The sequence below is a fragment of the Equus asinus genome, chromosome 30, assembly GCF_041296235.1.
Source record: "Equus asinus isolate D_3611 breed Donkey chromosome 30, EquAss-T2T_v2, whole genome shotgun sequence".
NCBI classification, from domain to species: Eukaryota; Metazoa; Chordata; class Mammalia; order Perissodactyla; family Equidae; genus Equus; species Equus asinus.
This window is the reverse complement of record NC_091819.1, coordinates 16,315,901-16,460,079: the sequence shown is the minus strand read 5'-3', so window position 1 is coordinate 16,460,079 and position 144,179 is coordinate 16,315,901. Positions and strand designations below refer to the sequence as shown.

At 38.7% G+C, this 144,179-nt stretch overlaps 2 long non-coding RNA genes across 2 annotated transcripts; one reads left to right on the top strand and one right to left on the bottom strand.

Annotated features, from left to right (window-relative positions):
- Window positions 1–42,174: 42,174 nt before the first annotated feature.
- LOC123282307 (uncharacterized) lies at window positions 42,175–95,487 on the bottom strand. The gene is made up of 5 exons (XR_006522373.2): window positions 95,309–95,487; window positions 92,311–92,387; window positions 75,381–75,575; window positions 45,304–45,416; window positions 42,175–45,130 (listed from the first exon to the last, which is right to left on the bottom strand). It is a non-coding gene; the product is annotated as an uncharacterized lncRNA (long non-coding RNA).
- Window positions 95,488–100,542: 5,055 nt separating this feature from the next.
- Window positions 100,543–117,594, top strand: LOC139042580 (uncharacterized). Its single transcript, XR_011499480.1, has 5 exons — window positions 100,543–100,737; window positions 103,028–103,096; window positions 103,719–103,818; window positions 104,253–110,553; window positions 116,043–117,594. It is a non-coding gene; the product is annotated as an uncharacterized lncRNA (long non-coding RNA).
- Window positions 117,595–144,179: the final 26,585 nt, after the last annotated feature.

The following is a 144,179-nucleotide window of genomic DNA, read 5'->3' as shown; positions in this document are numbered from 1 at the left end:
AAAGAAATGAGATATTGTCAGCTCCCCAGCCAGAAGCAACTCAGCCCCACTCCTTACTCTCCTCTCCTTTCTCTCATCACAAGTCATCTAGAAAGGACCATACCTCAGTTTCTTTAGTAATCACTTCCTGCTTGTCTTTATAGTATTACTGCCTATGTATTTATCCATAAATAACAGAGTTTAACTTTGTCTTTATATAAATGGATTCATATGCTGCATATACCAGATAATCTGACTTCTTTTCTAAATAAAAATTATGTTTAAAGATTTATCTTTTTTGGGCGAAGGACTCATGCATTCTTTTTTTTTGCTGTATGGTATTCTGTACCTATAAGCACACATTTCTAAAGGGTATAAATCTAGGAGTTAAACTGCCAAGGCATGAGATAGGTAAATCTTCAGCTTCGCTAGAAGATGACAAACTATTTCCCACTGGACTTGATCAATTTATGTTGCCTCCAGCAGTGAAGAGTTTTCTTGTTGCTCCACATTCTTACCATTTGATGTTCTCAGATTTTCTTTTGTTATTGTTTGGTCAATCTAATTTGGATTCACTTTTTTATGAAGACTCTGTTCAAGCTCTTTCCCTATGTTTCATAGGTTTATTTTTTTTCTTTCATCTTTTGCTTCTCGGTGTGTTGTACTTCTTTATGTATTCCAGATACTATCACTCCTTCAGTTATATGTATGACATATATTATTTTCTGTGGCTTGCCATTTCATTTTCTTTAGGATATCCTTTGATAAACAAATTTTTTTCTTTTTTTTTTTTTTGAAGATTAGCCATGAGCTAGCATCCACCACCAATCTCCCTCTCTGTTTGCTGAGGAAGATTGGCCCTGAACTAACATCTGTGCCCATCTTCCTCTACTTTATATGTGGGACGCCTGCCACAGCATGGCTTGATAAGCGGTGCATGGGTTCGCACCCAGGATTTGAACCAGCGAACCCTGGGCCGCCAAAGCGGAGCCCACAAAGTTAACCGCTACACCACCAGGCAGGCCCCCAAATTTTTCATATTTTTAATATCATAAATGTATTAGTTCTTTTCTTTTTGTGTCTTGTTTGGGGTATCATTGCCCACCCCTAGATCATGAAGATATCCTCCTGCATTATCTTCTAAAAGAATTCTTGTTAGTTTTTTATATTTAGATCTATAATCTCCCTATAAATCACTATTGTGTCTGTAGGAAACAGATTTCAACTTCTGCCATCCATACAATACACGATTTTATTAATATCACTTCTTTAAAAGACTGTCACCTCCCTGACCGCTTGGTAGTGCCACTTTGTCATGTTTAAGGGTCTATATATGCGTGGGTCAGCTTCCTAGTTTTCCATTCTGTGCCATTCGACTCTCTATATATTCCTGTACCAATACGACACTATCTCAGTCATCAGAGCTTTATAAATCTCAATACCTATAAATTAAGACCTCCTCTCACACACACTTTCTTCTTCAAATATGCCATTTTTATCCTTGGCTTTTTGCAGGAATCTGTTAGAATTTTCCTAGCTAGCTACGTTTTCTTTTTAAGTTTAACTTCTCTAATGAATTTTTTTGCTGGCTATAGAAAACAATTGCTTTTTGTGTATCGTTGGTATATCTAGAAAGCTTAATAAAATTTCTTATTAATTATATAGGATCTTTTGGAGTTTCTTTGTACACAATCATACCATCTGTGAGTAACGATGGCTTTGTATCTTCCTTTCCAATTGATACACCTTTTATTTCCCTTCCTTGCCTTTCTAAACTATTTAAGATCTCTAGTTCAAGATGAGAGTCCCGACATGGGGCATTATTGTTGCTAAAAACCCTTTAATTTGGAGGTGGTTTGTTACACAGTAACAGATAACAAGAACAGTTTTCCTATTCTTGCAGTGGTTAGTTTGGAAATTCTAACATGCATCTTTAAATTATCAAAGCCTCATGTTAATCAATAACTTTAACTTCCAACCAGAAGAAAACCAAATCCAGAGAGCACTTTAAGTCCATTTACCCCCTTTCCAAGATATGCTATTTTAATTATGTATTTTAAAATTCAAACAGAACAGTATTATTATTGATTTTATATAGTCAATATTAATTTAAAGTTTCCCACATATTTATGTCTCTTTTCTCTTATTTCCTTGTTGCCATTTAGACATCCCTTCAAGAGAATTTTCTTCTACTAAAAGCACACACATTCGAATTTTCCTTTGTATAGGTTTGCTTGTGACAAATTCACTCAGTTTTTGTCTGTCCAAATATGTTTATTTTACTTTTAATTTTGAAGAATATTTTCTGTTGGTCACAGAATTCTAAATTGGTAGCTCTTTTCTTCCAGAACATATATGGTTCCAATAATCTCTGGCTTTCATTTTTGCTAATAAGAAGTCAGTAGTCAACCTAGTTGTTGCTATTTTGGAGGTAAAGTCTTTTTTTTTTTTTCTTTTATTCGTTTATAGATTTTTTTTCTTCTTCTTGTCTTTAATATGCTGGAGTTTCAGTAAAATGGGATTAGCTAGAGACTTCTTTTTATTCATTGTGCTTAGGATTTCTTTATCTGTAGAGCTGCATCCTTCAGTTATGAAAAATTGTCAGCCATCATCATAACAAATATTGTCTCTGCTCATTTGTTCTCTCCTCTCTTTTTGGACTTCTGATTAAACTTGTGTCAGATCTTCTCACTCTATTTTAGTTTCTTGCTCTGTCTTCTATATTTCCACCTTTTACCTTTTGTAACCTCTGTGCTTCATTCTGAAAAATGTTGCCTGACCTACCTTTCAGTTCTCCAATTCTCTCTTGCTATGTCTCTTCTCCTGTTAAACTTGTCCATTCGGTTTTAAGTTTTAGTTGTATGTTTATTTTAATTTCTAGGATTCCTATTTGTTTCTTCAAATCTGTTATGTCATTTTATAGTTTCAGTTTCCTGCAGATATATTCAATCTCTAAAAATATATGTCTGTATCTGGTAATTGCAATATCTGAATATTTGCAAGTGTGTTCTGTTTTTTTCCCTTATGTTGGCCCCTACTCATCAAGTCTAATTTCTTTGTATGCCCAGTTTTCTTTACTGTGTGCTAAATTTTTTATGTGAAATAATAATTTATAGAAATAGTTATTGAGGGCTACAACAAGTGAACATTTATCCAGATATGATTTGTTATTGTTCTGCCTGGCTGCTGGGTCTCTAACAGTGTGGGATCACCTTAGAGCAAGGTCAAAAGGATTTTAATGGTCTAATATTTCTCTGAAGAATATCTAGTTAACCCTTATCTTACTGTAAGATGATAGACTTTTGGTTCTTTTGTATGTGTGGGAGCGGGAAGTGTGTCTTCCACTTTTATTTCTGTCCTTCTCACCTGGTATGGCTATTTAAATCAAAATTCAAATTATCAGGATCTGCAAAATGCTCTCTAAATAAAGATTTTTGAAAAATTATTTTATTGAGGTCACATTGGTTTATAACGTTGCATGCATTTTTAAAAAAATTATTTTATTGAGGTCACATTGGTTTATAACATTGTGTAAATTTCAGGTGTACATTATTATATTTCAGCTTCTCTATAGACTGCATCATGTTCACCACCAAAAGTTAAGTACTCACTTATTTGTCTATTTTTCCCTTCACTTTTAAACTAATATTTCCTTATTTGGCCTCTTGGATTCTTTTAAGGAGATGTTTGCTAAACTGCATTTGCTGTTGCTCTCAGTGGAAGCAATGACCCAAATGACTATGTACTCTTTAAGTAAGTAAATGTACTTTCCAAGATTTTAAAATTTGATTGTTTTTGAATAGGTGATATCCTCATTTCTAAATTCTAAATTTGGTAGATATTGACAAATTGCCCCGCACAGAGCTTGTACAAATTTTCAGTCCCACCAATAATGTCTGAGAGTGCCTCTTCGCCCCATCCTCATCTGCATGGTATGCTCTCAAATTTTTTTTTCTTTTGGTAAGCAAGATTGGCCCTGAGCTAACCAATCTTCTTTTTGCATGAGGCAGATTGTTGCTGAGCTAACCTCTGTGCCAATCTTCCTCTATTTTATCTGGGACGCCACCACAGCATGGCTTGAGGAGCAGTGCTAGGTCTGCGCCTGGGATCCGAACCCATGAACCCTGGATGCCGAAGCAAAGCATGTGAACTTAGCCACTACGCCACCGGGCTGGCCCCTCAAACACTTGAATCTTTCATTATCTAATAATTTAATGTAGTTTTAATCCGTATTTCTGTATTATGAATAGGAGCAAACATTTAAAATTTGTTTAAAGGTAATTTATATTTCTTTTTTTGTGTTCTTTCAGTTTGTATCATTTGTTCATCCTTCTTTTGGGTTGATGGTCATTTTAATTTGTGAGAGTTAGTTTCAATAAAAGGAAGTTGCACGTTTTTTATGCTGTTATATTTTCCCATTTTATCCTTTATATTCTGCTTTTCCCTGTGGTAGTTTAGTTGGGATTAAATATTTTAATGTTATATAGTTGAATTTATCAATAACTGAAAACATTATTTTATGGAGGTTGTGTTGGCTTATAACATTGTGTAAATTTCAACTGCACATTATTATATATCAGTTTCTCTGTAGACTACATCATGTTCGTCACCAATAGTCTAGTTTTTATCTGTCATACATATGTGCCCCTTTACCCCTGTCACCCTCCCCCCACCCTCTTCTTCTCTGATAACCACTAATCTGTTCTCCTTATCTATGTGTTTGTTTGTTTATCTTCCACATATGAGTGAAATTATATAGTCTGTCTTTCTCTGTCTGACTTATTTCACTTAGCATAATGTCCTGAAGTTCCATCCATGTTCTCGCAAATGGCATGATTTTGTCTCTTTTTTATGGCTGAGTAGTATTCCTTTATGTATACATACCACATCTTCTTTATCCATTCATCCATTAATGGGCATTTGGGTTGCTTTCATGTCTTGGCTATTGTTAATAATGCTGCAATGAACATAGGAATGGATATATCTTTTTGAATTATTGATTTCATGTTCCTTGGATAAGTGCCCAGTAGTGGGATAGCTGGGTCGAATGGCATTTCTATTTTTAATTTTTTGAGAAATCTCCCTACTGTTTTCCATAGTGGCTCCACCAGTTTGCATTCCCACCAGCAGTGTATGAGGGGTCCCTTTTCTCCACATCCTCTCCAACATTTGTTATTTTTTGTCTTTTAAATTATAACCATTCGATGAGATGGTATCTCACTTTAGTTGTGATTTGAATTTGCCTAACAGTTAATGATGTTGAATGTCTTTGCATGTGCCTGTTGGCGACCTGTATATCTTCTTTGGAAAAATTTCTGTTCATATCCTCTGCCCATTTTTTGATTGGGTTGTTCATTTTTTTGTTGTTGTTGAGTTGTGTGAGCTCTGTATATATTCCGGAAATTAACTCCTTGTCAAATACAAGGTTTGCAAATGTTTTCTCCCAGTTGCTGGGTTGTCTTTTCATTTTGTTGATGGTTTCCCTTGCCATACAGAAACTTTTTAGTCTGATGTAGTCCCATTTGTTTATTTTTTCTTTTTTCCCTCTTGCCTGAGTAGACATGGTATTTGAAAGTATGCTGCTGAGACCAACGTGAAAGAGCATACTACTTATATTTTCTTCTAGGGATTTTATGATTTCAGGTCTTACATTCAAGTCTTCAATCCATTTTTAATTAAAATTTGTGTATGATGTAAGATAATGGTCCACTTTCATTCTTTTGCATCTGGCTGTCCAGTTTTCCCAACACCATTTATTGAAGAGACTTCCTTCTCCATTGTGTGTTCTTGGCTCCTTTGTTGAAGATTAGCTATCCATAGACGTGTGGTTTTATTTCTAGGCTCTCAGTTCTGTTTCATTGATATATGTAGCTGTTTTTCTCCCAGTACCTGATTTTTTATGGCCTTTGTATTTGTGTCACACATATAATTGTCTTTCATACACTGAGATTATAAAATAATTTCTTTCTCCATTACTTATATGCTTTGATATTTTTTACATTAAAATGGACTCTAAATTTCTCAAATTTATTTTAAGTGATGAGATACAAATACATTTTTGTCCAGATGGCTTCCCCATTGTCCTAGTACTGTTTATTGAATCATCCATCTTTTCCCCCACAGATGTATATGATATAATGCCACCTTTATTATACATTAAATATCTATGTATTTGTATATATTTCTAGACTTCCTATTTTGTTCTATTTATCTGTCTGTCTGCTCATGTGCCAGCACTGCCTTGTTTTAATTGTTGAAAATTGTAACAGTTTTAAAATATCTGATGGGCTATCCTCTCAACAGTACTCTTCTTTTCTGAATTTTCCTTTTTAAATTTTCCATATGAACTTTAAAACTAGTTTCACAGAGAAAATTCTTTTGTTATTTTTATTGCAATCGAGTTATATTTATAGATTAATTTAGGAAGAATTTATATTTTTATGTTAAGTTTTCCTATCCAAGAACATGATATGCTTTTCTATTTGTCCAAGACTTCCTTTCTCTATTGGTAGCATTTTAACATTTTCTTCATGTAGATTTTGGGTGTTTCTTGTTAAGTATATTCCTGAGTATTACCTTACGACTTTTTTTCTTAAAGAGACTAAGTACATCATATAGCAGTTAAGACCACAGCCTAAGGATTAAAACTCCCTAAATTTAAAATATAGGTCTCCCATTTATTACCTGTACAAACACAATCAAGTTACTTGAACTCTCTTTGCCTCCATTTCCTCATCTGTAAAATGCTGTTGTTATGAGGATTAAATGAATTAGGGCTATGGAAGCATTTACAAGAGTGTGTAGCACCTATAACATGCAATATTCATTCAATAATAGCATTCAACATTAACTCTTATTGTTATTACAGAAGTTTGCTTTTTTCCATTACATCTTTCAACTTTTTATTGTTTATATATACATGAACTATTGGTTTCTGTATCTATTTTGTATCTAGCCAGCTTATTAAATTCTCTTACTGTTGCAATCATATTTTCAACTGATTTTCTAAGTATATAATCTTTATAAGCTCTAAACAATAACAGCTCATTTCCTTCTTTCTAATTCTTATATTCTAATTTCTTTCCCTCTTCTGTTTACATTGGTTAGTACTTCCAGAAAAATACTTAAAACTTTGACAGACATAAATAATAATCACAATCTTGCCTGTTTGGGATTTTGAGAATACAAATTATCTTGGCAAACTGATTACAGCTCTGAGCAGACTTTTTTCATATCATATTCAGGATCTTCTTCCTATGGATGTCCTTGAATATAGAAACTTTCAGAATACTCTCCTGGACCACTACTTCTCAGTGGATGCATCATCCCTAAATATCTTATCCAAATTCTTCAATTAATATCCACAATATAATGGCTCACAAAATTACATATCTAATCCTAGATGTATTTCCTACAACTCTAAATTTATGTATCCACCTTCCCATTGGACATTTCCATCAATCTCATAAATACTCAATATCAACATGTTCAAAATGCAGCTCATACTCACACACACACACACACTTTATGATAATCACATAAATACAGTAACTAGAGCTATAAACATAAGTTTTATCCTCAATTCATCTTTTTCCACCACACCTTAAACCATTTAGCCACTCAGTCCTATGAATTATACCTCTCAAGGTCATTCCTTCTCCTCTGGCTGAAGTTCCTTATTTCCTTTCACAGGAACTATTGCCACAGTCATCTGACTTCCCAGTAGGGTCACCAACTGTTCCACTCTACCTGGAATTGAGAATTTTCCCAGGATGCAATATTCTCAGTACTAAAACCAGGAAAACCCCAGGCAAATTAGGACTAGTTGGCCATTCTACTTCCCAGCTTTCAGTATCATTTCTTTTAGTGATTGAAAATCAAATGTATGTTATGGACCTTTTCCCGAAAAAGAGGATATAAGAACAGAAATTTTGCCTTTAGTTGCAAGTGTCTAACAGATGCTGTGAATCTATAGGGCAATTGATCATAGATTTGGAAGATTCAAATTTGAGTTTTTAACCAATCCTCTGTATGGCTGCCAAAATGATCTGTCTAAAACAACAAATCTGACAACGTTATTCTCCTTCTAAATGTTCTCCAATGGCTCCCCATTGACTACAGAGTAAACACCAAATTCTATATCATTCATAGAAGATACTTTCTGATCTAGTTCTTGTCTTCATTTTTCAAGTATCTCCTAGGACTTTATTTCTCATACCCCCTCCTCTTGCCATATCAAATGACTGACAGTTTCCTGAAGGTGCCAAACTGCTTCATACCTATCTGTTTTACCACGTGCTCATCCTGTGTTGTTCAGTGATTCCTTCATCATCATCATATTTGCCTTAGATTGCCTACTCTATCTTAGAAGACTCATTCAAGCATCTTCTCCTTTCTGAAACATTTCCTCTCCAATTGTCCCAATCAGTTAGTTCCATCATTGGAGTTGGTGCATGCTTGTTATAACACACATCTACTGAAATTATCTTTTATGAGCCTTTCTCTGCAAATACACAAAAATTGTGGAACAGGGGCAGTATTATATCTTACCCTACTTTATATCTCTTGCACCTAACACAATGTCTGACACTTCTAGGTGATCACTAAATGATTGTTGAATGCATTAATGAATGAAAGTGGCAGGAATACAAGGATCATCTTATTCATGGAAAGGCAATTAACAGTAATAATCTGCAACTCGTTACTTAAAATTGTGTGTGCTTTTAACAAATATTGTATGAATTAACTAAATGTCACCAGTAGCAATTTTCTCATTAACACAATGGCACATGACACCCTCTGCCTCTATTATTAGCAGTCTACATATTAGGAAGGGAAAATGCAATAATGAACCCAAACTGCTGCTTTATATATTGCAACTGAGCCGTCCCTAGAGGTCTCATACCAGACTGGCTCAGAAAGCCAATCCAAAGTAGTTTGCAAGAGAGACTGGAAAAGATCATAGCAAGTAAAAAGAAAGTAATTTCCAGTACTAAAGAACTACATTATGCAGGCATATAAAATTCATCTTTACAATAATTTACCGAGTTTCTTACATTGTCAAATTCAAACTCTTAACAAGAAATTGATCAGAGTGTTTTTATCATTTTGAAACCTGCTTCTTATACCATTTGAAAAGTAAAGTAAACATGTATAAGTGAAGGTGCCCAATTTTTTTTTCTCCCCAAAGCCCCAGTATATAGCTGTATATCCTAGTTGTAAGTCATTCTAGTTCTTCTTTATGGGATGCCACCACAGCCTGGCTTGATGAGCGGTACATAGGTCCATGCCCAGGAGCCCAACCCTGAGCCCCAGGCTACCTAAACAAAACATGAAAACTTAACCTCTTGGCCATGGGCATGGCCCCTTGAAGGTGCCCAATTTTGTGTGACTTTAAGAAATATTACACCACCCTTATTGGATTGTATGATTTCCAGTACATTTATAACACACAATTCGTCAAATGCAAATAAAACTAAGTTTGCAACTCCATAATTTGGATGAGCTCACAGTCTGTTCTAGTTCCAAACCAGTGGGTACTTTTATGCTCTACTAATGAGCTCTATATACTGCGTTGTTCTTTGCTGTTTCCCTGCATCTCCAAAATGCTAACAAAACAAGCTGGAAAGTAAAATAACTAATTAACTGTTCTGTTTTATTCCTTGATGAGACATGCCTCACTGTGGGTGAGGGTTGGCAGTGCAGAGGGTGAGGACTTGGATATGCACAGGAGTCAGTGGGAAAGGTTACCACTCACCAGCATGAAAAGCAAGTGAGAAATCCGTGTTCTCAAGAAAGAGTTGAGAAAAAATTAGGTACTGGAAGTCAAAGGCAAGTAGGCAAGATACAAATGAAGAAACCAGTCGGGAAGCCACAGATTGAGAAGCAAGAAGACATTTGGGATCAAGGGCACAAAAGATCTGGTGGGTAAAAGGTTGAGTACGTCATATCAAGACTAAAATTATTAATTAGAATGTCAGCTGGCTAGAACTCAGTCTTCACTTTATGTTGTATGCTACAAGTTCAGAAATCATAGGGAAAGTGTGCTAATCAAACTCCAATGTCCACTTAACATTATACTCTTCTCCTGCAGCTTGGCCAGGCTTTAAGATGGCAGCCTGCAGTGGGAAAGGGGACACAAATGGCTTTACCTCCTCCTCTTCCTGCTCACTTGCCTCTCTATTTGCTAGTTCTTCTACTCTCTTCAGTACAGCTCTAGCAGGAGTGGAATGAAGAAAAAGAATAAGCTGGTTTTTACTTGAGCTGGATAAATTTATACTTTCCATCTGACAGCTCATTAAAACATAGACCTGGAAGATGATTTTGACTGGCTTTTTATCTTGTTGGTGGCTTTTCTGGGCTCTTTGAGGGTCTGGTCTTCTGATGACCAGGGAAGATATGTCTCCATTCTAGGTAATTGCCTACGACCTCCACTTTCTATACAAGGATATCCCTCCAAACACTTTCTGCTGAGTTTGGCTCATCTCTCCTATCAACCACTTTGGTCAGGAACTCCCCAGGTCATTGCCATTCTCTACAGGAAAACACAGCTTTGCCCTGACAAACTCTGAGAGGCAGGCTGATTCCCACACTACAGCACTGTTGATTCCCCCAACACAGCAGTGAGCTTCAGTCTATGCTTGATAAAGTCTCCAATCTATGCCTCATAAAGGTTTCTTGTGCGTGGATCAGACAGTAGTCTAGTGTCTTGTGTCTCCCAATGGCAGGAAACATATTTCAAGGTCTTTTGAGTGTCCCCACTGAAGTGCCCCTCTCTATGTCTGAGGGAAAAAGCAGCACCTACCACACCTCCTTCGCAGAGGGCAAGTGAAAACTCTAGCACAGCATAGACTATTTCTAAAGAGGTCTCCAGTAACGTTCTCTTTAAATCTTCACTCTGGCCCATTTTTCCGTCCTTGAATCTGTTGGAGGTTCTAAAAAAATGGAACAGGCTCTTGAGGTCATTTCCTTTGTAAATCTGCATGCAGTGAGAGCGGTGATCTGTCGCATACTTACTTTGTTGTCCTGATACTTATCAGGAAGAGTCCCATTCCACATTCCTGCTCCTTATCTTTTTGTAACCAGACGTTTTAAACCCTGACTGTACATCAGAATCATCAGCAAAGCTTTAAAAAATGTGGATGCCTGCCACTCCCCTCCCTCAGCCTGAGATTCTGATTTAATTGGTCTGGTTGAACACTTGTAGTTTTTAAAAAGCTCCTGATAACTTTAATATGCAACCAGGGCTGAGAATAACTGATATAAACAAATGACAACTTATCTCTTCAACCAACAGCTTTGGATGGAACACTTCTGTATTGATTTCTTTTCTCTATGTTTATAGACACAACTCTAGGATAATCTATCTAAAAATTATTCTTAATAATAAATTAGTTTAAAAATATCTCTCAAGTGAATTCTACCAAGAATTCACTGAATTTATAGAAGGATTAGTTTCTGTACCAATTTTAACTCAAGTTGTTGACATATTTGAAATGATTTCCAGTCAATCAAAGGGGAAATCATACTATTAGTTGTTGAGCAGCTGTATTTATCTATACATATTCATGTTCCCATGTCTGAATATTTCTTTTCTGTTGAATACGTAAATGCATTTAAATTTCTTCATTATTCCTATCATCTTAAAGCAATACAAAAGTACCGCAGGGAGAGAGGGAAAGCTGAAGAAAATTAATAATGAATTTTTTTTAAAAAAAAAAGAAAGAAGAAAGACAATCCAAAGGAAAATGCGCATGAAATGAGTCTGAAAGAAGCACATTTCTATCAGTTCTATCATGTTTGAGATGAATTTTCCAGAGAAAGTCAGATAGTCTCCTGACATTTTTATTCCAAGAAGTCTTTCAGATTTTCCATAAAGTCTTTCCTACACTGAAGATCAGAAGGTTCCCAAGTGCATGGCTGAGCTGGTTGTAGAGTATTGTTCCACCTTAGGGGTCAAATGTCTTTAAAGCTCAGTTTTAACTTTAAGGGAAAAAGAAATCCATTGATTATTTCACTGGGCAGGGCTGATATTCTCAAACATCATTGAAACTGAGAAATAAATTCAGTAAGCCAGTTTCTCTGCCACCTGGTGTTAAATCCTTTTAACCTATACATTTTATTTCATTCGACGGACTCAATCAGGCATATAAACAAGTGTGTGTGTGTATAAAAATGAATTTACTGCAACACTATTCAGAATAACAAAGAACATAAAACAAACTAAATATCTGTCACTGGGAAAATGGTTAAGTGAATGATAGTAAAGATATTAAACAAGACCATGTAGATCTATATGCTGATAAAGAATAATTTCTAAAATGCACTAAGTTTGAAAAGAAAGAACTGTGTTCAGTATGCTTATGTCTCAAGCTTTTGGTCAAAAAATACATACAGAATGTATTAATATTTTACTATGGCACATATAAAATTCCTGGAAGGGTGTGCCCAAAAAACCATAAAACAGTGAATAAAGGGTCTTCTAAGGAATGACAATGAGCTGTGGTCTGGGGAGGATACTTACTTTCATTATATGTTCTTTTGAACTGCTTGAATTTTTTATCATGTGCATGATACAAATCTCAATCTTAAAAAAGAAGGTGTTCAATTACAACCAGTAGCAAGTGGTTTTAAGCCACCCTTAGTAGCTTTAAGACAGGTTTATCTCTGAAAGATCTGCACACTGAAAACTACAAGACTCTGATGAAACAATATTGCACAGACAAACAAACAGAAGGAAATCCCATGTTCATGGATAAAAGGAATGAATATTGCTAAAATGTCCATACTATCCAGAGCCATCTATGGATTTAATGCAATCCTTATCAAAATTACAATGGCAGTTTTCACAGAAATAGAACAAACAATCCTAAAATTTGTATGGAATCACAAAACACCCTGAATAGCCAAAGCAATGATGAGAGAGAAGAACAAAGGTGAAGTCATCACACTTTCTGATTTCAAACTATACGATAAAGCAATAGTAATTAAAACAGTATGGCAATATGGTAGTGGTGTAAAAATAGACACATAGAGCAATGGAACAGAGTCAAGAGCCCAGAAATAAATTCCCACAGTATTCAATTAACTAATATTTGACTAGGGAGCCAAGAATCCTCCATGGGAAAAGAATAGTCTCTTCAATAAATGGTGTTGGGAACTAGATAACCACATGCAGAAAAATAAAATTGGACCTCTATATTACATCACTCACAAAAATTAACTCAAAATGCCTTAAAGACCTAAATGTAAGACTTGAAACCATAGAACTTCTGGATGTAAACATAGGGGACCCCTTGATATCAGTCTTGGCAGTGATGTTTTGGCTATGACACCAAAAGCACAAGCTACAAAGGCAAAAATAAATGGGAGTACATCAAGCTAAACAACTTCTGCACAGCAAAAGAAACAGTTAACAAAATGAAAAAGCAATCCACAGAATGAGAGAAATATTTGCAAATCATATACCTGATAAGGTCTTAGTATTCAAAACATATAAAGCACTCATGTAACTCAATAACAAAGAAAACAATCTGATTAAAAAATGGGCAGAGCGGGGCTGGCCCAGTAGCATAGTGGTTAAATTCGTGTGTTCCTCTCTGACAGCCCAGGGTTTGCGGGTTTGGATCCTGGGTGTGGACCTACACACTCCTCATCAAGCCATGCTGTGGCGGTGTCCCACACACAAAATAGAGGAAGACTGGCATGGATGTTAGGTCAGGGACAATCTTCCTCATGCAAGAAGAGGAAGATTGGCAACAGATGTTTGCTCAGGGCCAATCTTCCTCACTAAAAAAAAGAAGGAGGCAGAGGAATTAAATAGACATTTTTCTAAAAAACATGACCAACAGGTATAGGAAATGTTGCTCAACGCCACTAATTATCAGGGAAATGTAAATAAAAACCACAATGAGATATTGCCTGGCACCTGTTAGAATGGCTGTCATCAAAAAAGACAAGAGATAGCAAGTGTTGATAAGAATGTGGAGAAAAGGGATCCCTTGTACACTATTGGTGGGAATGTAAATTGGTGCAGCCACTATGGAAAACAGTATGGAGGTTCCACAAAAGATTGAAAATAGAACTACTATATGATCTAGCAACCCCACTTCTGAGTATGTATCCAAAGGAAAGGAAAACACAATATTGAAGTCATATCGGCACTACCATATTTATTGCAGCATTGTAGCATTCTTCACAATAACCAAATACGGAAAAAGCCTAAGTGCCTATCAACAGATGAACAGATAAAGAAAATGTGAGAGAGATCTTTTAATACTTATATGAATATTGTTCAACCATGAGGAAGAAGGAAATCTTGCCATTTATGACAGCATGGATGGAACTTGAGGACATTTTGCTAAGTGAAATAAGTTAGACAAAGACAGATACTGTATGATATCACTTATATGTGGAATCTACAAAAGCCAAACTCACAGAAACAGAGAACAGAATGGGGGTTATCAGGTACTGGGGGGTGGTGGAAATGGAGAGATGTTGGTCAAAGATTACAAATTTGTAGTTAGAAGTTGAATAAGTTCTGGAGATCTAATGCACAGCATTGCGATTATAGTTAAAAATACTGTATTATATACCTGAAAGTTTCTAAGAGAGTAGATCTTAAACGTTCTCACCACAAAAATGAAATGGTAATTATATGACATGGAGGAGTTGGCTAATGCTATGGGTGATAATCATATTGCAATATTTAAATGTATCAAGTGTATATAGGTGTACACATATGTATATAAGCATATCAAATCAACATGTTGTTCACCTTAAATTTACACAACGTTATATGTCAATTATATCTCAATAAAGCTGAAAATAAGATACAGGTTTATCTTCATCTTCATACATTGCATTTACACGTTAATTTACTTATTCATTCAACAAGCATTTACTGAATGCCTCCTATGTTAACTGAACAACCACCAACTCCTTTGCTTTGACAGTGAGTTGTGAAAAAAAGAGTTACAAAAAAGAATCTGAACATTTTCATTCCTTCACTCATTCATCATTGACTAACACAAAAATATTGTTTAATAAATATCTGTCATATACCATATAAACTTATACAAGAGGGCTGGTACATACCTTCTCTATAGACATTGCCAGAAATGGTCAAAATGAGGACAATTTCTAAGGTGTCCATCAAGCCAACGTGATCCCATGTCACGAAAGCTAGGCCAGGAGGCAGTGTTTCCATAGGCAGCACATCACTGGGGCAGAACAGGTCCACTCATCCATTAACTTGTTCATTGAGGACGTACTGTTTTAACTCTCTGCAAGCACCATTCTAGGTGTTTTTTCAGAATACAAAGTTATAGAAGACATGGCCGCTACCATTGGGAGTTGAAAGCTCAGGACATCTATTTGCCTTACATTTTTTTTTAGCATTTAGAAATTTACAAAATATTTTCATTTATTACTTCATCTAATTCTCAAAGAATCCCTGGAAAGTCAGCCTGATAGGTATTGTTTTTCTTATTTCACAAACAAGAAATCAAAATTTTGAGAGAAGGAGCGTCTTGCTCAAAGCAGCTGGGGTGAGAGTAGAAACCAGCGTGCCTTTTGCTGCATGGACCATAGACTTCCTCCCATCATTCCCACATTTGACTGTGAAAGTAATTAGACCTGTGGTTGGCTGGTTAATTGAAAGAGCTTTATAAAGAGAGAATCACAAAGTGATGCGCACATAACTAGAACTGTTCATTTCAATTTAATAAATGTACACTTATTCTCCCATCATTTTCTTGTAGACCCATGCCTTTTCCTTGTGCACATGGGCCGCCTGATTGAAATTCCATGTAGTCTTCTCATACACTCACACCCATAATGTATCATCTATGATTTCTCAATTTGGCTTCCTTTAATGTGATGCCAAAATTACAGAGACATGCAAAGTATTCTGAATCCGGAATCCTTCTAGATGTTTACAATTTCTACCAATCTCTTACAATCATCTTGCCCACACCTAATTTACCAGAAATATTTGTAGTAACCCTCCTTTTCAAGGCTTTCCAAAGTATTCAGGGCAGTTTTCAGAGAAACTAATTCTCGTTTACGGCTCATATTTTATTGCTTTACACACTACTTAGTTACAGGAACAAGTACAGTTGGCACGAACATAATTGAGAGCAAGCATAGCTGACTTCGGGTTGCACTGCAATGGCATAAACAGAAATAGTGGGGGGAGCCTAAAGCTATGAACTGTAGTATCAGTTCATATGATTTACAAAGTAAGTGAAGAGAAATCACTCATCTGATGAGTTTGTTAAATAGAGTTCCAGTTAAGAGAACTTGTGTAACAGTAGGTAAAGAACAAGTTGCCCTCAAAGCGTGATGGAGTGTGACTGGAAGCATCCTGCACCTGTGGCAGCAGCCCTGCAGCATCCTTAAATGGTTATCAAGTTGCATCCACAACACTTGCCAACACTAAAGTAGAGAAGTCCATTTCAACTGGGTAATTGTGTGTTGGACTTAGAAAAATTTTTCTCTTTAGCATTTTCTAAGCAGCATTCAAGAGTATTTGCCCAATCTTAAATGTAAAATTGATCTTGATTACAAACACTTCAGATTCTTAAAATATACATTCTCAATTGATATAAAAGTAATAATAACATTATTTGACTTTATTCTAATTTTTTCAAAGAGGGCTGTCTTCCTAATTCCCAGCAGAGGGCTCATGACATGGTTTGTGCTTAATACATATTTGCTGAAACTGTGACTAAAAAACCATCTTTGGAATATAAAAAATCTAATTTGCTGGAGCTTTCTTTTCCTTTTGATTTTTTTGAGGGAGATTAGCCCTGAGCTAACATCCACTGCCAATCCTCCTCTTTTTGTTGAGGAAGATTGGCCTTGAGCTTACATCTGTGCCCATCTTACTCTACTTTATATGTAGGATGCCTGTCACAGCATGGCCTGATAAGCGATGTATAGGTCCATGCCCGGGATCTGAACCTGCAAACCCTGGCTGCTGAAGCAGAGCACGTGAACTTAACCACTGCGCAACTGGGCCAGTCCCAAGGAGCTTTTAAATTTAGATTATTCACCTTATAAGTAGAAACTCTTGTTCAGTCAGTTTTGTGTTAAATGTAGAGGAGAATAACTTTAAGTGGGAGATGTATTGAGGAAGGTAAATGTTTATCTAGACTATTAGAAAAATTTCTTTTGACTTCCACTGAAAAATTTTAGCAGAAAATAAGAACTTTACTCATCATGTGATTATTTAAATACTCTGACATAACATCTTTGAAATCTTTTTTTTTTTTTTTTTTTTTGTCTATAAGAAACACCAGCGTGATTGGCAGTTCTAGCCTGTTCTTATTTGTTGAGCTTTTGGGTCATCACCTTCCACGGAAAGTTGTGCGGCCTGTCTTATCATGTTTTCTGTGTCCCTTCCGTTCAGAGGCATTAGTAGGGTGTGGTTTTTCCAGTAAGTCCTTCTCTGGACTAAACTCACCTTGTCAGTTTCACAGGCAAGAGCTTTGTAATAATAATTCGTGATGGAACAATTTTAGTCAAGTTCACTTGAGTTACAATTTTGTGACCTCTCTAAGGAGTGTAAAATCAAAGTCATTCTTTTTTTGGGGGGGGGGGGGAGGAAGAGTAGCCCTGAGCTAACATCTGCTGCCAATCCTCCTCTTTTTGCTGAGGAAGACTGGCCCTGAGCTAACATCTGTGCCCATCTTCCTCTATTTTGTATGTGGGACGCCTGACACAGCATGGCTTGCCACGTCTGCACCCAGATCCAAACCGGCAAACCCCGGGCCGCTGAAGCAGAACGTGTGCACTTAACCACTGAGCCACCAGGCCAGCCCCCAAAGTCATTCTTATGGGACATTTAAGGAATGGTATTTCTGCTTTTATGCTAAATGAGATTTAAGTGAATAATCCAAATAGAAATAAAGGAATATGCAATATTATAATTCACAATCAAAGAAGAATGCAAAACTCACTCTATGAAATGTTTAATTTTCCTCTCCCTCTTCCTGGCGTTTTTCTTCTCTCCTTGTTTTCTTTTTTCTTCTCCCCTTCTTTCTCACTTTTTGCTTTCTCATTCCTTCTTCCTTTAGGCCCCCCGCCTTTCTTTTATTTAATCTACTTCTCTTCCCTCTCCCTCACTCCCTCCTTTCCAAGCCACTCTTTTGGAGTTTCTGGCAAAGGCCTGCCCAGAGCGATGGTCAAGCTGCCTCAGCTGGTATGGTTCTTGAAGATGGAGCTTTATTAGGCAAGATTTGGAATTGGGACAACAACAAGAAGGAAAGAGGAAGAGAGCAAGAGCTGGATAGAAGGAGAGATCAGATAGAACAAGAGATGAGGAGCACAGCATGAAGGCAGAAAGATCGGCACACTTACTGTGAGCGGAAGTGCGATGCCTGCACCCCCCTCCTTCTGGGTGCAGGCCTGGTGGTTCACAGGCGGATGAAGGCTGGGATAGGCCCGCCAGCTCAGGGTGAGTGCTCCCCCTCCCTCACGCCTCTTCCTTATTCCATTTCCATACATGTTCCTTTCTTTCTTTTTCCTTTATTCTATCTTCTTTTCTTTTTTCTTCTTTTTTTTTCTAGGGAAAGAGTCACCCTGGGCTAACTTCTGTTGCCAATCCTCCTCTTTTTTCCTTTCTGTCTCCCCAAAGCCCTGGTGCATGGTTGTATATCCACTTTGTAAGTTCTTCTAGTCCTTCTGTGTGAGCCACCACCACAGCATGGCGACTGATGGACAGGTGGTATGGTTCTGCAACCGAGAAGTGAACCCGGGGGGCTGAAGTGGAAAGCATGGAATTTTAACCACTAGACAATCAGGGCTGGTTCTATTCTATTTCCTTCATGAAACTATCCATAAACATGGAAAAAATTAAAAATATTTAGGGGCTGGCCTGGTGGCACAGTAGTTAAGTGTGCGTGTTCTGCTTCACTGGCCCAGGGTTTGCCGGTTTGGATCCCGGGTGCAGACATGGCACCACTTGGCATGCCATGCTGTGGTAGGCGTCCCACATATAAAGTGGAGGAAGATGGGCACGGATATTAGCTCAGGGCCAGTCTTCCTCAGAAAAAAGAGGAGGATTGGCAGTAGTTAGCTTAGGGATAATCTTCCTCAAAATAAAAAAAAAAAATTAGGCACAGAAATACCTCTCACTTCCTTACTTTCTGAGTTTTTTATCTCCAGTGGTTATTGCGTCATTACTGAATGCGCTAGAGAAATAAGGGTGATGAAAACACCGTGGAGAAGCTCTGAGGGAGGAGGGAGGTTGACAGGTAAACAAATCATTAGAGCTTGATGTGAAATATGGTATAAAGGTACTGTCGAAATGCTACGGTAAGACAGGAAGGCAGTTTTCTGCTCGTGGAAAGTTTCCAGTAACAAGGAGAGGAAGGAAATTCCAAGAGGCAACAAGGAGAACTCCAGAGACTTCCAAGGAGCTGGAGAGCAGGCACAGCCCAGATGGAGGGCTGTTAGTCACTATTGTTGAAGGTCCTAAAAAGGAGCTTGGACTTGATTCTCTAGAACAGCGCTGGTGTAGCCTGATCGAATATTAGGATGAAGAAAAACAGGAGAGAACGTCAAAGAACAATCAAGCCAATGTAACCTATGGAACAGCCTATGATAGCGTTAGTTATTGCTGGGACTTTGTCACACATGCGAACTTTATCCTCAACTTTTGTCCCAAAAAATTTCCGATGAACTACTATACAGTCATGTGTCACTTAACAAGAGGGTACATTCTGAGAAATGCATCGTTAGGTGGTTTTGTCATTGTGTGAACATCACAGAGTGTACTTACACAAACATACATGATATAGCCTACTACACACCTAGGCTATATGGTACTGAATCTTATGGGACCACCATCATATATGCAGTCCATTGTTGACCAAAATGTTATTATGTGGTGTGTGACTATATACAACAGAAACAATCGATAGATTATAAATAAGTTAGAGATATAGCCTCATTTGCAGTTTTACAGATTAGCTTGGCAATAGTAATCATGGATTTGACAGGGAAGGACTAGAGGTAGGAAAAACAATGAGAAATTTATTGCAATAGTCCGGGCCCCATACCCCAGCCACCAAAAAATTGCTGGGGACTTGAACTATGATGAGGCCAATGAAGATGGAGAGGAAAGAATACATTGTCAGGATATTTAGCAAGTAGATGCTGCTGGATCTAGTGATTTTTTTGATGTGGAAGTTGAGGGTAAAGAAGAAATCAAGTAATCAGTAAATATCATTATATAGGAATAGATAGGATACGTTTTCTTCTTGGTATGCAGTAACTTTAAGTATGTGAATTCTAAATAAATCACAAGTCTTTATAGATCCAACTTAAATATGTTCGTTTGGGCAACTCATCTGAGAAACACAGATTTTGTGTGTGTGATAAAGATTGGCTGTAAGCTAATATCTGTTGCTAATCTTCCTCTTTTTGCCTAAGGAAGATTGTTGCTGAGCTAACACTTATGCCAATCTTGTATTTTATGTGGGATGCTGCCACAGTATGGCGTGATGAGCGATGCTAGGTCTGCAGCAGGGATCCAAGCCTGAGAACCCCAGGCTGTCAAAGCAAGGCGTGCAAACTTAACCACTACACCACCGTGCTGGCCCTGAGAAACACAGATTTTTAAAAAATTATATACCTTAAATGTCAATATATCAAATAATCCTGATGTTATTATTATTATTATTATTTTTAAATCTAGGTTTAAAGGTGAAAAGCAAAGATTTCTATGGATATCCTTAAGCTAGAACAATGAGCTCTGTTTTGGGTATGTCAGGCCTGGTCTTTACCTCACAGTCAACACCTGCAATTCTTCAGATTTAACTGCATCCAAAATTTATTCCAAGTAGAGAGCCAAGACACAGAATAGCTAAGTAATTTGCCTGAAGGTACATGTAATGAGCTGAAATGTGACCCCTCCAAATTCATATGTTGAAATTGTAACCCCCAGTACCTCAGAATGTGACTGTGTTTGGAAACAAGACCTTTAAAGAGGTAATTAAGTTAAAACCAGGTCATGAAGATGGACCCTAATTCAATACGACCAGCGTCCTTATAAGAAGAAATCTGGGCCCAGATTGTTAGAGAGGGAAGATCATGTGAAGACACAGGGAGGTGACCATCTATAAGCTAAGGAGAGAGGGCTCAGAAGAAACCAACCCTGACAGCACCTCGGTCTTGGACTTCTAGGCTCCAGGACTGTGAGAAAATAAGTTTCTATTGCTTCAGCCACTCAGGCTATAGTGTTTTGTTATGGCAGCGCCAGCATACTAACATCATACACTACTCAATAGGTAGTCTAGACTGACTGGGACTCTGGCTAGTCTGACTCCAAAACCTGAGCTTTTCCTGAGCCCCTCTCCACCACCTACCCCAAGAGGACAGTGACTATTGGCTGAATCATCAATGTTCTCACTCTCTAATTAAGGTGTGTGTAATGCCAAGAACTTTTCCTCCAGTAGATCAGCTGCTCTTCTGACTGATTATGATCTCTTAATTTTTGATGATGAATTAGAGCAGAGAGAAAGATCTAAAATTGCTATACTATATTAGGGGAAGAAAAACAGAATTTCATGACAATGTACTACCAAAGCTTTTGAACTCTGGCTTCCATAAATGACTGAGAACTTACTCAAAGGCTAAGAATGGTATTCTAGGATTGCTCAACTGATAAAGAGAGAGAGAGAAAAAAGAGCACTATTTGATACAGACAAAGCTTTGCAATAAACCAAAGGAAGAAATGAACTAGCTAAATTAGACGTTAACTTAAACCACATCAATTTGGTTAAGCCCGAGTTTCTTCTACAGAATGAATGTCAAATTTCTTATATAGACTCAGGATTTTTGCATTCTTTCATAATGATATAATAGTTTTGCAACTATGGCAGTTGTTAATCCAACACCAATGACAATAACATCAAAAATCAATTTAGTTGCTCTTTTCAGAGTTTCTAAGTCTTTCCTTTGCAATATGCGAACTTCCTATAACCTAGAATTTATGAAATGCAACCACATGTGACCTCCATACTTTCCCCATTTTCAGAACCGTATCTTATTAAAATAATCCTTTATAATAGCTGGCTAAAAATTTACAGGTAAATCATGTTACGTGGATGTGTATGAAAATTTTGTCTTGGTCTGAGTAAACATCTATTTCCTGACTTATTAAGAATGCAGAGCGTTAAGGAAAATTGTAATTTCATCACATCTCATCAATTTCTTAATATGTTTGATTTCTGACGATGTTCTTGCCCTGTGAAGAATTCACAGATTTCATCATGATTTCCCGATAATAAATTTAACATTTTAATTCTCTGTTTAAATAAAAGATATTTGAGGTCTTTGCTAAAATTCTTTCTGTCTCTTCCTCTTCATCTTCACTGCCTGGTCCAGACTCTTCCCACCCATCCCTAGATTATCGCAAGAATCTCTCAAGCTACTCTGCTGCCTTGGATTTCTTTCCAGTATCAATTCATCCTACACATTGCTACCAGATTAATAATCCTAACCCAGGGCTTTGATGATGTTAACTCCTCTGTGCTGAAAGCATCCAAGCTTTCCCATTAACCAGCTACAGGATAAAGTTCAAATTCCTGAGTTATGCTAATCTGGCCCCACCCAATCTTCTAGCCTTATCTTCTAACACTCCCCCATTGTGAGCTAACCAAACTAGTTTCCTGAACTCCTACAGAACTCACAGTCTATAATATTTCTTCTTATCATTAATCAGATGTAGTTTTCAGCCATCAATTGTCATCCAAGTTCTTTAGCTAGATGCCCGAACACCCAAATTGTCTACATTAAATTTTATTATTCATAAATAATCAATGTCAATGTTGTTTGTTTCTTTATATCCCTCATAAAAGGGTAAAGGAAATGATTATTTCTGGTACTTTCAAGAGACATCACAGTTCACTGCAGAGGCCAAAAAGGTAAATAAGACATGATTCCTGCCCTCAAGCAGTTTACTTCTAGGAGGGAGATGAAAAGTACAAAAGTAAAAATAATGCATAATGAAAATTCTAATCTAGATGGATGAATTAAGGAGTGTGGAAGCAAGAGCCTGTGCAGGTAAGCAATGTTGGGAGTGGAGAGGAGGTTTTAATATGACAGAAAGTCACAGAATGACATCAGAATTGGACCTTGAAGGATAAATATAATTTTTCCTACTCCGAGAAGAGGGTTTGCAATTGAAATTCCAGTGTTTTCACTTTTATACATCTATCCTTCTGAGATAATCACTGAAAACAGTCTCTGAGAAGTTTCTTATTTGCTCCTCCCAGGAACCTATAGACTCCTTTGTTACAAAAGAGCGTTTATGTGCATGTCTCACATCAGGCTATTTCCACTCCCACTTGGTTAGTGGAATTTAAGACATGCGCACAGCTTAAGGTTAAAATTCTGACTTTCTTTGGATAATTCTTTTTCAACCCATGACAAATGCAGGTGGCCACTTCTCAAATACCTTCCAGAGTCTTTCTGTAGAGGTTTTCTAGAGTCTTCCAACTCTCAGCCTGATGGAGGGAGCTCAATGCCAGTTCTGCAAAGAACATACAAGTTCCACGGACTCAACTCTGTACCCTCCTGCAAGTGAACATTAAAACCAAGCCCAGGTTTTGAGATCCCTGAGGGTCATTCAGCTTCAATTCCCATTCAACACTCTGATTTTGAAGTTTTTGTTTCTACATCTAGGGGATTTTTCTTTCTGGATTTAAACTTGGAGCTATATATATAATTTTTGCTACATTTTATCCAACATTTTTGTGTGAATGTACTAAAAAGAGAGGATTTCTATATCAGCTCAGCCTGCCAGATTGATTGGAAATATTAAGATTCCTATTAGGCTTATTGCCTTAGGATTATTTTCTAGAAGTAAAACATAGGATCAAATGGCAATTACATTTTTAGTAGTGTAGGATATTGCTGTAGGTTCCAGAGAGAGATATATGACAAGAAAAATAATAGGGTCATCCATTCAACAGAATATTTTGTTTAGTTGCCTTTTCCACAATCAGGTAAACAGCTTGACCAGTATTGAGAATAAATAATCTATTTCTTTCTTTTTCTCTTCAGAAACAGGAACCCTACCTTTCTTAGTTGTGCTAGCAGTGTTTTACCATCACCAGAGGGTACACAGTTTTCCTCACAAAAAGATGACAAGCCCCCTGACGTCATGCAATTTTTACTGAAATTAAATTTTACAGAATTTCTGCTTGCAGTAATTTGAGTGTCAGTAAACTTTTTCCGTAAAGGTCTAGATAGTAAATATTTTAGACTTTGTGGGCCATTATGATCTGTTGCAACTACTCAATTCTGCTACTCACTTACAGCATGAAAGCAGCCACAGACGATACATAAATGAAGGGGTGTGGCCGTGTTCCAATAAAACCTTAGTTACAAATATAGGTGGCAAGGCAGATTCAGCAGATGGGCCGTAGTTTACAGCCAGCCCTGCTGTAACTGAAGAAACAAGGAAACAGTGCACATGGGTATGTGGACAAAGTTCTTCAGAGAAATAGAACCAATAGGAGATAAGTAGGTAGATAGAGAGGTTTTAAGGACTTGGCTCACATGGCTGTGGCGTCTGATACATATGGGCTGGCTGGCAGGCTGGAAATCCAGGTCACAGTTGATGTCTCAACCTTGAATCCAAAATCCATACAGCAGGCCAGGAGGCTGAGACTTATGAGGTAGATGATGCTAGTCTTGAGGCAGAATTCCTTCTTTCCTGGAAAACTTGCTTTTGCTCTTAAGGCCTTCAATGGATTAGATGAGGCCTTTCCCCATTGTGGAGAGTAATCTGATTTATTTAAAGTCAACTGATTGCAAATGTTCATCACATTTAAAAAGTACCTTCACAGCAACATCTAGACTAGTGTTTGGCTAAACAATTGGGTACCATACCCTAGCCAAGTTGACACATAAAATTAACTGTCATGGTATATATGATAAACAAGTGTAGACAAAGAAATCATGTAATTATGTATCACAAGCTGTATCTCATAAGTGCTAAAATACTTATGTGATGTGATGGAACAAGGTGATGAAATAAATTCTTTTAATTTTTAATAATATTATAGTTTAATCATAAAAATAACAATAATAGCACTTATGAGAACATTTAATGTGTCAAGAAGTGTTTTAAGCACAAATTGACAGGCATTGTTATGCATCAATGTTACTGACTAAGTGACTGTAGTTTAAAGACACTTTGTGCCATGTGATTCTCTGGTTTATTGAAAGGGTTCATTGAAAAGATGATGCTGAGCAAATATATAAAACTACTTTTTCAATCATGGGAGTTTCTAAGCTATTCCTGCTTCTAAGAATAAAAAGTGTGGGGAGGAAACTACAGTTAATGAGAGTCAACGAATTGCTGAGCAACTTAGTCATCTCATTCAGTCCCCAGATAACCTTGGAGGGGTCCAAGCTCAAAGAAGCCATATTGCTTGATGGAAGAAGATTGGATGGCGAAGCTAACATGTGAAAGAGTAATACGAAACGCAGTTCTGTGAAACCCACGATCAGTCCACTCTGTCCCACTGCCTGGTGTTAAAGTGCAACTAAATCCTCAGGAATTTCAGGTTATCTTGCCAAAAGGCACTAACTAGCATGTGAATTCAGCACCGTGGTCCAATCACAGCTCACATCTAATGGACCCTTTCTATGTGCTGGGTATGGTGCTAAGCGTTCTATATCCTCGATCTCACTAAATCTTCTCAACAAACGCTGAAACAAGAGGTGTTATTATGCCCACTTTACACATGAGGACTCTATGACTCAGAACAGTTAAGTAACTTTCTCAAGGACACATTTGAATAAGTGATTGAGTTCAGCCTCAAAAGCACTGAAGCCTAGGCTTCTGCGCCCTCTGTTATTATAGGAGAACTGCCACCCTCGGGTCACAGTCCTATTCTTAAATATTGCTCCCAGTGTTGTCTGAAAAAATACACCTTCCTCATTCCAAGAGCATATTTCCATTCTGACGACTCTCTGCTGTACCGTGAGGAACACACTTTCCACCAATGAGAGAGAAGTTGAGGGGCCCAGATGCCCCCACAACATAGAAGGCTGAGGAGAACCTGTCTGAGAACACTGAAAGCATTCTTCTTTTGGCTTTGTCTTATGTTTTCTTTTTGTTTTTTGCAAGTTGATACCTCAGATTCAGTAAAACGGGAGGTGAGAAATGAAGGGTAGATCATAAAAAAAGTTACAGATCATAAAAATAGTTAGAGATGGGATAGTAACAATGACCCCATTCCACGTGAAAAATTAAGGGATGAAGACTTAAAGTGGTGCTTTGAAGATAAAAAGAGTGTACTTAATGTGTGTTACTTCACGATGAAGCCAAAAGCATGGTCTCCACCCCATGACGGGAGAGCCCAACCATGGAGCTGCCGCCATCTTCCATGGGGGCTCCTCCACCCAATGAAAGGAACCAAACAAAAGAGGGTATTAGTCCGCAGGGAAAGCAGTCCTCAAGATCACAGCTTCCACGGATAAAGTTAATTTATTTGCTTATTTATTTGTGCCACAGATGCTCTTGGTAGTCATACAAGGAGAAATTTCCCAATAAGACAAAAAAAAAATTTGACAGTCAGGAACAAATTGGAACAGACACTGATTTCAATAGCAGGCACTGGCAGGGGGTGAAATTATTTTTCAAACACTTTTGCTTCTCCTGGTAAAGCAGTTAGTGTTGTATTTTCATGCTAGAAGGAAAAAGTGATGAAAAGTTTTTAAACCCAAAGAAACAAAACCCTTGATTTGTGTCCAAATTTTCTGCAAAACGGGATCCCATATGGCCAGGGCTGGTCTTAGTAGGTCTGAAATGAATCAGATGGTGCACCTTTAGGTTTGATTTTTCTGTTTTACCTCATTTCTGTAAGGATTTTGCTGTTCAGTTTGCATATCAGCATTGCTCTGGGCATTTAGTGGGGAAAAAAGTGCATTTCATAACACTTTTTGTATCTGTGGTTCCTGACTAACAGATGGCTAGCCTGGCCATCACCGCAGGTTACCATGTAGGGGTGTGTGTGAGGGGTCATGAGAGATGATGTTCCTGGGACAAGGGGCGGGGTAGATGAGGGGGTGGGCTCAGAACACACTCACAGTCAATACTGTGCACACTGTGCTAAGCTTTAAGCAATTTCCCTCTGCTCAAAGCAGTAGTATTCTGTTCCAGCTTTGTGTTGCTCAGGCCTTAAAAGGCCAGCAATTCCAATTCCAAGCTTAGCTACAGTCTGTCTTAAAGGAGAGAATTCTGGAGAAGGATACCAGGAGAATTTTCTCAGCAAGCTTGTTGCTTGCGCCCTTCCAAGTTCAAAGGGAAAACTCTATGTCACTATAACCACTTGTGGCTTTGCCGGTGGTGGGGGGAAGGGGGGTGGATTTCAGGCTTCAACAGTTAACTTTTCTGGATTTATAACGTTCGTGCATTTCTTTTTTTTATTGGGTAGATATTATGATTGGGTTTACAAGCAAAATAAACAGCCTAGGAACAAATGAAAGGCTTTTTTATTCCTCTCTTAACTGTAAGTTCAAGAGCTTGAAATGAATTTGGCAAATACGTTATATTGCTGAGGAGTGCTGTGGCCGAAAGGCAAGATTTCCAAAAATTCTTGAAAATCCAAGTAATACCGGGAATAAATCCCAAATTCAACTTGTTGAGCCTTGTGTCTCTCTTAGAACACTTTTTTTCCTCCTTAAAAAGAAATACACATACATACACACACACACAAAGGAGAAAGCAATCAGAAAACTCTTGTAGCTCCTGTCTTGCTGTCTCTTTGCCACGGAGTACAGAGCTGTGCTCCGACCAGGAGCCAACTGTTCTCAACACAGCCAGAGAAGCTGGGCAAATCTGTGGTTCCCAGTGAGTTGAGGAAGTAACTCCCCCGTGTATGAGCTAAGGCCTCCTGAATTGCACTTCAGGGTTACCAGTATCCAAATTGACTCTTTATACATCTCCTGTTTATGTGATTCTTTCTTTTTTTTCTCTAAAAGTCCACCTTGAATTTTTGACCTGAACTTTTCAAATTTTGATGAAATTATTTTTAATCTTTTTTTGTTTGAGGAAGATTAGCCCTGAGCTAACATCTTTGCCCATCTTCCTCTGCTTTATATGTGGGATGCCTGCCACAGCATGGCTTGATGAGTGGTGGGTAAGTCCGTGCCCAGGATCCAAACCAGTGAACCCTGGGCTGCCAAAGCAGAGCGCGTGAACTTAACCACTGCGCCACCGGGCCTGCCCCTGACCTTTTAAATAATCTTGACAGGTAAAATCAGTCACTGAAATTAAAAAAAAAATAAACAAAATATTAATATGTACCAGGCAGATGATGCTAGAATGGTCTTTCACTGAAGGCCTGAATCATCTTCTGCATAAAAATCCTTCCTTAATCTGTTCCCATCAATATTACCTACTTCATCCTTTAGGTAATTGTTAACTTACTATGTGAATGACACTATGTGTCAGGAGTTGCAAAAGTGCCTACCATTTCTGTACTTTACCTTTAAATCTCCAAAGGTAGGTTCATGTTACCTGAAAGTTAAAGAAACTGAGGCCTAGACATTAACAAGCTTCCTCAGGGTCAATGATGGGGTAGATTTTGAACCCAAAGTTGTCAACTTCTATAATCCATGCTTTCTACCATGTTCACTTCTGTGACTATACAGCACTAATTTCTACATAGTAATTTCCACTCATTACTCAGCTCCTTCAGAATAGGAAACAGGTTGTATTATTCTCTAGGAAGCATTTAGCAAAAATGCCTTGCACCTTATAGATATTAGATGAATTTGTTGAAATGAGCTTATGCCCTTGGTGTTACAAGCTATAACTAATTGCCAAACAATTCTGCTTTAGCTAAACATGATGAAGTAGAATTAGGCCTGATAGAGGGCACAGGATTTGACAACTGGCATGTCAACAACATGTAATAATCAGCAGTTCTTTTCGTAGTAGTAGTAATCACTATCATCACCTTTTATTGAGTAAGTTGTAGTTATGAATGTTTTTCACTAAGCACTTTATATTCATTTTCACAAATTAATTTCAGGATAATTATGAGGGATTACAAGGAATTATTATTCCCCATATTGCAGTTGAGGAAAGCAAGGCTTAGAGATATAAAATAGCTTGCCTAAAAATCACTCAATCTAAATACACCTAGGCGTGCTCTCCTGCCAGCCCCGTATAGGGCATAAATGAGTTCTCCTCTATCCAGTGCATCTGCTCTCCACTAAAATATGGTGGCAGCATGATTAGAGCATGCAATAGCAGCAAGACTGAGAGTCAGGGAAGAGGCCTTCAGTGCAATGGACACTCAGGAAATGCTCAGTAGATGGTGGAGCACAGTGTGGAGTTTCTTCACTGGTGGTGCAAGTCGAACGAAGTCCCCTCCCCATGTTGGACACTGACCTCTCCATTCTCCTGAAAGCCCAAGGAATCAACATAGGGAGTACACAAGATTTTTGTTAACAGCACTCTAGGAGTACTCTTAAAAATCTAACCCTTTGGGGCAAAACCATATCAATACTATTGTTTGAAAAATATGTATATATTCTGTCAAATCACAGGACTTACTAATTATTCTTCCAATGCACTGCCTTTTTATATTTTTGGTGGCCACACAGACATACTACCAGACATTTGATTTAAAAAAAAAAAGACAATACATATCATTCACTTATGAAGGCAATAAAATCTGACCTAGGACAATAAATGTTTCTGATACATAAATTAGTGATGGACTATTGGGAAGTAAGGTAATGATATCAGGACACTGAGCAAGGCTTGCTGTCCACATACAATTTTTGCCCCAGTATGTTAATATTTTATTCCGTACAGTCACAGCAACAGAATGCAAGCACACCAAACCAGCTACAAGCAGCAAAGCGTGAAGGAGTATAGCATGATCCCCAATGCTGAGTCACTCCATATGTTTCTCTGGTTCAGTGTAGCCGTGTTCTGTCCTACCGGGTACTGGTCGTTGTCCTTGCTTCTTGTGCCTTTTACCCTTGTCTCTATAAGTCAGCACCCTTCTTCCTTGCAATCTTTTCCTCAGTATTCCCTCCATTATGCTCCCTTTTACCTCATTTCTAAAGCCCAATATTTCCCATGGTGTTTATTTAATATAAATTGAAGATATTTTTAAAACTGTGCTTATAGTTTATTAGTATCCTTATTGTTTTTGTTAGCAATCTGTTACAAAGGTGCATAGGTTTTCGCTGCCCACTCCTATTTTCTCGAACATGGATTAATTTTGTAAAACAACAGGTCATTTTCTGGATGTATGTACTGCTTTATAGAAATATTTGCACATCCAACAACATCAACAATTGAGATCGTAGTGGGAGAAGCAGGAAGAATGCGAAATAAAGGTGTTGAGCAAATTAGTAGTATGCATGTACTTTACACAGAGAAATGCGAACACCATTCTAATGCATCATAAATGAGCAAATGCAGATTACTTAGCCACTTGAGCCTCTGTTTGTTCATTTGAATATTAGTGCTAACAATCCCTACTTCACAGATGAGTCATTAGGACTATATGGAATAAAACGTGTTATGCATCTTGCACGGTATCTAGCACACTAGAGGTACTTACTAAGGATTAATTCCTTTCTTTTCTAATAATCTTTGGATGCACAAGTAGGTAAAATAGCCAATAGAGCTTTTAGAAGGGGTGTGGGACTGTTCATCTCTTTAGTGGGTACTCAATGACAGCAAAGCAGAATGTTTACAGTGTATCGCAACAGAGAAACATGGTGAAAGGGAAACACTACAATTTAAAAAGTATAAAAATCTAGGACTATCACAGCATTAGAAATGGTCCTACTTCTGATGACATCATGCTGTTATAACATGTTATTGCAACCGCTCCCAATCAAAAAAGCATTCAATTATGTTTAAAATATTTTCTTTCTGAAGGTGGGGAAATGTGTAATCCACCTAAAAAAGATTTCAACAAAATCGTTATTGCTGTTAAGTTTCGATGTTTGAAATAGATGGCTAACCAGCTGAAACACCTCATTGTCAAGTTGTGTCTTGAAAAGCTATACAATCTTTATATCTTGTGATCTCCTCTTTTCAGAAGTGATGATATAACTCAGAATTTCACAACCAATATTAAAGAATGAGTCCAGAGTTCAAATGAAGTCATATAGAACAGAAAGCAGATAGCAGTTATTACTGATTTCCTTCCCAAAAAGATGCAAGGGAAAGGAAATTGATTTAAATGACAGCAAGAGTGATTTTGATTTGCTACACAAAAATAGACAACTGTTGGATCGGCAATTTCTAGAATGAGCTGTGAAGATAGCAGTGCTGTCTCTTTCTTTAAGGAAATAATTGAGTAGAAAATTACTTTATTTGTAGGCTGTTAACTAGAAGTTTTCTCAATTTCTTACTGCATTAGTTTCTACTGTTGATAACTCACTGAGTGATTGCCCATCTTTATTTTAGAATGAAAAATCAATCAAGACTACTATGTGTGTCAACTAAGGATTAAACGTCCATTCCCTCAATGGCAGTGAGGCAATACCTAGTGGTGAGTAAGAGTTTGGGCCTAGGTAAGCTTTAACAGATGTGCTCAGATGCAAGCTTTGTTGCTTTGAACTTCAACTGATTATGTAAAACTTTCTCTGGCTCGTTTCCTCTTCTCTTCTGTAAAATAGAATTAATGCTGATTATCTCCTGGAGTTGTTTTAAGTTTCATATTGAATGTATGGATGTGTGCAATTGACAAAGTGCCTGGCTCAAAGTAGTAACCTCAGTAAATGATTATTATGTAAATTGTAAGTTATTGCATACACACACATAAAATGCTACACATTTTATGAAGGTCTAACAATGAACAAAGCTACATTTATTATGTTTCCTGCTTCTTTTTTTTGGTTATGTAATTATATAAAATCTCTAAGGGAAAATGAACACAGGGATATCTAAAATGCAGTCCCAGAGTAGAGTATAACTTGCATATGAACACTAATAATGATGAATTACATGGTGTACATTATAATATTTTCAAATAGGCAATTATGTATCATGAAAATACTTTTGAGATTCATATTATCAACTTGATGTAAAAATAAATTTAATATCAAATCTTACATAAGATTGTGAATGAGAACGCTTTAAAATTTATATTTAAAAATCTGTATTCTACTTTATATTTCTAATTTTCTGTGATATTTTAATTATCGTCATATTTGGCTAGATATACTTTATAATAAGAATTTTGATTCATGATATATACATGAGGCTTCATTTAGTGTAGTTTGGTCCATTTTTGACCTTTCAGGTGACCTATCCATTGTAAAAGTCTAGGAAATGCTTTGAGTAGTCAGCTTTCCATTTGGATTTTTTATTTCAATACAGATTACTAGATTACTCCTGGGACACTGTTAATTACACCCTTGAATTGTAACTATAGCTTTTAATTTAATTCTTAAGGGTAACTTGACCTTCATTTTTTGATATCTCACAAAGCATAATACCTACTTAATGGTTAATATAATAGTTATGAATGAAGAAAAAATTCATTTGCTCTTTAAAGTTTCTAGACTCCTGGTAGAATCTCATGAACTAAACTCTTGCTATCTCTTGAAGCACAATTTTAAAGTTTTCCTAAATAAGAAATCTAGTGAATATTATCTGGGACTACAATTATGTAATTTCCACTGCCATCAATGCAATGGAATATCTTTTATAATTAAAAGGCATGTAGTCATGCTTGGACAAAATGGAATAAGAAATTAAATTGTCCCCTAGTGGAGGTATAATAGAGTTTGCTTGGTCACTCTGGGGGAGGGAAAAATGTTTTGACTGTGTGCATGAGGAAAGAGGAAAGACTCAATAAATAATTTGTTTTTCATCACTCATCTTAATGCCAGCTCTGAATCTCTAATAATAAGTCAACTGAAATTTCATGAAGGTACATCAAATGACATTTTATCCTTTTTTAGATCTCAAGAAATGGATTTAAGGATGAGGAATGGCTGACTTTAGCAAACAGATTAAAAATAGCACATTACCTAAACGTTGAGTAACTCAAATTTAAAAAGCACACAGGCCTTCACATGTAATACCAAAGTGTTTTTGGCTATTGAGAAGAAAGGTTGTGACCTGGCTTCTAGCCTGTCTCCATTCTTGACCTCCTTTCTTTTAGTTCAAAGAGATTAAATCCATTTTCCTGGGCCAGCCATGGATGAGAACACCATGGACATTTTGGCTTTGAGATAGAGAAGGAAGAGATGGAGAAAAGGAACTATGAGCTCATAGGCCTTTTCCATGCTTGTAGTCTGGGCTTCTGCCATTCCATCCCACACAACCCGAACTCCAGCCACCCCGGCTCTCCTGCTGTTCCCCAAACACACCAAACATTTAACTAAATGCGCATTTGCACATACTGTCCTCTCTACCTCTAATACCACCACCCCCACCTCTGTTTTGCAGACTCCTACTCATCTGTCAGGAAGTTTCACCCACTCTGTGAAACTTTCCCCAATTCATAAGCCGAGCTAATCAGTCTTTCCTATCAGTTCTCATAACTTTGTTTATTCCCACTCTTACTCCATTCAATTGAAATGTCTTTTTTTTTTTTTTTTAGCATCTCTGCCTCTTATTCTCAACTTTTTCTGAGGGAAATGGGCTGAGCCCTGCTTATCTTTTTTGCCCAGTCCCTTACAGACAGCTAGTAAACCATAAAGACTTGTACGTCCATACTGCAGGTAGATAGATAGATGGTGACATGGACATAGACACAGATGGAGATAGTGAAAGAGATAAGAGACAAAGATGCAGATAGAGATAAAGAGATAGAGATGGTGCTTCAAGTACCCAAGGAAAAAGGCTCAGAAATAGGATGGCACTGGATCTTTTATTTATTCTGAGATCTGAAATTGGAATAAGTGGGAAAAAAGAGTGGTAACTAAATTTGCAATTAGACTGCAGGAACACTGGGTACATTGGTTAGGGTTGGGGTGGGAAGCAGCAATGTTCCCATGGACTCATGGCTAATTTATTTGAATTAAATTTGGTTGTCTTTAAAACTGAGAGCTGAGTCCTGAGTAGGAAGTATAGAGTGTATTTGAATAAAGTGTAAACAAAAGTGAATTATCTTAAACAGAGGAAAAGCTGTTTGTCTTTAAGTGAAGTGGCAGAGGGCTTTGCTACATTAGACTGGGTGGAAATAGAACCTTCATTACAATATTGTCAAATATACATTCCAGGAAGAGGATGGGCTTCAGAAACCATTGAGAAATAAAGGAAAGTAATCTAAAACCCCTACTCCCTTTCCACAGAAAACCGCCTGCTATAGATGCCAACAAATGAATAAATGAAAATCTATGAGTTCCTTTCGTATGAAGGTCAAACACGTGATGGGAAACAAGATCAAACTCATTAAATACCTGTTACGGTTGGGAATGCCTTCAAGAATGAAAAATTAAGATGTATTTAACACTCAACACCAACACACCTAAGGACATACCCCAGAGGAGCTAATCTGCAAAACTGGAGTAAAAATGAGCTAATGCGGTTGGTAGATTGTATGCAAACTATGGCAAGAGATCAATAACAATTGAAAGGAGGAAGAAGAAAAAAGCTGCTCAACTGCTAACAATAAAGAAGCAGCAAATTTGCAAAATGCATTAACTGTTTCAACAATGAGTGAGATAGTGCGGGAATACTGGCTAGATTGACCATATATCTATTTACTGGAGTTTGTCTTGCTTCCTTTCTTCCTTTCTTTCTTTCTTTGGGTGTTGGTGGGTGGAGAAAGGGGAGTAAGGGATGAAGGATTTGCTTGACTTTTTCTCATTCTCTCCGCAGTTGACTTACAAATGCTATCTCCATCATGATAAAGAGGCATGTGTAATGTTATTCAGGCTGGCAGTTGAACTGACAACACGTTTTATATGCTACCCAAAATGTTGAAAAAGAAAATTTTCAATAACCTAATATTCATTTGTAAAAGCACGAAGTTGGCCTCATCTGCTAAGAAATTGAATTTGCGAGCTGTTAAATGTCAGAGCTGACCCCTGGGAGTTTTTGAGGTGGGATGATGTGGGGAAGGGCAGGCTTCAGGTCATGTTTTATACAAGAAGTTTAATTGTTCTGGCTAGGAAGTAGAAGTGACTCATTGTGTTGAAGTGGTCTCTATCTCCCAACACAGATTTCAAATAGGGGAGGATAGTGTAGCAATAATATCTTTAAAAGAATTGGACTAGTTCACTTCAGTCTTTTAACTACTTCCATCCAGATTCATTTGTTTTGGACACAAAAGTTGATAGCAGGCCAATGATAGCAAAAAACAGTGTCTTTGTCACCCCTTTTGAACCCATACAAACCTTTTCACTGTGTTTAAACCAGCGTTTTTTTGCCAAAGAAAATTGCATGCTATTTGGCCTTTTCTGAGCTTTTATTGAAGAACGTTAAATGGTTTATAGCTATAAAGAATTGTAAAGTCATCATGACACCAAGTTCATGGTAAGGTATTTTCCAGTCATATTTTGATTATTCTTTCCGAAACTTTCATCCCAATCAGATATAAGTATTTTCAACTTGATATCAGAAGATCATTCATGGTAGTTTCTTAGCCATAAGATTTAGATACTGTGTTCTTACAGCATTTTAAAGGGCTAAGACCCACTGGGGATTCCTAATTGAAGCATTTGCTAGTCACCTGCTGTTCTCTTTTACCACTCTTCTTTGGTCACTGATGCTACCGCACAAAATGGGGGTTTTCCTCTCTGATGTGCATAGAAAAAGCCAATTATTATGACATCTGTTTTGGGGAAAAGAAATCAGCTTTATTGCTAGATTGATCTGCAAGGAGACAGGGGCATACGCTCTCAAATCTGTCTCTCTGATCCAAGGCTGGGGGATGAAGGACAGGGTGATCAGAAGTATGGAGATAGATGATTAGAAGTAAGGAGAAGTGAGGTAATTTGATGATCTCTGCAAGCATAGTCAAGCTTCATGCCTCTTCATAGGGTACATGTTCACAAAATGGTGGCATTACCATGATCTGAAGGTGAAGTTTTTAATACCTTGACATCAAAAACAACACTTATCAGGCATTTACACAGGCCCAGTTGATGGGTTGGTGGTCTCAAATGGCCTGAACTGGACAAGGGGTCTCAGTTCCTGAAAAATCACTCTTAGTGACTCTGTTGATAAGATAGGGTCAGTTGAACTGATCCTAGAGGGCCTGTGGTTACACTGATGCTGCTAAAGCTGAAGCTTAAATTTTGGGTATCTCCTTATTGATCCATAAACCTTGGTCCTCTGAAGAAAAATTTGTTGCTAGAAGGTTAGCTTACAGTAGCCACTGTTTCTTCAATCCTCACCACCAACAGAGTAATTAAAGTATTTAAAAGCAAACTGAAACAAATCTTCTTAAGGTAGGGAAACAACCATTTCTAGGAGATCCTGTATTCAAAAAAAAAGAAAAAAAAAAAAAAACTCTGACCTTAATAAGTGATGCACTTTCTGAAGGAAAAACAGAGTCAACCAGGGAGACAGGGAGTGAATGTTGCACCCAGAACAGTGGGTACAGAGTTTCTGTGGTGGGAGATAGCTTGTGGGTCAATTAAGAGAGGTATCATAAAATATAAAATAGAGAAAATTGTACTTGGGTGAAATCATAAAGAATCTCAAATTGCCAGGCTGAGAAGTTTGGATTTGGTTCTACCCACAATGGTAAAATTAAAATCATCAAAACACAGCAGATGTTTCAGAATAATCTGGAAGTTTTGAAGGGCATTTTGATTGCCCAGATCTAAGGCAGAACAATAGGAGTAGAAAGAAAGAAGTCAAATTTGTCAGAAGACAGAATTAATAGGATTTGGTAAGGAATTAAAACGGGCAGTAACAAGGGAGTGAAAGTCAAATATCTGTTAATCTTTTTCAGTGAGGGAGCAAAATAACAGGTTTTATTTTGGTCAAGAAGAACTTAAGGAACCCATGGGCCACTCATGTGGAACCTTGCCAAAGGAAGCTGAAGCATCAAATTAAAAATTCTGGAAAGATCAAGATTAGAAGACTAGAATTAGGAGTCAATATTGCGGATGTAATTATGGAATTCTGGAAAAAGCGTGAATGCAAAACCCATGCACATAGAATGAGATAAAAGAGAATTGACACTTCTGGTCAAGAAGAGCACATTGAAAAGATACAGTGTTACTTCTGATTTCTCCTTAGGCACCACCAAAATGACAGTAAAGGGATACAATAGAAACACCAAAACCCAAAAGGACAAAGAGTAACAGTTAAGGAGAGAAGCACAAATGAGATCTATCAACAACATTTTGAAAGTTGGAAAGCAGAGGAACAAGTTATGCCTGACTTAACGTTGTGAAAAAACCTAGGTACGTGCTTGACAATGCCAAAACATAGAGCCAAATTTCACACCACCACCTAGCAAAGGCTCAAGAATTGGCCTTTGAAGGTAAAGGTGCAAGCGGGTCTGAAAACAGGAGGATTGGTTCTAATTCAGAAAAAAAAAAAAAAGAAAAAAGGTGTTAACCTTATCCCTTGTTCAATTCCATGCAGCCAAGAGGTCTACTCCCTTCCCAGTGGGGTGGGAGATTGAGTGGTTAACTCTCTAGAGTGGTTGAACTTGAGAAATTCTGAACTCAGAGTATCCAGAAAGTGCTGACCCCAGAGAGCCACTCCAAAAACAAGTGGTTGTACAAAAATCTACTAATAAGTGATGAGAAGTCCAGCTCCTCTCCTCACTCAGCTTCCAGAACACTGCTGGAAATTGCTAGGTTAGATACCCAGGTAGAAAATTAGACAATTTCTCTGGAGTAAGGTATTGCCCAAGAGATTAGACCAAAGCTTGGTGACATTTGGTATTCCCTTAAATAAAAACAACACGACCTCTCAGAGGTGCCACCATCCTCACCACAGGTTCATTTACCATAGGTTCCAACCATCTTTTCAGTGCCTTACTTTTAATATAAATGGTTGTCCAAAGATCATTAGATATTTGAGGAAAACATTTATCCTGAAAAACTATATGTGTGTATGCGTTTATATACATTATTTGATATATACATATAGACCAACACTCGGTTTTTATGCAATCATGAAACAAGAACAGGATGCAATGAAAAGGCACATTTGTGGCCAGCCCAGTGGTGTGGTGGTTAAGCTCACACTCTACTTCAACTCAGGGTTTGCAGGTTCAGATCCTGGGTGTGGACCTACACACTGCTCATCAAGCCATGATATGGAGACATCCCACAAACAAAATAGAGGGAGATTGGCACAGATGTCAGCTCTGTGACAATCTTCCTCAAGCAAAAAGAGGAAGATTGGCAACAGATGTTAGCTCAGGGCCAGTCTTTCTTAACAACAACAAAAAAAGGAACATTCAGAGAATTAAAAAGGAGGTCTGGGAAATTAAAAATGTATTAGGAGAAATGAAAATTGTAAAAAAGAGCTAGAAATTAAAGTAGAAGAATTCTCTAAGAAAGGAAAACAAAGAACAGATGAAAAATACAAAATATAAGAAATGAGAAGATCAATCTAGGAAGCCAATACATGATAATTAAAATTTAAGAAATAAAGATACAAAAAGAAAGGAGGAATAATTCAAGAAAATTCCCTATAATTGAAGAACATGAAGTTCTATATTTAGAAAGCTGACCAAATGCTCGAAAGATGAAAAGAGAAAGATTCGTAGTAGGGCATAGCATTGCAAAAGTGACAAATGCTCTGCACGAAGAGACTTTCTTAAAGCATTCAGAGAAAGATAAAAGAAAGAGTTCTCATAAAGGATTTTAGGATCAGAACGGGATCAGTCCTCTTAAAAGCAACAAAAGAATTTAGAAATAATGGAGAAACACCTTTTGAAACCTGAGGGAAAATGTTTTCCAGCTTGCAATTCTCTATTCCACTAAACCATCACGTCAAGTAGGACGTGAGAATGAATTTTTCAGTATAATGGTTTAAAAAATGTACTTTCCATATACTCCATACCGGAGGGTATGCTTCATTAATAGGAATAATAGCCACTGCTTATACAGGTCTATTTTCTCCATGCACTCTTCTAAACGCTTTACATATTTCCTTTATTCATCACAATCTGCCTATTATCCAAGAAAGTATTACTATCCCCATTTTACAGATGAGCGAATTTGAGACTCTAGAAATTAAGAAATAAGCCCAAAGTCAAACACTAGTTAGTGATAATAGCAGGACTCAAGTTGGGGAAATCAATCTCCAGAATGAGGGATTAACCAGTAAGAGAAAGACACAAGAATCAGGAATCTGGAATTCCGCATCCCAGGGATATGGGGAGAATTCCCATTGACAGAATGAACAGGATAATGGGTGTGTAACAGTGTGTGATCAAAAAGACCCAGATCGCTAATCAAACTCCTCGGAAACACGTGTTTCAAGTGCTTCAACAAGCATTACTAATGGTTGACAAAAAACACAAGAGAGTCGCAGTGTTTATCATACCGATACCTGGGAGTCCCAAATCTATGAGACACAGCTTCCTGTACTCCTTTTCCATTTTGGTTTTGTAGTGACAAGGACTTAGCTAGCACAAGTGAGCTGCTAAATTTTAAGGTCTCTCAGTTTATAAACCTTGTTTATCACATAGGCATATTTTGACTATATGACAAATTTCCATTCCTCAATGCAGCTGTAGCCCATTAGTCTATAAATTGCAAGTTTATTCACAGTAAAACGTCTAGGTACATTTTGTTGAAAGCATTCCTAGATTGGTAATCAATATATAGTGATTCCCAGAGAACCTTCATATATTTCTTAGCTATTTTTATATTTCAGGCCTTATTTCAAGGTGTTTCTGACATCCGGTGAGAGAGGAGAGAGGTGAAAGCTATAGACCAGCTGTTAACACTTTGCTTCCCAGGCAGCCTAGAGAATAACCAGTACATATTAGAACAGAAGGACTGAGGGCTTCAAGGTATATGTCTTTTAAGAAAAACAATGCAACTGAAAGATTACTTGATTTGTTTGAACATTTTGAAAGAAGATTTAAATTCCTGGCAAGGAATTTGATGTTAAAATACTGAGTAGAACATTGCACAGTAAGCAGGCAAAAAAAAGAGGCAATTACTAATTCCAAAAAGAAAGAAAACCCCAAAAGTTATATTACTAAGTGTATATAATCAAAGTACATCTCTCATATCAGCTATAAATAATATTTAGTTCTTCAAAATAATATTGATATAATAAAATTTGTGATGTAACTATATTGGGAAGATGATAGGTGAGGAAATTGTGTAAATGGGATAAGAGATAAATACTTCGTTTTCCAGAGGAGGAATCCAGGAGGTGATGTCAAAAAAAACAATTTTAACAGCCATATAAACAAACATACAAGTTATTTAGAAATACGGAGATAAATACCAAAGGAAATATCTAAAATAGTGCAAAATGGTTGCCTCTGATGAGCAGTAAATATCCAGGATTTGGAGGGACATAGAAAACTACTGTTGCACATTATGAAACTTATAAAATGATCTTTTCTTAACCTATGCATAAATATAACTTTGATAAAAGAAAATTTTGATTTTTAAGAGTGAATGTCATAAATTTATATTTTATAAAATAAATAAAAAACTAAAAAGGAAAGAATGCAGTCAACGTGAAAGAAGAAGAGAAAATTATGAAAAAAAAATTGAGCACTTTACCAAGGAACACTGGAACCCAAATTATAAGATGTTGAGAAGTGAATAGGAGATGAAAGTGTTTGGAAGTGAAGAGCTGGGCACATAGGCATTCAATTGTTACTAATTTTTATAAGAAAGGTAGCAGCTGGGGAAGAGACATGGGAGGAAAGAATGTTTAAATGGTAGAACAGAAGATGAAAAAGGGAATTTTTTAGTGATATGGAAGATTATAATACATTGCTTGTGAAGGAAAAACCAGAAAGGTTGAAAACTCACAAAAAGGGAATTATTTATCTACCAAGGTAACAAACTAGTGATTTCACAGCATCCAGATAAAACCTATCAATTCATTCATTCAGGCATATGATGCAATTGCTGTGTGCAAAGCTGGGGTCTAGAGTGAGTGTGAAATACAGATGAGAAAAAATGATGTCTCTGGCCTTAAGTTGTTCACAATCTTAAGAAGGGAGAAAGGAAAGTCTAAATTCTTTGTCTTTGCACTTGGAGGGCAGCTAACGATTTTCTCTTTCTCTTTGATAGACGGGGGCTTAGGATGACAAGCATCTGGGAATGCTTCGTTGGATCAGGCCACTACTTGCTGGTATTTATTTTAATGCTGGAAGTGAATGAATGGAGAATGTAAAAGTTGCTCTCTACGCAGTCATCATCAAAGGTTAGGAATGTGGCCAGAACAGTCGAAGCTTCCTTCTTATGCTTCCTCCTTCACTTCTGCCCAGTGTTTCCTTTCTGCACACTGAGCTATTCTTGGAGAAAAGGAAAATCAGTGTAGATGATAACAGCCAGAATTATCATCATTTTACTTCCAGAAAAAGACAATGATGTAGTCAGTTCTTTTAGAGAAGTTCTGGAGGTTAGAAAGATGGTCACTTCTGGAGTATATGATACTCAATTTTGGAGTATAAATTCCTGGGTTCAAAAAATATCTTTGTCATGGCTTCAACTGCCATCTGTTTGTTGACAACTCCTTAAATGTGTCTCTTTTGTCCGCAGTTTTCCCCCGGACTCCTGAAACTCTATCTAAATATATAACAATGTGTTCTCTACCTCTGAGGAAGTGCTCCTCACATTTTGTTTCTCTCTTTTATCATTCACTTTATCAAAAAATCTGAATCCCTTCTTGATAGATATATGACCCCATCTTCCAGAATTATCACTGGATGCAATAAAATGAGCAAGGAAGCCACTGAATCCTGCCATGTGAAAGGATCATAGATCCAGTGTTGGAAATTAGACATGTAGCCACGTTAAAAAACAAACAAGAACTGGGAAAAGGGAGACTAATTTAGGGATGCAGGAGTAACCACAGAGTTACCAGAATCAAATGGTCTAAAGCAGAGGTTAGCAAACGTTTTTGGTAACAGGCCAGATGATAACTACTTTCCATTTTGCAGGCCATACGGACTATACCACAATTACTCAACTCTGCCCTGTAGCCAGAAATTGCCGCGGATGACACATAGACAAATAGGCATGGACGTGTTCCAATAAAGCTTTATTTATTTTGAATACTTGATTTTCATATAACTTTCACATGTTGTGAAATGTTACTCTCCTTTGGATTTTTTTCAGCTCAGTGTAAAATATAAAAACCATTCTTAGTTCACAGGTGGGAAAAAACACATGTTGGGCAGGTTTGACCTGGGCCATAGTTTGCCAACTCTTGGTGTAAATAAAAGCAAAACTGGAGAAGTTTACAAAATGTCACCAATGAAAAGGCAAGCAGAGAGAAGGAGGGAAGAGAAAGGCAGAAGCTATTCAGATAGGATAAAGCCCATGCACAAAGAATATGTGTATTTGTTTCACATGGGCCTCAACTGAGCACATTAGACAATAAAAAGATCCCTTCATCTGAGCACTTTAATGGGCACATAATAATATATTCTGCTTTTACTGAATTTTGAGAATATAAAAATTGCAGCAGTTTTATGATTAATGCTTTGTAACTCTAACGAAATCTTATCTTTTACTTTATCAACTGCCTCTAGGAAGTTGAAAAGTCACTTTTCTTTTTAGTGCATGGTGAACAGTAAGACAGTCATTCAAAATAAGTTACTTTTTAATGTAAATTGTGTAACTTGAAAATGTAAGTTTAAAACAGGTAATTTAAAAATAGCAAGGATTTCCGGCTTTTTCTATAAAGGCTCTGAAATTGTTTTTACTCACAACACTTCTGACACCAAATGTGTGGGGTTTGTTTTCCTTGCACCAACCAATTTTCCAATCCCCCAGCCGCCATCTGTGTGTCCCTCAATTCAATTCCGACACTAACTGCCCGGTGGTAGCACAAATCCCACAGGTTAAGGGCTCAGTCCCACAAGACGACTGCCACTTCAGACACTGACCACAAGTCCAGGTTTCCTGTACTTCTGACCAACAGGCTATAAATCAAGGATTCCCACAACCCCCTATTCCAGCTTAAAAATTTACTAGAAAGACTCACAGAACTCAAGAAAATGCAATTCTTACTATTACAGTTTATTATGAAGGATACTGACAAATAGAAATGGCAAGCAATAGGATATATTGGAGTATATGAGGAAGCCATTTGGTGTAAACCTAATTTGGCCCGACTTTGTTTTTTCCAAAAGGGGCTGACTGTGGCTGTTGAGCACGCATTGCATATCTGCTTTAAAACATTTACTATGGCAAGAAGAAATGGCTTTAAGATAAAGGTGCAACTTCCCTCCCCCTCCCCATGTTGGCATTTCCTTAAGGATAAGCATCTCTCCCTAGGCTAGGAACTCACTGCTGCACTCACCTTTGACCACCCAGCTCACCTGTGACCACCCAGCTGGAGACAACAGATCTGCCACCCTGCTGTGCCCACCGAGACAGCAGACCTACCTGCTGCTTCCATCAATCGCTATGCTGACAGAGCAGTCTCGTGACTATTGTAAAAGCGACATTTCAATCATATGTGAAACATCCTGTTTGGGGGTATATAACCACTCTGTGCACCCCACTTCTTTGGTGCCCTTTCTTCCTTTGGGAAGAAAGGCCCTGGGCCATGGTCCTCAGATTTTAGCTCAGAATAAACTCTCCCAAATTTTCATTTATAGATTGGTTATGGATTATTTTCATCGACAATACAAATGAAGAGCCAGATGAAGAGGTACATAGGGTAAGATCCTCGAAAGTCCCAAGCACAGGAGCTTCTGTCACTATGGAGTTGACGTGTGCCACCTGGATGTGTTCACCGACCTGGATGATCTCCAAATTCCACCATTTAGGGGTTTTTACGGAAGTCCCATTACTTGAGTCTGATTGATTAAATCATTGGCCCTTGGTGATTGAACTCAATCTCCAGCCCTCTCCCCTCCCTGGAGGTCCTGGGTTGAAGCTGAAATTCCAACTCCCTAATCACATGGTTGGTTCCCTTCCATTCCAACACTTTCGGGAGGTATAAAATTAAAACCGTCTTTTACAATAACCTCTTTAAATGCAGGTAAGACAGAGACGAGGGATTAAGCCCCCATCTTCTGGGCCAGCGACTCACACTGCTCAGCCTAATCTTGCAAAATGGTTCATTCTCTCCTTGCTCCTCCAGGGCCCTCTTCTTGTACGTGCCTAAGTAAGCTTCCTGACCGCAGCCAGGGCAAAATCATATATGCTTTCTCACACAGGGCCTTGTGTTGTTAAAGAGAGTGGCCAGAGTGCAGGGAAAACTTTTGAGCTGCAGAAAGTAGCATATGTTTACATCATTTGGAAAGATGTGGATGAAACAAAGTAGGGGAGACTTCTTTATTCTGTTACTGCACAAAATTGGGGTCCTCTGCCCAATGTGCATAAACAAGCCAATTAACTATGGCATCAACATTTGAGGAGAGAAATCAGCTTTTATTCTGTGCGGAAGATGTGCAGGGAGACAGAGGGCATGTTCCTTCAGATCTGTCTCCCCGATTCAGCATTTAGGGTGAAATTTAAGAGGCTAGGGAGAACGGGTTGGCACGCAGAAATCCTGGTGAGACAGCCTTTGATCGGTGGGCTTCAAGCATTTATGGTAAGTTTTAACCATTTATGACAGGGCTCTAAACATTTATTATGGGGTGGGGAAGGAATTTTAATATGGGATCTTCCCAAGTGATGGACCCCTCACTTCTGATAAGAGTTTGACTTTCAAGTTCCTGTAGTGTCCAGTCCTTGAGTTCTGTGGGGAGGAGGGACTTTGGTTCCAAGGTCAGTTCAGGTCATGATTTCTTCTTTTATGCATGCTCTGGCTTCCTGACTTTGCAGTTTCTCTGAAAGACAATCCTTGATCACTTTGTTGATAAGAGATGGCTTCTGCTCCAAATGGCTCTAAATGAGCCCGTGGTTACAATTCTACCCAAAGTCAGCTTACAGTTGGTTGAAAACTGCTGTACTGCTTCTTAAGAAAGCCAAACTGTATCTGTTTCAGGATTGAGAATGGAATATTTCCAGTCCTGTCCTAAAATGCAGAAGCTAGCTTTCATCATTTATATAATTCCTGAAATATAGAAAAAAAAACACTTTAAAATATCAGAATTAATCATTTTGAGGGACTAACTGCTATGCAAATTTACCAATATGGAAGAATCTTTTATTTTACTTTGACATGGATTTTAAAGCAGTTATTATAACTATTACATAATTTTTATATTAATTTTTTATAATACCTACCTTCTCACCACTGAGAATTGTGTCCAGAAACTGAAAGGCAATCAAAGTAATCTGTGGGCCTCTGGTGAGCCAGCAAGCATTCCCTTGGTGTAGGATTCCCATTCTAAGGAAATCTGGATGGAGAAGATGAGACAAAGGACAAGACTAACTCAGGAATAGCAGCCTCACACAGTTCATGCAGCTTGTTCTCGCGTCAGGGGAGAGAACTATGTTTTACTATGGTACGCTAACCTCCAAATCCATTGCTGCCTGCAGCAAATACCTTTGAAGATGATAGAACCACAATAGGTTCAGGAGTCCTAGGAGAGAAACTCCTCTTTTTTGGCAGTACAGATCAAGACTTGCAGAAGAACTCTAATTCCTGCCTAGATCACAAAGACCTCCTCTGTTGACATCCAGGATGTTGCAGGAAAAATAATGACCCTGTCAAATATGCTCACACCCTAATCCTCAAAACCTATGAATATGTTATGTTACATGGCAAAGGGAAATTAAGGATGCAGATGGAATTAAGTTTACTAATCATCTGACCTTGAAATAGGGAGATTATCCTGAGTTATCTGGATGGGCCCAATGTCATCAAAAGAGTCCTTCAAGTGGGAGAGAGTCAAAGTCAAAATCAGAGAAGGAGATGTAATAACAGAAACAAGGTCAGGGCAATATAATTGCTGGCTTCCAAGACGGAGGGAAAGGGGCTATGTGCCAAGGAAGGCAAGCAGCCTCTAGAAGCTAGAAAAGGCAAAGAAATGGATTCTCTCCCACAGTCTCCAGAAAGCTACAGAGCTCTGCCACCATCTTGATGTTAGCCTGGTGAGAGCCATTTTGGGTTTCTGAACTAGAGAACTGCAAGAAAATATGAAGTTGTATTGTTTTAAGCCACTAAGTTGGAGACAATTTGTTATGACATCAATAGGAAACTAATACACAGGATGTCTGAGAAGAGAAAAGGAAGGTTAACGGTTTGTGAAGGGCAAAGTGCAAAAGATAGCATGAGATAGGGCCGAAGGGTCAGGTTCGGACAGGAAGCGATACAGCCTGCAGCAGACTTTAAACTTAAACCTGTACTTATTGGCCAACTTCCTTTTATAAGGCACATTTCAGGTCTTTCACAGATAAAAAGGAGACTTGGTATTTTAAGGACTTTGTAGCCAAAAAAGGGAGATATGCATAAATGTATTCCTTCATTGCTTTGTTCATTCAAGGTTATGTAATAAATGTCTATAATAGTCCAAGAATTGTGCTAGATGCAGGGAGTAAAGAGGAAATGAAACTTGGTGCCAAATCTTAAGTAACACAATGACAAGTAGGTTAGGTAGATGTGTAATACAATGAGGAATCTCTGTGCTATGAAAGAAGTGAAATTTTATAAGGGGAGAAAAATAAAAACTATATAGCTAGTGTTCCAGATCAGCCCATAGTTATAACCAAATGAGAGTTATGGTTTAAGAAAACACTTCCCAGCAGGGTGAACATCAAAGGCATCTGAAGAGGATACAGGATTAAGATTTGCTAAGAAAGAGATCAGCATTATGGAGACTGAGAATTGAAATAAACAAAGGTGAACTGGTAAGAAAACTCAAGGCAAGGTCAAGGGAATAGTAATAAATAAGCAAGTCAGTTTGTATGATACACATTGTTGTGGGATGAAATGAGGCATATAGTTGGAAAGATAAGTTAAGCATTAGAGCTGGATTGTGTCTCTTAGGTATTCAGGATTTTGAGGTTGGGAATGAAATGGTGAAAAGATATGGAATAGAAATTTGTCTGTTGGATTTGAGTGAACCGAAGGAGGGAGAAGGCAGACAGATCAATCAGGAACCTTCTGCATTATCGTACACATGAGAAGAGAAGAATCAAAATATCATAATAACATTAGACATGGAGAGGAAGGGAGAAAGAACCTTGGGAAGAAGTTATTGTTTTCTTGCCTCTGAGATAAATTTTAAGAATCTAATTAGAGGATTTATAGGCATATTTACATTTTTGAAAGACTTTCAGACTTTTTTTTTTTTGCATTGCTCACTTTATTTCACATTTTCCAAATGGATCTCCATTGACATATCTCTGACAAAAATATAATAAAACTCAAGTACTAATAGATAATCTTATATGAAGAAGAATGAGTTCACTGTTGAGAGGGGTCAGTTGTGCTTATTGTCTTTATACTTTTCTCAAAGGTGCCACGTGTTCTCTTGTCTTCTTGTTGCCTCCAAAAGCACGTGTGTGTTTGTGTGTGTGTGTGAGAGAGAAAGAGATAAACAGGGAGACAGAGAGACAAAGATAATGGAGATAGTGAGACAAAGAGACAGAATGGGAGACCGAGGGGGAGGCTGAGCACAGATACTATGTATATTGTAAAGAGAGAAGGCAACAGAAGATAATATGTTACCACAAAAGGAGAAATATTTTTAACAATCTTGCTTGTCAAAATAACATAGTGATTTAAATACATACACCAGGTATTATGAAATATTTAAATCAATAATTAAAGAGATGGATTCTTTAAAGACCTGCGTTATAAAATTTTCAGGTTTTCCTCAGCCACATATTCCATGGTCAAAATTTCCTCTTTCATCTCATTCTGGAAACCTTTCCCAGAATTTCACTAATAACTATGTGCCTTACTCAGATAGGCTCTGTAAGGAAAACCTCACTCCTCCTTCTCCTGTGTGTTTCTTCTTTACTCTCACACTGCTACCACACTTACAACACTTCTGACACCAGATGTGGGGGGCTTTTTTTCCCACACGAAGTTATTCTATGACACCAGCTGGGCATCCTACAATTTAACTCAATTCTGATACTATCTACCTGGAGATAGCATCAGATCCCACAGGCTAAGAGCTCAGTCCCGGAAGACTGCCCCTCCACCCTCACCCCACTTCAGATGGCAGTCGCAAGTCCAGGTTGTCACCTGTCTTCTGGCCAATAGGCTATAAATTGGAGATCCCCCAAGGTCCCCTCCCTGAGTTTGATTAATTTGCTACAGCAACTCAGAGAACTAAGGAAAACAGTTTATTTACCATTCTCCAGTTTATTATAAAAGGATATGATAAGAGATACACATGAACATCCAGATGGATGTGATGTGTAAGACAAGGTATGGGGAAAGGGCGTGAAGCTTCAATGTCTTCTCCAAACACGCCACTCTCCCAGCACCTCCATGTGTTCACCAACCTAGAAACTGTCTGAATCCTGTATGTATGAAATTTTTATGGAGGCTTCATCATGTAGGCATGACCAATCCTGAATTCCATTTCCAGCCCCTCTCCTCTCTGGAGAATGCAGGGTGGGGCTGAAAGTTCCAACCTTCTAATCCAGACTTGGTCTTTCTGATGACCAATCCCCATCCAGGAGCCTGCCAAGGATCACCTCATTAGAACAAAAGACACTCCTATCACCCAGGGAATTTGAAGGGATTTAGGAACTCTGTGTCAGACACCGGGGTCAAAGAACAACTATTAGAAAAAAGATGCTCCCAGCACTCGTCACTTAGGAAATTACAAGGATTTAGGAGTTTTGTGCCAGGAACCAGGTTCAGAAACCAATATATATATTTTCTATTATTTCTATTATACTTCAGGTACTGTGCATTTTTCCTTAATCATACTCTGTATGTTTTTAAATAAACTTTTTATTTTAGCACAGTTCTGGACTTACAGAAAAAATTGTGAAGCTAATACCAAGAACTCCCATATACCCCACACCCAGTTTCACCCATTATTAACATCTTACATTAGTACGCTACATTTGTCACAACTAATGAACCAATATTGATACATCCTTATTAGCTAAAGTCCATACTTAATTCATACTTACTTCAACTGGGGTTAACCCCATAGAAGAAAAGTGCCAATTTCATCACATCATATCAAAGGCACAGACTATCAACATGACTTATCGCTGTTGATATCACCTTGATCACCTGGCCGACGTAGCCTTTGTCAGGTTTCTCCAAGTAAAGCTACTCTCTCCTGCCTTCTCATACTGTTCTCTTTGGAAAGATGTCGGTATGTGCACCTCACACTTAAGGAGTAGGAAGTTGTCACCACCTCCTAGAGGGCAGAGTTTCTACATAAATTATTTGGAATCCTTTGCATGGGAGACTTGTGTGTTCTCCCCTATTTGTTTTTTCAATCACTTATTCATATCAGTATGGACTCATGGATGCTTATACTGTAGGTTATTACTATGCATTTTGAGTCGAGGAGTTAAGCTATCTGCTCTGCCTTTAAGTCCTCCATCAGTCAGGTTGAAGATGCGTTTTCCCTTCTAGAAAACCAGAGCTGACATAGGACTCTAGGAGAAAAACCTGAGCAACCCAGAAAGCAGCATATGATCCCAGAGAAAAACCCAGTTGGGGAAGGTGGATGAAATTGAAGGAATTGTTATTTATATGGATAGTTTGCATCAAATGATTTGCCCTCTGGGACCTTACTACTTCAAATACAAAAACAAAACTAATTATTTTGTATGCTAATTTTGCTATTTCTTTTGAGTCAGTGATTCAATTGTTTAAGAGATAATATATTCTTTAATGATTTCTGTGCCTATATTTTCCACAAGGGAGCATATTTCCCCATTCCTTAAAGGAAATGTTCATTTATTAGGAAAGTGAGGTAGAGTAGCATTAATAAGCACATCTATAAATATATTAGCAGTAATATTCACATTCATGCACCCACTACTATTCTGGATTTTTATGCACGTATAAGAAATATGCTGTGCAGGGGCATCTTTGGGTTTCCAATGGCATGTGTTTAGAGTCCTATTACCTTTGAAACAGAAGATAGTCTTGGTATTCATTATTAAATATATCACATTGTGTTGGCATGCATGGCTATCAGTCAGGCTACTAGAAAAAAGTGACAAGAGTTAAATTAATTGTCTTTAAACTGCTAAACTTACAACTGAATGCATTTGCTCAACACTTGTAGAGTATCTAGGCTAATTAGGGCCTATTAACCTTAATTCTAGTACAAGATGAACTTAGGCTACATGAGGGATGTGGGCACATTATTGGAAGGCAGTAGAGTGCCCAAGACAGGCATGTCTGATGTTCCTAGTGGCGCCTTTTTTCTTGACCTTCCTGGATGCCCGTATATAACATCTTGCCTTTCCTCTTCATTAGATATATGTTCACATCTCTAAAATTAAACTCTTGGCTACTATCTTGGCAACTACTCCACTTGTCTGCTGTGGCAACATCTTTAGGGACTACTGTGAGGATAGAGATTCCACATTGGCCCAGCCATCAGGATCAGCCAGGGAGCATCCTCCTTTCTGCCTCCCACATCCCTCCCAGTCTAAGCCTTGTGGGTGTAATCAACTCTCAAGTTCCCTCTTAATTTAATCTAATGATTATTGTTCATACTAATGAATCAGACTTTGTCCCATCAGATCTTTTGTTCATCATGATGGTACCTGCGTAAAAAGAGATTTCCAGGAACAACCCTTGAAACAAGATGGTCATGGGCACTAAGTACATTTCTTTATTAGTTGATATAACCTCAGAGTTTTCTTCCTTCTGCCTTTTTCTTTATTCTCATTCTGTGGACTTGCCTCTGGCCACTCACGCGCATTCCCATCCTTGATTCCATAAGCTGTGATGTGCAATGACAACACTGATAAGAGTGAAGAAAATCGATGGAAAGAAACAGTGAACTGCCACACAATCTCATTCTTCTTCTCATCCCTCAGCCTAGGAACTGATTTTTCAGGTAACGTCCCTGGTCTTGGGTCCATTTCTCCCACCCCAGGTACTCTGGAAATTAACGACAATCTGCCTTTATTCTTTGCACACTGAAAGACTCACCATAAAACAAATGTAGACCTTTATCTTTCCCTATCAGATTTCAGACAGTGAAGGTAGAGAGGTGAGGGGAAGAGAGAAGAAAGTCTCCCAACAAACTCTCCCAGACACCTATCAAGAGAACAAGAAAAACCTTCTAAGAAATACAAGAAACCTTTATCCAGCACCTACATGTGAGTGGGAGTATCTGCCATGTACTTTACAAAGGTGAGTAAGACATAGAACCCACGTTCAAGACACTCATGGTCTACTGAGAGAGGGCCCCATGAAACTAAGACACAATGAATCATAATAAATGTGATAGCTCAAAGAATATCTGTGATTCTATAAAATTCAAGGGTCGGAAGCAAAAAGGAGTCCATTTTTGAGGGCTATGTGTATGTGTGTGTGGGGGGGGGTTTAGTAAAAAGAGACCACAAAGCATAATGGAAAAAAACTGGGGTTTTGGTTTGGATCTTAGCTCTACCATAATCTGAGTAACTGTGGGGAAGTAATTTAAACTCACCAAAGTTCCATTCACTTATGTGAAATAGGGATAATAATATCCCATTTACGTCTCACACAGTTATTGTGAAGATTAAATTAGAAAATGTAAACAAATCATTTAAAAGTATTTCTGAGACAAAATTGGAAGCTTCATAAAAATTGTTCAATTTAAAAGAATCGTTTAAATTAGTGTTCAAAATGAATTTCCTCATAGAAATATTGGTGTTTATTGTAGCTGATTAAAAAGTTCAATTATTATGGCAAATATATGACCATGAACTATGCCTTAAATAGATATATTGAATGGATTAGGTACATTACAACTATTTTTAAACATTTTATATGGTTACTGGGTGTCCGATTTCTAAACAGATAAATTGGGAACAAGTTATTTTGAAAAATTAAGATGTCTCAGACTTGCATATATTTAAAGGATTGCCTTAAATATTCTTTTTTTATGACAAAATTATTTCATGCAAAAGAAACTAGCTCTACATTTTCTCTCTCTCTCTCTCTCTCTCTTTTTTTTTTTTTTGATGAGGAAGATTGGCCCTGAGCTAACATCTGTTACCAATCTTTCTCTTTTTGCCTAAGGAAGATTGTCACTTAATGAACATCTGTGCCAATCTTCCTCTATTTTATGTGGGATACCACCACAGCATGGATTGATAAGCAGTGCTAGGTCTGTGCCTGGGAACCAAACCCACAAACCCTAGGCCACTGAAGCACAGTGCACAAACTTAGCCACTATGTCACTGAGATGGCCACTCTGCATTCTTTTAAAAGATGCATAGTCCATACAGAAATATTAAAAAAATCTGTTGACAGTTTTAGAGGAGTAAATTAATCCTTGTCATAACAAATAAATATATTACTAAGTTTTCAGACTAGAAACTGTTTTATTTTTTAAATGTTTGTAATTATTTTTTCCTTTTATAATTCTAGTATTAGCCCACTAAGTCTGAATTTAAATGTGAAATTGGGGCTGTTATTCCCATTTTACAGATGAGTACACTGAGACACATAGAGATTATTGATTGCTATTTAGTAAAAAATTTGGAATCCTAAAGCCAAACATGTCATCCACTACAGTGTATAGCCCAGCAGATGGAAAGTTTTGTTTTGTTTTGTTTTTTTCCGAGGACGATTAGCCCTGAGCTGACTACTGTCAGCCCTCCTCGTTTTGCTGAGGAAGACCGGCCCTGAGCTAACATCTGTGCCCACCTTCTTCTACATTATATGTGGGACTCCTGCCACAGCATGGAGTGCCAAGTGGTGCCATGTCCGCAACCGGGATCTGAACTTGTGAACCCCGGGCTGCTGAGAAGCGGAACGTGCGAACTTAACCACTGCACCACCGGGCCGGCCCCTGGAAAGTTTCAGTTATAGTTGTTGTTCCCTCATTATTTTCTAGGACTCTGTACATATGACTAAAGAACAAAGTGAGATAAAATTTATTGTTTCTTCAATTTTGTAGTTTTGTAAGTTTTGTGAAGCAAGTGATAGGATAAATTCCATCCACCAAGAATTATGTTTAAAACATTGGCTACTGGGTCTGGCCTGTGGGCGTAATGGTTGAGTTCTCATGCTCCTCTTAGGGGACCAGGAGTACACAGGTTAGAATCCTGGGCATGGACCTAGCACTGCTTGTCAAGCCATGCTGTGGAGGCATCCCACATAAAACAGAGGAAGATTGGCACAGATGTTAGCTCAGCGCCAATCTTCCTCACAAAAAAAACCCCAAAGAACAAAAAACAAAACACAAAAAAATTTGCTATCAATATGAACAAAATATGTATCTTATATTTAGTTTTGCATTCTGCAACTGAGTCCCCAGGTCCAAATTCTGCACACCAGTGGTTAGACTGGCTGACCATCAAACAGGCAGCGAGCATCTGCTGTGTACAAAGAATTTTGATAGATTCTAAATGAAAGAGAACAATATATTTCTGCCCTACTCACATAGTTGAAAATTTGGATAAGAAAACAGACTATCCGCATAACCTTCTGAAGAACTGCAACACAAAATCTATTTGCAGAATAATTTAAAGTTGTAGAAATGGGATTATGTTGTCATTCCTCTGGAATTACTGCCAGAAATGAAAGGCAAGTAAAGAAAGGAAGAAGTAACACTGTCTTTACATATTTGCAGACTATGTGATTGTCTATATATGTCTGATGGAATCTATGGAAAAACTGTGTGACCTATATGTCAGAAATTAAAAACATCTTTATATAAAAAAAGAAGTAAAATTGTGTTTCTTCGCAGACACATGATTATCTATGTAGAAAATCTTATATAAACTACAAAAAAGCAGCGAGAACAAATAAGTCAATATTTTAAATTTTCTAGATGCAAGATCATTGTCCAAAAGATAAATTGTTTTGTATGTACTAGAAACAACCAACTGGAACTTGAAACTCAAAAGAAACCAATTTGCAATAGCACAAAAAATATGAAATTCTTACGGAAAAATCTGATAAAAGATGTTCAATACCTGTATATTGGAAACGAAGAAACATTACTGGAAGAAATTAAAGTCCTAATGAAAGGAGACTGTGAGAGTTAATTTTGTATGTCAACTTGACCTGGCCATGGGCTGCCAGGATATTTGGTCAAACATTATTTTGGGTGTTTCTGTGAGGGTGTTTTGGATGAGATTAACATTTAAATAGGCGGGCTTTAAGTAAAGAAGATTGTCCTGCATAATAGAGGTGGGCCTTATCTATCAGTTGAAGGCCTGAATAGAAAAAAAAGATGGACTTCCTTCAAGCAAGGGCGCATTCTCCAGCATACTGCCTTTAGACCCCATCTGCAATGTTGGCTCTGCCGGTTCTACAGGAGGCTCCCTTTGCACAGCAATTGGAACATTGGCTCTCTTGGTGTCTCCAGCCTGCTGGCCTTCTCAGTGGAACTGTAATATTGGCTCTTCTGGGTCTCTAGTCTTCTGGCACACCCTGCAGATTTTGTATCTTCAAGCCTCCATAATCCTGTGAGCCAGTTCCTTATAGCAAATCTCTTTACGTATATACACATCCTTTCGGTTCTGTTTCTCTGAAGAACCCTGACAAATGTGGAGAAATATACTTTGCTCATGGGTCAGAAGACTTAATATTGTTGAGATGTCAATTACTCCCCCCAAAATCTGTAGATTCAATGAAATGCCAATCAAAATGTTAGCAGCGATGTTTTGGAGTAGAAATTAATTCGCTCATTAAAAAAATCATATAAACCTGCAAAGACCTAGAATAGCCAAAACATTGTCGAAAAAGAACATTTGGAGGGCTAACATTACTTGATTTCACAACCTGTTACAAGGCTACAGTAATCAAGATAGTATGGCATATGTAAAGACATGGAAACGGAGAACTAGATCAATGGCATAGAATAGAATGTAGAAATAGACCCAAAAATGTATAGAGAAGATATTTTTTAAAAAGGTGCAAGGACAATTCAGTGAAGAATGCATTGTCTGTTTAAAAAATGAGGCTAAAACAATTGGATATACATAGACAAAAAATTAACTTCCAAACACACACACACACCATATACAAAAATTAACTCAATGGCCAGCCCTCGTAGCCTAGTGGTTAGGTTCAGCATACTCTGTTTCAGCAGCCTGGGTTCAGTTCCTGGGTGCAGACCTACACTGGTCTTTTAGCAGCCATGTGTGCTGGTGGCCCACATACTAAAAAGTAGAGGAAGACTGGCACAGAAGTTACATTAGGGCAAATCTTCCATAGCAAAAACAAAACAAAAACAAAAACACAAAAAGCACCAAAAAATACTAAATAACTCAAAATGGATGATACTTCTAAATGTAAAGCCTAAATATATAAAACTTCCAGATGAAAACATAAGAGAAATTCTTTGTGCTCTCAAGTTAGGCATATTTCTTAGATATGACAGCTAAAGTACAATCCATAAAATAAAAAAATGACAAATTGGACTCGATCAAAATTTAAAACTTCTACTCTTTGAAAGATACTATTAAGAGAATGAAGCTACAGACAGGGAAAACATTTGCAAAGCATATATGTGATAAAAGACTTCTATCTAGAATCGATGAAGAAGCTTCAAAATCAATAATAAAAATATTAAAAGCTGAATTTTAAAACTGGGCAAGCAATATGAACAGACACTTCCCCAAAGAGGATATATAGATGGCAAATAAGCACATGAAAATATGCTCAACATCATTAATCATTAGGGAAATGCAAATAAAAACCATGAGGAGTAATCATCACACTCCTATCTAGAAAGGCTAAAATTCAAAAGACTGCCCACAGCACATGTTGGTGAGAATGTGAAAAAAGTGAATGTCTCACACATTACTGGGGGGGATGTAAAATGGTACCACCACTCTGGAAAACAACTTAGCAATTTCTTAGTACTTTAAACACACACTTACCATGTGATCCTACCATTCCACTCCTAGGATTTACTCAAGAGAAATGAAAGCATATATCCATACAAAGACTTATTCACAAATGTTTATTTGTAATAGTCAAAAACTGAAAACAATCCCCAACTGTCCATCAAAAGGTGGGTTTACAAATAAATTGTGGTATATTCATACAGTGGGATACTACTTAACTATAAAAATGAGCCATATGAGGACTCTGGAAATAATTATTCTGAGTGAAAGAATCTAGGAAAACTGAGTACACACTGGGTGATTCCATATATATAGTTCTAGAAAATTAAAATGCTTTAACTATGTGTAGTTTACTTTGTGTCCATAATATATCACTTAACTGTTTGAGTTTTTTTTCCTAAAGGAAGGGAGACTATCTTTTCATATTTCTGTGAAGTGATCTCCAGGGTACTTTAAACTGAAAAAAACATCAATGTTGGAGAACATACATATACTAAGATGCTCTTTAAGAAGGTGGATAAGAAGAGGGATAAGGTGCATAAAGGGCATATATATACACAAAAACAATACATATAAAGTATATGTATATTTATACCTTAGAAAAGATTATAGAGAGATAAACTATTAAAACATTTGGTGGTTACCTATGGGGGGAAGTACAATCTAGAAAAATGAACAAATTTTAAGAATATAGGTAGAAGTATGTGTGTAACAAGGTAGAAAAAATTGCTTGTATAAAAGGTAAAAAAAAATCTTCACCAGCTTAGGGATGCCAAGAGATACTGGAACAATATTTCCAAACTTCTGAAGGAAAGAAAATGTGGCCCAGAAATTATATACAAGTCAAATTTTCTTCAGAAGACATACATCCGCAGATATACAGGAACTCAGTGAATGCTGCTCACATCTTGACAAACATACTTGAAGATAAATTATCGCTCTCAAAGATTAATTATGATAAAGAATTCAGAACTGGAGAAGCCCTAACAAAATGCTCTTAGTGAGCAATGACCAGGTGTTTTTTATATTGGACGTAAACAAATGTGGGAAATACAGTTTGAGAATTGGATGTAAATTTTATAAATTTTGACAGTGGAAAAATAATGATGTTACTAAAAGAACATGAGAAGGGCACTGGAAGTCTAAGAGCACAGAACTTTCTCTTTTTTTTTATTCATAAGGGATTGGTGAATATTACATAAGGTTAAAATATGTAATTAAACATCATGGCCACAGCCATTTAATATTTTTCAAACTATGTTAAAAATCTGAGTGATGTTGCAGAAACTCTTAACTCCTGTGAAGAAATAACCTTCAAAAGTTTGATTTCTTTATTTTCATGTTTTCTTTTTTTATTGCTTGAGTAACAGTAAATTTAGCATTTTCAGTAAAAAATAGTACACATGTGCTTTATCTCTTTATCTCTCCCTCTCTCTCTCTCTATTTAATTGTCTATCTACCTACCTACCTGTCCTTTTCTCTATTTGTATACATCTATCTAGGATGACGTTTATCAGTTGTTGACAGTGATTATTTTGGCATGGAGGAATTTGGGTAATTGTATTTCCCCTCTATCTAGCGCTTTTTTTGTTGTATATTTGTGTGATGAATGTGAACCTTTGTTTTTCTTTTTTTGAGGAAGATTAGCCCTGAGCCAACAGCTGCTGCCAATCCTCCTCTTTTTGCTGAGGAAGACTGGCCCTGAGCTAACATCTGTGCCTATCTTCCTCTACTTTATATGTGGGATGCCTGCCACAGCATGGCTTGACAAGCAGTGCCATGTCTGCACCCGGGATCTGAACCGGCAAACCCCAGGCCACCGAAGTGGAACTTGTGCACTTAACCACTGTGCCGCTGGGCTGGCCCCTGAATGTGAACCATTTTTATAAAAACTAAGATTATTTCGAAAGGTACAGTTAAATTGATCAATAAACAAACTAGATATGACATCCAGTAGAGAAAGTGGTAAGTTTTGTGGAGTGAACTGTAGCTCCTAAAATTCATGGGTTGAACACTAACTCCCAAAGTTACTCTATTTGAAGATAAGGCCTTTAAGGAGATAATTAAGTTTAAAGGCGGTCATAAGGGTAAGGTCCTAATCCAATAGGATAGTGTCTTTATAAGAAGAGGAAAAGACACCAGGAATGTGAGAACACAGAGGAAAGAACATATGAGAACATGATGAGCAGTCTTACTAGAAACCAATCTTGCTGGGATGGTCATCTTGGACTTCCAGCCTCCAAAATCGTGAGAAACCAGCTTCTGCTCTTTAAGCGACCCAGTTTGTGACATTTTGTTATGGGAGCCCTAGGAAACTAATGCAGTGAGTAAGTTCACTTTCATACTGACATTAAAAAAAAGTAATTCAAATATATGTATATATTAGCCTAGAAAATGTATTTAATAAATGACAAAAGCGAATTTTAGGATAATACACACAGTAGGATTCAATATCTGTTTCAAAGAAAAATATAACAAGTTCTGTGTGTATATATTTTTGAGTGTTTGTATAAAGAGATACATGCCAGACTATTGACACTGGTTTCCACAGGGATGGGACTATTGTGGAAAAGAACCAGCAATTTTTTTTCATTTATACATTTCTGTATTGTTTGAAATGTTACAATAAGCATGCACATTTTTGCAATTAAGGAAAAAATAACATTAATGAAAACTTATATTTTGAAAAAAAAATAGCCCAAAATATGTTTGATTAGTGTTTGCGTAGTATATACGTATTGATTTCTATCTATGCGTCATGTATCCACTAGGATTTTGTAAGGAATCTTAAAATCTTTCTATGGAGCTGTTCTTTTTCTAATTAATGCAAATAAGATAATGTCTAATTTTGTGTTCCTGGCAATGATTCACAACGTATGTAATCATTTTGTTTTCAAACTGATTTTTCTCTATATCAGTTCTCATAAGATTTGTATATGTGTACACAAATGTGTGTGCACACATGTGTTTTTAAGTGGGCAAAACAGGTGGTCTACAAGTTTATTTTTTGTTACGTTTTTAACTCAGTTTGTTATGAAACAACAAAAATACTCCAAAGAATCCCTTTTTTAGAGAATTTCCAGGACCTATGCCATGTACTATATTCTACATACCGCCTAATTGTGGGTGGTAATTAATATTACACAGCTATAAAAATAATTTAAACTGAAAAATCCAGTTGGTAAAATACGATTGGCAGATACTTTTCTTCTTCTCAACGCAGAATTACCAATCTAGGGAACTGGTAACTCACCTAAAACCAGTTTGATGAGACATGTTAGAAAAAGCTCAGGATTGAATGGTTGCCTGTGGAAGGCAAGATGGAATTTATCAAGGAAAACAGGAGCAGGGGTCACAGGGCCAAGAATTAAAAACAAATGCAAATCTATGAGCTGTTATTTTAAAACCAAAGATAAGTAGGTTATACAAGCCACTTCCATTTTTAAATGCTACTCCTCTGGTGGTGTGGGAGAAACCTTTGCCCACTTGTCCTTTTTGCTAAAGATGCTGTTTTTCCACGGAGGCAAAGAGCAATATTTGAGGAAGAGGTTTTACAGATGCAATTACAGCAAGACACTAAAGCTCAGGTTTGCACGTGGGTGAACACGTGCTTTCTCACCCAGAGAAAAGTTTAGTTTGGCAGGCTTTACTACAAAGCATGACTCCGATCCTCGAGAAAGCCAAAACTACAGAAACCCAAGTCATCTCCAAAAATAACACCCAAATTAGGGCCTTGAAACTCTTCACACTGGTCATGCTGCGAATGATGATATTCTGATGCTCAGGACCCACAGAGCTACTGAGCCCCCAACATTCTCTTTATGCACTAAAACTTCATTTGGCATCTCAGCCTTTAGAAGAGACTGTATTCTGGATTTGGGTTTTGGGCGTTAGTTGTTAAATTTAAATACTTCTGGAAGCTTCTAGAAAAAAATACATAGGATAGTATCTTTGAAAGATTTCTATAGGATAAATAATTAATAAATTGAACTTAATCAAAATCTATACAATGTTCTGCTTGTCAAAAAACGCTTTTAAGAAGATAGAAATGGTAGCTCCACCATGGGAGAAAATATTTGCAATAAGGATATCTGAACTATAACTTATATCTACAGAATATAAAGAACTTCCACAGACTCAATTATTAAAAAGACAAGCCAGCTTTTTAAAATATTAAGTAGAAGATTAAGCAGAATCTTTAGAAAAGAAGATATACAAATGTTCACTAAATACATGGAAAAATGCTTATCAAGGAAATGCAACCTAAAGCAATAACGACATGCCACTTTACATCCACTAAGATGGCTAACAAGGCTGAAAACATCAAATATTGTAAAGCATGTGAAGCAATGAGAACTCTAGTAATTGCTGATAGGGTTGTAAAAATGGTATAGCTGCTCTGGGAAACTTTTTGACATTTTCTTATAAAGATGAACAATATACTTAGTCTATCACCCATATTTTTCACTGATGGGCAAATTAAAATATATGTCCACATAAAGACTTGTATAACAGGGGCCGGCCCCGTGGCCAAGAGCTTAAGTTTGCAAGCTCTGCTTCCGCGGCCCAGGGTTTCCCTGGTTCGGATCCTGGGCGTGGACATGGCACCGCTGGTCAGGCCGTGTTGAGGTGGCATCTCACATGCCATAACTGGAAGGACCCACAACTAGAATATACAACTACTTACTAGGAGGACTTGGGGAAGAAAAAGCAGGGAAAAAAAAGAAAATTGGTAACAATTGTTAGCTCAGGTGCCAATCTTTAAAAAAAAAAAAAGACTTGTAACAAATATTCCTGAGATTTTTTTCATAGCAGCAAAAAAACTGAAAATAACCCATCTGTTCATCAACAGGAAAATGGAAAAACAAATTATGTATATTCATATGGTAGAGTGTTACTTAGCAATAAAAAAGAGGAAATTGATACACACATGAATAAATCTCAAAACAATTATGCTGAGTGGAAGTAGACACAAAAGATTACATACTATGTGATTCCCTTTATATGAAGTTCAAGAACAGGCAAAATTATTTATGATGATTGATAGCAGGACAGCAGTGATCTATAAGGAGATTGGAATTGGCTGGAAGGAGGCATGAAGGGAAATTTCTGGAATGATGAAAATGTTCTATATCATGATTTGGGTATTGGTTATACAGGTGTATATATATATGTGTCAAAATCAAAATTTACATTTATAACCTATGCATTTTCTTGATTTAAATGTTATCTCAATGGGAAAAATTAGATACATTACTCTATTTTTTTTTTTAAAGATTTTACTTTTTCCATTTTTCTCCCCAAAGCCCCCGGGTACATAGTTGTATGTTCTTTGTTGTAGGTCCTTCTAGTTGTGGCATGTGGGATGCTGCCTCAGCGTGGTCTGATGAGCAGTGCCATGTCCGTGCCCAGGATTCGAACCAACGAAACACTGGGCCGCCTGCAGCGGAGCACTGGAACTTAACCACTCAGCCACGGGGCCAGCCCCAACATTACTCTATTATCCATTTAATCACTTAGAAAATCTCAATATGCAATCAAGATTGTGGGGTAGGAAGAATAAAAAGTATTATGGGTACTATTTTTTTTGCTAGACATTATTTTTCTTGAAATTTGGGATTTTTCTAATATTTTTTAAAAATGGATGCAAAAACATCCTACATATCAGTGAGAGCAAGTTTTATTTTTTTCTGGCTTTATAAAGGAGAGCCACAGAGACTGACTGGGCCTCTGAGATTGGTTTGACAAGCCCACCAGGGTGAATCTTCTTTTCTCTTGACGCATTTTATTGCATATTATGTGAACCACTGCCTAAAAGTTGACAAGGAATTTACTTAAATATGGTTAAAATAATTTTTCACTCCTATGAGCCGTGAATTTGATTCCACAGGAGCTGGTTCCTTCCATGTGTGGCTAAGAGCAGAGGCATTGGATGGAATTCAGCGAAAGGGCAGGTGAACTACCTGGACAAGCCCATGTTCCATGGCTGCAGCTCACTCAGGTCTGTAGTGGGGCTAGGACCTGGGGTTCTCGAGAGGGGGCCACTTTCCACCCAGAGAAAGCGCCGGACTGGACTTGTCTCTGCTATTGGAACCTGGGCAAAATGCTCCACCCCATCTCCACCCCCGAACCCCACCAATCACGCCATGGATTTCTGCAAATGCAAAACTGCTCACTTAAAGAGAAATCGCATAATGGATACTTGTGGACTTCCAAGGAAAATTTTTCAACTAACTCCTCAGTTTACAGAAGCCTCGCAGCTTCCCTAAATAGAAATCCCCGGCGGGCTCTGGGGAGCTAGTTTTCAGATCTGCAAACACATTTGTGTTGGAATTGAAAACAAAATTGAGAATGATGTGGCTTGTGTGCAGCAAGCTGACTTATGACACCACCACAATTTTTGGCAGTTTTGGAAAGTGCTGCCTGGGGAAACTTTAGCACTATGGGCTGAATGAGCTGGATAGAACAGCAGCGAAAGATCGCACAGGCATGTTAAAGGAAGCTCTAAATTTATGTCCTGTGATAAGTGAAGTACTCTTTATTCTGGTCACACAGAAAGTCTTCCTGCAAAATAGATGTCAGAAAAGTCCATTTCACATGTGAGTTACTCTGTGCAATCTTTTTCACATGTGAATTAGCCTGTGCAGTCTTTTCCAGAGTTAAGTCAATTTTCAGGAGAAAGGTTGTCATTTTGAAATATTGACAATAACTTGAGGACCCTGCTTCCACTTTTTGAATACCTTGAGGCCCTGGGACACAAGGATGTAAACCACTTGTCTAGCCACAAAACCTTTCAGTACCGGGAGGGGAAAGAGAGGCAGCTAATGGATTTTCTGGAGGCTTGAGCTCCTTTTCAGGTCAGAGAAGTCCTGGCCCCAAGCACAGTTCCTGTTGCAAAGTGGTGCTTAATCCATGTGTGTCGAACTTCACTGCGCTGAGCCAGAGCGTGAGCTAAGATCTTTGAACTAGAAATTCTTTCCCCTTTGCGTTAAACCAGGGATAATATCATTACTCTACCCGCCACACAAGTTTGTGGTAAGCATTTCGTAGGACAGCCCTTTATAAACTACAAAGGACTGCTATGTAAACATCAATGATCACGATGATGATGAATGAGTTGATGATAAATGTGATCACAATGAGCACAACATGGATGATGCTATTATAAAGGTTTTCTTGACCGATTGTGAGCCCCACACATGCTAGCCGCCGCTCAATTTGGTATGTGTAAGGGAGAAGATATGTGTGTGGGGGGAGTAAGGGAGGAGAAAGTAGTGAAATGGAGATGAGAGAGATGGAACACATCTACCTAGACCCACACTGACATTACCGTTATTTCCACAGTGAGGTCTCCGCCAAATTGATCATAAACAAGATGCTCTACCAGGACACTGAGCCTGGTGAGGACATCAATGGAGAGTACTCGCCTGCTGGCACTGATTTACCTTTTGTGAATGAAGAGAAAACTACAGATTCCAGGATTGCCAATCAATGACATTGTGATTATCTCCCAATTTGTTTCTCTCCCTGCCACTTGAAACTTTCTATATTTACGTGTTATATTTGAAAGAGGCTGAACACCACTTCTGGAAAAAAAAAAGTCTACTGTTGAGTGAGTTACTTTAATCCAGTTGATGTCAATGAGAAAAGTCAAATGATGATGTTCACTTTTTTTGTACAAATTTGGCATGAATAGGGTTACGTGCTAAGCTCTGAGCTCTAGCGATTCACTAAATGAGGGAAAACTAAGGCTTTTTTCCTTTATCTTTTGTGCAAACGTCTCCACTTCCCAACTCACAGGAGTTACATAAACTATAAAACATCAATCTCTTCAATGCAAAAATTGAAAATAGAAAAACAATTTTCCATTAGAATATAATCTCTTATATTAACTTACTATCTTAAAATTTTCAAATAGCTTCACAACTCTGAAGTAGATGAGACCAGTGTATTACCTGCATTTTTCAGGGGGAGAAAGTGAAGTCTTAGCATTTAAGTAGCAACAACATCAAAATGATGTTAATTGGGAAAACCAAGAGTAATACCCATATATTCTGACTAAGGTACCACTAACTTTCTCCTGAACATGTGGTTTCTTGCAAAACATGAATCAAAATTAAGTAAAATCCTGTAGGAAAGTCTACATTAATGCTTATTACCAAGTGTCCATGGAAAGTAACATTACTTCAGAGGGATTATAATAATTTTTTAAAATTTTTAGGTTAGAATGTAAAGTCCACTCTGCTAAATGAAAAATAAAGAACCAAAGAGGGCTGGACACTTCTCCAGATCAGGGTCATTCCTTGACCCTCAGAACATAGGTACCAACGGTGTGCAGTGTGGTGTAGCCGGAAACAAGGGAGACCGGATGAACTCTCAGACTCTCAGTTTGCACAGCTGGGTCTGAATCCCAGCTCTTTCCTTTAGTTTCTGCGTAACCTTAGGTAAGTTTTGTATCCTTCTAAGTCTCAGATTACTCATCTGTCAAATGGGCACACTGATAGTACTCACCTCTCAGGACTGCTGAGGATGGAGTAGGTAACGGCGGGTCCAAGTGTGTGGTGCGTAGGAAGCACGCAGTGAATGTCAGTTATCATTGTCAAAGGCGAAAGAAGGTTTGACTAGAAGTCTGGAACTTGCGTTCACATCTCACGAATTAGCTGTGCCATTTTGAGCAAGTGAATTGAACTGTGGGTCTCAGTTTCCTTAGTTGCACGTTGAAAGGCTTGGGTTAGTGGTTTCTGTGTCATTTAGGAAATTTTTGATTGCAAGCGACATAAAAATCAACCCAAACTTGCCTAAATAAAAGAATATTTATTGCTTCATGGAATCAAAAAGTCTAAGTGCCGGCTCAAGGTTTGAGTAAATTCAGGGCTCAAACGATGGTGTTACAACCCGGTTTCTATCCCTAGGTAATTCTTGCTCTCATTGCACAGGCTCAGAAAGCCAGTATAGCACCGGAGCTGCAGGTATAGGAGTCGCATGAAAATAATTGATAGGTTGTCATGCAAATTAAATGAGCTAAGCCACACAGAGCACTTAGAACTCTGCCTTAGTACATATTATGTGCTTAGCAAGGAATAACTCGTAGTATTATTTGGCCTCAGGCTCTACCCGAGGACAAGATGATGGATGCAGCTCCAGAACTTGCACCTTTTTGGATTCATTCCTAAGGGGAAAGATTGGCCACCTCAGTCTCAGCACATTTTTATGGCGTCTCCTGGCTTTGTGGGAATTTATACACATCCCTGAATATGAGATTTTCATTGGCCAGACCTGAGTCATATGCAGCCTGTAGCAGGCACTGTTGGTCACTTAAACGACAGACATCTATCCCTTTCCTCTTTGTTCAAAGAACTCTGAGTCTGATCAAATACCCATTCCCTGTGACACTACCTCTGTCTGAGCCAATCATGCTAATTTCATTTCTCGTACCAGGTATTGGTTAAGACATGAGCATATGGTACAAGTTGGGCTAGTGATGTATGAAGTTAAATCTGCTGACAGTTCTAAAAAGCTTTCAGAATAATATAGTTCCACATTACTACGTAGTCTCAGATTTGCTCACCATGTTGAGTGCTATGAAAAGAACTAACTAGAAAATGTGAAATTACTCTAACTCAGGAAAAAAAGAAACTGAATGGAATATTATCTTCGTCCTGAGCTTGTTACATTATTCTAGGCTTAGAGATACCAAGGTAAGCTACTGGCGTTAAGATAAGAGAACTAATTTATAGAAAATCACAGCTAACTGGGAATATCACAAAACATCAGCCAAAAGCTTTATTGGAGTGTTTCAGATAATACTGCAGTTAAAAAAAAATTTTTTAGTTTAGTATTAAGAATTATATTTTATAGAAAGCACATATTACAATCTACTTAAGATGGATATGCGGCATTATAAGTAGAAGATTATAAATTAAAAGAAATGAATTGAATATGTTAACTAGATATTACCAAGTTATGATTTGAAAGGGAAATAACTAGCTTAGATCATTATAGGTTCCTAGGCATGCAGAGGTATTTTTTCCCAGGATATTTGCAAAATATACATAAAAAAATCCTTGTGGTGTGCCTCCTTCTGCGATGCTTAAAGGCATTCAATAAATAATTTACTCAATCTAGACTTTCTTCTTTCCACAAAGCTAATGGCATCTGTTCAAGGGCAGTTATGCTTCAGCTCCCACTGAACAAGTTTTATCTCTCAAAAGTGTGGAATTCTGAGGGACACGTGGGCTGAGGGCTTAAGTCTGTAAGAGTACCGTAGGCAGGCATCAGAACCTCAAAATCCAAACTCATCAGTATCATAGATGGAAGCCTCAGCTCAGTCATCACTGGTCCTCCTAACAGCAAAGGTGTTACTTCCCTGGCATTTGTGACAAAGGGATGCAGCTTGGAAGAAATGACACAAGTTATAAGAACTAAGATTTTAACATCACATACACATGTGCACACACACGTGTACACACACAGACTCAAATGTCAATATAAAGGACTTCATTTTTAAAAAGTCCTGCATAGATCAAACTACTATTCATAGAAATATCTACAGCAGATATAGAATTTCTCTGATCCTCTACAGTCAGGAATTAATTTGGTTGTTTTTATTCTTTGATTTTCAGACTTCAATTTCAAATCACTACCCACACTGCCACTTCTCTGGGTAAAACCTTGATAAGTAAAGCCAGGGTTGTTTGGCAAAAGCCTAGCATGAATTGTTTCAAGCCACTGTCTTTTATGCATTTCGCTTTTTAATTGACTTTGCATGCATCAACTCTGCCTTCTGTAAGTAGACACAGTTCCCAGAGATTGTCAAAAGACGCCTGTCTCGAGAGCAGATCTAATCCAGTTGGTGCCATTGAAAAACCTTAAATGGCAGCTTTCATCTTATTTCCAAAATCTCTCTTGTTTCAAGTTACATGTTAATCCTAGTTGCTATATCAGCTTTATGGCAGCAAGGGTGGGGTAGACCGGGGGTTTGTTTTTGTCTAAGCTTTAGTTTTCCTCTTCTTTTATGTAAATTATTAACACGAGCAGAATCCTATAATGGGGGCAGTATCTAAGTCTGGAAGTTGGGCCAGCTTTGGGTGCAAACTCCTTACCAGTTGTTCCTGAAAACTACTAGTAATATACCTATATATGTAAAGCTTGCCATTCTTGCTTTGAGGAACAGAGAAGCCTGCAGGCTGTGATAGAGAAACAAGTTTATCTGTTCGTCTTTTTCCAGCATTGCTAGAGAAAATTTGATCCCTTGGACACATGTACAGATCTCCATGACCCAAAGCAAAATTATACCCATAGTGGTGACATTTTAGCCCTAAGAGAATTTCCAAAGCTAAACAATGTAGCTTTGTCATATTTTTTTTGGTATCCAAGCCCACATTGGGCTTGTTACCCTTGGGTAAAATTTCATTCAGATTCTCAGCTTCCTATCCTGTGATAAGCTCTATATGTGTATGAGTCTGTATTCATGTTTAAGAAAATGATACCAACCATCTTGAGTTTGGTTTCAATTCAGAAATTCCATAGGATCTGGTCAGTCCATTTTTGCCTCTAAATATGAATAAAAAAGGGTGGGTGAGGGGAACCGTCTGACATGTAGAGAGCATGTGCCATGCTCTGTAAATAGTACCACATTTAATACTCACAATAACCCAGGGAGGTGGTGACTATTATTGCTCTCATTTTACAGATGAGTAGACCCAATGCCCAGATGGTTTAAATGATTCTGTCAAGATCATACACGTAAAGAATGGCCTGGCTGGGATTTGGTCACAAGTTGCCTCCTCCCTCAGACCTCATTGCTTCAGTCAGGCATTTCATAGATCCATATGGAGAACAGAGCATGGCTTTTCCTTGTCTGCTTCCCTCACCTCTCTGTACCCTCCGTATCTGTGCTCCATCTGTGCCTGGACCACTGGACACTCACTGAGAACTTTAAAGTAACAAAAATCTGTTGCTCTCATGTCTCAGTTGGAGTCTACTCTTCCACAAGCCATCATTTGGTAACATGTAGTGTAATCTGAAGGTTTTGTGGAAGCACCTTATTCCTCTCTAGTTCCCAACCACACCCACTGGGTGTCATTAGACTCATAGTCCCTGTGCATTCATTGCTACCCTTCTCAAGTGATTCTGTTACAATAATCTGGGTAACAAGGAGATCAGGATCAGACTATGGGAGATTATGTGCTGTCCTAACAATTGGCTACAATTTCATTCATCAGAACTTTACTGCTAATATTAGTATTCAGCCCAATGCTCTCTGTCGGGAGAATGGTGAGCTGCATCTAGGCTGGACAGGATCTGTAGTGCCTTAGTCCATTTGGGACTAAGAAATATAACAGAAATACCATAGACTGAGTAGTTTATAAACAACAGAAATTTATTTCTCACAGTTCTGGAGACTGGAAGTTCAAGATCAGGGTGCCAATATGGCTGCATTCTGGTGAAGACCCTCTTCTGAGTTCCATACTGCTGACTTCTTGCTGTGTCCTTCCATGGCAGAAGGGGCAAGGCATCTCTCTGGAGCCTCTTTTATAAAGGTGCTAATTCCATTCTTGAGGGAAGACCTCTCATGACCTATGTACCTCCCAAAGGTCCCATCTCCTAATACCATCATGCTGGAGGTTAGGATTTCAACATACAAGTTTTAGGGGTACACAAACATTCAGACTACAGCACATGGGTCACTCTTATCAGTCACCAACACTGATGGCCAGGGGCACTTAGAGTTCTGCAGAAGCCGCGTGTTCCCAGCCCTAAGTAGTTTTCGACATAGAAAACAAGAAAACTTAAACACTTGAAAGATTTAAGAAGCAGTAAAAGGATACATAATCGAATAGAGCAACTAACTAAGTATGGAGCTAAACACACAAGTGCCAAGAAGAAGGTGGGAGTGATGGAGTGATCTGACCAAGACAGATTGGTCTAAAATGGGCAAGACTTTAAGAGACGGGAGGGACCCTGATAAGACAGTTGCTTTTTGGTCCTGTCACTTGTCCTGTGCAATGCTGAAGTACCAGAGTGTTGCATGGCCCAATTCTCTGATGAGTCTTACATTTTAAACAGAAGAAAAACCAGCATCACTAAAACAACCCTACGAGCATATATATGATAAGACTGAGACTCAGAGAAGATATGCAATTTGACTGAGGACACAGAGCTAGTGATGGAGAGAACCAAAATTCCAAAAACGTCTGCCTGATCAAAAGCACTCTTTCCACTCAAGAAATTTCTTTCTGAAATTTGAACCAGGCACATGACTTCAGATGCCCACATGTGAATTGCCAGCCTAACATTGGGCCACTTGGTTGAATTTCATAATAGGACTTTCCTTGAAACCTGCTTTATCCACCTACCTATCCCAACAGCTAATAAAATATAAGGACTCAGAATTCTGCAACCACATAAGAGAGGAGAAGTAGCACAGATTTGAAGCACTTTGTTGACATGCTCTGCTCCCCTTGAATTCCGTTTTTAAAAACACAATGAGTGTATACTCATTAATTATCATGAGAGTGGCTCACTGGGCCATTGGGAAGGCACTCTGGTTCTGCATAGCCCAGATCCAGGCTTTTGCCTTTGTTTGGATGAAGTATGTTTAAACTTTGCTTCCCAAATCCCTACTCACACCCAAGGAAGACTTTAAAGGGCTTTCCCCTTCTTCGGAGACAATATTAAAATAGTTAATGCTAATGTTGGCTAATGACAGAGCGGTTGGAGGTTCCAGGGTGCTCAGGGAAGGTACTTACTTAGAGAACCCATCATAGAAACTATTTACCAGCTGTTACAGGGGCATTTCAATGTTTTAACAAGCCCTGTGGCTGTACTAGTATGCAGCAGCTGAATACCGTTTCTACCCTCCTCCCCACTATACGCTTTCTCTTAAAAATGCCCATACTGTTGCGCACCAAGGACGTTTGGGAATACCAAGTGCTGTCAAGATTGCTTTGACCACAATCATGTCTGGGCTTTGCCTGTGTGTGAAGAATTTCATAATCTTCCTCAAACTGCTAGTAATGGATGGAGCTTGGGTAATAATCTAAAAATGAGGGCTCGTGTCTCCTACCCTCTTTAAATTCTCATTTATAGATCTCCAGTGGCCTTATACCTTGAGACACCATTAGCTATAGCTCGTTCCAACAACAACAGTAACAAAAGCAGCCAATAATCCTTACAAGAAAATACGCAATCAGGAGAGCTTTCTGAGAAAATTCTCGTCAGGAAAGCCTCAAAAAAGCGTTTCCTGCTCAGCATCCTCATCTGCAGAAATGAACTGGAGTTTGTCAGCCTCACTTCTTATCATGGCCCCACGTAAACAGAAAGACAAATGTAAGATGGCATTGTAACAAAGCAGCCAAAGACTGTGCAGAAACCCAGGACTGACTGCCCCAACAAAGCCTTTCTGTGAGAACTGGAGTATTTTCTAATAGACCAACAGAAATAAACCAGGTTGTGTAACCACCAAAACAAACAAATGAAAACCACCAAGTTTAAGAGTAAAGACAGGTCATGGGACAGTAAGTTTGATGTGACTGGGACCCCTCCTCCCAATTAGTGCAACTCTTTCTAATCTTAGGTTGGGAGGAGTTGCTGGAATGAAGCTATTTGTATAACCCACAAGAAGACCTCCCACCCCCATATCCTTGAACTGCATTAGGTCTGGAAAAGTTAAAATGATTTTTAAGTGTTCCATCAAAACCAGGATGCTTATCACTCTGGTTTGGCTACTTGCCTGAATTTAGCTCCCAGTTAATCTCTGTGCCACTGAGCTTCTCTCCTGGAGGGAGGCTTTCTTGTGGAGGGGGGTGCATTCTCCCTGCTGTGTAGGAAGTGAGGAGTAGATTAACCCCTAGTGTTCCAAAGGTGTCCAGGAAAATAACTCAAGGAGAATCAGCATCTTAAAATTCATGGGGAAAAATAATGCTCAAAATCTTAGAAATGCCTTCCCAAGTCTAAGGAACTAATTAAGTAGGAAGAGATTTGCTGTAATCTGCCCGTTGGATGAAAACATCAGTTATGCATAAGACAAGGAATGCCATTAATGGCTCCTTTACCTAAAGCTTGCAGTTTACTCTAATATTACTGATATGAAAGAATGTCAGGCAATCTCATATCATTTACATTTCTGGGTTCAAATCATATCAATTCTATCAGACATTGATGTGACTTTGAACAAGGTGTTGATCCTCTCTGAATCTCAATTTCGTCATGAGGAAATTGAAAATATCTTTCTCATAGCCTTATAGGATGCTTTCTAAAACTAAACGAAATCCCCCAATGGATGTTAACAGTACGTGGCGTATGGTAAGTTCTACTCAATAGTTAGTTTCATTTCCTAAAGGTATTTATAGAAGACCACGGCCATGAGAAGCGCAAAGTAAACATAAATAGGAAAGTCTGAGGTCCTGCACTACAGGAGTAGATAAAAGGGAGTTACCTAAGTATGAACAAGAAGAATGTCAAGACCTGGAACCTGAACATGAGTCCTTGCTGAGCGGGGCATGACCAGCAGGAGGAGGATGAGGGGAAGACGAAAGCCAAGGAGCTTCTAGTTCCAGACTCTTCTTCAAAACCAGCAAATTCCTGATCTTCAGGGCTGCTGATCGTTATCTCCACTCTGAATGCATCCATGTGAGGGGCACTGGGCACTGTTTGCTTGGTTGGATCCTTCACCTAAGCCACGCCCATATCTTTGATGCTTAAGAAGAGTTGAGGTAGAAGAACTGATCAGTATACATGAGTTTCCTTTCCATAATCTTCAAACCCAGTCCAAACTTTCTGAGATCTCAGCTTAAGATACACTTATGCTACCATTTTCTATTCCCAGATGTGGTAATAAAAAAGACTTCACTTGAATCAAAAGTACCCCCTTAAACAAAGAATGCAAATTATTTACTAAGGCCTCACACACTTCTATTGATTCAAATCTCTCCTAACTGATAGATCTTAACACTGTATTTTATAGAGACGTATTATTAAGAGAAAGTGCTATAAAATTATTTAAGTTTTAGGAATGCGCATGCTAAGCGCACTTCCGTCTCTTAAAATGTCATCATAAGAATTTCCCCAGAACCCTCAGAGTCAGCAATTTACCTAGTTGGTGTTTTTTTCTTGGCAGCTAAGGGAGCAGAAGAAAAAATTCTGTTTTTCTTAAGCTCTCAACTCCTAATGCCCACACTACTTGCAGAAAGAGAAAAACATCTCCCAATGTGTTGAGCAGAACATCACCCCTGATTCCAAAAATCGACTCCCTAATCGCTGGAACCTGTGAATATGATATTTTACAAGGCCAAAGGGACTTTGCCACTGTACTTAACATTATGGACCTTAAAATAGGGAGATTATTCTGGATGGTTCAGGTGGACTTAATTGATCATATGAGCTCTTTAAAGCAGAAAACTTTCTCTTGCTGGAGTTATAGAGAAGAGGCAGAGATGCGGCAAAGGGGAGGTCACAGAGATCCACAGTGTGAGAAGGTCTCCATCCACTGTTGCTGGTTTTGAAGATGAAAGGAAGGGAACCATAAACCAAAGAGTGTGTTGTTCTCTAGAATAATCCCTCCCTGGTGGTCAGCAAGGAAATATGGACCTCAATTCTACATCCTCATGGAAGTGAATTCTGCCAACAACCTGAATGATTGTGGAAGTGGATTCTTCCTGGAACCTTATAATAAGAGGCAACCTGGCTGACCCCTTGACTCTGGCCTTGTAAGATCTTGAGCAGAGAACCAAGTTAAGGCCACTCAGACTTCTGAGTGAACTATGAGATACTACATTTGTGTTGTTTTAAGCTCCTAAATTTGTGATAGTCTGTTATAGCAGCAACAGACTAATATTTCCACCAAACACTTTCTCCTTTCCTTAAAGTGGAACATATGAAGTCGATTGCCCCCATGCTTGGGAAATTTTCAGTTCTGTTTGGAACTGAAAGCTAGCAAATCTTCACTGGGGAGTGGGAAGAAAAAGGGAGAAGGAGAAAATACATGCCTGCCTCTCATTTGAAGCCCTTTTAAATGAAGATTGCTCATTGATCAAAGACCAACAGATAAATAAAAGAGAATGCCTGAAAATCCACTTTGGGAATTGTTAAATAACCCAAGGACGGATTAAATACCTAATGCTGTTCCTCCAGTTCCATCTTATGAAAAATGGCTACTGTTAAAGATTTAAATAATAACTCAAGACCTAAAGCATGGAAACTGTATTTCAATTGATTTGAATTGAACCCTGCATTTATTTGACATCAAGGAAGATTCTACTAGAATATATTTCCAAGGCTTTCTCTGAAGACATGATTCAATAGTTTGGGGAGATAAGAACTTCCTCTGAAAAAATAAAATAGAGAGGCTTTCATAATGTAGGAATTGGAAGAGATTACATTTTCTTTCTGGAAAAGTAAAATATGACTGTGGTGTAAAGAAAGATGACTACAGTCATGTAGAATAAATGAACAGTTAGCCCTACATGTGTGGAGAGTAGGTGACTTATGTAAGAATTATATCCAATGAGATACATAAAGCTGAGAAAGTTAACCAACCCAGAAAACTCACATTGCAATAACATGGTTTTGATTACACCTTTTTGACGATGTGGTTAGTGGAGACCATGACTCATCCCTCAGGAGGTGCAGAAATGGGTGAACCAAGAGGTCACTTGTTAGGCAAAAGAAGGTATGCGTTACAGTAAACAAGTTGCTATATATTGTCTACAAAGTAGCAAAACAATTACTTGAAACACAGTGAAAATCTTAATTGGTGGCCAAGTGGAACCACGTTAGGAAAGCAGCATTGACTGAGGGCAGACTATGAGTTCCTCCTTCCTCATTCCCTTGTGAATGGAGAGGACAACAGAACAGAAACCCAAAGAGCAGAAATGATGACACTAACAATCTCTCGCGTGAACATGGTCTTTCCTAAGAACTTTCTGTGAAAACACGCAGGCGTAACCCGTGCGAGGTAGATATGTCTGAGGTTTACCTGAGTTCATTGTGGGCATACTTCTGGGTACAATTTAAACATGTGCTATACATTTTTAGACCTTGTATATCCACAAGAAACAGATGCTTATTGGAATTATAGACATGGAGATTTATTTTGTTCAAGTCAACAAGGTGAAAGAAAAGAATAGAGCATTTTGGGTGAAGTCTTTAAAATTTTCCCTCACACCATCTGCATTCCCATTCAGTCCCCAGACTACTTGGAAAAGCAGTAAGACTACACTTTCAGGCCAAAGTTACTCAAAATCAATTACTTAAACACTTCCCCAGTGGGATTATCTAAACTTGCAAGACCATGTGTGTCCTTTATACTTACAATTCTTTTCTTCTTTTTATTTAAAAACATCTGAAAGAGCGCAAACTTTTAGAAAAGTCAGAGAATAATTTATTGAACAGCATTGTAATTCTTATGCAGCTTTATTAAAATGCACTTTTTTGTCAAATTTGTAATGAGAGCATCTAACATAAGAACAGCCCAAGGTATCTGATTGATCCCAGACACTGAATAGACACCTTAATTTTATATTTAAAAAACAACGTAGAATTTATAGGTTTGGGTTCAGCAGTACCTTTGCCCTCTCTGTAATCCCTGCTTTCTAGAACAATCACTGTGAATTCTTTCTGTTTTCTAAAAAGAAAGGAAGGAAAGCTTTACTGAGGATTTCCATAATATGATTCCTTTGAATAGATACTTAGTATTAAATCTATGCCTACTTGATCCTCCCTACATCAAGCACTATCTTCTTTTACTTAGAATGAGTCACTCATCTCCTACACACTCCTCCCACCATAATGGGATAGTCACTACTAAGACCTCCAAAATCTCTAACACATCCCGACCCATCTTGACGCCTCCCAAAGAATAGTCCCCAGCCTCTCTGGCTTTCCTTTTCTGTCTCTCCTCAACAGGCACTCAATTATCCTCTGCTCCCTCTGATTGTAACCCACAGACAGATTCTCATTGTCAGTGAACCCACCAATTCCTGAAGAGTGTCTCCCTTCCACTCCCCGGCTCCATTTTTCTTCTTATCTCCACCATTTCTCAGCGTGCTTTGAATTCTTTCTTGCCAAAGAATACACAAGATTAATCTTTAAAAATAACCAAGGGAATTAAGGCCTTTCTTGAATTAAGCTCAAGCATCCTCTTTAAAAAAGGATGCACTCTGCTGTTTGGAAATGATTGCTGTTTCTATCAATGTCTGATTGACTTAGCCCACCAGGACTTGGTGGAGATAACATACTCTATTATTGAGTGTCTATTATGTGTAGATATCTTGCAAAGGAATGAAGTAGATGCTTGACACTTCTATGAATTAAAAAAAAAAAGAGGAATTGGTTCAAATTTAAGTACCTTGTCCAGATTCACATAAGTATAGCCAGGAACTGACTCCCAGTCTAATTACCTCCAAGCGTGCTTTCTGCTGTGTGACATTATCTCCCAAGTAATTGGGATTCTGTGGTCTTTGTCTCAATGAAAGGGTTGAATATATCACTTCACTCCTAAGAGCCAGAAATCTTTTGTCTCTTCCACAGCCACAGACAATATCTCAAATCCAGGCCAGTTGTCTTAGAGTTCAGGTTGTTGCTCACAGGCCAGACTGTAGGGATGATAAAAATAAATTAATCACTCACTACTTGAAAAACCTTAGAGACAGAATCTACGTTTGTTTCTTTATTTCAATAGCAGCACTTCTTCTATCGTCATATAGGGTCAATTCTAATTCATGTATGGTCAATTCCAATGGCTCAAAGAATTTTTTTTATAAATTAAAAGGAATTTTAAGATGAATTGATGTTAGGATAGCTTGATTCAGAACATATCTTGGATCCATTCAGATAAAGACCTAAAAACTTCTCTGAAGATTCATTTTTAACCAAATTAATGCTAATGAACAGTTTGATTAACCACTCCGGAGGTCATGGCTTCAGTGATGGCTTAGAAGGAAAACATCCAGTCTGCTTCCCTGATGGTCTTCCGGGACCGTTGACCAGTAGTGGAAAAAAGAAAAAATTCCAACTATTCTTTCAACTTCAATTCAGCCCTTCTAGTTCAATCCACAGTTGGAATAGGATAACTAATAACATAAAAATCAAGATTTCTTTTTAAGAAAGTTTCTATTCTGTAGTATTGTGAACTTTGTGAAAAGTTCAATTTGGAGTCATTTCTGTTTAGGTGAAGGGTTGGGTCCTGTCTCATTTTCCCCAAACTAGTTCATCCATCTCAGCCTCTGAAGCTGAAGGAATTGAATCCTGAAACACGTTTTATTGCTGTTTCTTTAGGATAGTGAAGGAGTCTTGGAATTTAACATCTCGCTGAAGCTGAGGAAGTTAAAGGCCCACTGTGTACTCCAAAATCAAAATCATCTGTTCAGGGAGGATTGAGATTTCCTGTGGAAAGTACAAACTTTAAAGGTTTCCATTTTCACTGCTCATCTGAAATAATGTAGGATTTATGATTTCATACTACATGCAAGTAGGAAAGCCTCCTATTAGATGGGACCTTATTCCCACAGCTTTTGTGAGTGTCGGTCTAAGGTTAGAGGGGCAGGTAGTAGAGGCCCAGATGTGTGCAGAAACAGATGTGCTTGCCTCTCCTGTGGAATCAGAGATTTGCAACCGTGAGTGTAGAGTTTGTTTTTGCACTCCAGTTCCCTTGAATTATTTTAAAGGTTATTATTAAATGGCTGTTGTCCTTTTAAGACTCTTTGCCCATTTCAACTTATGGATATTGCTTCTCTGCTCTTTTGGATTATGCTTCATTGTAATACAAATAAGTTAAGATTTTACTTTGGGCGCCGTATAAAATCTGTTTCCATACTGTTGTTTGTTGGTACTTTAAACTTTTTTGTGCATGAATGTTGGGGGTGGAGTGGGGAATTAAAACGGTAATTATCTCTACCCCAAAGAATGCCAAATATATTACATAGCACTTGTCAACAAGCGGACAGTAAAGCTTCAACAGCTAAATTATTTCTCCCCTTCATTTCACAAGAAACAATGCATCTACGAGGCAAAACAAAGTGGCTGATAAAAGCAGTATTTCTGTCCATTTCAGACAAAGACCTACATTGGTGATTGACCCCAATCTGACTCTAAAAGTAATATCTTTTTTTTTGAGGAAGATCAGCCCTGAGCTAACTACTGCCAATCTTCCTTTTTGGCTGAGGAAGATGGCCCTGAGCTAACATCCATGCCCATCTTCCTCTACTTTATATGTGGGACGCCTACCACAGCATGGCTTTTGCCAAGTGGTGCCATGTCTGCACCCGGGATCTGAACCGGTGAACCCTGGGCTGCCAAGAAGTGGAACGTGTGCACTTAACTGCTGTGCCACCAGGCTGGCCCCTGATTCCAAAAGTAATATCTCGATTTCTTTTATCTCTTAGCTTATGGAAACAAAGCAGTTTTCAGAGACATTAGAAAAATAAAATATAAATTTAGGATCAAACCTTTGTCTTTCAATCACTTTTTCCATTTTCTAAGAGGGAATAGATTATCTATAAGAGTGGATAGTAGATAAATAGTGCTTAATAGGAGACATCTAGAATGCTACAGCATCATTCTCAAGAACTCTTACAGAAGCACAAAATATGCCCGCCATAGCATATGTTAACTGCCATTTACATTTACCCTATTTTTATATCATTACTTTGAAAAATCACATAAAATTACATTAAAAATAAGTTGGACTGAAAGAACCAAACACCACCAAATCCATCATCCTAATATAACATTCATTTTATTTTTTTCTCCTTGCTAGACTAACATAGGTTAGGTCTGCAATTTTAAAATGTCACTAATCATTATGTATATATAATATCATAGTTGAATTTTTCACTAAACCTATAAGAATTTTTTAATGTTTCTTTAGTCTTTATAATGGTCATTAAAAATAGTTCCATTCACTTGATGTAACATAATTTACTTAACTATTGTTGAACATTTACCAGCTGCACGACCTTGGGCATGTTACATTAACTTTACGTGCCCAGTTACCTCATCTGTAAAATGGTAATAATAATACTTACGTCATGGGTTATTGTGGAAGAATAAATGAGCTAATGTGTATAAAGCATTTAAAATAGTGTCTGGCACTTAAGAAGAACTCAATATATATTAGCTTTCAAAAACTGTTTTTATTGGAAATTTATAACCACTTTAGTGAACATCTTCATTCAAGAAACTTTTTCTATCTCTTTTCTTTTTTATAAGAAATAAGTTCCCAAATGTGCAATTTCTAGGTCAAATAAACTTTTTTCCCCATGGAACTGAAAATTCTTTATGGAGATTCAATCACAAGTTATAAAAATAGTCAAAATGCATTTATGAAGTATCTATTTCTGCAGGAGGTTGTGTAGAACACCGCAATAAGCAAATTAAATTGACTTGGCCTTTGGCTATTACATTCTAAAACAATGCAATAGGAGAAATACGTAAGCATCCTGGTGGTTTCAGCATGGACTAAAATAAGCTAAGTAAGTACAATATAAGGCCACATATGATGTGTCACCGGAGTGTTGCTAGCTCTAGCTTTTTAAAATTGTGAATAAAAGGCCGTGTTATACAAAAAACACATTATTGAGCAACCAACTCTGAACAATGAGAATCAGGATAAACTGATGGTTAATAAGGGCCAAGGAGGAGAAGACGTCAGCTCTCGTGTGAATAGTCAACAGGGAAAGATCAGGATGTGCCCTTGATGGCTCAAACTCAGCCACGCAGAAGTTGAGAGAGACAACCAATATGGAAAAGAAATGCACATTGATCAGGAACATTCATTTGTCCATGCAGGTGTTTGGAGACAAAGAAACAAGAAAAGGAACAAGGAGGTGTAACAGAAAAATAAAATCATTGCTCTAAATTGTGATGTTTCTGAGGGTCAGTAAATGAGTTTCCTATCAAACCGGCAGTTACCCTCACACAGCCAGAACTTCTCTTCCTCTGTGCCTTAGTTCATACTGTTCCCCTTCTCTGAGATTTCCTTTCCCCTGTACATGTCCTCCCAAATGAAATCCATCCTATCGCCAAAAATCAGCCTCCTCCATGAAGCTTTCCCTAATTGTCCCAGGACTGATGACATCAATTTGACAGTTACCTGTGTAGATGTGAAGGTGAAAGAGTAGGTGAGATGTAATCCATAGGAGATAAGTGAATAGAGGGCTAAGGAGAGAGCCTTGGGAAATGCTGACACATTCGAGATGGGGCAAAAAGAGAAAATAAAACCGTCAAAGGAGGGATGGGACCAGGATGGTGCCGTGTCTGGAAATCTAATGGGGAGAAGTATTTCCAGGGAAGGTGTTTATAAATGGAACTAGGATTAGAGTCAAACTCAGTCTGGATCTCTCATTCATTGTTCTTCTCCCAGTTGAGGATTTCTTTAGACCCAGTGGCTATCCAGGTTTCTTCCTTAGGTCAGAGACCACATCACAACTGCAGCCCATGACAACCCCTTCATATATTGCAAACATAAATGTCTCTTCCATGTTTCCTAATGATTTTTTTCCTCCTTAAGTAGCAAGACAAAAAATACTGATTCTATTCTTTTAAAGCTGAGAAAATTAAAAACTTTTTCCAGAGCATTTTAAAGGGTCAGCAACAAGGATACTTTTTGTGCCCTAAAAAATTCCATTGTGGGCATTCCGTAAGAAAATGGGCTTTTGTGCCTTTCATAGATTACAGCCCTTTATACAATGGGCTTGTCTAAGTTTCTTCCTGTTTTCCAATCAGTTAAATTTAGAACGATTGTTTCCATCTCTTATGAGATATGATGTCTAGGAAAGTGAATGCCTCGGTGTGATACCAGGGCCCAGCAAGTCTGTGAAACTCAGTCGTAGCTGGGGCTGTCACCCAACTCCTGGGCCTTTCTCTGGGGTTTCCCAAGGGCACATAAAGAGCATTTCCTTCATGGTGGGTTGGTTTGTAATTCTGTCATATAAACTCTGTTTTCTGCCACCTTAACACAAAAGAACTCCATTTTTCATACAAAGTCACTTATTTTTAGAGACATTCTTTTTATTTGTATTTTATATAACTTTTTGAATTAGATAATTTGTGATTATTGTAGCAAAAATAGAAAGTATGCTTAAACAAAAAGGGAGAAAATACCCATTCTCCTACCATCCACACAAAACATTTTGGTATATGTTCTTCTAGAATTTGTATAATATTTATAAACTGATTATACATTTATATTTCATTTCAATATACATATACAACAAAACTTTATTCATCTTTTTTATAAAGATTGATGCATATTCTTATATGGCTTTGAAACTTGCTTTTATCTTTTCATGTCAACAAGAACACTCCTCCTACATTACCTTATGGCTACAAGGTTTTCAATTGCATACGTGAGCCATAATGTATGTACTCTGTTAAATTAACGAAACAAGGAGGCCATTAGACTGATGTAGTTCTAATGTCGTGGTGGCCATCATAAGCAAAGCAAAATCTAAGTCTGTATATCCCTCAAGGTTAAAAAATTAAAACACTAAGGACAACTGATCACAAAAGCCAATGAGGCTTTAAGTTTTAGCGAATCAGTAATTTCTTTCCTTTGCTTCCCCACCTTCTCTGTCTAAGTCTTTCCCCTGACTTTCACTGGAAGAGTGTTCCTAACCATTTCAGGTTTGGTGCTGCCTGGTTAGTATGAATTTTTGCTCAGATAAACTCAACATTTTGGGGGCTTGTCCACTGGTGTAGTAGTTAAGTTCACGCACTCCACTGGGATGGCTCAGGGTTCACCAGTTCAGATCCCAGGGGTGGACCTACACACAGCTCATCAAGTTATGCTGTGGTGGTGTCCCACATACAAAAAATAGAGGAAGATTGGCATAGATGTTAGCTCAGGGACAATCTTCCTCACCAAAATGTAAATAAAATAAAATAAACTCAACATTTTAAACATGCCTCAGTTTATCTTCTAACAACGCATCCTCTATTGTTAGAAATCTAGATTAAAATAAATCTTAGAATTACTCCTTTGAATTACTAGCATACATATTAGCCCAGGCTCTGGAGCCCATGTCTGTCATTTACTCACTGTGTAACATTAAGCAATTTACTTAACCTCTTTGAGCTCATCTGTAGAACGGGGATAATAATACTTTTTCATTGAGTTTTGTCTGAAAATTAAGCGATTTAGCAGATGCAAAATGCTTATGGAGTGCCTTGCACAGAGCAAAAACTCATAACTTTGATGCCATCATCCTTCTTCAACTTGATGCTAAATTTTGAGTAAGAGCTGTTACAATATCTTAGAATGTCCTAAATTTAAGTTCTGAGCATCCAACAAAAAGATTTCTAAAAGAACTTCTAACTTCAGTTTGTTGGAAAGGTGATAGCTATTCAGCAGAAGTTAACCAAGTTCTATTGCAGACTCCTTGAAATCCCTGGACTATCTGGTCAGTTTTATGCCTGCAAGTCTTGAAACAAATACTGTAACTTCACCGTGGGCCCTGATTTTCTGCAGGTGTTGGTCTGTGCATGCTGACATGGCAGGAGGCTCGTCTTTTCCTGCTCCTGTGTGTGAATTAATATGGCACAAGGATATGAACTCATTCTGCCTTCCTGTATTTTAGCCTGGGCCATGCTAAGCCCCCTGTGAGTACAAAAATCTCTGCCAATGGGGGTCATTTTTGTCCAATGACTAGAACACTGTCACATGAATAAGTACAAAACAATGATTTCAGAAGAAAAGAAACATCATCTCTGAAGCCTCAATAGGCTCCTACATGGCAGCCTCACAAAGAATTTTCCTTGTCAACTTGAATTTGATTTTTTTTAGACATTGGTTGAAAAATTATAGTGAAAAATAATCAAATCTTGAAGAAATCCCTGGATTGAAATGTATCATTATTTGATTTTGAGTCTCCTGGCTGCAGCTTCCACCAAATTTACCCAGCAGTGCTGAGAATTCTTGTGAGTTTATATTTCTCTTGATGAAAGCAAAGGTAAATGAGCTGGAGGGGGTTTAGTGACTTTTTCCTCCTTATAGCTTCTTGGCTATAGGAAAAATTATTCCAGTTTCCCTAGAAAAGAATACAGAAACTTCTTTTACTATAAACTGAATAATTTGTCTTAGAAAAGAATGCTCTAGAAGCACTTGATATTCTAATGAAAAGCTTATCCTTATTCTCAAGCATGAAGCATTCAACTCCAAGAAGGCCTACACTATCCAGCACAGTCTTCTATTTACCATTGCTGTAGTGCTGTTGATGCCCTTGAATAAGATGCAAGCGTCAGAAGAGACAGAGCACAGAACAGCCCTGCCCTGGAGAGCTTAGAGCATTGCAGCCCACAAAGGACAGATGGAAAATTTTACATGCATACTCTAGATGCAAGGCCTTGGGGTCCAAGGTTAACGTTCTTGAAATGCATCAGAGACAGGCTGAATTGTAGCAGAGGATGCATTGGCCAATGGGGCAAAGGTAAGTGCCCCAGGGCCTGAAACCTAAAAAGGGAAGTTGTCCCCTTAAATGGCTATCTCCAAAGACCATTTTGGTCTCTGTGGCTGTCACAGCTCCTGGGTGAGACAGTGGTGCTATGATCCTGCTCCCTATAGACCTAGGATCTGGGTCAACACTCTCTAACTCTGTTTTCCTTGAGCACCCATGATGTACCACTGGCGGCTCAGAGCTCTCATCAGTTAATTCACTCATTTTTAAGCAACTCTTCTAAATAGAATTGGAAATACAAAAATGAAAGAGATTCTCCAGCCTTGTGAAGAAAATAGACATGTAACAGATTAGAAGACAATGCAATAAATCAATAATAGAAGTCTGCACAAGTTGGTATTGAGACCACAAACAAGAAGGCTTAATTAATAGAGTTTGGCCAGATTCTGCAAGGAAAGAGGAGTTTTCTGAGTGGAGAAACTTGCAACTCTATGCAAAGTCCTAAAAGAGCCTGTTGTATTCTGAAATGATGAAAATTTTGAGAAGGATGAGGCTGGAGAGGTGGACAAGTTCAGATGACAATGGAGCATTTAAATCAGTGCAAAAGGATTAGATTCATTCCATAGTCAATGAAGTTCTTATTCAAACAAATATCAAGAAAAATTTTCTTAGTTTGGCCAATAAAAGGCAGGAGTGTTGGGTTCTTAGACATTAAGTGTTATTGAAGCTGGAAAAATCGGGCCCTATCTTCAGCATGAAATGGGGAAAAGTGGTTTTGTTCCTTTACTTCCCTTTCTCATTCCTCTTTTTGGGTCCCTAGATTCCTCATACTGTCTCTGGGCTCAGGGTTCAACCACCTGTGCTTCTGGACTTGCTGGGTATAACCAAAATGTGCTGGAAAATTCTTTTTTCATAAAACTCAGCTTTCCCCTAGCTGACTGGCCAAGCATTTTGTGTTTGAAGAAGATTTAGCATGCTTACTCTCTCAACTAATATAATTTACGTTTAATTGTAGGTCTTCAGTCATAGAACCATGCAACTGAATGAAGGCAGACAATTCTGGCCCTTGTAGAACCTACAGGAGGAGGTACTTCTTGGATGGAAGGATTGCAAGACTCTTGTGATCACAAGAGGTTGGGAGTGTCTTATTCCATATACCAGTAAAGATAACCCTAGAGAAGAAATTATGTTAAGGAGGCACCTATGCAGGAAGCATGGGAAAAAGGGGTGCTCTTGTTCTTAGACTGACTTGGTTAATTGTTGTCTTTGTCTCTCAGAGAATATGTGTCCTAATTGCTTACTCTAAGTGCCATGGTATGCTCATGTATTAAATGGGAAAAATAATATAATAGGAGCTCTCTTACAACATGGTCAGATCAACCAGTTCTCTAAGGATTCCTTCTACAAACTACACTCATTGTAAATTGAATGTCTGCCACCAGAAGTCCAATTTCTCACACACTTCCACTACTGCCAGTTTAGTTGTCAAGGACCAGTTGTATTTGTTCTCAGACTCATATATGCCAATGGTGTTTTTAAGGTATTTATGTATTTTAATTAAATATTGCATAACCCAATAAAATATAAGCACAAGTTAAGATTGTACATTTTTGAAATTTAAATGGCATACTTTGGAGAGATGCTGTAAAGGGGAGTCAGTAAGAAAAACGAAGTGAAGAAAGAGAAGAAGAAAAGGCTGTCAAATTAAATGTGGGCAAGACGATTATAACATAAACTGTAAAACTTTTACATAATAAATTAGTTTGGAGACAACTCTGCATTTATATGAATACCTGTGATCCCATCTCTTCCCAGTATTTATAAAGTGATTTGAAACATTAAAGAGAACTTTATCACCTCCGTGTTTCATTTAAAATGTGATCTGAAACTGATTAAAAATTTTTCCAACCTGATTTTTATTAGACGTTTCATTCATAAATTTAGTATATGCAAAACCATCTGGCAATCTTGTTAAAAATGCAGATTATTGAGCCTGAGCTCCCTAGAGAGTCTGATTGCACGTCTGGATTGAGGCCCAGGAATCTGAGTTCTTAAAAAGCTCCCCAGGTGATTCTGATATAGAAGTTAGAAGCATAAGTTTAGACACTTGGGTCTGAAGATAAATTCCAACCAATTTGAGCTTTCTCATTCCTAGCAACATGCCTGCAGAAATCAAAAGAAAAGGCAAAGTAAATTTTTGTTGAACAAGCACTTTACTCTCCCAAGTCAGCTTCCTTTTGGATATTAGTTTTTAAAATTTTCACTCTATCCTATTTTTCTACAACCAAAGAACAAGGAAGTCTTAGAGTGAAGGTTCAAAGAGGTTTTATGATGATAATGAGCAAAAACATCAACATCTCAATTATTTTAAACTTATTTGGCATTCATTTAGTGAAAAGATCAACAGTAAGTTTCATTGATGGAAAAATAGCTGAATATTGCAAATATTTTCAGAATATTTGGTATCACCTTGTAAATCACAGAGGTTGAAGACAGGAAAGATTTCACAGGTTCACCAGGTTATTAGTTTCTGTCCATTAAGGCTGGTCTAACACATCAGAGGCTAGATCCTCGTTCTGGGAAATTCTAAAGTCTTCGATCCTTACGGTGTTTTGTTTAATTCTCCTCCTCCAGGAATAATGACTTTCCACTCACCTCAGAGAGTTGTATATCTAACATTTTCTTAATATCATTTCAGTTTTATTATTTATGTTACCACCTCAAGGATTTATCTTCTTGGTAATTCCCACGATCTTTCTTGAAAACACCTTCCAGGGTTTTACAAATCGTCCTAAAGTTTATCCCCAAACCATCTTGTTATAGTCTAATCTCATTTCCATATTCCTGGTTCACAATGCAATTAGAAAAATAATCTTTTGTCACTCACATTATATCACCCTATACACTGAGAGAGTTTAAGTAACATACAACATTATTATAAATTTACATCCTGTTCTCCACACTGTTCAAATGAAGTGGTGGTCCAGGTAATCTGATATGGGAGATGATATAAAAAATAAAAAACTTTCTCTTTTTCCTTGGAATGCATCAAGTTTTTTCCTCCTCCTTTGGCAGTAGATTTACATTCCAAATTATATATTTCTGAGGTTCACATTAAACAAGTTTTCCCGTGTGTTCACCAACTAATAGTGGGGAAAGCCACCATGCCAGATTGACAGGGGAAAGTAATTAGGTCTAATGCTGTATTGAATGAATAAATAAATAAATAAATACTCTGGTCAATTTTGAACTAGAGTGTGGAATGCAAATGAATTCCCAGGTGCCTTCAATAGATGGCTGACTGTGTTCTCCCAAACTCAAAAAATTGCTTCTCATCAACACATCATCTGTCTTCCTAGGCAAATTTCTTCTCCTGGAAGAAATGTTTTCATTGCTCTCTTGTTGGCTCACCTCTGTTAAGCCCAGATATGAGTCTTTGTGACTCTATTTAGAGTCAGTGAAGCCCACTTTGGAATAAGTACTGGACTGGGTACTACAAGTACATGTAAATATCAATTGTATAATTTCTTGTCACGAAAGTCACTTGTCCTGACGCTGAAAACAGGGTGGGTAAGTGTAAGGATGGACTGGAAGGAAATTTCCAGTTGTGTTTACCATTTTATTAGCTCCTCATCCCAACGAGTATGTGCATATGTGTGTGTGTGTGTGTGTGTGTGTGTGTGTTTAACCAAACGTACCAACATTTTAGAGCTCTTGAAATTTTAAAGAGTGTTTGAGATCAGCTTTTTTTGGCCATCTAATTGATTTTTAAATCTCATAGATGACTGTGGAATTCTTATCAAGATATACAACATTCTTACATGTCATCAGTCTTCACAGGGTGCTGATATAATCAGGCTCTCTGTCTCCAGCCATGGGTCTACAGAATTCACTGCTGGGTCCTTGACCTCGACTGTCTTAGCTGATTCTATGCTCATGTAGAAAACATTTGTCTCTGTCTAGGCCATGTTTTTTTCCAAGGGAACTATGTCATGCTATCTTGACTCCTCTCTGGCTAGACTCACCACATATGCCTACGCCTGCCGAACCATTGTGTACAAGGAGGATACCAGAGTCTAGATGTTTCTTTGGGCTTTATCTAAAGATGAAGTAGAATCACACCTCTATTCTCATTTCCCTCAAGTTGGGGGCAGCTGGAAAAGAGGGAAAAGCAGGACACAAGTCTACTTCTCAGAGACCATCCCAACTTCCAACTATGTTATTGATCCTCTGCTCCTTTCTTTCTCTTCCCAGCACGTGGAATCTTTCTCTATGCTAAAAGCCAGAAAAGTGGCTGAATTCTTTTTATCTGATCATTTTATACCCTGATTGCCCTTGGGCAAATACTTTAGATATTCTCCAAACCCAAACTTTTCGAACTTTCAAACTATACATTTTGCCGTGAGTTTGAAATTTTTATTTTGAAGCTTAAAAGTCATGAGTTGACTTTGTCTCTACATTTGTTTTGTGCCATGTCTTCCCTGAGGAGATGAAAGCAGAATGCTTGATTGCCTGATTTGGGGTAGGGTTGAGAGTGAGGGGGCAGCTGGTGGATGTGGTGAGGTGAGAGAGAACACATATCAGAAAATGCTGGAGAGAAACCACATTCTTTAGGATAAAGACAAAGCATTAAAATTAAAAAATGGAAAATTATTATCTCACTCCACTGAGATAAATAGAAATTGTGATGTGCTTTCTCAACATTTTTCCAGGAAATGTTTATTTAATTCTTAAAACAATAGTAAATAGAAGCTATGACACCACATTGATGCTACAAATTCAATGCATTGCCCTTGACCATAAGTCATGCAAGTACATGACAAAGAGGTTCTATAAAGTGTCACCAGAACTTTGCTTTTGGATCTAACCTCTGTAAATTGAAGTTCACTAATTTCTGAGATGCTCCTTATTTTCCACCGACCAAAATTTTTTTTTTAGTAGGCAAATCATGAAATACAAACAGAAGTCAAAATGAGCACAGCAGGATGTCAAGCCTCTTTATATATAGCTTTGAAGCCTCCTACAATAATATTAGAGGAACTAACGAAATGGGAACTGGAAAAGCTTGCAAAATGCACCTGGTGAGCGAGCACACAATCTCCCTCTCCTTCTCTCTCTTATATTATAAAAACGAACAGGCTTAGTTCTCTTGCCAAAGGCAGCTTCCCCCCACTTATCCTGTTACATTAACATTTGTGCTGGCATTCGCTTTCTGCTGGTTTTCCAGAGTGAGGTGGCCACAGTGAAACTTTGAGGTGGTCTTTTCTTGGTCAAACTGCCCCCCTTCAGTTTTGCCTGGATTGCCCCTTCATTGCTTCATTCCCACATACATGAAAGTTAAGTTCGACTGGACTCTTTGGCTCAAATTGTGTGATATTTTCAACCAACTGTTTCTTTGGGGGAAAAAAGTAAAATAAATGAGACAGGGAGGGAGAGAAAGTTATGGTACTCTCTCTACAGTATGAGAGGTTTTTTTTTTTTTACTGTAAATTTGAAAACCACAGTTCTGGCTGACTTTCTGTAATGGAGCAGACTATTATTGTCAAACAACCAGCTCCCACCTCCTCCTTCTCTCCCTCCACTGCAGGCTCCCAGGTTCCCCTCTTCTCACACTGTTTTCCATTCCAGTGACTGGCAAAGAGCATGGAACAAGTAGCCACCACCTATGGCGTTTTGAACAAAATCAATGCCTGGCTCTTTACAAAGGAAAATAGAATGTTCAATAGGTTTTATTAGCTCTCAATGTTCTTAGTACAATTCTTCAGGGGGAGAGGGTTGTGGGGAGTGGGATGGGGAGAGAGGGACAAGGAATCCCTGATTATCTTCTAAGACATCTCAGAACTTTCAATGGCTTTGTCTTGGCAGGAAGATTGCTCACTGGGTTATGGTCTGCATTGAAATAAATGCCTTTTATGTCTTATGGTAAAGGAAATAAATAAAAAGAAAGAAGCATACATCTATAGCTATTTCATTCTTCTAGAACTTTGAGACTGTTGTTTTCATGAGTCAAAATGACTTAAGAGCAAAAAGAAGATGGTGAAGACTGAGTCCAGTGGAAAGTAAAAAAGTCTCAAGTCACTTCATTTCCTCTCATATCAGACTGATACTTCCCAGGTCCTTTCCCCAATATCTAGCTATGTACTAAACTTTCTCACCACTTGGTACAGTTACTCTTTCCTATCAAAGACTTTTGGCCAAATTTCTCTACAATGTCTAAACAGTCTTGTTCTCTTTATTCTTAAGTATAATCTTAGATGTCTCTCCTTAGTATCTTCCTGAGTAGAAGATAAACAGTTTGATCACACAGATCCAAATAGACTCGAAAGCAAATAGACTGTAGCTAATAATCTTCCTCTTACTGCTTGTATAAATCTACAACAGAGCAGATTATGCTCACAACAGTATTGTGTTTTGACACAATTGCAGATTATGAAAAAAAATTCAGGATTTCTGAACACTTTAGGAGTGTTTTTCAGCTTTTAACATTTTGTTATTATTCTACTACCCCACTTGCTGAAAATCAACTGTTAAAGGAAAGAAATAACCATTTATTTTGGTTTTTTTGTTTTTATAAAATGAAGCTTCAGCCAGCCCTGATGGCCTAGTGGTTAAAGTTTGTTGCCCTCACCTCTTCAGCAGCCCAGGTTCAGTTTCCGATCACAGAACCACACCACTCCTCTGTCAGTAGCCATGTTGTGGTAGTGGCTCACATAGAAGAACTATAAGGACCTCCAACTAGAATCTACAACTATGCTCTGGGGCTTTGGGGAGGAAAAAACAAAAAGAGGAAGATTGGCAGCAGATGTTAGCTTAGGGTGAAACTTTCCCAGCAAAAAATTAAAAAATTGAAGCTTATTTACAGTTGATAGAAGAGTGTGCTTCTTTATTAAGAATGACATGAGCTGATAAACGTAGGTGCAATGATAGAATTAGAAAATAACCCTTGTGCAAGGATCAAGAAAGCTACTAAAACTATTAGATTGAACATTGTCAAGAAACAGAACACTTTCATGATGTCAAATATCTCACACATGACTTGCCAATCCATAAGGAAAAATGTCTCATTACTATAGAAATATCTTATGGTCTCATTTGATCATATGATCAAATTCAGCATCAATAATTGCAGGATCCCTTGGCATTGTGCAATATACAGTATACAGCACCATCTGTGGATTATTTTTGCCAAAAATGTTTAACTGAAACATTAATAAGCCCTTGGACCTAATATCCAGCTAATGATAATATAGGGGAAAGTCACAAGTTAAATGTCACCACAAGGAAATAAGCAGACAAATCTAGAATATGGGGCATTCCACAAGAAAATTGATCTTATCTATTCAAAAAGTAAAAGTTAAGGGGGAAAAAAAAGTAGAAGCCTGTTCTAATATAAAAGAGCTAAAGAAACATAACCAAATCCAATGTGTAATTTTGATTGTCTTGTGTTTCAGAGAAAAAGCTATAAAGAATATTTTGTTGCCAATCTGAAAGTTTTGAATATGGAGTGGATATTGGATGCTACGAGGGAAATATGGTTAATTTTCTTCAATGTGATAAAGGTATTGTTATCATGTAGGAAGATGTCTTCTTTTTTGGCGATATAAGCTGACATGCTTAAAATTGAAATGTTACAATATCTGCAACGAACTTACAAACAGTTCAGCAGATGGGTAGGGGGATACAGGCTATCAGAATACTTTTCTTTCAACTTGTCTGTACGTTTGAAAATTATTTCAAAGTAAAATGTTGGGATGGGTGGGAGGGGCAGTAAGGCAAAGTGAAAAGGGTACCTTCAATAGAAAAATGTTCCTCCTTAGCTCTTTGTGGCACAGCTTCATTTTCACCTTGTCTAAACTCTCTTAGCATCTTGATGGGTCACATAAAACATTACCATTGGCTTTGTAGTTTCTGTTGTGGTTTTTTTCAGGTAAATATCCTTATGAAGTCCATTTTTGTAGACATATATTTCAACCCAACAATCTCAAGAGCATTGAGGTTCTCAAGGAACAATGATCAATTCTAAAATGAGCCTTCTTGCTCTAGCTTACTCACACATCCACATCTTAGAGCAAAATACCAGGTAGATTCTTCAAGAATATTCCTCAGTTGGCCAGCCTGATGGCATAGTGATTAAGTTCATGCACTCTGCTTCAGTGGCTTGAGGTTCGCAGATTCGGGTCCCGGGTGCAGACCTAGCTCCACTCATCAAACCATGCTGTGGCAGCATCCCACATAAAACAGAGGAAGATTGGCATGGATGTTAGCTCAGCGACAATCTTCCTCATCAAAAAGAGGAAGATTGGCAACAGATGTTAACTCAGGGCTGATCTTCTTTACATAAAAAAGAAAAGAATATTCCTCAGGATGAAACTCTATCCTTGACATAGTTTTCCCAGTAACACTTTTAACACTTTTGTTCTAGACCTGGTATGAGTTGGCTGTGCTACATTACCAAGACTCTGAACCTCAGTATTTTCATTTACAAGGTGGTGATAATGTTGGCTGCCCTGCTCACCTCACATGGCTGCCATTAATCAAATGAGAGAGGCATGAGACTGTGATCTGAAATGCCAAACACATACACATTGAATGATTATTTAATCACATGCCTCAATAATAATAAGCAGAGTTTCTCATTTTACTTGGTCACATTTCTAATACCACGTTCATCCTATTAAACTTTATTTTAAAAGTTTCCCAGAATTTCAAATATAGCTATATGAAATATTCATAACTTTTAATGTTTCTCATTTTTCTTGCATGACAATGTTCAGCGTTTTCTTACCCTTTTCATATTTCTGGAGTCTTCTCACAATGGCCCCTAGAAATGAGAATATTTATTTTTGTGGCCATTTTGAGTTCAGAAGGAGGAGGGTCGTGGAACACTGTGGTGGTAGAGCTGGTCCTAGAAGCCCCCGGCTCCCTCTTTTTGCTACAGGCTGGCCTGCCTGTGTTAGATACATCTGCACACATCAGCTAATTGGTCTTGTACCTTTTCCAAGATCACTCGTGATTTCATCAGGGGCAGGGTGGGGACATACCATGAGATTCCTTTTACAGCAGCTGGATTGGATCTCTGGGGGCCCTGTTGCCAGATCCTGTCCCTTTCTTGCTGTGTGGTGTTGTGCAATAGCCTCTCCTCAGCCCCCACCCAGACACCAGCTGGGCAGGGGGAGGAGTGGGAAGAGGGTGGGGGGTATGGAATCCTAGCCAAGAGGGTGTCAAATAACAAAACCAGTGGCCCAACCACTGTACCATGGAAAAGAAACATTTTGGACTGCATTTAGCATGACTGAACAGTATGTGTTATTTTAAAAGAAGTATTTCTATGAAGATTCTGCTAGGCTAATCTCGGTTTGGATGTTAAGGTATTGACCCCCTTTCTATTATTTCCAAACTGATTTATTTTACAAATATGTTTGCCATTATATAAACAAGGCATTTATGTACATAGGCTCTTGTTTATCAGAGTGTTAGTGGACTTTCTTACCCATTTTAGGTATTCAATAAATGTTTCTTGATGATAATGATGATGATGATTAATTTTGTGATATATTTTATTCTTCCATATGATTATGTCGAAAATTTCCAAATTCAGTGTTGCTTATGGGGTGGGCTTCTAAGAACTGTATTGCTATAATGACAATACCTGCAACTCGTGATTGAATTACCAACTGTGTTTGAACTCTTAGAACATCCATGTGTTTTTTATCAATCAAATACTCGAAACTTGAACCAGAATTTACAAAGGATTAATTTATCTTTGTACCAAACAATCATCTGAATGCAGCTTAACTTTCAAAGATGAAAATGTCCCTTTTGTAACAATTTGTACTTTTTATAATATGAATCTCCGATTCCAACCAGCCTGTTTTATCAAGAGTTACAGTATTGCTTTTTGATAAAGTTAAACGTATTTGTATCATTGAGTACTTACATCTGGCCATGTGCAGTTCCACTTAAACTATAGGCTTTACTTGCTGGTTTCAGAATTCTAAGTATGAACCAGAGTATCTGTCAAAATAACAAATAATGGGCAAGAAAATCATTATATGCCTTAGAAATCAACGTCAAATAATAATCATGATCTCGTATATTTGTCAAACAAATCTTGTCTGTCATTTGTTAAACAGATGTTTTCATTTACATGGGCAGTCTCAATTGCATGTCATTTAATTTATTTAATAACTAAATGAGACGTCATTATAATTTTATAAAATGCTAATATAAACTAATTTTTAAGTTTAAAAAATTTCCCTGTCAAATAGTGTCCCCACATTTTGGTCTAGAAAAGATGACCATCCTATTAAAAATTTGTTTGCAAAGCAATTTCAACTCCATTTTAATCCCCAGGATAAAAATTCCCTCTTCTTCCTCAGTCTCGGGGATCTTATCTCCCACCCCATGCACATAGCAAGAGAAGGACATAAGTTTTTTAAGCTTTAGATGAATTAGTTTAACTTTAAGTTCTCCCAGGAATATTTGAATGGAGACTTGGGGACACTAGGGCTTTCCTGGGACCTGCAATGCATGTCTTGAAGAAAATTATGCCTTACTTAGTATAAGTTCAGTAACAGAGTCCCTAAATCAGAGCGGCCTCATTTCGTCACCTGTGGCCAACATTGTTCCCAGTCAGACCTAGCTCTTTCCCACTGAGCCCAGACATACCCTTAGAATTCTTCTTAGCCTAGTGCCCTGGTCAGCATGACAGATTGAGGGTCACACGCAAGACAAAACTTATCTTTATCTTCATTGCGAGAGTAAGGACCAGTAAGGTCCAGTAAGAATATTTGGCCTAAATTTCTAACATCTGGGCAAGAAAAGCTAAGATAGAACCCAACGAGATTTAGTAATTTTACTAAATATCCTTCTGAATATTGAAAGAGAAGAGTAATGAAGAATAGTAATAGCTGAATCCCCATTCCTCGGTGTAAATGGCAGGAATTTGTCCATCGGCTAGCTTGGGCTTTACTATAGCACCTGGGGTCTACCTGTGACTCAATACAGGACAAACAATAAAAGTAAAGTAAAACTTTGATTATTTGAGTCCTAACCCATTAGAATCCTCAATTAACTGGAATGTTCCAACCCTTTGCTTTAAGATGAAATGGGAGAGCCATTAGAAAACCAAGTGATGTCAGGAATTTGGTAACAAAACAAATGACAATCAAAAATTATATCCTAAGGTCACCCTATGTCAGCAGTTCTCAATCATCTCTATCTTTAGTTTCTTTAAGCTTTCTTCTCCCATATCTCACACTAGATTGACCTTTCTAAGCATTGTTTCACCTCTTTACTTCTATACTCAAAAACGTCCAAGAGCCTAGTTGGTTAAATCCAAACGTCTTAGCCTGACCTTCCAGGCCCTCCACCATTCAATCTGAACATGCTCTTCCCAGTCTTTCCTCTAAAAACTTCTCTTCCTTGGTCCTTTCTGACTTACTGACCTATATTCTGTCTTCCAGATGTGCCCCCTATATTTTTCTGCCTAAATGCTTTCACTCATCCCATTCATCATACCTGGAAGGCCTTCCCACTTATTTTTCAAATGCCACTCATCATTCAAAGTCCTGATCATATCCCACCTGGACCACAAAGCCTTCCTAGGACATCATAGGTTACATAGATCTCTCTCATAGTATCCAATATCCTTAGTGTTTACCCCCTATTTTTTCATACTATTATCCAAGGTTCCAGGAAGTTCCACAATTGTCCCAGGCATTGACTCTGGGGAATAACAAAAACTGAATAGTTAGAGACCTAGGCATAAAGATCTATGTCCATTGCAACTAGAACTTGTATCTGAATGAAAAATTTTGAACTCCTTGTTCTTTCAGAAGCTAGCCTGTTGTTCCCCTTGGAAAGAGGCCAGGTTTGGTACTGGAATTACATTTACTACTAATCTATACAGAACCCAAATTACCAGCTAGGACCACAAGCAATGCCTATGCAGAATGGGAGAGTTTTAATTGCTTTAGCCATGCCACTTTGAAAGTTTTGTAGTGGTATAGGACTGTGTAAGTAAACAGGTTTGAGCCATCGTGATATTATTTAACTTAGTAATCTTTTGTCTGCTCCATCCTGTTGTCTGAAAACTTACCATAAACCCATGCTATCAGTCATCACACATTTCCTTGCATGAATATCACATAACAAGAATGAGCTGATATGGGTCTATCTACTAGGGTTCTTTGGAGACAAGCAACAAACACTAACTCTAATTTAAGCAAAAGAGAATTTTTTGCAAAGATAAGGAGCAGGGCACGTACCTGGAGAGAAAACCATGAAAACAAACTCAAAAAGGACAGAAACCTGGGCAACTCCGAGATTCTTTCAACATGGCAAGAACTATTAATGGTCTTTGCTGGACACCTCTGCCTCTACTGGGCTGAGATAGCTGCAGTCATCTTTTTATCCTTGGTTCACCCCATTCTCCAACCCCCAAGAGAAAGAGTTCAATTGGATTACCTTAGGTCACATTCTTGACCATGAATATTCTGACTGACAGTCGCACTAAGACAGCATTCAATGCTGGAGAAATCAATCTCCACAATCAAACAGGGGCGCTCTTGTCAGAATAAGAGAGAATAGATGCTGGTTTTCCTCCAAACCTTTACATTACATTAACATTACATTGACAAATGATCACCCTAACTTAAAAGAATTTTCTGGCTGAAAGAGCTGACAAACTACTAGAATACATTGACAAGAAAAAAGGCCCAATATCTCTTTTGGGAATTTTAATATAATTTTTTTTGAATTTGCTGAGACAGTAACTCTTCTTTGGGCTGAGAGAACGCCCAGCTGACCTGTAAAGTGCCTTTTTCTGACCCTGTTTCTGAGCTCCTTGAAAGCTTTTCTAGCTATCTCTGCTTGCGTGTAACCCAGCTAAACTTCCAGTTGCCTTTTCTTTCTCCGTATCAGGCTGGACTTACCATTCCCTTCCATTAACCTTTGGTTCATCTGCTTCTTGTGTCTGTCATCAGCTGCAGGAGATGCTGATTATGTTGGGAGCCTCTGGAAAAGGGGATGAGACAGAGAAGCACCAGAAGATAAGGAGACCAACGAGAAAAAGATTAAAAACCTCTCAGCACTAAGTACCGTGAGGGCAGAGTCAGGCTGCTAACCTTCGTGATTGTTGGCTTTGGATGGGGGAGGATGGATCAGTTTAGATAAGTCAGGAATGGGCTTGAACTTTTGCCCAGACCTCAGAATGAACCACTGAAAAAACCTCTGAGTTTTCCCAAGTTAAGACATTGAGAAAAACATCGAAAGTGAGTTTCCCTTTCTCTCCCATCTCCGAATCCCTAGGGGATAGTTGGGACCACAGGGCAATTTATTAATAATAATGGTTTAGATTTTCAGTAGAAATTCCCCTCTGGCCATTTTGATGTGTCAGAAATGCTTTACAAATGTTAAGTGCTGCAATTAATCTCACGAAAAAGGGAGGGAGAAGAGGTTTGCCAGCTGTAGATTTTAGTGATTCCATTGGGTTAAGAGTTTGCTGGTTTTTTCAGCTTTAGGATCTGTTTCCCCGGAAAGTCAGTCAGTCATCAAATATTCATTGAGTGCTTATTATTTGCCAAGCACAACACTTGGCACTGGGGATACAGGGTGGAGATGTAAGCCAGTATGCTGCTCTCCTAGAGCGTCTAGAGAAGCTCAGACACCAGCCTTAGTTAACGTGTAAATGTGCCCAGATTCATTTACTCAAACATCTAGCCACTGAATATAATACAGATCCTTTTTTCCCTTCATATTTGTGCTTCAATAGGCAGGGCTGGACAATGGGGGGCTTATAAAATCTGAATAGTTATTTTTTGCATTTGACTCATTTATGGCTCAATTCTTCTGTTCCTTCAGTACCAGTATTACCATTACCACTATTAGAATTCGTGGGAGTTAATGAGATGACACTCTCAACTTGTTGCCCTCATTTGACTTGAGAATCAGCATACTGAATGTATCCATCTTGACCTGCTTTCACACAGCTAAAATCGTTTTGAGTGATATCTGAAGGAGCTTGAAAAAGTTCCAGACCCCAGACGATCGCTTTTGGCAGCCAGTGCTCACACCTCTCATTTTCCTAGTCCAAGTGTTGGATGCAAACAATCCTCTGTTGTTCTGATTCAATCCAGCTACTCACATTCTTCCGGACTCTGCTCAGATGCTGTTCCTATCACCACCTAGCTCATCTCATTGAAAAGGGGAAATGTCTCTATAAACTGCTACCAAATGTGAGGAAGCTTGCATTCCTAGCTTAAGAAGCTATTTTTCCTTATCTTATTGATAGTCTTGGGAAATTATGGCTTGCGGCAATAGAGGGATTTTTAGAGCTGGTTTAATCAATCTCTGCTTCTGTGAGGGATTACAGGTAGATCATTCCAGAAAGCTTTTGTTATTGTTTAAAAAAACTTCTACAAGCTTCCAGAACTGTATCGTAGTTGGTGTTGTGTGTTCCTCATTCAGATCTTACCCGTAGTGTTTGAAAGAGCTGCCCAAAATGTCAAAGACAAAGCAGCCATTTGATTTGATTCCATTGTCTAAGTTATATAAGGAATGTTTATTAAATTTATTATCAATTTGATTCCCTAAAATTCCCTGAGCATCTGCCATATTTCAGTCACTGTACGATGGCTCCAGGGGAGAGCGACAATCTTCTTTGTCCTCCAAAAACTTAACATCTGTTGGAAAATAAATATAAACAAATACATTATAATACAATGTAAATGCAGCAATATAAATACACACAATAGATAGTAGTGGTATAGAAGGAAAATTAACGCCATTTGGAAAGATTCATTCATGGAAACCTCCCAGAAGAGATAAATTTTATGCTGGTGTATTAGTTTTCTGATGCTGCGTTAACAAACTGCCCTGAACTTAGCGGCTTGAAATAATACCCATTTATTATCTCACAGTTTGATAAGTCAGAAGTCCAGGCAGGACCCAGCTGGATTCTCTGTTCTGACTTTACGTGGCTAAAGTCAAGGTGCTGGCCAGAGCTGAAATCTTATCTGAGGCTTTCTTGGCAAAATGCAGCACCTTGTCGTTAGAGGACTGAGGTCTTTAGCTGCTAGAGATACCTGCTGTTCCTTTCCACATGGTCCTCTCCACAACATGGCAGTCTGCTTCTTCGAAGCCAACCGGAGAACATCTGTGACTCCTTCTTCCACCTCTGACATTTAGACCCTTTGTTAAAAGACTTAGCTGATTAGATGAGGCCCACTCAGGGAAATGTCCCTTTCCATTAACTTTCCATTAACAATCAGCTGATTAGGAACTTTAGTTACAACTATAAAATGCCCTCATCTTAGTCATATAACATAATCTAATCACAGAAATAAAATTCCATCATAGTCACAGGTCCCACCAGCATTCCAGGTATGGGGTTATATACGGGTGTGACTCTTTGGAATCATCTTGGAATTCTGCTTACTACAAGCAGGTTTTGATGGACAAATAGGATTTTTTCCAAGTAGATAATGCGTGAAAATACATTACAGCTGTTACAACAGAGGTGTACGAACATCATGATTCCTTACCAGTATTTCTGCTGGAGTTTTCTGTGTTCAATTTACCAGTTTCCAAATTCTCTCCCTCCTTCTCTACAACTTCCCCCTTAACTCTTGTCATTGCTCCATTCTATTCTCTGCTCTCTTAGCAAAGGTATTTTCCTTAAATATGGCTCTGCTCAAGTGACTGCCTGCTTACAACTCTTTGAGGATTCTATCCAATCTCCAAAATGAAGTCCAAATTCCCAAGCATAGCTTCACGATCTGGCCCTTTCAACCTTGAGTTCAACTTTATCCCTATACTGGTTAATTTTATATGTCAACTTGGGTGGACCATAAAGCCCAGATATTTAGTTGAACATTACTCTGAATGTTTCCATGAAGGATGTTTTGAGCGAGATTTACTTTTTTTACACCACTTTATTTAGGTATGGATGTGCAAAAAGGTGTACATATCTAACAGATAGAACCTGATGAGTTTGAAGATAAGCATATATCCATGAAACCATCACCACAATCTATGCCATAAACATATCCATCACCTCCAAAGATTTCTTCCCACACTCTGTATTTATTATTATTCTTTTTGGTGATGAGAATGCTTAACATAAGATCTACCCTTAGCAAGATTTTAAGTATACAGTACAGAATTGTTAACTATAGGCACTATGATGCATGATAGATCTCTAGGACTTCTTCATCTTACATAACTGAAGATTAATGTTCTTTGACTAATAATGCCCCATTTCCCCTCTGTCAGTCACTGGCACCCACCACTCTACTCTCTGTTCCTATGACTATTTTAGATTCCCCAGTAAGTGGTATTATACAGTATTTGTCCTTCTGTATCTGGCTCATTGCACTAAGTTAGATTTACATTTAAATTGGTGGATTTTGCATAAATCAGATTGCCCTTCAAAATGCAGGTGGGCCTTATCCAATCAGTTGAAGGTCTGAATAGAATGAAAGACTGACCTCCCCTAAGTAAGAAGGAATTCTGCCAGCAGACTGCATTCAGACTTCAACTGCAACATCAGCTCAGCTCCTCCCTGGATCTCCAGCTTGATGGCCTCTGGATTTGAGATGTAACATTGACTTTTTTTTGGGTCAACAGCCTTTGGACTTGAACTGCAGCATTAGCTTTTCTTTGGGTCTCCAGCCTGCCAGCCCATTCTGCAAATTTTGAACTTGAGCAAATTCCTTAAAATAAATTTCTTCATACATACCTCCTATTGGTTGTGTTTTTCTAAAGAACCCTGACTAATACAATCTCCTACTCATTCAGCAATCTGAACTCTGAAATACCTTGCTTTCTCTGGCCTCACTACCTATGTGTATACAGAAATGCTTTCCCTTTTCTCTCCCTCCTGTGGCTTCATCTAGTTAGTGCTACTCAACTCTTAAGACTCAGTTCAAGTGTCGCAATGTGGGGAAAATATCTCTGACTAGCCCATTCAACTCCCTTGTATAGGGAAATTATTTATCACATTGTATTGGAGCTATCTGTTTATTCTACACTATAACTATAAACTCCTTAGGAACAATAATTAATTATCAAGCACTGTTATTCTTCATATCCCTTAACCTATTGTATTTTTAATAAATATTAGATGTTTAATAGATATTTAATAAATGAGTAGATGGATGAATTGATGGAAGGCATTTTCAAGGAATTCCAATTAATACAGAAGGACTGAGTATGAAGTATGAGGAAGTGTGAGTATCAGGGATAAACATGGAAAAGTAGGCAGGGATCGGTTGAGGAAGAGAAACATTGCCTTGCTGGAGATTGGGATGTGGAAGCATTGCAATGTTTTGAACATGGGAAATGTAAATGAGCATATCTGCATTCAGAGAGATTTCTCTGACCACAGAGTAGATGATCCATGAGAGTGGGAAGCTCATTAAAATAAAAGAGATTATTGGGATAGTCCAGGAGAAAAATAATGAGGACATGAAATCAAAGAGTGGCCATGAGATTTAACAGAAGAGGCACATGTGAGAAAGACAGGGAGATTTTGTCATTTTGGTGATATGGAAAAAGAGAGAGGAGAAATCAAAAATAATTTCAAGGTTTACAAGTCCAGCCCTGTGGCCGAGTGGTTAAGTTCACGTGCTCTGATTAGGTGGTCCAGGGTTTTGCCAGTTCAGATCCTAGGCACAGACATGGCACTGCTCATCAAGCCATGCTGAGGTGGCATCCCACATGCCACAACTAGAAGGACCTGCAAGTAGAACATACATCTATGTACTGGGGGGCTTTGGGGAGAAGAAAAAAAATTTCAAGATTTTCAGCTTGGAAACTGGATGTAATTAGTACCACTGACTGAGATAAAAGACAAGAGGAAAAGCATACTTGAAAAAAAGGCAATGAGTTTAGATTTATAATGTTGTCTGAGGTAGACATCTAGGTAGTGGTTGAATATTATGGTAGTTGTTAGCAACCATTTGCACTCCTTTTTAGTCAGTCTTCCCACACTTTAGAAGCTAAAAACTAGAAGTAACATTCTCCATACCCACTTCCACCTAGGATGTTAGTTGTAGAGTTGGTTCCACCAATGATTTTTGGGTACATAAAAATTGGCATGCAGAATGAGGCCAATTGCATCTTCTCTCTGCTTTGGTTGATTTCTGCTAGCACGCACTATCATGGAGATGTGGATGTTTTCTGCAGCAGGATTCCAGTGTCCACGCCCTAGCTTCACATCTTTCAAGAGGCCATTGATGTGGCGATAAATGGTCAATGTTCCAGTGTCCAGTCACCAGTTTCGTGGCTATCAAGAACTAGTTGTGGGAATGAGAGTGGAACTTCTTACATTCTATGATGCTAAGGAATCATCAACTTAAAGGTCAGTCTCAACGCTACATGGTTGTTATGTACTAAATCTCTTGTTTTGTTTTGTTTCCTTTAGATAAAGAAGGTAGATTTCTGCCAACAGGATTCGTCACTGTGCTCATAGGTCTTTCTCACATTTGCTGGGTATATCAGCAATGTGCTTCCTCTCTGTGCTTGGTATTGGTTTATTGGGATGTGCTAGTTAATAAGACAGGAAGAACAATTAAAGCAAAGCTTAAGCATTCTAGAATTTGTGACTAATCTCTCTTCAACTGGTTTGAACTTTTACAAAAGATGGGAGGTGCCATTGATTTCACATAGCTCTTGCTTTCTGTCCTGCAAAAACTCTGGAGGCAAGGAAATAATAAGAGGCTGGATATCAGCTTGGAAAGTAGAGACAATGAAGACAATAAAGTAAGTAAAACATAATAGCTCATAAATGCGTACTGTCGCAGTAGCAGTAGTGCATGTGCCAGGATCTTTGTCTTCTAAGTCCAATGGTCTTTTTACACATGACTCCTTTTAGCAAAGTATTTTTTCTTAGATAATACAAAAGTAAACTTCTGTCACTCTCCTTCCTGAATTTCTAATCAATGGAGTCCAAGACAAAGATGTTTTACTCTTTGGGGAAATTTATCCTTGAGAGAGCCAGATTCTGTCTAAAGCACCGTCAAGAATGTCAGATGCCTTGATGTAGGATTTGGAAAATGGACTTCCCTTAACTTCACCTCACTGAATGTGTTTGTGTTAACTCACTGCTTCTTCTTGTTGACAGCTGAGGCTCCTATTGCCAAGATCTCTGCAAATGGCCTGGATCTTTGGCTCAAAGATCAGTTCAAACTAGAGAGTCCCAGGCTGTTTTCAAAGACAAATATGATTGGATAACTTTGAGTCATATTGGGCTGTGTGGTTTCAGCCTAAGGGTGAGGGGACTGTTCAACTCACATAATGAATGATCAAGTGGCTGCCCCTCAGTTGTCAGTGTGTCCTTGTCTGAGCTGTCTTGTATAATAACCTGCTTTCTGCCTCCTTGGTTATACACAGAGCTGGTCCTGGGAGAAGGAAGTCTGCATGGGAAGGAAAAGTGAGAGGCTGCATATAATCCCTTTTAGGAAAGGGAACAGAGCTCCAGATGCTGGAGAAGCTCTCTACTTCACAGAATCTACTGATACTTTCAATTGGGGCTAATTAAATAAAATTTTAAGTTTTATTTATTTTGTGAAACTAAGTAAAACCATATTGCTTTTTCCCTGTTACAAACTGAGAAGTGAGTGTAATTTCAATAAAAAAGTAAATAGCCACCTGAGCAGGCTCCCTTCTTAGGTATTGTGATAAAAATCTGACAGGTTGCCAAATATAGGTGCTATGAGAAAGTCCTATGGACATCATTGGATCGTCCTGTTAATATTAACTCTGGTCTACTACAAAAAATACAGTCCCTATCTGTTTCTCTTCCTGGTCTTTGCTCAGTGGCTGTGAGGCATACCATATATTTATCTTAGGCAATAATTCCTTGATGAACTGAGTAGCATAAATCCTGGTCATCTTTCCATGTTTAGTTGCCAAACAATGTTAGCTGTACTCAAGTGTAAGTATCTGTCTGCTGAATATCCAATAGACACTTCAAGATGAAGTGTCTATCTTCCCTCTGCAAACCTGCGTTTCTTCTCTCTTAAGAAAGAAGGTAAAATGGCCCTCACTTGTCATTCATTCCCCACACTCACCCCCTTCCACCCACCAGCCTGCCAAGTCAGTGCATCCTCCTTAGTCTCTCTAACCTGACATCTCTTCATTGGCCCCACGATTTTAGTTCAAGGGCTGTTCACTTCTCTCTTTAATTTGCAACCAGCTCCTAACTTGTCTCCTTCTGAGCTTGCCTTCTTCTAATCCATTCTTTAATTGCTGTCAGAGGAAGACTTTTACAACAAATCTGTCAGTTCTCTCCTTGAAGTCTTTCAATGACTTATCGTTATCCTGTTAATAATAAAGTCCTAACTTCCCAGCTTGGCATTGATCCATCTGTGCCCCCCTCCGTAGCTTCATTCATCACAGTTCCCTGGCTCGTACTTGATACAGTCCTTCTCATTCTCTCCCTCTCTGCCTTCTTTCTCTCCCTCTCTCTCTCTTATACCTTTATTCTTTGAGGCATAGTCAACATTTCATCTCTTGGGAGAATCTTCCATGATCCACGAAAGCTAAATTAGGAAATCTGTTTGTGTGCTCCCAAAGCACTCTGTTTACCTCCATGATAGCATTTTAAAAATCCTGTTGGTGATCTGTATTTTTGCCAATTTCTCCCACAGGATTGTATGCTACCTGAAGGAAGAGGAAATGTCTTATATGCATAACAATCTCTAAACCAAGATAGTGAGGTATGTACTCAATTCATGTTAGTTCAGTGAATAAATAAATGTACCTTAGACCAGCAGCCTGTGCCAGACTCCAGACAAGCAGAGAGGCATTCAACAGAGTAAGCCATGATAGAGAGATTGCCCACTTTTGGATGAGAGGTAATTCATATAACTTTAAAAAATCTCTTTTGACACTTGAGAAGTAGAGAATTAAGCTAATGTGTTGGTTCTCAAAGTGTAATCCATAGATCTTTGAGAGTTCCTGGGGCCCTTGAGCGGGCCTACAAGTTCAAAATTTATTTCATAATGATACAGAGACAGAGGTTACCAAAAATTCTCACTTCATGGCACTCTTAGTGTCTCAATAATTTTTCCACAGCATTTCCAGGCCAAAAGAAATACTTACTAGTCTGTTTATTAAGTAGCTGGGTTGACAGAACTCAATAAGTGTTTATGTTCTAAAACTTTAGTAACTATTTGAAAAAATAATGCAAATAAATGGTGTATTTTTATTTTGTTCTTAAATAACCATGATTACTTATTAATAGGATGTGTGTAACTGTTGGGCACAACTTTTCAAATCCAGGAATTGGATGGAATACTGTTAACCTCATTTACTATTCTACATTAATTTTTATCACAGAAAGCACTGAAAAATCAACTTTCAAAAATATATTGTCATAAGAAAGAATATCATGGAATCTACTTTGAAACTGAGCCTCCTTGAGCGAGTACTTTGCACGGTATGCAACAGATGCTGAGAATTGCTGAGTTTTCCTTGAGATGTTAAAGTATCTTTCAGCACCCCTGTGAGTTAACTGTGGCATCAAAATTCAATCATCTTCTGTCTTTCTAGGGGTTTCTCCAAGTTGTGGTATTATTTTCTTGGATTGCTCAATCTCACCTCCTTCTCACACTTTTGGCATATTCAGGATTGGATTTGAGAAAGGAGGAGAAAGTCTGTGTTATTTTGGCATCTTATCAGGAATGGGAAGTCTCCATGACACTTTTTTTTTGAGGAGGATTAGCCCTGAGCTAATGTCTTCCGCCAATCACCCTATTTTTGCTGAGGAAGATTGGCCCTGAGCTAACGTCTGCCACCAATCCCCCTATTTTTGCTGAGGAAGATTGGCCCTGAGCTAACATTTGTGCCCATCTTCCTCTACTTTATATGTAGGACACCTGCCACAGCATGGCTTGATAAGCGGTTCACTGGTCTGCACTGAGGATCCGAACCGGCGAACCCTGGGCCACTGAAGCAGAACGTGCAAACTTAACCACTGCGTCACCAGGTCAGCCCCCTCCGTGACACTTTTTGATGAGAGGTATCTTAGAAATATCAGAAATTAGAGCTGCTAATCATAGTCATGAGAATTAAGAGTATTAAGTCTTCATTTAAGAAAAACAAATTTTTCTGTGTCTTGTGTGGTTGAAATGCTTTAGGAATTAAATGATAAATATTAGTTGAATGAATGAGTGAATTGTGTGTTTGGTCTTCTGCATGGATGGGGGGCATGGTATTGCTGTGAGTGTTAATGATATCATGCTTTCATGTGCTTAGGGAGATATGACTGGCCAATTCCATATGTAAGTAGAGGACATTCCGAGAAAATTCCCCTGAGCATTGCTTTGAAAATATCATTAGACCTACAATAAGAAGCCATTTAACTTTCAAGATCATTTTGCATGAACAGAAAAGAAGAAGAGTGATAGGAAACATAAAGAGGTTACATTTCATTCATTTAATGAACATGTATGAAGTGACATGCTCCCACTATACTAGACACTAGGATGACAAACATGGGTAAGATATAGTGAAAGTATAGTCTAGTATGAATCTATAATTAAAACAAATGTGACCTGTACAATGATAAAGATAGGCACAGAATGTTATGGGAGCAAATTTAAAAGAGTTCTCAGTTCCTACTATTGAAGTCGCAAAGTGGCTAAAAGAATTTTCTGGAAAGAGTCATGGAGCCTTGTAAAAGCTCAGGCTGTGTGGTGACTGGTGAGTCACATGATGTGGCCAGAGTGAAGAGTGTGCAGAAGCCAGGAGGGTTGGGGACAGTAGCTCCTCAGGAAGCTGGGGACCTAGACTGGAGTCAGAGGACAAAGTTAGATACCACCATATGGAATTCATGTAGAATTCATATGGGACTTCTAGCCCAAGTTACAGGAAACCTTAAAATTGTTTTATGATAGCATTTTTCGGATGACCTAAATATACCAGGTTATTCTAGTGCTGCCATGAGGTCAAATCGCTCTGGACATCTGTGAAGAACTTTGCAGTCATTAACTCCTTGAAGCCATCAGCATCCTGAAGAGGTTAGATGATGAAGTGCTATGAACAGACCCTGTGCAGCCAGGTAGACCGGGGCTTTGAATCCTGGCTGATCCACCTACTCAACAAGCTGTGTGACCTTGGACATGTGGTTAAAGACCTCTGAGTTTCAGTTACTTCTGTAGTGATATTTTATCTCAAGTGACTGTTATGTGGTTTAAATGAGACAGTCCAATAAATATTCAATAAACGTAAACATTTTAAAAAGACAATCCTTTAGTATATTACTTATATTATAAAACTATAGTTTAAAATCAAAAGGTTGATTTTCTCATCAGCTAAATTGTTTATTCCTTTATAGAGGTGATTCATATCACATATCTTTAGAAATGAGTTTTGACACATTGTAGATGTCCAGGAAGCCCTTGTTGAATTAGTAAATACATGCATTTTATTATAAAATACCAAATTGTTCTAGACTAGAGGGTCAGGATGATGCTACTGAGTTAAAGAGTGTAACATATAATTATTTTTTTTAAAGATAGTGGCACTTTATTTCAATCTCTATAGTATTTTCTTTTTCAGAGGACGGAATGTGGATGTCTTACCCCTTTTTGGATTATTGGATTACTGAGGGTCAAAGATAGAGTTAGAATTTAAATCAAGTTCCTCCCACACCCACGTGTATGCCCTTGCCAGTCATCTCTCATAGCACTCCTTCCTTTTGAATAGCTTAGTCCAAAGGGCCTTTTTGTGGAAACTTACTAGAATTCTCTTTGTGGTTAGCGGATCTAGCAATGAAAGCTGTGTTGTCCTGGTTTCCTGAGTCTCTGGGAGAAGACTTACTCTGTGGAGAAAATGCATGCAGCTGTCAGAGCAATACGCTCTCTGGACCAGGCCAACAATTTTACAGTTCAAGACCAGATGTGATCTACTATGTCGACAAAAAGCGGAGTCACGGGGTCAAGTGTCGATTCTCCAGATCAATTTTTAAACTGTCTCTGCTGATTAGGGCCATGGAAGCATCCTTACATTTCTTGGGGAAGGTATTGATCAGGGAACAGAAGCCAACATAATTCATCCCAGCTTAGAAAGATTGTCCACGAAGTATTCTGCTTGATTCATCTTTTTTTTTTTTCCTTCCTGCATATTTGAAAACATTTTGGAGGGGAACTGTGGGAATCATCTTCCCCAGAACACTGGCAGATTTTTCTTAATTCCATTAATGGAAGCTTGGTGCCAGGTCAAATGCTTTGTTAAGTATTATCCGAACTGGTGCCTTTCTTTCCAGCATTCCAGTGGCATAGAATTTATAGAACCCAGTCCTCTGCAAACATTTTAAAAGTAAGGAGCTGTTATTTTTTCATTCTCGTCATTGTCATCTGGGAGGTTCCGAACTCAGTGTAGTTGCTGAGTGGTGCTGTCCTGCATGAGAGAATATGAGTAGGTCAATTCCAGCCTCTTTTTTCAGAGAGTCACAGCAAAGAGCTGTGGTTCTGGATAATTTCCCATGCTCATTCTTTGCAAAATGAAGAATCCTGAAATTCAGCCTATAGTATAAAATTACTCAAATTCCACTTTTCTTTCCAGAAAATTGACAGGGCAGGATATATTTTGCATTGCTAAACAGGCTAAAGCGTTTGCTTCCTCCAAATCTTGACCGCACATTGGTGTCTATATACCATCCAATAATTTCACAAGGTTTTCCTCTCCCCTGTGTGCACCTAGACGGACTGGGACAAAAACTGGATTCACTCATCCTGGAAAGACTGAATGAGACCTGAACTGGCTCTCAGGTGGAGGAACCAAGCACATTAAATGTGAATTCCTCCTACTTCCTTTATGAAAGAAAATTTTCCAGGAGAAAAAGGAATGTATAACTAATGGCCATTTTGAAGTTCTTATACGGATGCCAGTGGTGTTCATGCTTAATTATTTTATGCCATTTATGACCACCATTAGCCTTATTCATTTGGACCACAGATGCAAAATATTGCTGTTTTAAATTTTTAGAATTGCACCTCCTCTTCAGCATCTTTCCACTCAATTTGCTGAGGATGTTTTCTCATAGGATCTAGACCTTTATGAGCAAACATGAATGCATAATGAAAGTGAATAGCAGTTCTAATCTTACATCTGAATCCCTGTGGCTATACCACTGGCATGAAGCGCCTGAATTATTGAGTGTGCAATGGTGGTGTGCAAGGTAAAGGGGACTCATATTTCACTTGGCATTAAGCTTCCACCTTTACCTGGGAAAATATTTCCCATTAGACAACTTGACACACCTCCCTTTCAAGGAATGCAAACAATGTTTAGAAAGGGGATTTCCACTCACAGAACATAGTTTCAACAAACATGGGATCTGCGGTATGCATAATGAAACCAAGAATTCCACCATATCCCAATTTCTTACATATTAATTCAGACAGATATGTACATAGCTAGGTATAATATGAGGTGATAAATATAATAGTATTGGGATAAATAGAGACCCACAGTGAGCACAGGGCCAGCACCTCAGGCTGCGGATGCCAGGGTTGCTTAACACAGGAGGTGCAAAAACTTCCATGACTCCTAAGTCAAATTCAAAAAGGATCTCTAGGGTACTGCTCTATAATTCACTGAATAACATGTGTCCATGGCCAATGTATTATTAAATTTTTGACTGATTACTCTGTGTTCACGGTTCCCACTGTGATACAAAAGAGCCACTTATTTCACATGAAATATAACTGATCTCAATGAAATAAATAAATAAATAAACCAACTAGCTCCTGGATGATAGATAGTAGTTTGCCCAGCAGAGAAAGAAAGGTATGGTAGAATTTGAAGAGGATGATCTTTGCCCTTGTACAATTCCCTTCCATTAAGTGTGGGTAGAACTTGTGAGTATAATGAGATATTACTGCCATGTCTGTATTATATGGCAAAAGGGATTTTGCAGATGTAATCAAGGTCCCTATCAGTTGCATTAATCAAAGGAGATTATCTGAGTGGGCCTGATCTGATCAGGTGAGCCTTTAAAATGGGCTGGGTCCCTTAGGAAATCAGAGAGTTTGGAGGTGTGTGAGGGCCTATGAAAGGGGCCCTCTGGCAAGGACCTGAGAGCCACCTCCAGGAGCTTCATGCAGCCCCCAGACAACAGCTAGCAAGACTGCGGGGACCTGGCTCCTCCAGCTACAGGGAAATTAACTCAGCCAACAACCTGAAGGAGTTTGAAAGCGGGTCTTCCCCTAGTCGGGCCTCCAGCTGAGGATGCCACCTTGATTTCAGTGCTGTAAGACACTGAACAAAGAACCTAGCTGTTCTGGGTCTGGACTTCTGACCTGCGTGGAGTAATAAATAGGTGTTATTTTAGCCACTAAGCCACTGAGTGTTGTTTTAAGCTTCTCCAGCCATAGAAAACTAAGACAGAAAGGAATCCTACAGGAGGTAACAGCATGGGTTAACTTACAGGTGAGAAGGTACATGGAATGTGGTGGGATGGCCAGTGTCTCCTGTGTCTCATGTTGAAGAAGGACAGGCAGTGAGGTGAGAAAGTCATGAGAAAGGCAATTTTCTGAAAGGCCTATACTAATGAACATGAACCCACTTTAGCAAGATGGACAATTAGATCTATGTTTAGAAAAATCCATGGTAGCAGTATGAAATGCATTGGAGGGAGGTGATCCTAAAACCATAGGAGCCGTTGTAATGATCAAGAATCGCCCAAGGCTTAAAGACAGTGCTACACAAATGAAAAAGACAAGTTGGCTCCCAGACACATTTTAGTAATCAACCTGACTTTTTGGCCCATTTGTTTTCACATTTATTTTAAGTTCCCCTGAAAAAACATAATAGAACTGCGGACCTTCCAGCTGAATGAAACCTCAAGGAATCATCTGATGATATAAAGACCTTACCATGAAGTGAGAAAACGTCAAGTTGCTCAAATGAAAATTAGTGGATATAAGCAAAATTACTTGAGTTATATCATTTGTTTAGTCTTTTTTGTGTGTATATGAGTTCTACGTTCAAAGCATAGCAATTTGGGTCATTCATGGCACTATTTTAAGGTAAAGTAGATAAAGTATACACAGAGTTGAGATACATCATTCATCTTGTCTAGCCTCCTGCCTTTAGACAGGCAAAATATTATTATTCCCACGAAGTAATTGAGGTTGAAGAGGCCAACTAACCTGTCACCGGGTAATCAGCAGAGTGATGGGAGGGACTAGAGTTCCATTCTTCAGACCCCTGTTTTTGCCATTATGCCATTGATATCAAGCCAGGCAGATGAGAGCATTGGAGAAGCTGGGAGTCATGTTAGCTCCAAGAAGAGGGTCAGAGGAGAAATGATGTGGATGGGGATTTCCCAGATGAGTCTGGGAATGATGTGGGCAGCAACAAGTATTCTCATTCTGAAGCCTTTGTCATATTTAATTAGAGGGTTTAGAATCTTTTGTATAATTTTATCAAATAGGAAAACCTCTCACCTTTTCACACGGAACGATCAGCCAGCTTTGGTTCAATCCCAACAGTCTTACGAAACTGACTTAGATTCAAACTTAAAGAACTATGTTCAGTTTTTTTTTCATTAACCCAGAGTTGAGATAATTGTGCCTAAGTCCTTAGCAACACTGGCATGCCTCTGGGCATAGTCCACAGAAGCCCAGATGTTGCATGTTAATATCGTGATAACCATTACTGTTATCACTTCCTGTAGCATTTTCTTTCTTGTAGCTAATCTTTAAAAACAAAACAAAAAGGAGCTTCATTATTGGAGATCCTTACCTAGATGAAGCTTTTGTTTTGCGCTGAAGTGCTGTCAGAAATGCTATGGTTGGAATGGAGCACAGCAGTTCATCTTCTGGGGCTCCTTCCAGACTCCCTTTGAAGTCACTAGGAACATGGTGCAGAGCGGGGACGGTCTCCCCGTGGAAGGGAGTGATAAGGATCAACATCCTTAAACAAGGGTGAAAAATGTTCACTTCTGAAAATAACATGTCTTTGGTCTCCATTTATATTCAAACCTTTTGAGGCTCCTGGAGAAATAGCACAGGAGCAGATTCTGTTCCCTGATGAATTGAGCACTCGTTGCCCTGGAAAAAGAACCTATCCTGTGGGAGTGTGAATGGCAGCTGAAGGAATACCAGGAAAGATAAAGGATTACAAATTGGGCTGTGACTCCAGTCGGATGTGATTTCAACCAAGGGTAGTATTAATTTTCCTTTATGTTTAACTGCCTTTCGCTTTTCTTCTCTGTTAGGATGTAAGGTTAAGCACCTGGACCCAGGTCTGTGCTGTGGGTGTGGCTGAGAAGGGCAGCACAGGGTCTCCGCTCTAGATGTGTGGCCCTCAGAGGCCCCTAAGGGCCAGGCAGTGTTGTCTGTGGTTTCTCCAGGTGGTGCTAAGAAATGTCTCCTTGAAACTCTAGAAACTTTAGAAAGGTTTCTCTTTGGTGCATCATGATATTCCTGGGGATGACTACGGGATTTTAAAGGAATCAACATTTTGGACCAGATTCCAATATGAGGCAATACAATCAGCTATAATCCAGCCTAACACTAACAGAGTGTTACATCATCATTAACTTGGGGATTTGCTGTTTACACGTTTAGGCTTAATCATATTTTAACCCTATCAAACTGGCCACACACAGGAAAAGCTCCCCATCATTCCCCTGAAAGCACAGTTTGCAAGAAGAGTTCTGCTCCATGCCAGCTTTGCCTTGGAGCCCACATGTGATTACCACATCTTTTCCCAGTTCTGACCTTAGCACTGGGAGAGGTTCTGCCAAGATCCCACAGAGCTACAGTCCCACAGGCTTCTTGCTGAGATCCTGTAAAGTCATCCCATTGGTATTGCTACAGAAAAGACCACACCCAGGAAAGAGGAGGCCCAGAGTGCTCGCTCTATGCCCATTGTCCCTTCTCATCAAGAGACGAGTCAAGAAATCAAGAGAAGAGAAGGGGAGGGGAGGAGAATAGTATCCTAAAGGGGCAATGCTCTGCTCATCCTTTAATGTCCCACATTGCATCATCTCTTGGAAGCCTCACCCATTCCTCCCTCACCCCCACCCTCTGTTTGCTCTTACACAGTTTTATGATTTCCGTGTCATTGAATTTACTACACTATATTGTGCTTATATGTCTTTCTCCTCCACTGAACCTAAAGTTCCTTGAGGGCAGTAATTACACTGCTTTATTCAATCAAGTAATATTTATTGAGCTCCTGTTATATACCAGACATTTTTCCAGACACTGGAGACTCGGTAGTGAACTAGGTAAACAAAACCCTGTTCTAGTGGAGCTTACTTCTGGCAAGGGAGACAAACCTGCAGACATTTTTCTAAATGTGTTATGTTCCCAGATTCTAACACTGTGCTTATTATATAATCAGGGTGTAAGAAACATATGTATATACCTATATATATATTTTTTGAATAAGTGAAAGGAACTGTAACCTCAAGGTATATGAAGGATGAGGTCTCTTTTAAATGTCGATTAACTTCTTTCACTTTTTCTAAAATAGTCTTTAGAAGTATTACGGTCCTCACACTTATCTGTTGATGATTGGTGGACCCACTAAGAAAGGCCATAGGGTTTAGGTTGACCCGGAGGGATGGCTCTGGCTTCAGCCCATCACCCTGACCAGTAGGCATGTCAAAGAAAGCAGCACACGCCCCATGCGCAGAGTAGAAACAGTGGCACGTGTGCCAACATGGATGGCACAGGAATGACAAAGGTCACAGTGAAGCTCCCAGGGGGCACTCTTCCATATTGCTAGATTTCTTGCATTCCAGATCTGGGCTACCAACAGAATGTTCCCAACATGCTGTACCCCAGCCCATCCAGTGGAATTTGAGGTTCTGCTTTAACCGTGGACCTTTCTTTCATAGGAGTGACTCTTCCTGCAGTCTTTCAGAACCCCTGTTCCATCATCTCCTGTCACAGTGGATGTCTATGTGTTCTCAGTATCTTCTCCTTTTAGAATTTTCCCCTTGCTTTCTCCAGGTGACCCAAATGGGGCTGTTAATAACCATATGACTCCCTTGTCACAGGTGTGGTGGAGTGGGAGCAGAGGGACACTGACTCAAGAAGGGACCCTAGGAGTCTTTTCCAGGGAATTTTGTGGGTTCTGGAGGAGTGAGGGAGTTTTTTCCCCTCTGGAATCATGATTTATGGAGAGATGTACACAGTAAGCTGAATAAGCAGAATTTATCATGTAATTAAATGAAGCTATTTTTTGTGTTCCACTGTCTCTTCAAAACTTTATCTGATTTAGATAAAAATTCCTCTAGGCCAATTTTCTGATCAGACTTAGATCCTAAAGTCACTTTAAGTCACAAATATAGTCCCCTTTAGAAATTGCGATGTTGAGACTAAGATATTAGTGAAAACTTTGCACTTGATTTAAAGTAAAATATTCTCCCATTCCCCAGCTTAGGCCTGCTTCAGGCTGGGAGGCAGCAGGGGAAATAGGGAGGAACGATGTGGTTGACTTTTTCTGTATTTCTCTACCTTATACTTCTCCTAAGTGTCCACCTCCCAAGCTTGTTAACTAGCTTCTGATCCCTTTGGGCTCAGAGTTTGGGATAGAGAAGGAGGAATGTTAAGGAGTGAAGAAAATTCTCACTTAAGAATGATCCTCTACTAAGCTGGCTTCATGCTGTCTGGGTGGCAGATGTTTAAACCAATCTCTACCTCTTGTGGGCACTTTAATGGGTTCTTCAGATATTCCTATTACCAGGGTAGTTTTCTGTGGTTCCCCTGCCCCATTTAGATAGATCTCTTGTGAGTTCTTCTGCAGCTCCCAAGAATATACCATTCACCTCCAGTTTCACGCTGCTGAAGCTCCCTACACCCCTCTTGGAGCATTTGTTGGGCAAGACTTAGGCTGAGCCCACACTGGCTCTTCTCCTCTTGGCCTACCTCTAGTTGTTCAGAAACACTCACACATCTCTTGTCCCAACAAACTCTGGGCAGGTCGGCTGCTCCCAAGGCAGCTCTGTCTCCTGCTGTCATGGCAGCTTCAGCTTGCTCAGCTGTGACTCAGACGTCAGTTGACTATGTCTCCCAAATCAGAGTGGCCCCATAGATGCATCCTGAGTAGGCTTGAAGTGTCAGAGGCGGCTCACAGGAGGACCTCATGACGTGGAGAGGACTTTGGAGAGAAACTCTCTCCGAAGAAATTTCTTTAAAAAATCCTTCCCCTCTCTACATTCAGAACTGCCCCCCAACCCCCACTGCTGCCCTTTTTAAATTTTCATCTGTCAAGAGAATCCAAGAGTAGCAGAGCTGGCTCTGTGCTTTCCAAATTCTGCATGGAGTGATTTGGCTCTGGAATTTCACCTTTGTTTTACCTTGGCGACTCACTGGAAACATCGATTTAAATATTTTCTAGATAATATATGGCTTAGAGATATCAGGGGCCCTATGGAGAGGGCCTATGTGGGAAGAAAGAGGCCAAACAGCTCAGAGATAGAGGCAATGACTTGATGACACTGGAGCCCTGGATCTAGACAAACATGGGAGTTCTCATATAGTCACCGTTTTTAACCTCTGCTGGTTTGCATTTGGTTTCTGTTACTTGCAACTGGAAACAGTCCTTGCTAACGCCCCCATCCCTTTTCATATAACCTATGAGCCAGGCAAACGAGACCTGCCTGTTATGCCTGAAATTATCCCAAGCTTTTTCTTTCTACTCTTTTGCTTCAGTATTTCCTCCTCAGGAAATATTCTCTCACTTCACCACTCTGCATGCAATTCCTCATGTAGCAGAAAGGAAAAATTCCTATTTGCACACTTGCAAGGAGGTGCCTACATAGGCACATACAGAGTAACATGACTGCTTGGTGACTGCGTTGTAAGGACAAGGAGCACTTATCCTAAAGGCAACTGATTCTCTGGTATAGAAACAGCATTTAACAGATGGTTTTCATGTCAAAAGTTGAGGCCACTGAGTCTTGCCTGGGAGGAGAGCATTAAAACGTGAAGAATAGAGTTGGTTTTCATGAAAAATATACAGGAATCTGAAAGTTGACTGCTGAGAATTAGAGACAAATCAGATGCCTATAAAGGAAAAAGTCTCTGGAAGATAAGGAGAAGGATGTGGAACCTTTGTTCTCACCTTCTTTCACAGTAAAGGAGATGGGGCTGACCACGTGGCTACCTGTGTAGAAACTATCTTCCCAGACCCCTTGCTTGACTGAATTCTCACTCATAGAATGAGAGCAGAAGTGGTATGTGCCACTCCTGGATGACAACCATAGGCAGTAAGCATTCTCTTCCACTCTCTTCCTCTTTTCTGCTGGCCATAACCACTGGGGCATGGCAGCTTGGGCCACGGGAACAAATACAAAGCCTGGAGGACAATGAAATATCAGCTCACTAACATCCAGGTCCCTGAATGATCATGTGGAACACAGCCAAAGTTGAACCTGGAAATCTTACTTCGGACTGCTACCTACAAAAGAAAGTTTGTAGTTCATCAAGCTGTAATATCAGGGCGTCTCTTTATATATCAACCTTGCCTTACTCTAGCTGTGGCCTCAGATTAATGACAAGTGGCATCCCAAAAGAGAGGGCTGGTAAGATATTTCTTATGTCTGAGAAGACCAGGGAAATTGGGTGAGGGATATCTGATATAAAATTTAAGATGTTGCCAATTGTGTGCTATGCCGCAACCTCCTCAGTTATCTTAAAATCCAGACATCAAACAGCCTTATATCATTGGTGTCTTGAGAAACTAAAGATAAAAGTGATGGAGGGCAAAGAAGGAGAAAAACATAGCTTGAGAAGATGAAACACAGAAAGGAGATGGAAAATTCAGTGGAAGTGAGAAACTCTAGGAGAGTGACCAAGAGAAAGGTAAATCCTCAAAGACCTCTGAGGTGTACCGAGGAAGATACTAGAATCCCCACAGTAGGGAGGATAGAGAGTCGAGCCAATTTTCTTCACTAACTGAAAAATAACTCTAGAATGTTAGAAGATGAGATCAGTCAGGCAGAAAAACTTAGGTGATGTTCTTCTCTATTGTTCAAATCCTCTGCCTTTCAAGGCCCAATTCAAATGTCATTTCCTCCATAAACTGAGCATGAAGGGGGCTCCTGTGGGGGTATTCTGTAAAGTTCCATGGACAGGAGCCCCGGTCCCTAGGGGAACCTGTGGGCAGCCCTATGCAGTAAATATGACATTCAGCCTTGCATTATTATAAATTAAAAATATAATTTTATGAATAAAGTCTTTCACTAAGGACAGGTTGGTTTATAAAGCTCCATCATGGCCTATCACAGGAAGCCTTCTAAGTGAGCATAGATTCATTTTATTATTTCCTTTAAGGGGAAATTTGAACTCTTCCTGTGCCAAGGGGACATGACAAGTCCCTCTCATCTGAGAACATTACTAGCCTATATTAACGTCTGAAAGAAACTCTAAATTGCTAGAGTTCCTCCCATAGATGCCAAATTATAAATATAAAGTGGCTCTCTCTCTTTTCTTTTTCTCTTCAGGAAAGAACTCCCCATTTCACCTTCCTTAGCAGTGGAATAAATGGCTCAAAAAACAGCAACTGCTGATGAAAACTCAATTTCCAAATACATTCCATGGTTTATTTGTGGAGGGGAATGTTCTTTACCTTTTGAACTTTCAGATAGCTGGCAAAAGCAAATGAGTAAGCTTTTTTTTCTTTCTAATTAAACAGGAAAAAATATCACACCCTGATTTGGCTGGCAACCAAAGGCAGGGGTTTCGTGGCTTCTCCAGAAGGATTACAGCAGAGATGTGTGGCTGGATGATGGAAACAAGGACCTGGCATGGTATTAGGATGGCGACACTCTTGGTATCTTCCTAGAAACCAGCAGCAGCCAGGATTTCTGGAAGAGGGTGACGAGGAGAAGTGTAAATGGTTCATTTTTCTGTGTACCATAACCTTGCACCTTATTGCCTATAAATCAGAACCGTTTGAAAATTCACCACATCCTTTTGCTGTCTGGGCATGTGAAACTGCTTCCTTTAATCCGGCAGATAGATGCCTGTGGTTTCAGAGCCTTGGGATGTTCCATTCTGTGTGCCACATGTGTGTGGTTAGTTAATGACCTGGGTGTCTACTGAGGTTTGTGACCACGGATTGTTGCAAAGCTCTACCTGACTCCTTTCTTCTCCTGGAGAAGATGAGAACATTCTTACCATATTAGTCATGTTGGCTTTTTTTTATTTTTAATACACAGGAAATATTCCTCTCCAAGAGCACATAATTTGGCCAATAGCAGCTTCCTAGGTTCAGAGTAACTTCACCACCTATCGTGAGTTCTCCAAGATAAAGTTTGTGGTAGCACAGTTATAGTGGTAGAAATGTCACCAAGTTGCATAAACTCAAGGCATGCTTTGGGCTTCAGTCACTCTGCAAATATTTATTGAGCAGAGTTCATTGGGGTCAATAGGATGAACTGGATGGTTGTTATTCCTCATCCCCAGAATTTACCTACTGCCCACACAAAGTCACACAGGCACTATTTTGTTCTTAAAGAGGCATTTGAATATTGAATTATGGACAGCAGGACAGACAGCGCCACTGTTCTTATATGAAAGAGTCAACAATTGGAGTGGCAACAAAATTGGACGTAAGATCCGGGAGGCTGGTGTTTCGGGCTGAAATTTACCCTCTTGGCACTGGAACATCCAGATGCAGAAGCCAGGCTCCCAGTGCTAATGAGTTCATAAGCAAGACCATGTCCAGTCTTTTTAATTAATATTTTCTCATTTGGAACCTGACTATGAGCCTATCAGACAGGAAATCCAAGTCTGAGGCTGTCTGCACAATTCCAAGGAGCCAGTTAAAAAGCAGAGGGGAGAGGAAGGAGTTGTCAGAGTCTGCACAAAGCCAGTTCGTTTGTTGCTGGGTAAAAATCCCTTAGTCCTCTATGATGATCACTCTTATATGTCAACATGGCTATGCTATACTATCCAGGTATTCAAATACTCACCTAGGTGTTGCTGTGAAGATATTTCGTAGATGTGATCAACATCTACTATTAGTTGACTTTATGTAAAGGAGATTCCCCGATAATCTGGGTGGATCTGGTGCCACCCATTGAAAGGCCTTAGAACAAAACTAAGCTTTTCTTCTGGAAGAAGAAATTCCACTTGTGGACTAGAGCATGAGTTCCCACCTGAGTTTCTACCCTGCCTTTCCTGACAGTTTGCCCTACAGATTTTGGACCTGTCTAGACAGCTCTACAATTGCAAAAGCCAGTTTCTTGCAATCTCTCTCTTTCTATATATGCATATATATAATTAATGTATATAGTTATATAGAATTAGTATTAATATATTACTTATAATTAATATTATTAACATAGAGATATATGTTAATATATTTCCTACTGGTTCTTTTACCCTGATTGACACTGATATATCTTCTCATCATTAGCCTAAAGGTAATAAACAGCCAGTTTGATGATTATTTTTTTCACTAAATCAAACACCGGTGGCCAAAGATAGTATGTAAGTTTAGCAATGACCTTCAGAGCACGTCTACATCACAACTATATACAATTTTCAATCTATTCTCAACACAGAAGCCAGAGCTATCCTACTAAAACCTAAGTTAGACCATTATCACTCCGCTGGTTAACACCCTGACTGATTTCCTCTCATACCCACAGTCAATGTCAAGGTCTTTATGTCAGTCTGCAGACTGATAAGAATCTGACCTCTGCCTCTTTGGACCATGTCTTGTGCCCTCATCCTCTTGCTCCTGTGCTCCAACCACAGTGGGCTTTTTTGCTTCCCTCAGATGACAGCCACAGTCCTGATTCGGGGCTAACACTCCATTCCCATTCCTTGACTTTCCTTTCTTCACAGCACTCATCACCATTTAAAATCTTCCATATTTACAGCTATCTTCAAAATCTCTCTCCTCTAGAATGAAAAGCTTCATGAGAGCAGGGACTTCTGCTTTGTTCACTGCTGTATGCATCCGCCGTAAATGCACAAATTAGGCAATCTGTTAACATCTATTGAATGAATAAATGAGCTTAATTCAGTGGTGAAGTCAGACAAACATGTGAGTTAGTGCTATTTAGATAGAACAATTGATTTACTGAATTTTAATTTTCTGCCAGATATTTTCCCCTACATAGATGCCATTTCAAAGGGCACTGACTTGCAATTAAACTTTTCCAGTGTCCTTCTTCTTGAACATTTTGGCACCTGCGGAACGCATTGGTCACTTCTTCCATATTGAGATCCTCTTTTCTCTTAACTTTCATGGTTCTGCACTGCTCATCCAACAAGATGCATCTCTTGAGTCACATTTTCTGTGATTGCTTCCCTGATTGTCTTAACGGAAGTCATCTTGGCATCTCCTGAAACCCTCAAAGCATCTGTCACCTCTGCTGTTCATGTGACATGTGGCATTGGTTGTCTCCTTCTGCAAATACGTTACTATGTGCCAATGAATTCTAGGGGATCAGAATTGTGCCTTACACACCCCTCACTCCCTGCAGCAACTAGCATAGTGCCCCGTAATGGCAGATTTCTAATTCTCATGCCTGCCACGCATGGATAATGTGCAATGAATGCCTGAGACGCCTGTGAGCCATGCCTGCGTCATGTGTCAGCCCCGCATCAGAAATGTGCCAGGCACTCCTGAATCACCTATCACCCACATCAGAACCACATGTCAGGCACGCCTGAGCCATGTGTCAACTGCGACACACCAAGTGTCAGCCACACAGCAAGCACGTGTCACTGCAGCCTGAGCGAAGCATCACATACCACTGGAAGCCGTGTCCGACATACCTGAATCCCATGCCTGAAACACATGTCAGCAATGCCTGTGTCTCGTATCAGACATGCCTGAGCCACGTGCCATCCATGACAGAGCCATGCACCAGCCATGCGTGAGCCTCACGTGAGACCTTTGATAGCCATGTGTGACAAACTCCTGAATCATGTGTCAGCCACACCTGTCTCAGGTCTGAGGCTCGCCTGAAATCCATGTGAGCCATGGCTGAGCCATGCCTGCACTACGTGTGAGCCACGCCTGAATCACGGCTGAAACACTCCTCACCCATGTTCAATGCTTGAACCACACATGAAGCTCAGGTGAGCCACACATGAAACACAGCTGAGGCATGCATGAGCCATGTGCCAGCCATGACTGAGTATGTGGGGGCCATGTATCAGCAATGTGGGAGCCACACCTCTATGACATGTCCCACGTGTGACCACATGCCTGCCATGCATGGATAATGTGCGATGAATGCCTGAGTCGCGTGTGAGCCATGCCTGCGTCATGTGTCAGCCCTGCATCAGCAAAGTGCCAGCCACACCTGAATCACCTATCACCCACATCTGAACCACATGTCAGGCATGCCTGAGCCATGTGTCAACTGCGACACACCAAGTGTCAGCCACACAGCAATCACGTTGTGGGAGAAATGAATGGCTGGGTATCCTTAGTTATTTGTCTGGTCGATGCAATGAAGGGAGAAGAGGAAAGGCAACCAAGATGCTGAGAAAAACCTGAGAAACAGAGAGAAGAGAACAAAGAGAAACAGGTTCCTCATACTCTGACCAGCTCAGCCTCATCTTTATCCTAGCCTACCATCCTGTGCACCAGGGTAAGGGCACAGCAAGGAATGAGAGCCAGTGGCTTGTTTGGTAAGTGGGGTTTCTATTTGAAGAGGTCTCCTTTTGTCTTTGGAATATTATCAGTCGAGGTAAACAGGAAAGAGGAAACCAAATTTGCTTTTATTTCTCTTATCCATACTTACATTTCATCATAGCATTTACCCCTATTTACTGCATATTGATCTGTGTATAGACTGTCTCTCCTACTCGAATATAAGGCCAATGGGAATGAAGTCTTGGTATTTGTCCACTCCAAATCCCTCACCATCTAGAACAATGTCTAGTACAAGTAGATGCTCAGTTAAGTATTTGTTGAATGAATCAATGAAATAGCTTAATCAAAGTGGTTAGTGATATCAGTTTCTGTCCTGTCACGTTTGTTTCTTTCTAAAAGAGAGTCAATATTCTTTGATAAGTCTGGTTGGACCATTGTTTTATTCAGTCACAGCTCTTTTATCTGGTAATACAATCAATCCTGTAGATACTTCAACTGCAGGGCTGTGAGGCAAGACCATGCTGCCTTCTACAAATATAGACACAGATGTAGTGTCCTGCATATTTTCAACCGTTGGCTGAAGTGACCAAATATCCCTAGAGAAATTTTAAAAGTGTTTTGCTTTTTAATTTTTTTAGAAAAAAAATCCACAAAAGAACTTTAAGCCAAGTTTCAGAGATGCATGGTGATGATGGTTGCACAAAGACACGAATGTACTTAATGCTGCTGAACTGTACACTTAAAAATGGTTGAAAAGGTAAATTTTGCGTTATATATATTTTACCACAACTAAAAAGTAAATAATAAAAAAAGAACGTTTAACTAACTCATATTATGACAAGCTGGAAGGTCAGTCAATAAGAGTCTCTTATCAAGGTGAGCAAGAAGCAAATCCCCCATTGTTTCCCTTTTCCTATGCTGAAACTCACATTCCTGTCGTCATTTTGACCCAAACCTGACATATAGACACACTATTAGAGAATGATTTGACTTTTTAAAAACAACTTAAGTTTCTACAATTATGGTTCCCACATTGCGTTAGTTTTTTTCCCAAATTCTCTTGAAAAAAAGAGTTCTGCTTCATATCATGTTCATGTTCAATAAAAAAAGTATAGTAGACTTCGGAACAGCCCATAATTTTACACTGAATGCTGCCATCTGAGGGAATCTCAGCATTCTTCAACCATTATTTATTAGTTCCTACATTTATTGCTTTTTCAAAGCTCAGAAATAAGGGTGAAATTTAAAACAGCTTAATTAAACTTCAGATGCATGGTTCTGATAAGCCTAGCACAGACCCATAGCATTCCAAGATTCTCAAATAGCTTAATCTAACTAATTTTTTTTTTCTAGAACACAGAGGTCATAAACACACAGTAATCTGAATCACTTCGTGTCCTGCCAGCTGGCATCTTCTCGTTTCCAGTTTCCTTGCACTGTAATTTTGCCCCCATTTGTGAGAAATTGTGGATTTCTCTACTTTCGTAGATTGTATTAAATTGCCTGCTATTCAGTGAAGGTATTTTTTAATGAACTAATTACATGCTAGTTAATAAAAGAACATTGCATCAACAGTCAACTGTCAAATATCACTTTTAAAGAAATTACTTCAATCTTGCAGTAGGAATGTCTGGGAACAGGGTTGACCTGTGCAAATAATATGATTACCCAGCAGTGAGTTATTGAATTATAAATAAATGCATGTGTATTGAGTATCCATATTATTAGCAAGAATTATGTCAACAATAACAATACCTCAAAAGCATAAATTTTAGTTTTTCCTACTAAAATAATGTTTTCCATTACTGTTGTTCATGCTTAATTTCATCAGTGATTAATAATTAAAAGATAGTGAGTTAGAGCCAGCCCTGATAGCCTAGTGCTAAAGTTTGGCATGCTCTGCTTCAGCAGCCTGGGTTCGGTTCCCAGATGTAGAGCCACACCACTTGTCTTTCAGTAGCCATGCTGTGGTGTTGGCTCACAAAGAAGAACTAGAAAGACTCACAAGTAGAATATACAGCTATGTTCTGAAGCTTTGGGGAGGAAAAAAAAAGAAAAGGAGAGGAAGATTGGCAACAGATGTTAGTTCAGGGCAAATCTTTCCCAGCCAAAAAAAAAAAAAAACAGCATTAACTTGTTATAAAAAAAAAACCAAGTGAGTCATACTGGGTAGGCTCACCGCTAAAATATTATCCAAGAAGGTGGTAGAGGTTGCTGCCCCCTATAATGTTCAACTAAAATTAGCTCCTAATTTTTCCACATCTAATTTTGGATCTGATGGATACTCTCACTCTGCACACATCAATGATGATTTTGCAGACAATGATGATGTTCCCTTAAAGACGGCATTAATCTTTCCAGAGGTGCTGGTCCTAGACCTGTTTGTCCTTAGATCTATTCCTCATCTTTCCCTGATCTGCTTTGCTTTGCAGGAGATTGACTCTTACGGGCTGGATTTCCCAGGCTCCTAAGTCAACTGGCTTCCCCCTTGGACTCAGCCCTTGGGAAAGAAACACTGGTAGGAGATTGGAGAGTGCAAGGAAGGGAGGGCTGGGCCAGGGTAGCCCTCTCTGCCTCCTGCGGCATCTCTGGCAGCAGCTGCATCTCTTCTGCCCCCTTAATAGGCTCCCTACACTCCCTGCATCCAGCTCAGAGGTGTCAGCATCTTTTTGCCTTTGCTAATTCCTGCATCGTCTCACTGTCTCGTTAGACTTCTTAGCTCCTTTATCACCAGGATAATCAATTCCCTGCATCAAGGTCCTACTGTTCTAAATACTCAGTAATTTTTATTTCCTGACAGACCATGACTGAGATATCAAATAAAAATCACAATCTCCTGAGGCTATATTCCTTTTTCATTCATTTCAGATGTTTATTTCTCAACATTTTTTATTACATCTTTTTGATGCAGGATTCCATAAAATACTTTTTCTTCCTCTTTTAAAGAACGTTTTGAATTTGGGAGAAGAGAGAGAAGAGTGGAGGAAGGGCAGCTATTTATAAGGCTCTATAATAACTGCTACCTGGCTGTCTATATCCTGGAGTTCCACTTTTCTTACACAGCAGGGCACACATTTTGGGTGAGGTCACACACACCCAGGGATATGATGTCATCTCGCACATTGTGTTACAAACAGGTTTAATAATGCATTGTTGCATCTTAAACCCGGAGATGGAATGCAGTGCTCCAGCAGCCAAATCCAGGATCCATCTGGTAGACATGTTAGTCAATGACCCCAAGAGCTCAGCACATTTCTCCCTATTGAGATAGAACAGAAATGACTCTTACAGATTTAAAGCTCAGTTTTACAACACAGCAATGATGTCATCACTATGAGTCTTTTTTCTTTGCATTGCTTCTTTCTCTGCCTCTTTATTTCTCCTTCTCCCCCTTCCTGTGCTTCTCAAACGTTACCTGAGATAAAGTAGCTTACAAAGAGGTACATACATATGCTGGAAAATTGCTGACATTTTTCATAGGCTAAGCAATCTGGAACCTTTCCTACTACTATCTACCTAAGTGCTTAACAGCTACATAGAAGGATAGTGCACCACATCTTAAGGAACCCTAGTCTATTGTGGGTACATATGACTTACAATGTGGAAAAAAATGGCCCCCATAGGTTTCATTAATTACCGGACATCAATTTTTCCAATCTAGAAGCTAGATCATCTTTGACTCCTACAGAATGATCTTTGACTCCTCTCTCCTCTCCCCATGTCTATCTAATCACAGTGTGCTCTTAATCTTTGTTTGCAGTCTTGCTGACTACTACCTCAGCCTACCCCAAGCATCCAGTCCAATGTCCTAGCCACATTCATCATTTCCTGAATTTTCCATGAAAGTTCTCGCATCTCTTTTGTGTTGTTCTTCCTTACTGCTTTCACTGCTTTGAAAAATCTGACTTATTGTTCAAAGTCCTTCACAAATGTCACTTTTCCTGCAAATATTCCAGATCGTGCAGAAGACTGATCCTAGATCAAATATATATATATATCTTCACACAAACACACACACATACATATATATGCATAAACTCTCAAGGATAAGGGGAACAAGAAAGAATAAACAATTTTGGAAGCTAGAAAGCAGATGGATGAATGGTAAATGACTTAGACACCCAAGGAATAGAAGTATGAAGCCAGCAGTAAGGAAAACTGAAAACAAGCCCAGAGTTATACTATATAATCCCCAAAGGCTCAAAATTTGGCCTCATCAGTTACCTTGAGAAGTAGGAGTGAAAGGGAGTGGATAAAATTTTAAAAATTGGTTGAAAGTATTTTTTAAGAAATGGGCAGATCGCCAGTTCCCTAGCTCACTATGCCAGACTATCCCTCCCTAGTTTATTGTCTAGAAAGCACAAAACACAGGATCTTAAGTAACAGCAGGCACTATTGATGGTGCAGATGCCTTACTGAAAACAATAATGCTGTGCGTACTGAAAGCAAATCCCTTCTGCTCTGTGTCCACTTGGCTCTCAGAACAGTATCTGCCAGGCAAGAGTTTGAAAAAAATCTTCCATGGGAAATGTTTCTTTGCCAAAAAGAAGGATATAAAGATACTGACTGGAGATTCCCCATTAAAACCACCCAGCCAAATTACTCTGCAGTGAAACTGACAGTTAATAGTCCCCATTCAGGCACTCAGAACAGCTAGTCAGCTTATGAGTGCCCTACTCTTAAATATAAAAATTACCATATCTTTGAAGAAAGTCTCCAGCATGGAATAAACAGAACAGAAAAGGACCCTTGCTCCTCCACACCCCTACCCCATCACACAGAGCAACTTCGCTGAAACTATGATTTTCAGAGAGAAGAAAATTTCAATATCTCCAAGTTTTTATTAATATTATCAGGAAGATAAAACACAAATGCAACCATGTACTAAGAATCTGAGGTTATTTTTTAAAGGAAAAAAGTTGTTAATAGAAGAGAAAAATATGAACATAATAGGATCATTACAAGTGGCTCAAAATCCGAAAAGCAGGAGTTCCCGAAAGAGTAGAGAAATGGAGAAGAAGAAAATATCAATAACAATTATTCAAGAAAAGTTCCCAAAGTGGAAGGACAAGATTGAAACAGCCTACAAAATACCCAGTGAAATAAACAAAAATAGACTCATATGAAGGCAAATCACTGTGGAATTTCAACAAAGAAAAGATCCTATAAGTTTTCCAAAGATAAAAAATATAGTCATATACAAAGGATCAGGAATCAGAAAGACTTTGGATATGTCAGCAACACTGGAAGATAAAAAGAAATAAAGCAATGCCTTCGAAATTCTAAAGGAAAATGATTTCCAATCTAGATGTCTAGATGCTGATAAACTCAATCAAATATGAGGGCAAAATAAAGATATTACTAGATCTTCAATGTCCCAAAACTTTATGTCTCAATTTCTCTTGCATGGAAAATGAATAGACCATGTGCTCATCCTAAAAAGATTGTTGACTAAGAGAAGTCATGGGATCCAGGCAGTAGGTGACCCAACAGAGGAGAAAGGCAAAGGGAATCTTCAAGATGGCTGTGCAAGGAGATCCCAGGATGGAGCTGGGCCCCAGGCACAAAAGTAATCACCAGGTCAGTTTGAGCAGCTGAGAAGTCTTCGCAAGAAACTCTGGAAGATGAAATTGAATGGCAATCAAAGGGCCCCAAGTGTCTTAAGAACAGATTTAGATAAATGATGAAATGTTTGGGGTTGAATTGATGATAAGTACATATAAAATAAAGTGAATTTAAAAATGAGGAAAATGTTAATTCCAGGGAAAATAAAAAGCTGTGCAGGAAAGGAAAAGTAACCGTATTTTACATGACTCAGCTGTGAATACAGTTTTCATAGCCATGATAACAGAATATTTCCTTTAACCAAAAACACAACATAATTAAATTGAGAGGATGGAGGATGGAAGAAGGCACATGTATAATCAAAGAAAATCAAGCTGAATCCTCATCTTCTGTTAGAGAAATTCAAGAGATAAAGCTTAAAACTGAAAAGTCAAGAAGCAGCAATACAACCATGCCGTTTAGAGTCTTGGAGATAAATAATACAATAATCAACTATAAGGGGTAACACTGGTTGCCTCTGGGGCAAGAAAAACTGCAGGACAAGAGCTACAAAATGCTGGAGTTTTTCTTAAAAAAAAATTTGTTACTCTTACAATCTTATGTAAATGTTTAAATTATGTAATATATAACATTGGTCAAAAAAAGCCACAGTCCAGCAAAACCAGTTGCTTATTCCTCCTTTACCATAGTTCATTGCTGCACTAGGGCCCCATGTCTCATGCTGCCTTATGGCTGCCTGTGTTTCCGTCACCCAATAGATTGTGAGGTCTCTGGGGCAGGAACTTCTTTTATTATGTGAGTTTCCTTGCTTCTCTCGATGCCTGGCACACAGTTGGCATTCAATAAATATTTATGAAAAGATTTTTATAAAACTATTGGCCTTAATTCTACCATATGGTATTATAGAAATCAAGTCTAAATCTTGTTTCAGATGAAAAACTACCAAATATTTAAATAGAGTCACCACACCTGCTCTTGAATCTTCTCTTCAGTAGACTAAAACTTCCCAATGCATCCTTTATTTGTGGGTCATTTTTTTTTTTTTAAAGATTTTATTTTTTCCTTTTTCTCCCCAAAGCCCCCCGGTACATAGTTGTGTATTCTTCGTTGTGGGTTCTTCTAGTTGTGGCATGTGGGATGCTGCCTCAGCGTGGTCTGACGAGCAGTGCCATGTCCGCGCCCAGAATTGGAACCAACGAAACACTGGGCCGCCTGCAGCGGAGCGCGCGAACTTAACCACTCGGCCACGGGGCCAGCCCTATTTGTGGGTCATTTTTAAAGTCTACTCATGGCCTCGGTCATCCACCTCCATTTAGCTCTAATTTAGTCTTCGTCTCTCCCAAGTACTGGATAAAATGTTACAACGTGTGATCTGACCTGTTCAGATCAAATAGGACTCCCACCTCTTTAAATCTAGATACCATATGTCTATTGATGCAACCTGAAATCACATTACATTTTCTATAAACTACCTTTCCTTGTTGTCGTGTGTTACCTTACAGTCTCCTATAAATTCTTAAGTCTTTTTCTAAATTATTCTTGGCGAAGCCCCTCTCTGCCATTTTCTGCATGCATAGTTGGTTTTAAAGTTCAACCATAGGACTGTATATTTTTCCTTTTTATACATTTTTACATCATTATTTAGTCTGTTGAGACTATTGTATCAAGATCCTGTGAACCAACGTAACTCCCCTTCCCAAATTCCCAGGGTCTGCAAATTTGATTTGCACACTTTTGTACGTCAACTTCATTCATTTTAATCAATATGTGGACCACCTTAAAGAGGATGATCGAAGCCCTCAATACAATATTCAGGGCTCCTCTTTGGGTCCGCAGCATCTGTTAGTGAGCACTCTCTGAGCCTGGCCATTCAACTAACTATAAAATCCTTTAGCTTGTATCATTTGTATCATTCAGATGATATGTATTCACTTTGTCTACAAGAATATCATGAAAATCCTCGTCAAAAGCCTTGTTCAAGTAACAACACCTAAAACAAAACAAACATATGTTGCATATGTGCCAGGCACTATGCTTAATTTCAAACTTCAATTTACATATTAAAGCTCATTAAGTCTTTGCAACAACTCTTGCAGCTACTGTATTTTTTGAATCTGTCACTCTAGTAATGTTGTCTCTGTGCTACATATTTTTGTCAAATGGGTTAAATAAATATTGTATTTTTATGCCTTCTATTGGAGAGAAGCCTGTTAAACATTCTGAAAAATCCTGCAACTTTCAGATTTTAGCATTTCTGACACAAACTTCCCAAATAAATGTAATCATATAATTCCTTTTCTCAAGGATTGTACATTATTCAGAGGGACACAGTTGGAAATCATTGCGCTGACCCTTTATTCCAGCTTTTCCAGACCTTTCCACAAGCTTGCTCTGTGCTTCGCTTCATCAGGATTTTGACTGTAAATTATTCTATTCCACCCAAAGGCCTCCGTCTCCATCCACGTTAACGTCTATAAACTCTACCCACCCTTCTTAAGTGCTGTATATTCCAAAAGATTATAATTTTTCTCAAGAGAGGAATTTTTCTCTCATTTGAAAAATCTAGATTTTCACAGGTATCCTCCATGAGGTCACATCCCTCAGAGCCTTTTATTGTCACCATCACAGAATTCTCTGCTAGATTCAAAGTTCTTTAAGGTCAAAAGATGGTCTCATTCCTTTTTGTGTTCAGAATTTTACCCAAAATAGTGACTTGCTCATAGCAGACGCTTAATACAATCTGTGAGTTGGTTCAGAGCCTAACTCTATTGACAGCTACAGTTGTCACTATTGGTGCTCTGTAGGAGATGATGCTGGAGAAAATATGGAATTTGTGTACTTCCCAACATATCCATGGACATACAGAATCCTGAATGGGAGAAATCCCATCTGAGAAGTAATCTGTCCCAGAGGAATGTTAGCTTTCTCAGCTTCTGAATCTAGAAGTGGACTCAGAGATTTGAATGTAGGAGTCTGAGAATGAACAAATATGTCATTACCATCTGACAAAAACCACACAAATAGTTAGCAGTGATGGGAATATCATATCTCCTGAGACAGACCCTTGAGCGTGAAAATGAGTGAGCCAAGAGGATGAGGTGTCCAGCCTTGAGTCACCCCTCCACCTCCGTAGATAGGCTGAGAACTCTGGTCCCAAGATCACTCATGAGCAATATTACAATCACTTTATGGAGATTATTTCGGCTACAAAAGTCACAAGCCCGGAGATTGAAGAGTAATCACATCCATGAGCTCTTTTAATAATAAATTGTTTGCTTGCATTTCAGCTGAGAGTGGTTGAGTTGGCCTCATTTGAGACTTAGCAAACATCTCAAACTGGTTTTCAAATGCTTTTGATCTTCTCTAACCAAAGTATGTTCAACTAAGCACTCTCCCCTTAATTTTTAAAACCCACATGCACTTTATAGGAAGTGTTGCTCACATTGTTTTGACTCATTTACATTTTAAATCATCAAAATACTGTTTGCGAAGGGTCTTTTGATGTCCAAGAAGTCTTTTCAAGCATTTTTGTAAGCTGTTTTTCTTAAAAACAGGAAGCTTCACTTTGCCAAGAATAAACAAACTAAATGCTCAAGAGGCAGGAGGTTGCTTAAAAACTCCAAACCCACAAGGCTGAGTGGGTTCTAAACTTGGCACCACACCTCTCCTCATCCTTTTGTTTAATGTGGTTCCTTGTCTTCCTCCCAAAACCAGAGCCCTAATGCCAGGCTAGGATGCGGGGTAAATGAGTAAACAGAAAGGCAAAATAATGAAGGTGACATGTATGCCAGGCTTTATCCCCAGGCTTCTTTCAGAGAAACCAGTGACATTATCCTCTGAGAAACTGAGGCACGGACGGATGAATTTTCTCAAGGTCCCAGTGCAAATTCACATCCAAGCCAAGCAACCAAGACAGCACTGTTCTTGCCTGCTGTCTTATGCTGTCTCACCCTGGGCCATCAGCCCTCCCACTTCCAGACAGGACACACAGTGTGTGCCCTCCTTCAAAAGATGCGCCACTTCCAAATCTTAGATCAGCTGTCAATCATCAAGCTGCGCTGCTTGCTGCTTCCAAAAGCCAGAAAGCACCTCATCATGTGTTTTGAACTCTGCCAAAGAAAAGCACTCTGCTCGGTTTTGATTCTGTTCGGGTCCCAGAAAAGTTTGCAATGGTGTGTGTGGGAGATGGCAATGTGGGTGGGCAACATGAGCAACCCTGCCCCATACCACAGGAAAAACATGGTTGGCTCCATGCAGAGTCTTCCCCAAGTATCGGCAGATTCCTTTGCTTGGTGCTTTGGTTCCCAGAGGCAGGCATTTCTGAAATTTAGGTCCCCTTCCAAATATTCTGAACAAAATGCAAAGTACTCCTTGGCCGGCATTTCTGAGGCAGCTGGTACCAGAAACCTATCTGCATTTTTTCCCTTTTATATCCTAATTCTGAACTTAGTTTTCTTTTTACATTTGGCTCTAGAATCCTAGGGGAAAAAAAGAGGGAGGCAGAATTCAACAAAAAACCTATTCAGCCCAAGTTAACCAACATAAAAAAAAATGAAATAATCGTCTTGGTAAAGCTTTTAGATTCGCATTGCATGGCATTTCTAAGTAATGTGACCATGAAGCTGAAAATCACTTAGTATTTTTCTTGTCCCGTCCCTCACTCCAAATCAAATTAATTCTAAACTCTATCTTTTTTTGTAAAATCATAAGACACATAATTTTTCTCTTCTCTCAAGCTGTTTCTAGGTTGTCAAAAATTCCACCACGTTTAAAATGATCAAGTATTCATATGGAATTTTCATTAGAAATTTAAGGGGGCATGGTTATACCCAGTTCAATTGCTAGAGCGTGTTTTCCACCTGTTGCCACTTATAACAAACTCAATCCACCCCCAGTGCTAAAATTATTGGGTTATTTATACCCCAACTTCTTGGAGAAGCTAAAGAGACGAGATAACAGGATGAAAACATGTTTTATTCTTTGTGGTTTTTCATAAACAGGAAATGTGTTTTCTTTCTCTAAATGTCCGTGAGAATCAAGGACAAAACTGAATGTTACACATATGTCAAGAAAAGACTGAAGATTTTTAAAAGCTCTTAAAATGCCTCTGAAAGGGATAAAGATCTCTATTCCTTTAATCTTACTTTCTCTCCCTTCCCTTTTAAAAAGGAATAAGCTTCTAAATTAAGACTGTTTCTATATTGGAAAAGTAATAACTGAAGAGTTCACCAGGCATGTGTAGAGGGAGAATTATAGTCTGGGGAGTTTGGGCTAATAAAAAAACTGCAGTTTGGCAGAGTAGAAACAGACAGAGGCCATGCACAGGGAGTGGAAACCACTCAGAGGCGTAAGCCATCATCAGTTGAGGGGGATATGCAGAGAAGAGAATTCTATCAGTAAAGCCCATCTAGACCCGAAACAAACACATGAACAAGCAAAATAATATACCAAACAAAACAGAAAGCTGCTGGTATGGATCAACACTTGATAACTGCTAAGGTTCCCTCCAGCTCCCACGTGATCCTCAGTTTCCCTTTCCAGTGATTTTCAATTTTTAATTAAATGTCTGCATATTTAAACCAAGTGTACACTGTCTAGACAGACCTGAAATATAGAGGTGATGGTGGGTAGAAGGGACTATCAATATGGCAGTGGCGTTTCTAAGACCACAATAATCCTCATCTAGGATTAGTATGATGAGCTAAACTGGGGGCGGAAAGGGAACGGATGTGCTTCGAAAATAAGTGTATTATTTTAAAAATCATAAATGTAAGTAATAATACAAATCCTAATTTTAATTTATAAGTGAGCCAAATAATGTATTCTTGTTTTCCTTGTTGATTTACAAGTCGTGCTTTCTCATCTGATTGAAAACATCCTATGTAGGGATAGAAAGAAAACTCTTTTCTCCTCTTCCGAATTATCATCTATGACAGACAGTGATTGCCTCAAAAAGAGTTCATTATCCCCCTCTCCAAGTCAATTTTTCCTCCTAACTTGCGCCTTTCTGTCCATGGTGTCATGATTCTCTCAATCACTCAAACTGAGTAGTTTGGAATAACCTTCGACATTCCTCTTCCTCTTTCTCTCCCACCACATCCCTTCACCCTATAAGAGCTGTCACTTCTTTCTCTGCAGTGCCCCGACAACCATTCTTCTCTTTTTAATGGCCACTGTTAGCATCCTAGCTCAACCCTAATAGTCTCAAACCTCACCTCTTGTGTTTGTTTTCTGACTGGGACCACTATTTCCATTCTTTTCGCCATCCAATCAAACTGACATATCATAGCCAAGTTAAACTTTCACAATGTCTCTTTTCACAATTAATGCAGAGTTTCGAGCATGATAGTTACTTCGTAAATATGTGTTTTATAAGTGGTTATCAATCTTTGATTCAAGAGCTTTTAATAACTACCCCATTGCCCATTAACGAAAGTCTAAAACCTTTCATCTGGGATTAGATGCCATCAATTGTCCGGCCCCTCTTATTATTTCTAAACCTCATGTCCCATTGCTCCTTTCTTTGAAAAGACCACTCCAGTCAAATTAGTCTATCCATTTTTTCCAAACAAATCATTCACAGTTCCCGCTCCATGTCTCGTTTTACTCAATGCCCTATGTCTCAAAGTCTTTCACATTCTCTTCAAGTACCTCAATCCTATCAATTTCGTCTATCTGAGCCTGATTGACACTTTCTCTGGCCTATTGCATTAAACTGTCACTTACCACATGACCTTTTGTAATGTTGTCTACCTTTTGTTTCTCAAACTATACTGAAATAATGAGGATGTTGAGAATTCCTTTTCTATAATCACCTCTTTATTAAAAGTGCTATTTGTGTGTGTATATATATAACTTTATTTAAGAAACATAACCTTTGCCAGAAATAAGCTAGAGAATTAACATTCAAGGAGCATCTAATAAGTGTCAGGTTCTCTGCTAGGTGTTTTAGACTCAGCATCACATATCATTTTCACACCAGCGCTAAGGGGATAAATATTCCATCCACTTAACAATCCAGGAAGCTGAGATTTAGCAAACAGGAAAATTTCCAAAAATCACAGAGCAGTAAGTGCCATTACCAGAATTCAATCAAGGATTTATAGAGATAATGAAATAAAATAATGCACAGGTCTGGAATGGAATACAGCCTTAATACATGTGTATTAAGGTTAACATGTCTGCAGAATATTTTAAGTGCTATACTTCATTTCCTTCAGAGAAGTAAGAGGCAGCCCACCAGCCAAAGTACCTAAAAGTCTTTCTAGTTTTTCCCCCCAGAGGTTTAAGCTCTTAGGAGATCTGATATGATTTGTGGGAATATGAGTGGGAAATTTGTGAGGCAAGACAGACTATATTGGAGGAAGAAAGGCTGGAGGGACAGGCAATGGGAAGACCTAAAAGAAATATGGGAGAGACTTTGGTGAATTCTGGGCTTCTGAAGACCCAGGATCAGTCTTCTGGCAGCCCCAGAAAAGTCTATTAGACCCCTAAAAATGAATAATCCATAAGTTAACCCCTGATTTTCCTTTCCAACTTGTTCTTTCCAGCCTTTCTTCTTGGGAAAGAGCTTGGAGCCATTTTGATCCTTCTCTTCAGCTGCAACCCACATCCCATCAATCAGATTATCTTTTCAGCTCTATCCTCAGAATCTGACTAGATTTTTGCCAACTGCAAGTAGTAGTTCAAGCCTGAATGATTAGAATACAAATCAGACTCCATCATCCTTCTCAAAACCCTCCAGTGGCTGACACATCACTCTGAGTGAAAGTCTGTATGATGGCCCACAAGGCTCTGTATGATCCAAACCCACATTGCCTCAGCTACTTCGTCTTTTACTACCATCCCGCTCACCATCCTCCAGGCACTATGACCTCCTTACTGTTCCTCAGACATACCAATGTGTTCATACCTCTGGTCCTTTGCTCTTGTCTCTCTTACCTGGAACTTTCTTTCTCCCAGATATACACATAATTCACTCATTCCTTCATCCAGGTGACTGACTTCATCCAAATGTTACTTTGTAAGAGAGCCCTGTGTATCCAACTTATTTAAAATAGTCATTTCTTCCTCTACACATTACTAAAGTGGTCATATAATTTATCGCCCAAACAAGGACACTTGAGAATGAACTGAGGTGCCATCAATATTTATGCCAGGGCAACAAAACTGAGGTACTCTACGGTCACGTTATTGTTGCTCTCAACTTCCTTGACTGCATCACCACCTGGTGTATTAAGCATTTATTTGCTGATTTTCTGGTTCCAACCTGTAGATTGCCAGCTCTGTGAGGACAAAGGCTTCCTTTTTGTTCATTGCTTTATCCTCGAGCCTCAATAATAGCTGCTTAATAAATATTTATGGAATTAAAGAATGAACAGACTTGAATTACTAGTAAGACTCTAGAGAGGAAGGGTTGAGTGCACAGATAGGATAATAGACGACCTGAAAAAAGATTCTCAAAGGATGACATGGGAACAGCAGATAGCTAAGAGTCTAAGGAGGTTATATTATAAAGGACAATCCATATCTGCAGTGGATTAAAGCAGACCACAGATTATTTGACACCCCTCCCATGGATAGTGGAGACAGTGGGAGTCTACGCCCCTCCCCTTGCCTGAGTGTGGTGAACAGTCTTTAAGATGGCTCCCAATTATCCCCACTTCTCGTTACTCACACCCTTGTGTAATCCCTTCCTCTTGACTGTGGGCAGGACCTGTGATTGCTTGTAACTGTTATAATAAAGCAAAAGTGATTATGTTACATAGGATTGGAACACTAATCTTGCTAGCAGACTCTGTCTCTTCCTGGGTTTGGTGAAGTAAGCAGGCTTTTTAGGGAGGTTCATACGGCAGGGAACTGAGGGTGGCATCCAGCCAACAGCCAGAAAGAAACTTATTCCATCAGTCCAATAGCCCACAGGACCCCAAACCAACAACTCTGCAAATTTGGAAGCAGCTCCTTCCCTCGTTAGGCCTTCAGATGAGAGCTTAGCCCTGGCTGACACCTTGGTTGCAGGCTTACAGAGAATCCAGCTAAGTCATACTTGGACTCTTGACCCACGGAAACTGTGAGATAATAAATGTGTGTCATTTTAAGACACTAAATTCATGGTAACATTGTTATGCAGCAATAGAGATCTAATATACAAGGTGAGCTATGTGACTATTCTGATGAAAAGAATATGGAAGAGATTCTGTGCCAAGTTCTCAGCCTGGGCCTTAAGAGACTGGCAGCTTCTACTTTCTGTCTCTGGAAACACTCCCTCTGTGAGCCCTGAGCCACCATGGAGACATCTGACCCCTCTGAGACGGCTATGCTGGAGAAGCCACAGGTGGGTGTTCCACTTAACAGCTACAGTTGAACCCAGTTTTCATGCCATCCCTGATGAAGTGCCAGGCGTGTGACTGAAGCCATCTTGTATACCCTCCTGACCAGACCTTTTGCTGGCTAAATACCATGAAGTGATCCCAGGTCTGATGGTTAACTGTATGTGTCAACTTGACTGCCCACCAAGTGCTGAGATATTTGATCAAACTTTACTCTGGGTGTGTCTAGGGTGTCTCTGGATGAGATTAGCATTTAAATCAGTAGACTGAGCAAAGCAGATTGCCCTCCCCCATGTGCGTGGGCCTCACCCAATCTGTTAAGGCCTGAATACAACCAAAAGTTTGAAGGAGAGAGAATTCACCCTCTCTGCCTGACTGCCTTTAAGCTGAGACAATGGTCTTCCTCCTTTGGATCTACACTCTGACTGGAACTGACACCATAGGCCTTCCTGGTTCTCAGGCCTTTGGACTCAGATTAGAACTATACCATTGTCTCTTCTGGCTCTCCATCTTGCCAACTGCTGATCTTGGGAATTTTTGACCTCTGTAATCATGTAAGCCAATTCACAATAAATCTCTCGATAGACAAAGAGATCCTATTGTTTTTTTCCTGTGGAGAGACTAGAGTAATGTACTAGTGAATCCCACATGAAACAGAAAAATGATTCAAATGAGCCTTTTCTAAATTCTTGGCCAACAAATTCAGGAGACAAAAGTAAATGGTTATTTTAAACTGCTAAGTTTGGAAGTAATTTATTATGCAGCAATGAATATTTGAAATGATATTTCAGGGAGAGCTCATGGAGACCAATGAAAGACAATAAGAAAGGCTCTCCAGTCAAGACTGGCTGCATAGAAGATTCTAGAATTAAAGAATAACTTCTTCATGGGTAGGGTAGTGAATAGAGAAATACAAGGAATAACCAGGATTAAGTTTCCCCCTAGAAGATGTAGAAATCTTAGAAAATAATTCAATGTTCAATATTTGTTAGACACTTGAATTTGTGAGTTGAGATTCATAGCATCTATAATATTGTCATCATTTTTACTTTCAGTTCAACACTTGCAGGTGGTAACTTGTTCTTTTTTGTATAATTAATTCCTAGAACGACGCATTGAACACTGTATGCCCGCAAAAATGTTTGCTGCTGCCGATGGCAGCTTCTAGAACCTTCCATAGATACACAGCCTCACTGCCCTTCTTCCTGGAGGGAAAGAAGGAGGGTTAGCTATATTTATGACAAGACTGTATCCCCTGATATTTGTTTTCTCCTTCTTTGATAATAGCAGAACCCCTAAATTTTAGCTGCCTAGATGGCTATCCCGTATAAAAACTACATTCATTTCGAAACCTTTTTTTACAGTTAGGTGTGGCCACAGGACTTGATTTTAGCCAATAAGATTTAAATGGAAAAGTCGGTGACAGCTTCTACTTCCCACCCTCCTACGTTCTGCTACAGGGATGCAGGTGCAATTGCTAGAGATCTAACTACAGTGACGAACCATGCAGACAAGGGCCTCTCCACATGGATGACAGAGTGGAGAGATGCAAGGAGGGTTTAGTCTAACAAAGCCAATATAGCAGCCATGGTTACACATCTCTGTGGTTTTTTTTTACATTTGACATTTTTATTTGAGGCTACAAAAGCAAAAACAAACAAAGGACAACAAAAAACTTGGAATAGGCTTGTCAGATTATGCAATTTCATCCTTTCCAGGGAAGTCGGTCAATCAATGCAGGTTATCCTTAAGGCTGAACCCATCCCGCTTCATCGCTGCTTCCATCTGCTGGCCTGCACTCTGCTTAAAGAGAAGCTTCTATTTTTTCACATTTGAGGTGGTGGTGGTGATGTCTTTCCCCTCAGAAAATATAATTGAAACTGATAATTTCTCCTCTCATCTCCAAATGACCTCCTGGCCTCCTTTCAAAAAAGCCCTCATTAAGGGGTCTAATACCATAGCCAACAGAGAGAGACTTAGGGCTGATTACATTTTTTACAGACTTTAAGTAGGTAAGAGCTAAAGGCTAAATTCTGGAAGTCCTGTTGTGGAAGTCCTGTTCTTCTATTAGCTCTTCAATTCTAAGTATAGAGCCGATTCCTGGCAATGATTCGCATGAGTTTAAATCACTAATTGAATGCTTAAATCCAAAGCTAAAACACACTTGGAAGATTCCTAATTCTCTGGTTCATGCACATCCTCACTGAACAATTTTTTTATTGTGCATCTACTATGCTCCAAGCATTGCTGTAGATTGCATGTGGTCAAGTCAAACATGGTCCCTGCCCATACAGAGCTCGCATTCTATAGGAGGAGACAGGCACCTCAAAAGAAAACAACTAATTGTAATAGACAATTTGATGTATCTTGCTTTTTTCACTTAGCAATACCTCATCGAAATTCCTCATTTGGTTGAATGATGTAGAGCTAACCTGCTGTTTTAATGGCTCATTATTTTCCATTGGGTGGATGTATCATGATTTTTCTACCTCTCCCCCAGTGATGAGCATTTACTAGGTTTTGTTTTACTTTTAGTCTTGTGGGATATTTTTCCTTTTTCTTCTCTTTCCCCACCACCACTGCCCCTCAACTACAAACATCCTTATATAGTCAGTCTTACATCCTGGGATTTTTATTTCCATGGACTAGATCTTCAAAAATGGGAATGCTGGTTCAAAATGTATGTGTACTTGAAATTTTAGTAAATAACACCATATGTTCCAATATGGCTGAGACAATTCACACTTCTAATAGCATTGAATGAAAAACTCCATCATCAATAGCATTTATTACTTTTTTGAGTTTTTGCCAGAGTTGTCAGTAAAAAGTTATATCTCATGTAACTTTAATTTTATTTCCTGGCTACCAGAGGGTTTGAGAATCATTTTATTGGTTATATGGATTTCGTCTTCTGTGAAATTTTTATGAATATCCTTTGGCTATTTTTTATTTGTCTTTTTAAATCAATGTATAAGATTCTATGCAGTATTGCTACTAAACTTTTTTCTCCCTTTGTGTTGTATCACTTTTTCTAAATCTATCATTTGTGTATATTTTGCTCTACAAGGTTTTAATATAAATGTCAATATTTTACTCTAATTTTGTGTGTGTGTGTGAGGAAGACTGGCCCTGAGCTAAAATCTGTTGCCAATCTTCCTGTTTTTGCTTAAAGAGGATTGTTGTTGAACTATCATCTATGCCAATCTTGCTCTATTTTGTATGTGGGACACGACCACAGCATGGCCTGTTGAGTGGTGTATACATCTGGCCCCAGGATCTGAACCCGTGAACCCTGGGCCACCAAGCCAAAGCAGAGTGTGTGAACTTAACCACTATACCACGGGGCCGACACTTCTAATTCTTTTATGGTTTCTGAGTTTCCTGTCTCCGAACTAGCTCCATATCCTAGACAGACTATGTCATCTACTATATTTTCTACTAACATTATTTATTGTTTTATTTGTTTTCATTTGAGTCTTTTCTCCATCTGGACTTACTTTGGTGTGAAGTAAGGGCTCAACATGATTTTATTTCAGAGAACCGGTTATGCTGGCTCCATTGATTAAACAAATCATCACCTTCCCACTATATTCAAAGTATCCTTACCATGTATTAAAATCTCATACGTATTCTGGGATTTATCTCTAAACTTTCAATTTATTCCTCTGATTTATCTTTCTATTTCTATACCAATATATTATTGATACAAAATAATATTAATTTAATTAAAATAGAGAGGGAAATAAAACCCTCTTGGTTGATCCTACGGCATGAGTTCTGCTTACCAAAAGTGGCCCACTAGGCACTCACATTCCACACCAGGCTCCATGCCTGTGAGCCAGGTCCCTTACTCATTTAAAGTTTGAGAATAGGTTGAGATTGTTTCAGCTCCAAGACCTCTAATCATTCACTTTGTGAGAAAGAACTGTGCCCGAGTCAGATTTGCATATCAGGACCACCATGGACCACCACCAAGGTTTCATCTGGCTTCACCTTGGCCAGGCCTAGTTACCCAGTTACAGCTGAAAATGTTGAGTTATTTAATAAAACTTTAAAGTTCCTCTTTCTCTTTCTGTTACTTTTATTATTCATATATTCAGGTCTCTGGATCTAGCTTCAAATTCTTTTACCTTTTCTCTCAATATTTCCCTCTCTGTACTTTTTCGGGCTATTAATTTAGGTCTCGTTAGTGATCATCCTCATCTTTATGGACTGAATCCATGAAGTTAAACCTCACATTTGAGTTCAAAAATCATATTTTTTTTTTCAGTTCCAAAAAATGTGCTTTGTGCTTTTCCAGAATATTCCCCTCTGACTGCTCATTTTCTGTTTCTCCAAGAACTTCTTATTTGGCTGTGCTCTTCATGTTGATTCTTTTTCCTCTCTCTGGGCTCTGGATTCCCTCAGAGACAGAACCTTAGTTGGAACACTGGGGTCAGATCCAGAGGAGGCAATAATCACTCTTCCTGTGGGTGGGGGCCATGACATCAAGCAGGTCATTAACACCTATTAACTGGGTGAAATGTTGTCTGCTTCCCAGGCTCCTTAGCTGAAAAGCTTGTGCTCTCACTCCTCAGAGGTAGCAAGGACTTCATCTTCCTTTCAGCTCCTCCTTGGTTCTCCAGGGGCCAGAGAAGTAAAAGTTTATACTCCTATAAGCCATTGTCATCTTTCCTTCCTAAACCTCTGTGTCCAAGATCTCACCATGCTTCACATCCATCACCCTCTGATCCTCAATTGCAGGACTCTGTGATGAAAGCTCTTAGCTCATCCAAACCAAAGGAAAGAAAGTGCCAGACCTCTTCTTCAAGACTCCTATGAAGCTGGCCTACCCAGAAGTTATTCTCTCCCTCAACATCTGCTGATCTGCTGCATATAGAAGCTAATTAGGTATGGATATGTGGATTAATTGATGTCAAAAGTAGAAGCATTGAGGCCCATTTAAGCCCTATCTCCCCTGGATTCTAACTATGAGTTTAGGTTCAGAAGGTTGCATTCAAAGTGCCTGACAGACATCCCAGTGGAGATTTTGAGGAGGCAACTTGATATACTAGGTGCTATGGACTGAATGCTTGTGTCTCCCCACCAAAATTCATATGGTGAAACCTAATCTCCAATGGTATTTGGGAGTGAGGCCTTTGGGAAGTAATTAGGTCATGAGGTTGGGGCCTTCATGATGGCATTAGTGCCTTTATAAGAAGACAAAAGGAGCTTGCTTCTTCTCTCTCTCTCCCCACCATGTAAGGACACAGTAAGAAGGTGTCCATCTGTAAGCCAGGAAGCAGGTCCTCTCCAGATACTAGATCTGTGGGCACCTTGATCTTGGACTTCACAACTTCCAGAACTTTGAGAAATAAATGTTTATTATTTTAGCCTCCCAGTGTAAGGTATTTGTTATAGCAGCTTGACCTGGCTGAGACTCTAGGGCTCAGTTGAGAGATCTGAGTAAAAGCTATAAATTTGAGAGAATTCATGATAATCAAAGTCATGCATTCATCTAGGAGAGCGATAGTATGGAGTGAGAAAAAAAGAGGACCCAGGATTTGGCCTTGAGGAACTCTAATGTTTAAAGATCTGATAGAGGCTGATTGGTTGAGATTGGATGCCAAGAAAGGGCAGCCAGATTAGGAGGGAAAATGAAAGAGCAGTGAATCATAGAAGCCAGGGAAAAAGAGTGTTCAAGAAGGAGGGCATATTCGACCATGTCAACAGCAGTGTCAAATGCTGTTGAGAGATCAAGTAATGAGAGGAATAAAAAATGTGCATCAGATTTAACAACACAACAAACATACGTGACTTTACTAAGAGTTGTTTCAAAGAAACTGAAAAGAGTGAGAAGAGATAATAACTCCAAGTATTTCATTTTACTAAAGTTCATTTCTGAGATAAGCTATGATGGGAGGCTACCTGGGAACCACAGTGAGGGCAAGACATATATGAGTCATTAAAACTGGACCCAGAAGTTTGACATCTCATTCATCCATTTTCCTTTCCAATGGCTTGCATATTTAGCTATCTCTAACACTGACTTCACGTTTTTTTGTCCAAGGTTTTTCTAAGATGGGAACTTTAGATAGAATGAGTGTGTATATTTTCATTTAAAAACATGATTTGATTATTTTTCTATTTTTAGTTGGATAAAGTAAACAATTTTAAGAGGTTTGTTTTTTCTCATTTTTTCCTTTAACTCTTTTATTTCCTTGTCATCTCAATAAACTTCCTTGTGTTTATAATTAAGGGGATGATTCACTCCTCCAGTAGAGTAGGTGCCGAAAGAGTTCACATTGTTTTTCTCTACACAGAACTGAAAAATTAACAAATTTCCAGGCAGTTCACTGAAACAATTGGTCAATGCACAGAGAAAATTCATCAAACCAGTAGTATTCACAGTCATGCAAGTCATTTGAATAAAATAATAATCAGTTAGAATAGTTCAAGAAGATGGTGCTGGTTCCTATATAAGGATAGTTCTCTAGTACCCGAATAAAATCAACAACTTCAGTTTTCACACTATATGGCCCCATATATGGGGGTTAATGAGTCTAACAGATAGATCCTAATGTCTTCTTTTTCTAGTGAGATTAAAATATGCAACTCTAGGTGAGTGTCAAATGTTACTGAAATTCAAACAGAAGTTATATTTACATTAAAATGATAAAAACAGACCCAAGTCTTTACTTCGGGTGCCTCAATGTGACCATATGAACATCGGAGGACTGTATGAAAGTGAAAAGAAGGAAAATTGTTCATGGGCAAAGAAAACCATGTAGTTCTAGTAACATGTTCATGAATAAAGGTAGACTGGCACTATCGCTTCCTCAGAGGGGTGTCAGCCTAATGGTACTAACCATGGTAGGGTGAGAGAAGAGAGGTGATATTGCTGCTGGATGGGCTTGCCTGGAGATGAGCCTAGGAAAGGCAGAAACCAGCTTTGAAGATGTTGCCTTGATTCAGAAACAGTCCAGGGGTAAGAAATGCAGGTAGCTAAGATCTGAGCTCTCTGACAGAAGCACAGGACTCCATCTGAAACTCTGAAGGAACTGGTGATCTTTTACCATGTCTATGTGCCATCAAAACTAGGAGTTCCAATAATGTGTTCCATGAGGTGAGACAGGAGCGTGTGGAGTCAGACTAGAATCAAATGACGAAAGTCGTTTGGAGTCAGAATGGTCAGAATGAGCCACTGGAGTCAATCTGGTTTTCAGTACCCAATAATGTCCTGAGGTTAGGTTTTGGAGTGACTGCCTGGCTCTCTGCTATTGCCTTCCCTAAAGAAAAAAAAGTCCTGTAGAAGGAGTGGGTCTCTGTTCATGTTGGGACCTTGTGATCCACTCAGCCATTTCTGATTTGGTCTAAGTGGAGAGGATATTAGATGGTGAAAACCATTGGGATTGTCACATTGAAGAATTCAGTCTAGAGACTCAGAAATTGTAGGCAGAGAAGATAGGTGCTTAGACTAAAAGGATATCTAGAGGTAAGCCTGAGAGACTTCCATGGTGGCCATTTGCTGCTGATGAGCATGAAGAGAGATTCTTCTGGAGAAAGAAGCAATGGAATAGACATATGGAGAGAAACAAAAATTAAAGAATATGTGGCGACAAAGAGAGAGAGAGAGATGCAAAAGGCTCCTGAAGGTTTCCTTACTGCAGGTTCAATTTCAATGAGGCTGTATTTTCATGAGATTCCATTTTAGTTTTCATTATATCCCTCTTTATTTAAACCTTGATTAGAACACTAGCTTGTGACATAATACAAGGCACTCAACAACAATAATAGCTAACATTTATTATATCCCTGACACCTTCCTAAACATTTACATAAATTTTCTCATTTAACTCTCAAGCAGAATTATGAGCTAGATACTATTATTTTTCCCAATTTTTTGATGAGAGAGCTGTGGCATTGGTCCAATTGATAAGTGAGGGAAGTAGATTTCAATGCAAGTATCTAACTCTGGGGTCACCCTCTTAACCACCAGCTGTGTCCTTGTGTGAATTTCACCAAGCCTCAGTTTCCTTTATATGTGGATAATAATACTGACCTTACATATTTGTGCAGATTAAATGTGATGATATATGTAAAGACACTGTGTAAGGCTTTATAATTCTGCACGTTAAGATTTTGTGTTGCTTTGGTTTGACACAGGTTTAAACATTCATTCATTTTGATTATTTATCCATTAATCCATCCATCTAAAAATTTACAAATATTTATTGATAACAATATTTGTAGTATATTGTGATATGATGTGTAAATGCATGAGGCACTTATCATAGACGCATATAATGGAGAAGGCAATTATGTATGTCTTATGTACCCCCACGATAACCTCAGCTCATCTCTCAGCTTTAAAATGATAATAATGATGATGATGATGATGAAGAATTTACTGATTACCCAATCAGAGTTGTAATAATGTGGGTTGCATTTATCAAATCACTATTAAAATTGTTGAAGTTTAAATTTCATAGGGATATGGTAAATGTGTAAAAGGACTAGCTTGTGAACTGATGCCAAAATATTACCCCTAGTTCACGGGAACTAATTAGTATATGTGAAACTACCCAACTGGAAAGATAATAACTGGCTTTATTTTGATATGCCTAAGTTTTAGCATTCATTTTATAGCTGCTCTTCCAGAAGAAAAATTTATACTAGAAGATATTACTTGCTAGTGAGCTTATGCTTTATTTCCCTAAACAATGTTTGAAAAATGTAGAATCTGATCAAAGAGAGATGGATTGATCTGATGACTATTTCGAAATCCTAATGTACCATTCTGGGGATGAGAGTGCTCATGACCCTAAACCCAGTATTTCCATTCTTGGACAACACTGGATAAACACGAAAAATCTTTTTTCCTTAGGAACCACTGTTTCTAGGTCCATGCTGCTCATACCCCTCTGATAACACATTCTTTCTTTGTATATTTACAATTTGGTTGACTCAGTTTTAGCTGAGCCAGTTAAGGTCGTATTCTGGTCTTGCCTCCTTGCAACTCCATCAGGAACCTGTAAACTAGTCTCCCTAATTGAACCTGGTGGTTTACAGATGTCCTCCACCACACATATACAATCTCATGAATTACTACTATAACTCCATGAATGCGGCATTTAGTAGTCTATAACCCAGGCAAAATTATCCTCAGTTTCCACCCATCAATAAGTATATCAACTAGGGTGTTTTTTTCTGGGTACAAGGCAAGGAAAACCCAACTCAAACTAGTTTGAACAACAAAGAGAACTTACCACTTCATGCAAGCTTCAGTCTAGTTTCTAGGCAGTTTGTTCAGAGCTTCCACTATATTTTTGTG